This window comes from Juglans microcarpa x Juglans regia, chromosome 6D (assembly GCF_004785595.1).
Source record: "Juglans microcarpa x Juglans regia isolate MS1-56 chromosome 6D, Jm3101_v1.0, whole genome shotgun sequence".
In the NCBI taxonomy this organism is placed as follows: Eukaryota; Viridiplantae; Streptophyta; class Magnoliopsida; order Fagales; family Juglandaceae; genus Juglans; species Juglans microcarpa x Juglans regia.
In genome coordinates, this window is record NC_054604.1 from 23,629,826 (window position 1) to 23,774,004 (window position 144,179).

The following is a 144,179-nucleotide window of genomic DNA, read 5'->3' on the forward strand; positions in this document are numbered from 1 at the left end:
ATTTTTTTATATTTTTAAATATATTTTTTTAAAACAAATTTATAACATCATTAAAAACATATTTTTTTAATTATTAAATAAATAAATATATAAAATTTGTCAAAACCCAACATTCAATAATTTTAGCATTTTTTATTTTAAAATTAAATCTTATTTTAGAGCAACTGTGAAAAAAATACTAATTTTATACTAGCAATTATTTGCAGCGGTAAGCGACAAGCGAAACGCTAATGCTACTCATTAATTATGGGAGTGGGTTGAAAAAGCAAAAATAATTTATGTATTGTTAAATCAGTCAGCCTCTCATTGTCCTTACGGTGCTTGCATTGTCAGGCCGCCACCTAAATAATTAATAAAATTAAAATTAAAAAATAAAAAATAAAAAGAAAAGGACAAAATGATAAAAAAATAAAAAGGAAAAACACAAAATCATTTTAGAGGTTTTGAAATTTATCATTTTTTCTCTCATCTTCGTTAATCTTTGTTTCCATGGGGAAAAATTTAAAAAGTAAAAAACTCTTCCTCTAAAACATCCTTCTATCCACTTCGATTTCCTTTTTATGTATATATATATATATAGGAACTCTTTCATTTCCTTTTAGCTGAATATATGATATTCAAATATTATTTTTTTTTCTTTTTAAATAATGGTTGACGTGGCCACTACGTGGCAAGGTCACGACAGGGAGCAAATATAGGGGCACCGTAGTAACATTCTTTTGAAATATACCTGTGTTGTCTTCCTCAATTCTAGTATGTTTACAATACAAGGAAAAGTCTAAACGCAGGCACGATTCAGGCCTCCCCGCAGATGACATCCTACATGGAAACAAAACGTACAGTTTTGAAGTAAATAAAACAGTACGTTTTGTTTCCACTCATATGGCCTCCTGCGTGAACCAAAACGTGGTGTTTTTCATTTCTTCTTCTTCGATCCGTCTCCCTCCCAAGAACTCTCTGCTCTCCCCAAGGCGATTTCGAATCCTTCTTCATTTCTCCCCGTACTCATCGTTGCTCCTCTTCGTTTCTCGATTTTTCTTCCCTTTTCTTATTCTTCGTTTCTCTTTTCAAGAATCGCTCCCCTGCCTGATCTCTCTCCCAAACCTAAACCTAAACCTAACGCACCTGTGCGATGCCGAGGAAGATTTGCGCTCCAGCTATCCACCAAGCGGCACCATCCTAGGTTACTTTCCTAACCTTATATACGTGTATATAACCATTAAATGTCACCAAAATAAGCTAGTTATACTCATTCGTTTCTCCTTATGATTTCGTTTTGCTTTATGTCACATTTATTCATAATGCATAACTAGTGAACTATTTTTAGTTCTAATTGTTGTTTCGCTCTTAGCCCTGAATCATTGTATGTGTTTTTATAGTTTTTCGATAATAATTCTCTCTATTGGTTGTCTTGGTTTCATAATTGAGAGGTGGATCTATACTTTACCTATAGGGAGGCAATCTTCACATTAGTCTCGTAGGAAGCATATGTTTCATTATTTTTGTTACTAAATTATGTCATCGGCTAAGTCTTTTATCATATTTTAACAATTTTAACAATCTAGTGTTGTCTTTTTGTTAGTTGTAGTTGCTAGTGTCAGAAATTTATATGCTGCCAAGATTTTTGTTATTTGAGCTTCTCATCTTAGTTGAATTGATTTTCATATCTTTCTTTTGTGTCATAAGTTGTATATGTTTATGTTCTTATGCAGAGGATACTTATGTTACCTAGTTTTCAATATCATTTGATGGTTACCATATCTAAGTCCCCTTAATCGAGTAAAGGTACTTCCCACGGGACTTATGTTTTTGTAGTTATTTTCTAACTTTCCAAAAAGAAGCTATTTTCGATTTTTATTGATTAAGGCTAGTTATATGTAGAAGTCATTGACCCTTGAATGATTCAGATTTTTCATTTAGCAATGGCTAGCACTTTAGTTGACATTTCTGTGATATAACTAGCTTATTTTGGTGGGACATGTTCAATGAATTTTTAATGTTAATTATTTTAGAGAGGGGATCAAGGCCAATAATTTGGATGTTAGCTATAGAGATCTACTCACTAGTACTACATTTATTTGTGACATCTTAATTGGGAAGATTTGAAAACATGAAAATGCACAAGTTGTTAGTTGTCCAACTTGTGAAGAAAAAGTTTGCTTTCAAGCTTAGCATTCCAATTTCTAGCCTTTAATCAGTTCCTATTCTTTCCCTTTCCTATGTAAATTCAATTTAGTTATATCTATCATTTTGTGACATGCTAGAGTATTGAAAAATCGAGACATACATAATAAACATCTTGTCAAAATTAGTTTTCATCTAGCCATTTGTATATAACTGTCTGAAGTGTAAATACTAGCTAAACTTAGTTTTGGTTTTACCTGTGTTCCCTTAGATTTTTCCTATTTTTCTTCATCTGAATAGCCTTCATTCATGATTCTACTTTACTTTTAATGTAGGAAATGTGGTGGACAAGCATTAGACCACAATTCTCATGCTTTGACACCATGAAACCTCACCAAGAAGCTTAGCCTCTCTTGAAATGAACTTATTATTGAGACTTCCAATTTCCAAGTGACTCATGGGCCTTATCTTGATTCTAAACCAAGATTACATAGCTATTGTGTGAAGTGTAAAAAGTGATTGGGTTGAATGGTGAAGCCGTTGGGTTGTTATTGTAAATATATGGAGAAGGAGCATTATACTTGAAGTTGGATTGAATTGAGTACGCGGTTGATGTAGATTAATAAAATCATTATACTAACTATCTTCATTAGTTTTCTGATGTTCTTAAATCAATCCAAATGCTGCAAATAATGCAGAGTTTGTTCTTAAACTGCGCACTGAACTATATGAAGATAGTTAGTAAGTCTTTCATGCTATTCATGGTATGCTTAACATGGCACAATGTTTAGGCCACTAAATTTACCTCTCATTATTATATCTTTTAATTCTCTCAACTGTATAGAGGAAAATTAAAGAAATTTGGAAGCATTACAGGTTGGGGAATTGACTGTTGGAGCAGTCCAAGTCTCTTCCCCTACTTATTCCTTTCCAAATAAACCTAGTGATCTATTGTGCGTTTATTACCAATTTATTTTTTTATGCCACCTATATCAATAACTAATTTTTATTCCAAATTGCCTCCTTCTCATCTTTCTTAAGCTGATGAACTGCATTATTCATATTTGTGGCAGAGATCATTCCTTTTGGAGATATTGTCGCTCTTGTGTACTTGTGGAATCCTTTCACAATAGTTGCATGCGTGGGTTTGTCAACATTCCCAATTGAAAATCTTGCCATCATCTTGTCCCTTTATGGAGCATGTAAACGTAAGATACTAACAATTGTTGCATTGTGAACTACAGGTTTACAGTTCTGAGGCTAACTTAGCAACTTTTTCTTTCAAGCTGGTCACCAAAATTGGTTAGTTTTTGTTCACATCTTTAGTTCATATTGGCTAACCAAATTAGGAGAAAAGGTTGGGATGTGTAAGCCATTAGCTAGTGAAAAAAAAAATCATAACACAAACTCTTAACACATTTTGTAAAGGAAGGGTTTGCATGCTACAATATACAAAAACTCACTGACTATATTGTTGGAGGTGCTGTTCTATTTCGTTGACAGATTTAGAATGTCGTCATCAGTTGCTTCAACATCGTTGCTTAATCATACATCAAGTAACGTCCCAATGTGCAGCTGTGGGAATCAAGCTGTACTTAGAATATCAAATACTCGAAAAAATCCGGGGCGAGCATTCTTTGGGTGTCCACTCTACAACAAAGAGGTAGACGCAATTAATAGTACTCGCAAGTTTTTATGTTTTCATATTACTGTTTTATTCAAAAATTTTGACGTCAAACATACTTGATTATTTATTTATAATCAGAGGTTACCACAATGCAACTTTTTCAGGTGGTCAGATAGTAGTGAATACAAAGAGCAAGTCCTTATAAAGAGAGAAGCAGAAGTATTAAGGAAAGATGAAGAACTTAAAAAGAGAGAAGCAGAGTTCGGGAAGAGGGAGTTGGCACTCCATAACGATCACACCCAGTTTCGCAGTCAAGAAGCCGACATGCTGCATGCACACAAACTATTTCTTGTACTTTGGCTAATAGCCATAGTTATTTACTTATATTTGATACTCTCACTGCGTTGACGAGTTTGTATTTGTATTTTATAGAAACTTAGCGTTTGTAAGTCGAGACTTTAAAATTATGTATTTGAGACGTTATTCTGATTTGTATAAAATCTTCATTCCTAAGACTTTATTTTATCTGAACGTGTCACTGCTTATTAAAAAGTATATATATGCGTGAAAATAACTTACTAGCCTGATCATTTTGTCAGAATATTTGACAGGACTAAATTACAGGTTTATTGAGTTACTTTTTTCCACGTGGACATAAGAGGCAATATCAAACACAGTATAATCTCAACTCATAACCAAACAAACATTCACATTCAATCAAAACCACATAAATTGAGCACTTGGATAGAAACTCAATTTTACATATATAGCGTACTTGGATACAAAATGTGCAAAGCGTGGCCTCAAATACTAAGCCACATATACAAAACGTACACTTTCACCACTAATACATAACATACTCCAACATACCAACACCAACACGCAAATTCCTACAAAATCACCCCTAACACACACATGCCAACAAACCCACAAACAACCCAAATTCCATCAACACACAACATAAGTAAGCATAATGGATCTCTAAAATCTTGCTACAAGAGACTGCTGGGCTACGTTCCATCTGCCGTCTCCGGCTGCGTTCCATCCATTCGTAGTTGTATCTGTGAACATAATAGCAGACAAAGTAAGACCCACATAATAAAAACCACGAACTATACAATAAAATGACCTCAAGTGGTAATTGTACACTTTCTTGTGTCCCTATCACTGGATGTTGTCCACTTTCTTCATTGACCATTATGGGAGTTTGTACATTTTCTTGCATCCTCATTTCCGATAGGCCGAGTTGATTTTCACTGCTTTCTAATGGTTCGGTGTCCAATCTACGCCTTTGACAACATAAAAAATAATTAGAGTTCAGAAGTAAGTAGAAGTAATAGTATATTATCAAATCTATGCCTATGAACATTAGGTAATAATGACAATAAATATGCTCTCACCAGTCTGCTTTTTCCCTTATCTTTTTTCTTATTCGCAGTCTTAGTTTTAATTTTCTTCACTCTTTCCTCCATCGTGGACATCCTCCTCTTACACGGGGGTCTTCCCTTACCTCTGACAACATGGAGACTTAGCACCTTCTTGGAACTTCCTTCTGTGAATGCATTCACGGTACTTTCTCCAACATTGGAATCTGTGTCGAAGGGCTTCGATGTGCGCCATACCTCATTCATCGCAAACAAGTTTGAAATAATTTCCTCAGTATGCCCATCGCACGAAAGTGCATTTGTTATTACCTCATTGAAAGTTCTCAAAATACGTTTATACCTAATAGTTTCGAGTCTCTGATGAACAACGTCATAACTGGTCGAAATAATAGTATAAGCCCGTTTTATGTCTTTCCGCCACCGGTCTAATATGTACTTCTCTGGCAAATAGCAGACTTTCTTAGCTGAAAAGATTACAAAAATATGTCTACATATTATCCCTCGCATCTCAAACAACCCACAAACACACTTCGCCTCACACTCGGCCTCATTAAAGTAAAGAGTATACGTAACCTCCTTGATGAAATCTTCAGCCTTTACTTGATCATTGACCGAGTAAATTGCAATTACTCCCTCCATTTTCTCGAAACGACAATGACAATATACCATTCCCATTATCTCTTGTTGAATCTCCTTAAATTTTGCATTTGTGTATATATTTTGAAACTTCTTCTCAAGAGCCAAGTGTGATATGTAAGGAATGGTGAAGTTAAATGAATTGAAGTCAGCTTGGTTTTCGTTCTCAACTTTTTTCTTGAGAGCATTGTCGAACTGATCAACAAATTCTTTAAGGTTTGTTTTGGCATGCACGTAGCCATCGAAGAAAGCATTCATGCTCTCACTGTGTTGAGTTGTACTCATTCCAACCCAAAACGAGTTCTTTAAATATACTGGCACCCAAAACTCTCTTTCCGCATATAAGCTTTGCAACCATGCATTTTCATGCAAGTTGAAAGTATCATTGAGGCTTTTCCAAGAATTCTCAAACTCCTCAATTGTAAGAAAGTCATATACACAAGATATCAACTTACTTTTCAGGCCACATTTGTATTGACCATGGGAACTAAGTTTCTCAGGGACCTTTCGTAATATGTGCCACAATCAATATCTATGCCGCGTGTTGGGAAAGACAATGACGATGACATTTTTCATTGCGCGATCTTGATCTGTAATAATAGTATTAGGCGCTTTTCCATCCGTGCAATCAAGCCAAGTTTTAAATAACCAAACAAACGATTCTGTATCCTCACTTGAAATAAGGCCTACACCCAACCTGATTGACTGTCCATGATGGTTTACACACACAAAAGGTGCAAATGGCATTCCATATCTATTTGTCAGGTATGTGGTATCGAATGTTACCACATCTCTAAAGTAGTTGTAGGCCCCTCTACTACGGGCGTCCGCCCAAAACACACTTTTCAGTCTATCATCATCGTCCAATTCCATGAGGCTGAAAAAGCCATCATTCTTGTATTGCATCCTTCTAAAATACTCAAACAACGCTTTAGCACTACCTTTACCAAGGCGCAGGTGTCGTGCCTCGTCAATGTAGTTACGACAATCTTTTTCTCCAAATGGTACGTTCTCAAACCCACCCGCCTCAGTGACAAGAGCATGGAAACTCTTATTAATCTGTATGCCAGCCTCATCATTTGTATCGAACACTCTCCTAACAGACTCATTAACTTCTCTATTACATCTGAAAAACCTGGATTTTTTTGGACTGAGCACATGATTGTGTGTTAAATATGGATGTGACACACAGCTTCCCATCCTTTAACATGACATTCATCCTTGCCTTACAGTCTGTTTTGCTTGTTGGTCGAGGCTTGGAGACGTTTGATGCCCTATTTCGTGCCTTGCCATCCCGAGCACATCCCACAGTGACATATTTCACAGTCCCATCTTTCTCTCTTTTACTCCTTTGTGTCATTACCGAAAAACCACATTGCTTTCCGTAATGTTTATAGTAATTTATTAACTCATCCTCCGACTTAAAGCGCATCCCTGGCTTTGGCTCCTCAGTGATATCACCCCCATCAGTGCCAGCCTCCTTGGTATCAACCGTATTACCCAAAGAGGCGGTAGATTGCGCTTCAACTTCTATCGAGTCTAATGTGGCCTCACTAATTTCTTCAACAGAGTTACTTTGCTGCACTTTATTTTCCTGTAAAATAGGAAAAAAAATATTATATGTAAAAATATGTTATGGATAATGTAAAAAACAGTGCATGTGGAGAATCCAAGACATCACCTCACTGCCACATGGATATGGGTTGGTAAAAGTTGGAGGAATAAATGTTGGTAAAGCCGAACAAGAGCTAGCAGCGACACTAGAACCGACAGCTACACTAGAACCGACAGCTACTTGCGGAACTAGACATGGGAGCGAAAGCAGAGATCCATGGGTGTTGCTATAGTTTTCCAAAAAAAAAAAATGTAAACATAAATAGTTAGACCAATATTCAAGTTTAACATTAACTTCAATAAATACTCTAAAAAATGATCACCTGGTTGCTCCATAGATATGTGTAGGCAGTTGGAGGAGGTCCCATCATTGTTATGGCGGAACTATACAAGGCAGTAGTACTTGACGTGGGAGCGGAACTACTCAAGATAGCAGTACTTGACGTGGCAGCTGAGGTAGTGTTCCATGGGTGTTGCTGCAGTTTTCCATAAAAAAATTAAAGATAAATAATTAGACGAAATATTCAAGTTTAGAAAATTAAAGCACACTAACTGCAATACATATTCCAAGACATTATCACCTGGTTGCTCCATGGATATGGGTAGGCAGTTGGAGGAGGTCCCATCATTGGTATGGCGACACTTGATGTGGCAGCAACAGTAGAGCTCCATGGGTCTTGCTGCAGTTCTCCCAAAAATAATTAAAAATAAATAATTAGACCAAATATTCAAGTTCATAACATAAAGCCCATGAACTACTTTACCATCCAATGATCACCTGGTTGCTCCATGGATATGGGCTGGCACTTGGAGGAGGCACAAAAGGTGGTAACCACGCATGAGGCACTGGACCGTAGTAACTTAGCATGTAATTTGGATGCAGTGGTCTTGATATGTCCTACCATATAACAACATAATGTTAATCAACCCAAGTGGACAATGATTACACATAAAATAAACAAACGCCAACTGTTGAAAGAGGTTTACAATACCTGCGTTGATGGATTGGTAATAGGAGCTGTTATGTGGGATGCATCTTCTTTTTCTTTCTCCATTTACCTCAACAATGAAACCAAGTGGGTCTTACTTTTTACGTAAATACTGCAGCAACACTGAATGCAACTTTTTACAATAAATCTTTATACAAATCTGCAGCAACATATATACACAATCAAGTTGGGAACTCAACATTTTTTCACTCGGCATTTTTTGAGGAAAAAATATTACAATCAAGTTGGGCATTTTTTAAAAACCAGCCAAGATTAGATACTACGGATTTTTTATATGACAAATGATACCATGGATTTCCACATTAATGTTTGGTGATTGTTTGTATCATTTGCTCAGACATAAGATTTCTCCATACTGGTTTTATTTCTCGTATACAACTGAATTTACCATTTAAGAATACCCTTTAATTCAAGCACCATACCTACATCAAGAGCCCAAAATATGGACAACTTTATGTAAAAGAAAGGCAGCAATTTTATACCATAATTGACACTGAACAACAAAAATATTTATGATATTTAAATCAAACCGCACATAAAGCACACTAACTTTATCAAAAAAAATTTCCAGTTTTTGAAAAACAATGCTAAAATACAAGACAGAGTTTCCACTTGCCAGTTCATAAATTTTGGTTCTTTTCTTATGTCACGTCCAATTAGATGCTCAAAAGTCCCATATATACACAAACAAAATATACCACAAGAATGCACTCGGGTGTTATATCACTCATAAAACACCCAGTGCCCACACTTCATGACTTCAAAAAAAGAAAACTCACAGAAGAAATGTGAACTACCGACAATTTTAGTATCTTACGTTTACTAAGCAAGACGAAAAAAGATTTTTAATTTTCATTGTTAGTATCTTACGTTTACATACTAACAATAAAAAAGATTTCACCGACAACTAAGCAAGACGAAAAAAAAATCAAAAGAAGGGGTTCTTCCCTACAAACATTACTCAAAAAAAATCAAAAGAGGCTTGAACCGCGGGGCGGCCTGACGGTGAAATCTCGGCTTCTCTACTTTTTTTCTCAGTTCTCCCGCTTGTTCACTTCGTAAATCGGCTTCTCTATCTTCGTTTCAGTTCTCCCGCTTGTTCTGTCCTGCTTTTGCCTTTTTTTTTTTTTTTATAAATATATAATTGTTGACGTGGCAAAATGCCACGTCAGTGGCGTCCGCGCGCAGGCACGACCTTATGCCTGCCTGTAGCAGTACTTGATTAGGTTTGTGTTGCGACGAAGAAAAATCAAAGCTTTGGTGCTTTATTCTTCTCTTTGTCTGAAGCGGTGGAGTATTCTTTTTAGAAAAAATAACATTACTTTTGATAAATATTTATTTGTCTTAAGTTCCCAAGAATTTGGAGAATTTTTTTCTACTATTTTAATACTTAATCCTTAAAATATTTATGCATAATGCATAAATCCCATCACTAACTGGCATTATGGTTGTAAGTTAATCAGTTTGTACGATTACTCATTTGATACTCACTTGGTTAAATTTGAATCGAGCTTAACTTATGAAAAAAAGTCATGAAAGTAGAAATCTGCTTGATAAGAAATGACATATACTCGATTAAACTCCAAGCAACTTGGTTAATGCTCGACTCGACTCTTTAGCTTGACTCAATTAATAATCATACATTATTAAGTATATATATGTAATATATATGTATACATATTAAATTTAATAATATAAGTATAGTAACATTTATAATTAAATATATGACATGTAACCCAATTATTTGTGCTTAGTCATTTATGCCTATGTATTGAATCTAATCCATAGTTATACGTTAGTTAGTTAAGTACTTAAGTGATTAAATTATAGTGACTATTTTATAATATATATATTACTAATAAGTAACTTATGTAGACATATATATAACTTATGTAGACATATAATTCGTGTGTAATGACATGAATTTGAATAATTAATAGCATGTGAAAGTGATTAAATACTAAGCAAAAATCGGCTTCATTTAGGGTTTGGGAGACCATTTAAGGTTTCGGTTTCCATAAGGTATATGGGGTTTAAATTGGATTTCAAATATTTGGGGCTTCACTAGGGTGGAAACTCTCTTTGGTTTGACACAAAAATGGATGGTGAGATGGAATAGTGTTTGGCTTAGGTAGCATAATCACAAATCTTGATTTTCCCTTCATTTCCTTCAAATTTTCATCTCATGGTTCTTCTTGGTGTCAAGTGTCCTATACTATTCACTAAGTGTGACTGAGATCTTGCCAAGTGTCCAAATGAAATTTGTCTAGACTGATTTGAACATTTCCACACTGCGGTATGAAAACAACTGGATTGTAGCCACATGGCACTATCATAGAAATTGCTATTCACTCCGAGAATAGTGAAAATAGCTTTACACCATAAAAACCTAAATAATCCTATGAAACTAAGAGTGTACTTCATTTCAAGAGTTTCAACTCCTAAGTGCCTTGAACAAATCAAAACGCGTTTTCGAACAGTTGTTGTCCGAAAAACTAAAATCGTTTTATTGAGCCGTAAAATCTTAAATATTTATCTGAGACTAATGGCCCAAACCATTTCTTATTCTCACATTAAGTACCTCAAATAAATAAAATTGTATTTCTGACACCTAAGTTGGCCAGAAACTGACTATGCTGACAGATTCAATCATACGCTATTACTCGATTTGTAAGACATTTATGGGGTTTTCATGATATTCCTAAAATCTAAAGAAACTCATCCACTGATTTCTAGTGTGCTGTCATAGACATTCCACGAGAACTTACTCAAAAGCTTCCATTTGTTTCAGGGGTCGTTTAGCACCACTTTACTTCTCAGCCAAACACAAAATTTCATTAAATCCCTCGATTACTAGCCAATGTAGTTTAATTGTATCCTTTAGTACATTACATTCCAACCTTCTGTTCTCTTAGCTAAACCTCGATGACCATAAAAGCTTGTAAATTGAGAATTCATGTCATCTTTTTTTGATTTGATCAATATATGGATCTGTCTTCGAGAATAATTCTATATCCATAAATCTACTTCATGAAATAAAAAAATGGCTAGCCCACCATTACTTTCCAAGCTATTTACTCAAAATCCATTCTCATAACGTACTTTATTCTCAACTCCTTCAATATTTTGTGGTTAGTTTCATCTCTATGAGCAACAAAATTGTTGGCTTCTTCTCATTCGCCATGTGGCAAAGGGTTCAAATTCTACAGAAGTTGCCAAGTCCCTGACAATTCCAATTTAACATATTCATGGCTTTTGACGAGGCTACCTAGTAGCCTTCAATGATAGATTTTTGGTATTTTGGGAGAACCTTCCTTTTCAATTCGCCTCCCCATACTCACTTACAATCATACTCTTCACCCTGTTTGTGCTGATGAATATTAGCCACATTTTGTTACTTCCTTTTATAGGCCTCAACCATAGATTTGCATTTGTATTTGGAACGATTCATTGTCATAGACAACTTCTTTTGGCTATGAGAAACCATCAAATTTAGTAGACATCTATCAAAAAGCCATAGGCATCCATATTACACTTGTGGTGCCCCTAACCCTTGGTAGTTCTTCGGAGAGGAACCATGGTACCCAGAATGTGAACTAATCAACTGTATCCCTTTCATTTGGGTGAGGGTTGTATGCATGTATACGGAACACACGTGCGTAGCAAGAATCACAACAAAAATAGTAAAAGAGAATAATTGGAGACTAATCTAGTAGTACTAGAGAATTGTACGAGTACTCATTTATTAACAATAATAATATCCCCCTGTCACTATCACTTTGTCCCATATAAAGTTACAAACCATCATAAGTTCATCACTTACATCATAATATAATGTACCATATAAAACTCGTTGCCTAATTATAATAAATGTTTTTAATTACAAAAGTATAAAACTAAATGGAGACAATCCTTTGTGGCTAATCCTTAGGTTGGATTGGTCTTTCTACCTCAGGGTAACTCTCCTTAACTACATCTGTATCAAAGTCTATGCCTAGGAGGGACGAAACCATAGTTGGACTAAGACAATGAGATTTCAATGAAACCTTAGTAAGTTCCTATAACAATACTAATAATGAGAGAGAATAGCAATGAATATACAAGCACAAGCTCATGTAAATAAAGCTAAGAACACACGTAATTTAAGTTTGGCGAGGAATCACCCCCTGCGCAAAATACATGTTTTTCATAAACATGGTGAGAAATCACCCTCACACTTTGAGCAAAACATATATATTCATTCAACCTGGAGAATCACTCCACCCATTTAACCTGGAGAAACCCTATACTCGGTCAACATGTGGAACACCTCCAACAAAATGCTCCACCTAATCGCCATGGGAACTCTCTCTACCGGTGATACCATCTGAGCCCTACGGAAATGCCCCATCTCGATGATCATAAGAAATCCTCAACCTGATCCCATGAGTACAAAACATATTGAAAGCACATCGTCTTGAAATCATATCATTAAAGTTAATCAATAAATATAGTGAGAAAAATATGCACTTTCATGAGAGAAATAGATGAGAAGTAGAATATGCAAATCCTAAACATACCATAAACATTCCTAGGATAGTCGTAGGAGTGAACCTACTTGAATATTATTTCTAATACTAAGGTTGTGTTGTTGCCGATTCCTTAGTTGATGAAGAGCCTTAGCCTTCTACTTCCTCATAGTCTTGGAAGATAAGAAGATAGACAAGAGAACACTTTACGATCTCAAAACTGAGATATTGACTATTGTCCAATATCTTTTATACGGCAAAACTGTCAGTTACAGTCTTGACAGATCTTGACGTTTCTTCTGACTTCTATCTTGCTTGAATGAGAGAAGTTTGATCTAGACTATCCATTTGTCCTCTAGACTTGAAGAATGGTAGAGATCGAGTGACAGATGGGACAAGGCATGCACGTCTCTACAGCTTGCCTAGGGACAAAACCCCATCTCTTCTTCTTATAAGAGTCTCCCACATAGGGTTAGGCCATACTTCTAAGGTTCAACGATATGGCCTGCAGGTTCGTATTCCTTCTTCCCAGAAGTACTCTTGTTGTAATGTCTTTGATGGAGCATAAGCCTTGGGTACGACACCTGCTGCCTTTTGAGCTCCTTCGTGTTATCTTTGAGTGTGAACTATTCATTCGTTGCCCTATGTTGTCCCACATCTGCTAGACTCTCTACAACATGCTACTCTCCTTACTTCCACCCTAGCTGCCTCTATAATGCCAGCATTTTGCCTATGTGACGGGAATCCTTCCCTCTTTTTGGAACAGTACTCACAACACTTTAGATAGATCTTGTCAACGAGAAAGACATTAAACATCGGATCTCTAAAAGTAGCCCTTCCCTCCATTTTCCAAACCTTCAATATTGTCGACCTTAAAATCTCCTTTTTGAGTTCTTTATATGATACAAGGCATGCAATCATACATTTTATTCCCTTTCTTCACTATCTCTATTGTGTATATTTTTGTAATAATTATATTGCTTAGCTTGTCCTCCATTAGTGAAAGATTCCCTCTAACTTTGTGAGTTCCTCAACTATAATTCTCCTTTCTACACTTGAACAACCTTCTCCATCATGAAGATTAGGAGAAAAGATTTTCCCTAAAGGAAGACTACACTCTCACTTCTCCTACATGAAGAGAGAGAACTTAGTTATATTTATAGTAATCCAGCCCATTAGAAGACCAAACCCAAGACCCCAAATCCAGTCTGCCCAGTTATATAAAAAAATCGAAGAAATAGAAAATGACGACATTTTACGTTATGCCCTAAACCATATTTTTCCTTCTTCCTTCTACACATATCCTACGTCCAGCGCCCCTTGCCCCCAAATCAAACTCTCCCCTCTACAATAAAATCGTAATGTCCAACCCCTTTACTGCCATTTCATCATTGCCTCACCACGCCACTCCTATTCATCCAGCGTTGGTAGCGGTATTCATTTTCATTCATCTCTCACCCTCTCCCTCACTTTCTCTCTCCATTTCTCCTTCTCATCTCTCAACTGCCTACGACACGCCAGGTTGCTGCACACCACAACCGTGCTCTGTTGCAGCGGTCAGTCCTCTCTATCTATTTCTTTATTTCTCTTTCAATTTCTTACCCTCCATCTGTCTCTCACTCCTTTGTTTTCACTCTCCATCTCGTCCCCCCCCCCCACCACACACACACACACACACACACACACACTCACTCTCTCTCTCTCTCTCTCTCTCTTAAGCCTTTTCCTAAGCTCTTCCACATCGTGGATTCCCGTCACACTCAGTTGTCACAATTGCCATGTGCAACCTCTACTCAAGAACTACACCACTATGCCGCCAAACACCACATGTCATCGACAGGCCACACAGTCCAACTCCTCTTCTGTCCCCGACGCTACCTTACCTTACTGGTGAGTCTCTCTCTCTCTCTCTCTCTGATCATCGTCTCAGTTTCTCTATCCATCTCTACTTTTTTGCTCTCTCTCTTTCTCTCTCTCTCTCTCAGTTGTTCTCTCTCCCTCTGACCCTTCTTTGCTTTGTGTCTCTGTCGCCCACTCTCTGTACCAAGCCATGTCGCTAGGCACGAGTTGGACGTTGCACACACTTGCCTTTTAGAGCATCTTCATTGACTTGGCCAAAATCCAATGATAGCTAAACTTTAGCCAATGTGTACCAAAAAACCACCACATTGGATTGGGCATCTCTATAAAATTTTAGACTTCTGTTACAGTGATTCTCCAAATTTGTAGGTGAACAGTAGGTTAGCCAAATATTAAAATATTCAATTTCCACTCCTCTCACAAAATATGTAGGTATTTTTTGTAATTAAGAAATTTGGTTCGATTTATTATTATTAAATATAAAATGTGATAAAAATAAATTAATTAGTTAATATTAATTAGAATATTAATTATTAAGTTAATTATAATGATAAGTTAATTATAATATAATTATTATTAATATTAATATTTAATTTTAATTTAATATTTAATAAATTTAATAAATATTAATTTAATTTAATTAGAATATAATTATTATTAATATTAAAATGGTAGAATTATAAAATGTGATACAAATAAATTAATTAACAAAATTATTAAAATAATAATATTTTATTATTATATAGAGAGTAAATAGCTAATCTAATGTGGAGATTGAATTTAAATAAAATAGGCAAATGCAAAAAAGTGTAATATTGGTTAAATTTTGAAGATGAATTTGGCTGATAATTTGGCCAAGCCAATGAAGATACTCTAAACCAGAGATAGATCACCATTGACAATAGGTAAATGCCTAGACTTTTACTAGTGTTAAGTTGATGTTTGGGTTGATCGAATTTTAATGGTTTATCTCATGTACGGGGTGTGACATATTTAATGTTTCATTACCCTAAATTGTGTGCTCATAAATGGTTTTAAAACTAACGTTTTTAAGATTTTTCTAGGGAAACATTTTCTTCTCTTGCCTTGTTTAGGAATGACAAATAAAAAGCTTTTAGTAAAAAATGGCTAGTGAATCAATAAAACAATTATGTACATGAAGTGGAAAATTACTTATCCCCTTTCAAGGCAATTAAGCCTTCTTTGGATGTTAATATGTGATGAGATGAGAAATTTATGAATAGTAATAAAATAGTTTTTGAATAATAATAAAATATTTTATAAGGTTTTGGAAAAAACATAAAAAAAAGTTGAACAAAAATATTATAAAGTTTAAATATTATTAAAATATTATTTTTATTTTAGGATTTGAAAAAGTTGAACTTATTTTTATGTTTTGTTTGTAAGTTTGAAAAAATTATAATAATTAAGTAATGATTAGATCAACGAGTTAAATATTTGAATTGAAAAGTATGCAAATTTGTGATGTTTGGATGTTGAAATAAGATGAGATGAGACTATCTTGTAATCTAAACCGTGTCAGTCATTTCTACTTCTTGTTTTATGCTTTTCCTTCCACCTAGACGACAAAGTCTTTTTTTGGATCAAATAAAAAGAAAGGACTTATATTAAAGATTTTTTGCTATTGCGAATAAGCTTAAGAGCATTAATATTGGTTTAGCCAAATGCGAGTGAAGCTATAAATTTAGCTAAAATAATCACTATTTAGGCCACATTGGATTAGTCAAACTAAAGTTATCCACCATAAGAGCTACAGTAAATCTATCACATAAGTCATATATGGCTTGAATTGTAGCAAAGTCATATGTATTTTTTATTATTTCCCATTAGTCATATGTATAGACCGTTGGATTGTGAAAATTGAAATGAAAATGATTGTTAGAGATTATGAAAATGAAAATAAAAAGTATTTAAACAAATAAAAAAAAATTGCATTAAAAATGCAAAATGAAAAATAATAAGATTTTATTATTATAGAGAGTATAATGATTAATCTAATGTAGAGTTCGAGTTTTTAGTGATTAGCGAAAAACTAAAAAGTGAAATATTAACCAAAATTTAACTTTTGGGATAACTAATCCAATGCTAGTACTCTAAAAGTTATTATATTTGAATTTTTTTTCTCACTCTTGGAGCACTGCATACACCAATGCAAACCAACGTTTACCTAATAAATTAAATCCGCTATATTGGTTTATGCATATGCATTTTTTTCCCCATAACAGACTAACAATAATTATGCATGTTTGGAGAAAAAAATTATTCACCATTCATATATTATTTTCACCTTTTTCTCGCTCACACTCACCATCCATATATTTGTTGATGTTCAATTTTAAACCATCCATATATTTGTTGATGTTCAATTTTAAGACATAACTATTGGTATATATTTGTAGATCTTATTTAGTGGGTTTTAATTGAAAAATCTATATAAAAAAAAACTAATTTTAGAAAAAAATTAATAATAATAAAAATTTTAGTTTAAATATGTATAATTCAATGTAAAAGCTTTTCTTGAATGACAAAAATAATTTTCAAAACATGTGATTTTAATCACTACCAATGCTCTTGCATGCTTTCTCTCTCCAATGCTCCATTCCTTCACTCTGGATTTACAACGACTCTAAAATATTTTAATATTGCAAATAAAATAATTTTTTCTAATTTTATAGAGTATATTAATACTATGAATCGAAGTATTAATATATAAATTCATAAAAATAACATGGTTTTTAATGCAATCAAACACCAGAAATTTATTTCCGTATCAATTTCAAAGTGTCAACCAAATAAAATAATGAATAATCTCTTCGAAAAAATAAATAAAGTATTTTCTTTTCAAAAATTATTCTTATCATCTTTACACACCACATACTATATATAATTTTTTTATTTTTTTCTCTTATAAAAAATATAGTATATGGATGATAAGTAGAATTCAATTAATTTAGTAGGAATAAAACTAAAAAAATTTTTAAAAAATAAAAATAAAAATAAATATAATATGTAGTATGTGAAATTGATGAGTAGCAAAATTCGTCTTCATTTTATAAGTTTCTTATTTAAGTTATTTTCTTCTTTTTAGATCTATACAAAAAGGGGTATTTACGTCATTTGATTAAAAACCCAACCCCCAAAATCGTATTAAACCCACCAGCGCCGAAACTCTCGGTTTATCTGGTCAGTGAACCATGGGTTTTCTCTCTTGGTTCAGAGGCAAGCCCCAGCAACAGCAACCCAAACCCGAATCCAAAACCAAACCCCCAGAGAATTCCAGCTCGAAACCCGCTGAAGTTCCCGGCATGCACGGCGCCGTCGAGGTCCCCAGACCCACAGACATAACGGTCTTCGAGTTCGGGTCCGTTGCCGCCACAGCCGACAAGGTCACTCTCGCCGGTTACTGCCCCGTCTCCGACGAGCTCGAGCCCTGCCGCTGGGAGATCCTTCCCGCGAGCGCTTCCGACGCGCCCCAGTTTCGCGTGGTGTTCTGAGAGAGACACAGACAAAGGCTCCAAACTGAAACTGAGAGAGACCCTTTTGTGGGTTTGTTTATCATATATAAATTCAAGAGGGTTCTGAATATTCCTATTAAACATGGGCTTTTGCTACTTCTCTTTATTTACTTCTGTTCTTGAGCGTATGGTTAAGCTATGTGATTGAAGAATTTAGCGGGATTAAAATTTTCACTAGAACATGGCTTATAATGCATGTTTTTAGTTCTATTCAAATCATTTTTGCGGTCAAATTTTATTCTTGGTTTCTTTTTCTTTTCGTGCTTCCTAGAGCTACTAGATTTGCTGCTTTGTTTACTTTATTACTCAATAGATTTTAACTTGGAAGTGAGTTTTTGCTTTAAATTTTGTGCCTTTTTGGTTGAAAATTGGAACTGCAAGAAATTTGGTTAGCTCAGATGCATTTTATGCACTTTAGCTGGAAACGATTTGCTGGCTTTTGGTTACGAGTTTCTTGGATCCATGTGTTTCATTGGAAAGATGTTGTGCTGGGAATTTTCTTTTGCAGTTTTTTTGTATAACTTGGATAATTTGACATTGAGATTCTTGCTTGCTATACCTTAGATATATGGATTTGCACATGGTGTCATCAAACTGTTCAATTTTTATGGGGAGATTATTATTAAGTGTAAATAAGTTGGGGTATCACTTTCTTTAAGGTCTAAGGTTCAACACCTCATGGGTGCAAATAATCCTTAGGGCCGCATCCCTGGTGAAAAGCCAGCGGCTTAAATAATTTCGTATAGGAAAACTTCTGAGAGTGTGGTGCACGGGACCGAGGTTTACTCTGCAGGGGTGGGTCCGAAGAGCCTGCCTTAGAGAGGTTCCCCGACATAGGTGTAAAACAGTTGAAGTATGATCAGGATCTTGTGATCTGCCATTATTATTATGGTAATTGAGATTGTTGACTGGGCAGTGGTTTTAGACCCTACAAGTCGAGTGGTTAAGCTGGCAAACATAAATGATGTATGCGTCAATGTAATCATAAGTTCCAAATTAGGAGTGAAATAGCAACAGTTGAAATCTCGTACAGTTTTGGCACTCCATACCCTCGACCACGAGTTAGAAGTGTTGCAACTCCTTGGTTCTTGGCTGGTTTATAAGCTTAATGTGTCCTAATGTTCAAGTTTTATATGTATTGCTTCTGTGATTCTTCTCAGGTTCGAGAATGTGGATGTGATGGTAATGATGAAAAATTTAACTGGTTTTGGTTCTGAATTTTAATCTTCTTAATGATGGAACGATACTTGAGCTACTATTGGTAAAGCGGCCTAGGGTATTCTGCAAAGAGTTCAGGGATCATTAGGACTTGTTAGGAGAGTGAGCTATTCCATGATTACCGGAATAGGGTTGGGTTATAGAAGATTGACTACCACTATAATAGTAATAATGATTTTATGATAACACAGCTAGGATATAATGATATTAGTATTGGTAATGTTCATAACGTTGATACAGTAGTACCTTCGGTGGTGATTGCAATGGTATCACTTTCCATGATGGCAGTTTTGAACTTTTGCAACTTCCTACCATCCCAAATTCTAGAGATGTAGTTGAATCTTCAAACAGCAAGCTCAGACAGAGCATTTTAATAACAACCTTGGCTCACTGATATTATTATGAATGCATGAATTTAGCTTTCACTTTAAATTATAATCAGTAGTGAGATTGCCATTCCAGGAAGCACCCACAAAATAATTGATCAGGTTAGCCTCTAGATTCAACTGAATCCAATCTATGCTTTTACTCTTGGGAATAAAGAAAAAAACTGAAACAAACAGTCCATAGCCAAAACTAACCATTTTGAAGGCAAAAATTCTATATCCCACACTACTATCTCATTTTCATCTCATTACGTAAGATGTGATACATTTATTTATCATCCAATGGTGATAAATGTATCATATCTTAGATGAAACTGAGATGAGAATATGGTGTATAACATTATTCATAATTAAATAAGAGATGCTTTGCAACAAAATGTTTCAAAACATATCCATTGTGATAAATGCACTCATCAAATGGACAAAAAAATATCACTCACAGTGAAGGGACAAATATGTAGCTAAAAAAAATAAGAAACAAAAATCCCAAGAAATGGAACTAAACTGATATTTCTTTACACAAATAGAGCAAGGGCTCCCCGAGAGCCATATCTCAAAGCGCACTGTAATAATCTTCAGCACTCATACGAATGTAACACATGATCGATAATACAAATATGAAAAAGGATGAGAGCTCCATTGCCAGGGCTCCCCAACCAATGACACCAGCATGCTTTAGTATAACTGGTATGGCAATGCTTCCAATAGCTGAAGCTCCAGTCAAGAATTTAGTCGCATTCACCCAGCTATTTCATCATCCAATAAGAAGCAAGAATAATTTAAATAATTAATTCAATTCTTCATCTGAAATTCAAGAAAATGGCAAAATCAATTTCTGGTCAGATTTTAAGAAAGGACTTGCCCGCTCTCAGATTCAGAGAATATAGCACTACTATCAGATCCCGCCAAAAACAGCAAAGGCATGGGAAGAAGCACATACATCAATACTGCAAGATAAAAATGTGAAAATGTTACCCTTGGGACTAACATTTATATAAAAGAAATCTCAAGCTAGCTTTCATTCTTTGGTAACATCCCACTCGAGGCAACATTAATCCAACTGAAGAATTGAAATGTAAACAATGCACTCGCTTGTCTGTGGCAAGGAAGAATTACTCCCCCACCCCCCAAAAAAAAATCATATCAAAGTGTGCAGCAAGAAGAAATTACCAAACTGATCCATCAAATCAAGACATGCAAGTTATGAGCAACTACAGTTGGCACGAATCTGCTTCTGCATGCATACAAACAGTTGCGTGTATGTAATACAGTATCTAATTCAATCCTAGAAAATTTAACCTATACCACACAGGATCATGTATTTTTAGTTGAATTTGACGACCAATTATTTATTATGCTCTAGGAATTCAGGTAAAACTAAAACCGTCAAGCTACGAAGTATATAGCATAAAGTGGATTGAGCCCTTAAGTTACAACTATCTCCCTCCCCCCACTCCCCCCCCCCCCCCCCCCTTCCCCTCCCGTGAAAAAAACAAAAACCCTATCTTTGTAGTTAAAAACCTACTAAGAAGCGCCAAAGTGGTACAACTCATATGGAGAACCTATTGATGTAATTCTAACATCAAAGGGCAAAAACTTTAGTCTTTACCTGTTAGCATCGGCCACCAATTGTTGTACAAAGCACATGCCTGAAGCATCACACATTATACGTAAGAAAAACGGTAAATAGACTTGGGCACAACAACTTTTTTGCTTCAGTTTATATTAATAATCCAAATATGATCAAAAGAAAAGACTGTACTTACCAAAATTTGCAATACAATTCCTCCAGAGACCAAAATTGCCAACAAAGCAAGTTTGCCACTCTGCAAGCAGGCGCGCAGATAACCTGGTAAGTCCGCCATCATCAAAACTTGCCTACCTCACCTCATAAAGAAGAACAACTGTAACAGAACACGCTATTAAAGAAGATTTTTAAGAAGCAAATCTATGAGTAGCCAAGAAAAAGGAAAAATTATTCAGTAAACTAGTGTAAACCAGAAAAGGGAGTTTAGTTGCATGAGGTTGACATAGAGATTATTCCCCAATGGTAAATAAATTCTTCAAGATGTTTAATTGTATATATCGGTGTTCAATTGAAGATATAACAAAACAGAGAATCTTGAAAAAACAAAAAAGGCAAACAGTTCTAACATTCAAATGTCGAAAAAGATAATTAGCTACTAGATGAAGTATACGAATCCACACACTTCCTTTAGATTAACAAACTGCCAAAAATATGAGAAAATACACCAAAACATATCTAGCTTACAAAACTACATACATAATCTAGGGAAAGAACGAGTCAATTAATTTGGATCTGAACAGCAGAAATCATCAAACTAATGGTTTGGTTTTTTTTTTTTTTTTTTTGGGGGGGGGGGGGGGGGTTTCTTCACCGCAATTCCAACATAAACAACGTTATTTCAACTTAATCCGGTCGTCTGAATCGCGTAACTTTCTGTAAACGCTGAATTATGGCGGAAACTACACCTAATAATAACAATCTAACAATCTCCCCGTTATCATATAGATTATATGACCAATAAAGAGTTTAAAAAAAAACGAAAAATTTGAGGAATGCGAGCGTACCGGAATCAGAAGCGCGGAGGTCCGACGGGCTTTCGGGGCAAGGGAGTTTGGAATGGGGTCCAAAGATACTAAAACATGGCCGTGGAATATACCAGACAGTGCCTACGGCTTTTTTAGGTACAGCAACAAAAGACAATAAGAAGAGGAGGTGGACAACCTGATTTACAGGCAGTTTTGTCAACGGTACGGGTAAGGTCCATCATCCTCAAAGGACCTCTCCCATCTTAGCGCACCGGCAAAATTAGAAGGTCCCCCGTCTTTCTAACGACATGTTTGGATGTTCGGAGTGAATAGTATAATGATTAGAATTAAAATATTTAATTAAATTTTAAGAAATGGGTGATAAAAAATTGAATAAAAATATTATATAGGTATTTGTTTAAATATAATTTTTATTTTGAAGTTTGTAAAAGTTTTATTTTTTTTTAATTTTGTTATAAAGTTTGTAAAAGTTTTATTAATTTTTGTATTTGAATAATGATTAGATGAAGAAGTTGAAAATTTGAAATTGAAAACTGTTTTGTGTTTGAGTGATATTTAAAGATAAAATTATGAGAAATGACATCCAAACATGCCCTAATGTTTCTTAAAGTTTCAATATTAATATATTTAAAATTGAATAATACTAAATATAATTTTAAGATGTGTAAATCCGGCAATTTGTTGAGTTTTATTTTAACAAGTATTTTCAACAATAATTTTAATATTTTGAGATATTCTTAATATTATAGTATTTAAAAATTCTTCTAAGGTATTTGTTTTAGAACATTTTATTTTAATTCTTTTGAAAATAAGGTTTTAGGATTGTTTGATTTTTTATTTATTTATTATTATTGATGTTTTGGGGTTGGGATTAATGTCATTACATGGTGACCAAGAGATTTCGTTGAGTTTAGACGGTTGGTGATGGGAGATTACCTAGCACCAAATAATAAATAAATAAATTTTCTGGAATCGTGGAGATTGGATCCTTGATTAGGATGGAAAAAGATAAAATAACTACTTTTTTTAAATATTTATTTTGATTTTGATTTGATGTGTTTGAAATTTTTAAAAAAATATATTTTATTAATAAATTGTAATTAGATTGTAAGGCTATCATCTCCCGATTAGGATTAGGAGGATGGGCAATTTGACTCTTGAGTCCGAGTTTGGCATGGGGTCAGCCAATTCGTCAAACGATAATTTATTACCGTCATAGTAAATTATTCCACGTTGCAAATAGGGAGAGACGCATTATTCCAAAGTTGAAAATAAGCAACAATAGATAGAAGTAGTAATATGTAACACAATTTATAAATTTAATACGAACATCACATAAAATTAATAGATTTGAGTTTAATATTAATAGGTTCGGATAAAAATGGATTAATCCGTTAAAATACGATTTACAAGTCAATAACAGGTGAATCCCCTTAACACAAAATTAACATATTTTGACATGTTTATAATTTATTTCAAAATTAAGATTTTATTATTGTGAAGTTGTAATATTAATATTTTTTAATATATTTTTTATTATTATAGGAATCCTAATCCTCCCCATGTGGCTTTTCCCCCTCTCTCTCTTCACGTAATACCTAAAGATGGTTTCGTTTGGAACCTCAACTTACCTCAATTGATCTCAACTTAACATTATAATTTTTTCAAATTTTAACATAAAATATAATAAATAATTTAATTTTTTTAAATTTTAAAATAATAATAATATTAAAAAATAATATTATAATAATATTTTATCATCTCAACTCAATTCAACTCAACTGAACTTAGTTTAACATTAAAACCCAACCTAAGAAGCCACCTAGATAAACGCCATCGAACTCTCTCTAAAATATTCATGTAAAATATAGAAGAGTTGAAAGGGGGCTGCATTGGAGCTGACCTAAACAATGAAATAATAGACTTGGACGCATAGAAAGCTGGAGAAATATTGGTGCATAAAACCGCGTGCATGGTTGGCGACAAAATAAATAAATAAATAAATAAATAATTAAAGAACAATATTATTTCCTAGTTTAACCAAAGTTATAACAATATTATCCATGGTTAGCGACAAATATGTAGACGCCAGTGCACTGTATAAAAAAAAAAAAAAAAAAAAAAAAAAAAAAAAAAACAGATTTCGCATTCGAGCTCATTATATTATTATAATTTATAGTTTAAGCATTATTTGCACTTTGGACCATATTATTTGCATTTTTGTGTTTATAATTTTGGTTGTATATCGTTCAAATCCTAAGATTAGTATCATATCTGATATTTTTCTTTTTGGTACAAAACCAATCTTATACCATATCTGTAATATTCATGCATTACATCTCCTTTCAGTTTCTCTCAAGACAGTACTCGTAAACAGAGTTGGCCCTTCCTCTATCCATACCCCCGCTTCTTTAACACACAAAGCATGCTTTGTTAACATATGTGCGAGTATGTTCCCCTCCCTTACACCTTCCGATCCACTCTCCCTTTTAAGAACCTCTTTAGATCTTCAACAATATGACCATACTGTGACAGATTTTCTGTAACAGCCTACCAAAAATTTAACGGATGAATTTCTTTAAGTTTTAGAAATCTTAAAAAAACACTGTAAGTTTTAACGAATTAATCAATCGTGTAGGTTTTAGTCTGTCGACATAGTCAGGTTTGCTACTCGATATGGTGCCAGAAATGCGATTTTATTTATTTAAGATACTTAGAAGAGTTAGAATGAGAAACGGTCTGCTCCATTAGACTTAGAAGAATATTTAGGATTTTATGGTGCAAAAAAATAATTTTCGATTTTCAGAATAATGCTTGTTCGAAAACGTATTTTGAGTTTTTTGAGGTACTTTAGAATCAAGTTTTGATAAAATATTTACACTTTGATGTTGGTATTATTATTTAGGATTTTACAGTATAAAGTTTATTTTTCACTTTTTCGGAGTGAATAGTAATCTCGATGTTAGCACCTAAACCAATGTTTTTAAAATCACAGTGTAGAAAGTCCAAATTAGGTTAATGAAGTTTTATTTGGATATTTGGAAAAATCTTACCCACACTTGGTATTAGTATTGGACACTTGACATCAAATGGAACCATGAGATGGAAAATGTAAATGAAGTCAAACTTTGTGATCATGCCACTTAAGCAAAATCATATTCCATCCAACCATCCAATTTGTGCTAAACCAAAAAGGGTTTCAACCCTAGAGAAATTCTAAATACTTGGAATCCAATTGAAACTCCAAAATCTTGGTAAAAACTGAAACCACAAATGGTTTCACCAAACCTCAAAAAGTTTGCCTCCAAACCCTAATTGAACCTATTTTTTGCTTAGTGTTTAATCACTTGATTAAATCACGTTCACATGCTATTAACTACTCAGATTCATGTTATTATATCCTTATTTAATCTTTATATCTCGGTAATTTTATTAGGCCAAGAAAAAATAGATTTGGGCTTGAAAGCAATCAAAACCCCATTGAAACCCTAAATGGAAGCCCATTCGATTAAAGCGCATTTAGGCCCACGAAATTGAGCTACCAAGGCAAGGCTTGAGGAGGAAGTTTCTCCCCTACCATGGCAGTCCTATCACTGCCCAAAGCAACCCCAAACAATGTTTGATGGGAAGGCCAAGGTCCACCTCACCCCTCTCTCTCACACGACAGCTAATGGTAGAAAACCATGGGCTGGTTTTGCCCCTGGTTTTGGCTGACACCCCATCACTCAAAGCGTTTTTCACTCACCTCCTATCAGCCCCTCTAGATGTTTAAAGCCTGCCCATGTCTATTCCCCTTGCATTTGGTCACTTTGCAACTATTTTCTTGGAGAGAAAATCAGAGAAGCTCCAAGACAATTTTTCTAGCTTACATTGCTCGACTTTTTTGGAGCTGTTTTAAGTGTTTTCTCATGAAGTATTCTTGACATAAGTTGTTCCCATTTGAGTATAGTTTATGTTGATATGTTTTGTGTCCATGATCATTTGATTGGTGAAAAGTTTGTTTAAGCATGAAAAGGTCATTCTGGGCGATAAACTAGATAGTATGTAACTCTTTGATTTTTTTGATGGTATGTCTATCAAGATATTGGTCTGATCTTTTTATGGATTATATTTAACATGCTAATATAAAATTTTTATGAGGATTCATTTTATATTATAAGTTTTTTATAAAAGTTTTGCAAAGATCTAAAAAGTTGAAAATTGGGAGGTTGAAAACAGATTCTATTTTGACTAAGTTCAAATCTTTTGTTGTGAAAGTATGCTCCAATGGCTTTAATATTCATATGTGATGTTCCTATGACTTTTATTTACATGTTAGGATGTTAGTTTGAGTATTTATGATGTGGTTTTAAAGATATGAGTTGTTATGCATGAAGGCGTTCGTATAGGTCACATATTTGAGGTTTTTGGATATATCTATGTTTTGATTCAAATTTTGCCATGTGATATTAAGTTTAATACTTATATCTATTCTAAGACTTGATTTATAACAATATGATATTGTTTATTTGTGATTTATTTCATAAAAGATTTGAGATAAAAAACCAAACCAAATAGATTCGATTGTGGTGAAAGTGTAAATGCCGAATACTTTAAGTTAGATTTTTGTGATTTTGTGGTTTTAGCTTGATAATTCAAAGCATGATAGTTCTTAAGAATGTGCTATGAATATATTGGAAGTATGTTATTGAGATTTTGAAGTTCTTGAAATTGTTTTGAAAAGAGATAAAAACCTTTAACATCAAAGGTAGTGCTTAAGGTTAAAAACTTGAAGTTTGGTATTGAAGAAATTTGTGGTTTTTGTGATGTAAGTTTTGTTGGTTGTTTTAGTATGTTATTTCAGCATATGATATGATTTTTTATGTTGCAATATTTTAGTTTAAACATAAGAAATGAGGTTTGATAAAATTGTAACAAAAATTAAGGATTTTGGCCTATAAATGTTTTGGCATGTACATGTTTGACCTAGTTGTGATATATTTTAAAATATTCTAATTAAATAGTTGGATTTAGGACAAAATTTACATAAGAAATGTAGATTTTAGTGAGTTTTGGAGTTAGGAAGTGAAATCCTTAAGTTAGGGATAAAATAGTCATTTTTCTTTAAGTCAGTATTTTTATATTTCTACTATATTAATTAGGAGTTTTTGAACTTTAGAAATCTCTCCTTACAGTTTTTTGTAATTCACTCGTTTAATTCGTCATGCTACGCTCACTATAAATTAGCTTCTAACTTATTGTCGGATTATTGTGTATGTGTGTTGGTAAGAGAATAGTTATTCATTTTCTTATGTTCTTATATATGTCATGTCACTACAATGTTTATCTGTTACACGTTTTATCATGTCATAAAATGTTTATCTATTACACATTTTATCATGTCACGAAATATTTATCTATTACACATTTTATCATGTCATGAAATGTTTATCTGTTATACGTTTTATCATGTCACAAAATTTTTATCTGTTACATATTTTATCATGTCACGAAATGTTTATCTTTTGCACATTTTATTTTGTCACGAAATATTTATTCATTACACATTATGCTATGTTACGAAATGTGTCTGTTTTATGTTATGCCATGTCGTTCATCTCATGTACATGTCACATTATGTTATGTCTAGTCATCTGTCCTTGCCTTTCATGTCACATCATGTCTCGAGTATAGAATGTGTCTCGAAAATAGTATTTCCATGTCAGTCAAGTCTGTTTATAGTTATCAGTGGAACTCCTTTGTCCACACTAGAGTGTCTAAACTAGTGTGAAATTTTTTGGGTTGACAAAGTAAAGATTAACAGGCTTCAAATGAAGCCTAATTAACTGGTCATGGGAAAAAAATTAGACACTTACACCGATGGTGCCTCCCACACTTTCAATCTCATGTTATACGCACTCGTGCTGGTGTAGATACTTGTCACGAGATACGTACATTACGTTTCTCATAGTAGGTGCAGATATATGTGAACTGATACATGTGTTAACACACTCACAGTTGGTGCATATACTTGTGTTGTGATGCGGTAATCGGCAGTGACACACGGCTCAAGGGAAACCTTGTAGCACCCATATGGTTACTTTTATTAATCATGCTTAATTATTGAACAAGATTCCAAGTTTATGTATTTCATGTTCATATTCATGTTATTTAACATTCAATTCAATTAATGTTCAGTCTCATTTCAGTTCACGTTTAGTTCAAGTTCAATTTATGTTCAATTTCACGTTTAGCTTTATGTCATATTCATTTCACGTCCGTTTAGTTCTTTTCATGTCAGTTTAAGTCATGTTATTTTTCAAGTCACATTATGCTTATTTATGATTACGTTTTGCATTTATGCTTTTGTTGTCATGCATGCATCTTTAAACTGTCAGTTTAAGTTATTTGTTAACTTGTTGAGATTTCTAATCAAATTTCACCATGGTTGTCCCAACTACCATTCCTCCCTGAATGGTAGGTGTTATGACATGGATCGATGGAACGAAATTAGACCAGACTAAGGTTGGCTTGGCCATAACCGAGTAGTATTGTTTTTATTATAGGCGATCGCTTCCAACCGATAGGTTGCTGCATGAATATTACTTTACTACTAGAGAAGGATATCGTGGGAATTTTGTAGGAGATCTTAGAACTTTTGAAATATACAGAATAAAGACTAAGATATTATAATCTGTACTAAGTACTTCTCTTTTGAGGTTTGAAAGAGCCCATGTTGTAGGAACCCTACTTTTGTTCATACATGGTTTAAACTAGTCTCTAAATGGTTTCTGTGAATTCGGTATATGTGAATAGTTATAGATAAGTAGTTAAGTTTGGGATTAACATTCTGGTACTTTATATATTACTCAAAGAAAAAAATTATCTGCTGCTAATATTGCATATTGCTAGATACATGCTAGGTGCATTACATTTTAATTGTCATGAACATGGAGGTAACCTTGTGTTGCATGTCTCAACACTTAAGAATCCGTCCGATCCCCGGCGAAATCTTGGGGCTTCACATCTTCCACTTCTCTTTTGGCAGCATTGATAACAAGCTGTGCATTACCCTCAAAGATCACCTTTCTAAAAGCAAGTTCTTCACAAAGTACAAGAGCCCTCTGAAAGGCAAGACACTCTACTAGAACAGGATAAGAAACAAGTTTTTTTTTTTTGTGTGCATACAGCTGCCATAATTTATCCCTTTTCATCTCTGGTAATGATTCATATTCCCATTTTCCTCTGTTTTAAGTCCAAAGAAGCATCCCAATTCACCTTGACATAACCCTTGTCTGGTTATCTGCACCTTTGAACAATCTTTCCAACATTTACTTATGTTTGCTTGCCACTCATAATCTCCTATGCAAACTGAAACTCTTCTAAACTGTCTTTAATCCTTTGTAACACCTTTCTTGGACCATCAAACTTCTCCTCATATATGAATTCATTTTGTATCCTTACATAATGCCAGCAATCACTTCCACTTCTGTCTTCTTCAACCTTTCCAACATTTTCTCCCAAATCTCCATAAAATCTACCTCATTTACTGCTTATTTCTAAACTGGACTAGTGTCCTCTGCCCACATCTCACAAGCTGTTGGGCAGCTCCATAATGTATGTGTTACAGTTTCATTTCTTCTGTAACATATCGAGCATAGGGGGTTGTCAACAATTTTCTTTATAAACAAATTTTCCTTTGTAGGCAGGATATTATTCTCTTCTCTCCATAAAAACATCTTCACCACTCCAGGTACATTCAAATTCCATATACTCTTCGATCTTTCATCCATTGTCTCCTCCTTTGAGGTTTCTCCCTTTAGTTTTCTATTTAGCTCTACAAAGTAAGCACTTCTGATAGAAAAGTACCCATCATTAGTATATTCCCATATCAATTTATCCTCTACTCCCAATATGCTTATAGGGATGCTACAAATATGTTCAGCTTCCTCTTTCTTAAAAATCTCTTGAATACGACCCTCATCCCAGATCTGATATAATTATTGGACAGTGAAAATATATCCAATAGCAGATGTAGCCATTAGGGCAATGCATATTCGGTTGTAAATACCACTAAACCTTGTGAAAGGATAGACTTAGGGCATTTTGGATAGTATAAAGCTTGTGAGCTGCTTGGACGTTCTCCCTTAAACCCTTAGCTTTGGGCTCTGATACTAGTTGTTGCGAAAAGCACCCAGGCTCTTACAACGATGTTGCAGACAAGTACCAAGTAAAGAGAAAATAAACAATTACACGACACAAAATTAACGTGGTTCGGCAATGAGCCTACTTCCACAAAACTTTAGAGGATTTTATTAAGAGAAAGTAGGAACATTGTGATGCAATATAATGTCTCTTCCTCGCTCTCTCTCTCTCTGTCTCTCTCTCTCACACACACACACACACACACACACATAAATGTTGCCTCTCTCTTTTTCTCTTTATTCCTTCCATTCAACCCTTCTCAAGATCTATCTTAAAAACATATAACACACACACACACAAATACACACATATATAAAGCATCGAAAACCCTAAAAAACATATATTTTGGGTTATTCGCTCGAATGAAGTATCGAGTGCACCTTGAGTGAACTCTCTGTGAACATTTGCTCGAGCGGCCTGTTGAGTGAGACTCAAGCGAATTTTCTGTCTGGGCTTCACTCGAGCGTCCTGTCGCACGAGCCTCGATCAAACTCTTTGTCTGAACTTCGTTCGAGCGACCCATTTTCTCTCAATGAAGATGAAGTAGTAGAAGTAATTGAAGACAAAGAAGAAGTAGGAGAAGAGGATAAAAAGAAGAATATTAAAAAGAAAAGGAAGAATTAAAAAGGAAAAGAAAGAAAAAGAACCAAAGAAGAAGTGAAGCAATGTGTCTGAGAGACAAGAGTGAAGAAATAAAATTGTGACGACTTAGGATTAGGTTAAAAGTATCTCTTAATTTTATAATAAAGATGTATATTATAATAAGTAAAGTGGATGGGGATAATTCTAGATGGTTGCAATTTGTCCCAACTCCCACCCAACTCATACCTTCTTTAAAAACGACCGGTTTGATAGCTTGTTATAGTATTTTCATCCGCTATAAAAATAATAGTTTAGTGAAAAATATGTAAAAATGACAAAATGAGAGTCTCTAGGGACATGATGAAGTGTTACACACCCCATACCTCTATGGTTTTAAAATTAGAAGAACTGAATCCTATTAACCTTAAAACGTTACGTTTTAGCGTAAGGTATGAAATATTCCATGATATTTACGAAACCCAAGTACTTCATTAAAAATAAAATCTCTCTTAAATAAAATTTTTCAGTAGCAGTTATTAAAGGAAACAAAGTATGTCATGTGCTACAAAGTCATTCAAACTGTAACTATATAAAGATTCTTCTCAATGCCTCAAGTGTTAATACCATCCCCTTGGATAACATCATTTCTCATAGCATCCTCATACTCTTCCTCACTTGGATGGAAAAAAATAAAAATATAAAATGAGTCGAATACTCAATAAGAACCACATCATGCAATACATATAATAACAATTTAGGTTTCAGTTAACATCAACATTCTCAAGAAAGCATTAACCTCTTAGTATACATAAGCAGCAACATCAAGCATAAAAGAAAGTATTCATTTCTTAACTTCATTTCATATCCTTAATGGTCGTTACACACAATTACTCCTGTGTGTTAGGGTTAGCGACCCTTTCGGTCATGGCTCTTTTCATGGCTAGCAAGTAAGAACCTAGCCTCTTTAGGAGAGAGTCATCACTAGGTGCACTACCGATGATGTAGTTTTGCATTGCAATTCACTCCAAACTCATGGTAATGTCTTTGTTGTCATGGCCAGTACATTAACCTTATCAAACACATGTAATCATACATTTTCATTTTCTTTTATTTCCTTTAACCTTACCTTGTTGTCATTTTATTAAAATATATACTCATACCGTATAATATTCAATCACATCATCATTCATGAGGCTTTATAATCACACGCAATTACCTTTATCATAGATAATGTTCATAAAAAAAAAGGCTCCCAACGAAGCTCATACATATACATATACCTATATAAACATTTATTTTACATATATAGTTGTAAAAGACCTTACAATTTACATAAAATGATGTATAGAAAAAATATGATCATAACCACTTATCTCAACCCTTATGCAATTAAGCTAAAGGCATGAATCCTAAAGCCTTCAAATGGGACCTATAATAAAGCATATACTAGGGTAACTATTTTTTTAACAATAAGCAACGCATGAAAGATGCGCCATGCAATTAGGTTAAAAAAAAAAATGAACTGAAACATGTCTAAATCCTTCCAAACTCAACCCTAGTTTTCTTTATTCGATTTATAAAATTGCATTATATGCGCTCCAACTAGCATGAATCCTCATTATTTAACCTAAAAACACTCCACGTAATATAATAGACCCAAAATGCCCCTTCTCCAACGTTTCACACTTATGGTTCGAAACCATAAGTAGGTTTAGTCCAAAATTAAATGTCATTGTGAATCATTCATCTAGTTCATAAACCTCAACCAAAATACACTCATACATATAGTGTCTACAATCAAACCCACACAAAACAATGACTTGGCTTCACATATAGAACCCATATCCCACTTCATGCTCACATAACACTTCGTCACTTGCACTACCTCTAGCCATTTTTCTTATTACACAACTTAGGATCATCCACTTGGAACACTTCAAATCGGCACACTCGAGCGAACCAACACCTATACACATTCGACTCCAAGATAATCACGCTGTGACTCGAGTATCACCTTTCAAACACACACGATTAGCACTCTTAGACCTACTTATTCATGACTACACGTACAAGAGATTAAGGGAAATGTATCCATATCCAAAGGAAGTGGCTTTGAGTGGCGGCAATCGGGTGGCCGATGGTGAAGGATGGCTATGCAAAAGATCCTTTGTTTTCGATCCATCAAAACATACCATATTAGCTCACAAAATATGACATATATAGGAATATGTGGAGCTCGGCTGGAGGTGGGAATAGACTTAGGCTTATCTAGAGGCGAAATGATGTCCGAATGACAGTGGTTGGCGGCGAAAACCATATTGGGCTTGAGATGTGGCCTTAAGTGTCACACGAGATTGTTCGTGCACTAGGTGGCATACGACCTTCGTCCTTTGGTTTGGCTTGGTGGGTAGTGGTGCATGACGCTCCTAGGCAAAGCATAAAGCATTAGGGAGAAGTTACACCTACCTTTGTGGTAGCTTCAAGCGAAACTAAAAAATAAATGTGATTTGTGTGTGTAGTGGCGTAGTGTGAGGTTTACTTGGTGGCGTTAGGCGGCAGTGAGACGCCCCAAGGTAACTATTAAACAATGGCTAGGTTAGAATGTGGTAGTGCAATCCATCAACATGAAACCAAAATGTAATCGTGCAGTGTGTGCAATGTGAACCAAGTGCAACGTGTTGTGGGCTTACCTGGTGATGCTGGGTGGACCTGGACAGTGTTGTGGGGAGGAGCAAGGCAAGGGCTGAGCGACTGAGGCCGTTGGAACCAATCAAAAATTCCTATTTTTTGTGTAGGTATGGTGTTTTAGGGTATAACTGGAACACGATTTGGGCCTTCCAATGGGTCATAAGTCTTTGACACACAATTTCTAATGGGCTTGGGTCTTGAGTTCTAAACCACTTTCTAACGAAATTTCATCTCCAACCAAGTTCTAAGCCCAAGAATTATATCCTAAAATTGCATAAGGATCTATATTCTAACCCTTTTCTAATTAACTTCAACAAAATAATTAAAACTTAATAAAAATATCCAAAACCTAGTTAGACTTTAAAATATAATACCTAAGTAACAAAAATTGAAAATGCCTAACAAGTAAAATTACGAGCATAAAATAATGACTTTAAATCATATATAAAAAATGACATAAAATTGCACATAAAATAATAGCATCAACCATAATAAATAATCATACAATATAATAATTAAATAATTTATTTATAAATCATGCAAGGGTTACACGGTGTGTTAAACACCCTCTAATCTCAACGGGACATATCAAGGTTTCATATCTCTTAAAAAAAGTTTCTAAAACCTTAAAATATAGACCTCATATTCTAAAATCCTAAACCCCACCCTAACCCTCAACCATTTTTTACCATTTTTAGTCATTTTTGACTAATCATCTCTCGGATGACAACCGATCACCCCTCATTATAGAATATCGACATCAATAAGATCTGGTCAGATTCAGTGTGGATCCAACGAGTTAGGTCAAATTCAACATGAATCTGGCTAGATTCGACCCGATTTAGATTGATTGGTTCTTTGGGCCACTCTGAGCCAGGGCGTTATGAGGTGGTTGAAACCACCTTATGGTGGTCCGACAACCCTAAGGGGTTGGCCAATTGATCCCTTTCCATATTTGTGTTTGAGTAGTGTTACATTTACTTACAATTTTACTTACAAAACTTATTTTGTTAGTTTTCTTTTGAAATTCAAATTTTATGATTTTTAGCATATCATAACCGATACATGGAGAAGTAAGTTTTTTGTAAGTTTTTCTGAAGTATATTTAGTATTTTTCTTTGTGTTTTTTATTTTTTTTAAATTTCAACCTTTGACTGTGTTATTTCAACTTTTGTCTATTTTACTTATGAAAACGATAACGTGGTTATACCAAGGCTGTTATTCGGCCATATTTTTACATCATGAAATACGGGAAATATACACGGAAATGCATCCATCCTCGTTCGGTAGACGTGACCCATCCAGCAAAATCGTATGTTCAACAGTCTAAAAAGGAAGGAGGCTGCTAAAATGTTGTATGTAGAGACCACTCCATTCCATGTCTCATGCAAGTAGCAACCATGGAAGAAACCATGATGTCTTCTACCCCAAGGAAGCGCCCAAAACTAAAACCCAAACCCAATGTTAAACCTTCTCCTCCTCCTTCAGATTCTTCGCTGAAGTCTCTGATCGAACCCCCACACAATTTATTCCCCTCGAGGGACGAGTTCCCGAGGCTCATGGCTGTGCTCGGCATCGCAACCTTCGTCGCTTTAGCCTCCAACTTCTTGGCCACCAGTTTCATCAACCGCCAACCCAAGCCCTTCTGCGATAATCTCGACTTAGACTCCCCTGATTCAGTCTCCGGTGAGTCCCTTATTTCTTTTATTTATTTATTTATTTATTTTTTCCGGTTCTTGAAAGCTCTCTGAATGGTGTCTCACTCGATATGTTGGTTTCAGAGCCAGATTTACTTGCTCTCTGGGTGGTTGGCTGATGGAGAAGTAGTTTCTTGGTTCTATGTTTATTTTTATGGATTAAAAATTTAATCTTTGCGGTTAGGATACGTGTGTTCGTATTTCTGTGTCTGTGTGTAGGTGAGGTTCAATTTGTTCACAATGTGATTGATTCTCTATATGTTTGCGTATTATTTAGCGGGCCGAGACTCAAATTTTATTTAATAAAACGATAGAATATCTGTTTATCAGCGATCCAAGTGGAGTGGTAGGTGGTTCTAGCTGGACTTTGTCATCTCACTAGTGTGGTGGGCACGTGCAATGTAGATGCTTGATTCCCCTTAGTTGATAGAAAGAAGATTTCACCTTAAAGAATTCATTCATCCAATCACTTAGGTTTATTAACCGAATAAACGCATGGAACATAGAAAATAAACCAATAACTTTAAACAATGAATTGCGAAAATCTACAAATAGAACTACTCAGTCTTTGAGTACTATCGAGCTCATGAAAGCGGGCTTCAATCTAAGCCTTTTTCATTAAAAAAAGCTGTATCCGCATCATTACCTGTTATCATGTTCAACACTAAAGTCATTGGCGATTGATTTAGGCAATCTTGGCGTTTTCTTTTTTTGTGTTTTATAATTTTTATATGCCATCTGAAAAAAAAACAGTAACTGATTTGTTTTATTCTTTTAATAAATTTTTTTTATAGGTATTCTTTTAATAATATAAAACAACAAGATAGTGAAGTGTGCCAGAATTCTATTGCAACTTCTTTGAATTATAATATGTTGGGGATGGATCATCGTCCATTGGTATTGAGATCATACCTAAGTGTTCCATCTGCTATATGCTTATGAATGGTGGTACGAAGATCATGTCTTAAAATCCATCCACCATATGGTTTTTGTTAGTGCCAAAATAATGTGTTGATATATTGTTAAGACAAAACTTAGTCCAATTGAGTGTAATTGGTTTGGTTGCAAAATTGGATAAAAAATTGAAGATCGAACGAGTGCTAGAATCTCACTTGGCCCCTGCTTGGCCGAGACTTACATGGTTCACTCAACATGCATGCAGCACTTGCTCTAGCTAACTGTGGTGGACAGTTTGCTAGACGCTAGTGAGAGCAGTAATAGAGTGAACTGGCACAAATTTGAATCCTACCAGGTTTCTGAAATTAAAATTAAACTTGATTTATGCCCTACATGCATCTATTGAACGAGCCCGAATTTGAATCCTGCCAAGCTTTGGAATTCCAAATTAAAATTTTTGAGCCCTACCTATCTAAACGTAATAATACACAATTTTCAGATAGACATGGGCATTAGTTTGAGAATATATATTTTTTTTTGGCAAGAGATACTGAGATATTAAGCCTTAAAAGCCAAACAGTTTCTTTCTTTCCTATACACAGATTATCACCTTGTTAGTTTTTTGATCATTTGGAGAGCCGATGAGTTCATGAGTTCATTATTGGTACTGCTAGAGTTCTGGCTGAAGCTCTTTAGTGGGGGAAGTCATAAAAAATGACAAAAGGCTGAAGTTTTGGATCTGTTGTTGATCTAAAGATCGAGTGGGTTATTTGTGAGTATTACAACTCAAGTTTTGAGTCTGCATAAGTTTGTGGGTGTCTAAAAATTACTAAAATCAATTGTGATGATTACTTCTATAGTGGATTTATAGGTGGTGGTTGAACAACCAGATAGGTTTTTCTTTGAAAGAGTTCTTAAAGTTTTCCCTTCATGGCCAAAATGTTTGTGTTAATTGTTTTTACTGCTTTCTTAGATTCTAGCTTTTGTATTTGTGGTTGCGTAGATATATTGGTCTATTCAATCTTGAAATATTGTTGTATTTCATTGAAACGCCCACTCAACCCGTTATGCCTGTTTGAGATCCAGCTCATCTAATTATTTTCAGGCACACATTCCTTGAGGAACGACTAACATTTGTATTCCTGCATCATTTGAATTGCTAGTAATCTTATATCTTTTTACATGGGCTATGCCTATTTCATTCGTATCAATAAAGTTGATCTCTTACTTATAAAAAAAAAATATCTTTTTAAATCTGAGCCCTATGCAATAATTGTTGGTCTGACCGCTAAGCATGTTCTTGTAACTCTTCAGTACCATGTTTAGTATTTTTGCTACCTATATTAAATACACTAGTCCTAAGAAATATTTTGCAGTGTGATGCTGACTACTTATTGATGTTACGTTTTAATCGATTTGGGTAACTGACAGATTTCTGTGAGCCTTGTCCAAGTAATGGAGAATGTTATAAAGGCAAGTTGGAATGTGTTCGTGGTTATAGAAAGCATGGGAGGTTATGTGTAGAAGATGGAGATATTAATGAAACAGCTAAGAAACTTGTCTGTCCTAAAAAACTTGTTCATTTTGGTGTACTGATTTTCTAGGGATAGAAAGTAATTTTGAATTTGGTATGTATATTTCTGATATTTGATTTATATATATTGACATTTGCAGTCAGAGTGGATAGAAATCCGTCTTTGTGAAGCGCACGCTCAATTTTTGTGTGATGGAATTGGAACAGTTTGGGTCTGTCACCTTTTAACCCTCTTAACTTAATAAATTGGTTGTGTATTATGTAATATTTGTATTTGACTGAACACAACATGCTTGAATTTTGTCACCAATGATTGTATTTCTGATTATATACCCCATTATCAGGTAAGAGAGGATGATTTATGGAAAGAATTAAATGGACACGAACTGATGAAAAATGTTGTCCTGGACAATGCTACCTATATGTATACAAAACAAAGGGCAATGGATGCTGTTGGCAGATTGTTGGAGACAAGGACCAATCTTCATGGGTTTGCATTCCATCTTCATTTGTAGTCTTAAGATTTAGGCTGCTTTTGGATGTTGAACTGAGTTGAGTTGAGATGATAAAATATTATTAGAATATTATTTTTTAATATTATTATTATTTTGGGATTTAAAAAAGTTGAATTGTTTGTTATATTTTGTGTTGGAATTTGAAAAAGTTGTAATGATGAGTTGAGATAGGTTTAAGAACCAAACGAAGCCTTCGTGAATCTTTTGGGTCTTTAGGTTGGATGTTCCCTGACCATCCGCTTTATGTTCTTTTATTATTATTTTTTTAATTTAGGATCAAAGATTTGAAGTGCCCAGACTTGCTAGCTGAGCGTTACAAGCCATTTTCTTGTCGCATTCATCAGTGGTTCTCTAAGCACATTCTTATCATTTTTCCAGTTTGTGCACTGGTATTCCGTTTCTAAAAGACTTCCTTTAAATGCTTATGCTATAGTATAAATGAGTCGGAAGCTTGTTGACAATATCAAAGTTCACAGGTTGTTGGATGCACATTGTTGCTTCTAAAAGTTCTTCGTAGACGATATCTATCAAGCAGAGCTGAAGAGCTATACCACCAGGTATACGAGGCTGTCTATTTTTTCTCGTACAGCATACTGAATGTTATTTTCTTGTTTGGTTATATCGCCACTCCCTCTCATTCAAAAATGCATTGATCCCGCCTGTCTTAGAAATTTCAATTAATTTTGAACAATATCTATTTTTTGACAAGTAAAATAACTTAGTTACAAATACAGTGTATACAATAGAGTCACTTGTCATGAATTAGATAACGATACAAGAAAATCATAAATACTAAGCCCACTAAAGTTATAGATGCTGTCCAAAGTAAAGAGTATTAAAAAATAGAGTTTTGAGCTTCTCAAGTGTCCATTCATGATCTTCTAAATTCCTGTCTTCCTTTCCCTTCATTTACACCATACGAGGCAAGTAGGAATCATATTCTAAAGTGTGGCAATTTCTGGGTTTCCTTCTAACCCTTTCTAATGATTAAAAAGGTCTACTACTCTTCTGGGCATGACCCAAGCCAAGCCAATCCAGCCAGTTAGTAGAAATCACTCCATACAGCACTAGCCATGTTGCAATAGAGCAAAATATGAACAACAGATTTTGCATTCCTCTTGCACATGCACTATCAATCAATTACCTTAATGTGCCTTTCCCTAAGATTCTCCATGGTGAGTATCTTTCCTAGAAAGGCTGTTCATGCAAAAAACCCAGTTTTCAAAGGGGCCTTAGTCCACTAGATACTCTTCCAAGTAAAGATACTTCCCTTGACCCCATTAACAACTGTTCGCCCCTGCTCTACAGGAGAACAGGTAAAAGGTGAGATTTGTCCAGGACCCAAAAACCGAATTGAAAATACAGAGAAAAATCAACCAAACAGTGCAACTACCATTGAAATCAAAATCCACAGAGTAGGGCTGTACAAGAAACCGAAGGACCGACCGGGACTGACTCAGACCGGCTAGCTGATCTCGGAACCGGTCAAAACAGGTAGGGAACTGGTTGGCGGACGGTGAAATTTTATTAAAACCGACGTCGGCCGGTTCGGTCTCAGTTCGAACCAGTAGAAAACCGTTGAACCGGCCGACGTCTTAAACCAATTTTTTTTTTTTTTTTTTTTATATAAAATCCATTCTAAAACGACGCTGTTTCCAGGTGAAATGGCGTCGTTTTGCTTATGCAGTTTAAAACAAAAAAAAAAAAAAAAAGAAAAAGGGAACGGCGCCGTTTCTGCCTAGGGTTTAAACAACCCTGCTCTCAGTCTCCTCATTTCGTCATTTCCAACCCTCAGCACTCAGTCCTCTCACTGCTCTCAGTCTCAAGCGGTGCAGCGACTCATCCCTTCCAGCGTCCGCAACTGCGCAGCCCTCCACGTCCCTCCGTTTCAAACCCTCGCCCCCACTCCAGTCTCCACTCTCCAGCGACATCGGCAGGTGCAACTTCCTCAGCCGTCCCCCTCATTTCGTCCTCTCCACTCTCCAAATAAAAAAATTTTTGTCTAGTGTTATTTCTATTTTCTTGATTGATGATAATGTTGTTTACTATTTTCTTGGATTGTTAGATGATTTTGTTGTTTACGATTTCTTGGATTGTTAGATGATTTTATTGTTTACGATATCTATTTTCTGGATTTTTGAATTTTGTGGTTGTCTGGTTGGATTGAATGGCACATTTGGGCAATTTCTTTTTTGAAGAGACGCAACTGATTTCCAACAAACCGCCAAACCGACTGTGAACCCGCCGGCAACCGTAACAGCCTGTTTTACCCCTTACACTGCCGGTTTTCGGCCGATTTTCTTCCCCAAAATATCAGTATCGGTCGGTTTCGGTTTGTGCACAAAACCGAACCGAGGGTTCGGTTTTTCACCCCTACCACAGAGAGAGAAATAGAAAATCGAAACTCACAACAAAACCTTTTTATTTTATTTTTTTGATCAATAAAAAAAGTTTAGAGGTTTGAAACTCACAACAAAACTCAACTAAATTGATTACAAATAGAAAGAATGAGACTCCAATTGGAACCAAAATTAACTAAATCTAAACCCAGATCAAACAAATTGAAATGCTAAACAACTTCAAAATGTGTGTTTGTGTGTGTGAGAGAGAAAGAGAGAGAGAGAGAGAGAGAGAGTTCTGCATTTTGGAAGTGTGACTGAAACCTAAAATGTATAAGCACCAAATGGATTTTAAGGTTTCTCTATTGATTATGGTATTTTAATAGATACAAGTGGGTGCCTGCTGAACAACTCTACCTCTGAGGAAAGAAATTGTTGTCATAAGGGATGAGAGCATTATAGAAAGGGCGAACAATGAACTTCTCTTTCTTGGAAGGAGCCCAAAGAAGCGTCTAAGCTGTAAGCTATACATGAAACCCTATATCGGTTATATTAATGAGAAGGTGAATGAAAAAGAATTCGTTGAGGTCGATTAAGGACCTTTAATAAATTTGTTTAATCCTTTAGATTGAAATGTTAGGGAGGGTAATGCATCCCTCTGAGTAGCGCTCTCTCCTTGTTTGATCACAAAAACCATGCCGTTGCACAAAAATGATAGTGTTGGAGAATTCAAGAACAACCATATAGTATTATAGCCTTGTTTAAATTATTTGGTGGATTGTCAAAGCATTGGTCTGTCAAATGCTAGCACATGGATTTGAGTCTTGAGAACAACTACTTGATAGAAAAATACTGAATGATAAGACTGTATTCAAGCAACCTCTCTCAAGATGTTGTTTCAGTAGGAGGAACAGTAATGACCTTTTTGGGTATATCCGTAACTTAATATAACTCCAAGAATTGAAAGCTCCTTGGAAGAGCATAAATGACTTGAGATATTGTCAGATTTTGGTCGAATTCCTCTTTGAGGTGTTTTCCTTCTCATTATATAAAAAATAGTTCCAGAAATAATTATAAGATTGAGAATTCAATTTGAATCTCAACAAACTACATCTTCATCTTATCTAAACTAACCTGACTTTATCCTATCTAAATATGTACAAGTTTAATTTAAATACAAGATAAGATTAGTAAATAAATCCTAATCTATTTAAAATTCAGTTCTGCTGTATCCCAGTAAAATAGGAGATTAGTTTCCATGTAACCCTAGCCACTACCTAGTACAATAGGAGATTGGCTGCCTAGCTGCCGTATCTTAAAGAAAACCAGGGTTTTCTTTTGATACCCTCCCTCAAATTGATGCTAGTGAGTCGACTAGGAGCAATTGCTAACTAAGTATTGATGCCGTTGTCGAGTCAAAGCTTTGGTGAAGATATCAGCTACTTGGTGTTCAGTGGACACATGAGGGAGAATGATAGCTTTAGACTCATAGGCATCTCGGATATAGTGACAATCAACCTCGATGTGCTTTGTACATTCATGAAAAACTGGGTTAGCTACAATTTGAATGACACTTGTATTATCACCATAAAGAGGCGTGGGATGTGCCTGTGCAAAGCCGAGTTATGAAAGAATACCACGCAACCACATAATTTCTGAACATGCAACAGACATTGCCCAATATTTAGCCTCTATAGATGACTTAGATACACAATTTTGCTTCTTACACTTCCAAGAGATAAGAGAATCCCCAAGGAAGACACACCATCCAGTAGTAGAATGTCAAGAGTCTGGACATTCAGCCCAATCTGCATCACTGTAGGCAACTAATCGAAGAGAAGAACCCTTAGGAAAAAAACAGTCCACGATTAGGAGTCCCAAGTAGATAGCGAATAATCCGACGAACAGCTACAAAATGAAGATGTCTAGGAGAATCCATGAACTTACTAACAGTGTGGACAGCTTAGGAAATATTAGGGCGCGTGATAGTGAGATAAATCAAGCTGCCAACTAACTTACGGTATAAGGTAGGATCTGAGGGAAGTTCTCCTTCGTCTTTCCTATACTTAACATTCACCTCCTGAGGAGTATCAACTGGAGTAGTATCTTCCAATCTCCCCAACTGAATTAGATCTTGAATATACTTGTGTTGATTGAGAAATAAATCATGTGGCTGATACCTAACTTCCAACCCTAGAAAGTAGGTAAGATCCCCAAGATCCTTCACGTGAAATACATTATGAAGATGTTGCTAAAGTTTTTGAATCAAAAGTCCATCCGAACCAGAGACGATAATATCATCTACTTATACCAATAAGAATACTACTCCAGCATCGCCCTTGTGCAAAAATAAGGAAGCATCGTACTTACTTTGCTTAAAAGAAAACCCTAGCAAAGTATCGCGAAATTTCTCAAACCAAGCTTGAGGAGCTTGTTTAAGACCATACAAAGACCTCTTCAATTTACAAACAGCCGTAGGGGAGGAAATAGGCATACCAGATGGAAGTTTCATGTAGATATCTTCCTTTAGATTGCCATGCAAGAAAGCATTCTTGACATCCATTTGACGTAATTGCCAAGATTTAGAAGCAGCAAGAGCAAGTAACAAGCGAACAGTAGTCATCTTGGCAACCGGAGCAAAAGTCTCATCATAATCTATGCCATACTCTTGGCGATTCCCCAAAGCAACCAATCTAGCTTTGTATCGTTCCAGTGAGCCATCGGAACGAAGCTTTACGGAGTATACCCATTTACTACCAATTGGTTTGATAGAAGGAGGACATTGTACCACATCCCAGGTCTGATTAGCTGCAAGTGCATCAAGTTTTGTCTGCATTGTTTGCTGCTTGCACTCATGTTCCATAGCTTGTTTGTAACAAGAAGGGATAGCAATGGAAGATAATGTGGCAGTGAAAGAAGTGGGGGAAGAAAAACCATACCTATCTGGTGGGTGAGAGACACAGGTAGATTTCCGAGGAACAGAATCAGCAGGAACTATGGTGGATGTTGGATCAGGTGCCGGAGTAGGAGAATCTTGAAAAGCCATAGGAGACTCGGCTAAAGAGGTGCTATGACGTCGAGTGTAGACAAAACCAGGTTTAAACCAAGCCACTGGAGCAGAAGAGATATCAGGAATGGGCATAGGGAAGGGCTCGGACTCATCATTAAGAATTGAAAAACTAGGTGAGATAGGATCGACATGAGAGAGAAAAAATTGCTGATTTTCTAAAAATAACACATTCCTGGAAATTCAAATTCTTCGTGCATTAGGATCATAACAAAGAAATCCTTTTTGAGTGGAACTATATCCAAGAAAAGCACACTTAACAGATTGAGTAGTCAATTTATGTCTTTCATGTGGTGGAAGATGAACAAAACACACACAATCAAAGATATGCAAATCAGAATAACCAGGAGTGTGACCAAACAATATGGAATAGGGAGAAACATTATGTAAAACTGGTGTGGGCAATCTATTAATTAAATGGACAGCAGTAGCTAATGCTTCACACCAAAAACGAGATGGAACGGATGAGTCAATAAGAAGAGCCCGAACCATATCAAGTAGATGCCGATTCTTACGCTCAGCTACACCATTTTGTTGTGGTGTAGATGTGCAAGAACGTTGAGAAAGAATACCTTTTTCTTGAAGAAAATTCTGAAATTCATGAGACATATATTCACCCCCAGAATCAGATCATAAGACCTTGATTGAGGAAGCAAATTGTGTCTGAATGAGTGCAAGAATTGCCTTGAAAACAGAAAATACTTCACTTTTAGTACGAAGAAAATAGATCCAAGTGAATCTACTGCAATCGTCAATAAAAGTAACAAAATACTTGTAGTGAGCATGTGATATAACAGGAGATATACCCCAAACATCGCTATGAATTATATCAAACACCCGAGAAGCATGAGAACCAGATTGTGGAAATGGTAGCACTTTGCTTTTGGCAAGTTTGCAAGAGGTACAATCAAAAGAAATTGTTTCCATTGAAACATAATTTTTATTGTCAATAGCACCAGATTTAAACAAAGTTTGGAGTACATTAGGATTGGGATGTCCTAAACGTCGATGCCAATCCTTAGTACTTATTTTGACAGCATTACAAGAAATAAAGGAACTAGACGCAATAGAAGCTGAACTAGGATTTATTGGAAATAGCCGACCCTCCTTAGGACCCCTCGCGATCATTCTCCCGGACACTCGATCCTGTACAACACAACCAGAAGATAAAAAAGAGACATTACAATTATTTTCAACAAGCTGTCCAACAAAAAGTAAACTTGTGGAGAGAGTAGGAGAAACCAAAACATTTCGAATGACAGGGGACATATCACCCACGGCAGAAATTGGTAGTGAACTACCATTTGCCGTGTGGATTTTGAGAGGACCATCGTAGGACTGAAGATAGTGCAACAATGTGGAATTATTAGTCATATGATTTGAGGCACCAGAATCTATTAGCCAAGAATTAGGAGAGGACTTTGGTTTACCTGAGATGCCTAAAGCAGAAAAGGCAAAAATTATCATTTGTTGTACCATATCGGGAGTAAGAGTGGTAGAACTAGAACTGGCAGGTGCTGAAGCATGAGTGGTAGCAGCATGAGCTGAAGAAGAGGATGCACCCGAGACTTCAACAAAGGTGGAATAGGCACTCTCTTGCTTCCGAGGAGGTTGGATTGGGCAGTCCTTGATAATATGTCCAGATTTTCTGCAATAGTTACAAAATTTCTTTGGACAGTGGGTGGCAATGTGACCAAATCCCTTGCAACTATAGCATTGTGTAGTGCTATAGTCTCGGCCCTTGGATTTTCCTTGTGCTATAAATGCCACTTGAGCAGGAGATGCAAGCTGTTTTTTCATTGTACTCCGAGTAAGTAACCTTTGCTCCTCCCAAAGCAAATCTCCCAAACAATCATCAAGAGAAGGAACTTGATCTCTACTCATTAAATGAGAACGAACATATTCAAAATCAGAATGTAGTTTCATAAGAAACTGATCCCTCTTACTAGTTTCATGCACACTTTGCACGTGAGGGAGACCATCAGCAGGGATAGAAGAATACACAATGTCAGTGTATTCAGCCCACAGATTTGAAAAACCAGAATAGAAGTCCTCCACTGATAAGCCACCTTGAGAAAAATTAGCCATCTCAAATTCCAACTGAAATCTTCGAGCGGAATTATTCTGAGTGTAGATTCTCTTCAAATACTCCCACATAGCTTTGGAGGTTTTGTAGGGTCATAGATTGAGGATGATGTGAGGCTCAATAGAACCTAGGATCCAAGACATGATCTTGGCATCCTTACTCTCCCATGTAGACAATTCCTTTGCACTGTTAGGGGCTGGAATAGTCCCATCAACATGACCCCAGAGTTCTTTACCCTTGACAAGAAGCTGAAGGTGAAATGCCCAAGCAGAATAATTTTTTCCATTGAACTGAATGCACAAGGAATCAGATTTTTCAGATGCCATGAAAACAGACCAAGAGCAAGAAAAGAGAGCTGCTGCCGTGAAATAGAGGACCCTAGGAAAATCAAGAAACTAGAAGCAGCCTCTGGAAAAAAACAGAAAACAGCAACCCTAAAGATTTTAGGGTTGACCGAGGAAGTACAAAAAAAAAAAAGGAAATCAGAGTAGCTCTGATACCATGTCAGATTTTGGTCGAATCCCTCTTTGAGGTGCTTCCTTCTCATTATATAAAAAATAGTTCTAGAAATAATTACAAAGATAAGATTGAGAATTCAATTTGAATCTCAACAAACTACATCTTTATCTTATCTAAACTAACCTGACTTTATCCTATCTAAATATGTACAAGTTTAATTTAAATACAACATAAGATTAGTAAATAAATCCTAATCTATTTGAAATTCAGTTCTGCTGTATCCCAGTAAAATAGGAGATTAGTTGCCATGTAACCCTAGCCACAACCCAGTAAAATAGGAGATTGGCTGCCTAGCTGCCGTATCTTAAAGAAAACCCTAGTTTTCCTTTTTTTTATAGATATTAGATCAGCCGCCTTCTAGCCTTCATCCACATTTCCTTGATAAATACATATTCACAATTTCGGGTGCCAGTCAACTTATTAATTAGAACTAGGAGTGAAGAAACTAAACACATTCGAGGAAGGCTATATCTCACCCTTTATAATTTTACTGAGCATTTAGAATCCACTTAATTAAAACCAAGGTACACAATTTAGATTTGGATAACAAGATGCTGACTTGACCAATCATTCTAAGTAAATCAGTAAGCAGACCTTACTAAGCAATACAATAGAAGTAAATCAGTAAGCAGACCTTGTTTGACTCTATCCAACACCTCTTTTTTTTCTTTTTTTTTGAAAAAGAAAGTGAAAATCAAGGACATTTGCTCTGTTTACATCAAAGATAGTAGATATTTCACCAAAATGCAGAGTACTTACTTAGCAGATTATTCGGTCTACCTCATTGGGTGCACTGGCATTCTTATAGGTTTACATCAGTAGACTGGGATCCGTATTTTGCATAAAAGTTTTTGCAATGAAGTAGCCATTAAGTGTGCTGAGAATGCCCCTTTATGGTTGAAGGACTAAGACATCGTATAAAGAATATTCAGGTGACACTCACATGATTATCAATGGCAGATTTGTTCTAATACCGTGTATTCCTTCTAGTTTACCTATATAAAAAAAAATACCATCTATTCCTTCATGGATTTCTTTCTTTCTTGAATTTTTGCCACTGGTGCTCCACCCTTTTATACTTTTCTACTTGCATGGCATCCTTTGGGCTCTTTTTTCCTTATATTTAAACAAATTTATCACCAAAATATAGAACCTTGTCTTCCTTGGGGGTCTAGGAACGGCTGGAATTTGTTTCTCTTCTTTATCTTGCAAGCTGTTCTGATGTTATTTTATTAGTAGAGCTTTAGCAATGCATGGGTAGATGTGGATGTTTTTCTGTTAACATATGGATCCCCTTTTATTAACCAGTTACCGATCTATTCACATGTTAGTTATTATGTTCTTTATCCCCTGTTTATTCAATTTGATTAACATTTTTAATCAAACATTAAATTATCTGTGGCCTATATGATAGGTTTGTGAAGTACTTGAGGAAAATGCATTGATGTCAAAGAGAGTAAATGGAGAATGTGATCCTTGGGTTGTTGCTTCTAGGTTACGAGATCATCTTCTTTTGCCAAGAGAGAGGAAGGACCCTGTGCTATGGAAAAAGGTAACCTCATGTGCATGGAGCCAATTTCCGCTTAAATAACTTCTTTCTGTTGTGGTTCAGTGCAGATACATTACCGGTGTCCTAAGCAGTATGTTATCTCAATACTCTAGTGGAAGTCAAAGTTGTGCATGAGTTTTGTAGGTGTTCATTGACTGAAATGCTTTTGTGAGATTCTGAAGTTTGCATTTGTTCTTATAAAAAAAGAAAAAAGAAGTTTGCCTTTGTTCATATAATCTCATTGCACTGACCAGTTTTGGTGGTACCAGAGTATCGGGATAGAAGCACTATTTCCATGTTTAAATTCATAACACTCGGTTTCAAATATTATTCTGTCTGGATCTGGGCAAATTTTAATTTTAAGGCACCCTGAAATGTTCTTGCATTGAAGAACAGTTTGTAACCGAAAATCTACTCGTTGCACTTTTTAATAAAAGTTTGACTTATTTTTATTACCAAAGCTAGCTTTTTTTGTACCAGGGCATTGAGAACTCCTGTTTTCCTTTAGATTTCTATTGTTGTACATCTCAATTTCACTTAAAGGTTTCGGTGCTTTGTGTCAATTTAAACCACAGTAAATCATTTTAAGCTATCATTTCTGCAAAGCTTGTAACCCTTTCGGTAGCTGGTAATGAAGATACCTACTTTGTTGTCACCTAAATCCTTTAGTCTTCCAAAATCTTTGGGAGCAATTACGCGACTTTATGAAATAAATGCAAGTTTTATGGCAACTTGTTGAGGACCACTAGTATATTTATTCTGTATTGATTATTATTGTTATTGTTTTTTCTTGTACTAAAAGCTGTATCAATGATAATGTGTAGTTAATCGAGTTTATAATAATTTTTTCATTAATCATTTCCATACTATTTTCAGGTAGAAGAATTGGTTCAGGAAGATTCTCGAGTAGATCGTTATCCGAAGCTGGTGAAGGCTGAATCCAAAGTAGTCTGGGAATGGCAAGGTATAAAAGTGTACCAAACTGTTTTAGAAAATAATAAACAAGGTTTTCCAAATTGGTCCAGTCTCTTACCTAGCTGTCATTTTTTTCTTACAACTTAAAAGGTTATTACATCCAAACTAACATATTGAGAAACATGGGGCCTTTTAGGAAACAAAAGTTCTGTAAGATTTTGTCCAAAAAGTACTTAATAAAAAAATATATTTTGTCCAAAAAGTTTTTTGGCAGGGAAATGTGCCAATGAGAATAGGTGATTTAGAACATTTGGAGGAGTGAAGGGAGATCAAGGAAGGCCTAAAAAATATGCGTTAGTTTATTGAAGAGGAATATGATAAAGAGAAAAATGGTATAAAGTATGAAAGCGGGAGGGGGGATCATTGTGGAAGGATATTATTGACGCTAGCCATGGTATTGGTTTGGGTGGTTGGTGCTCTAATGAAGTGAGAGGGGGGTACGATGTGGGATTATGGAAGTATATAAGGAAGGGGTGGCTATGCTTTACAAATAAAATTCGCTTTGTAGTTGGTAAGGGCAATCGAATCAGATTTTGGCGGGACATGTGGTGTGGAGATCAGGCATTGGAAAGGGCTTTTCCGGCTTTATACCGTATTGCAGCTAATAGGGAAGCCTCAGTGGCGGACGTGCAGTTATTTTCTCATGGTACGCACCAATGAAATATTCTCTTTAATAGGGATTTCCATGATTGGTAATTGCCTAGTGTTTCAGATTTTTTCAGCTTACTATATTCCATGGAGACTCCTATGGCACAGCAGGATAGCTTGAAGTGGAGGTCTAATAATCACAAGATATGTACAATTAAGGCGTATTATAGCATCTTGACAATACTCCGTTCTCATGGAAGAATATGTGGAGATCTCGTGTGCCTTCTAAAGTAGCTTTTTTTGTTTGGAATACTACTCTTGGGAAGATATTGACCACAGACAACTTGAGAAAGAGAGGTTGTGTAGTGTTGGATTGGTGCTACATGTGTAAGATGAATGGAGAATCTGTGGACCATCTCTTACTACACTGTGAGGTAACAAGGGCGTTGTGGGATGAGATCTTTCAAAGGGTTGATGTTGCTTGGGTTATGTCCATGAGGGTGGTGGATTTGTTGGGTTGTTGCACAAAGTTGCAAGGCTGTCATCAAGTGGCAGCAGTGTGGAAGATGATTCCGTTGTGCATTATGTGGTGTATTTGGACGGAAAGGAATGCGCATTGCTTTGAAGATAAGGACAATGTTGAAGAATTTTTTTCTCCACACTCTAATGTGTTGGTTTTCCACTATTGTATTGCATAAGGACAATGTTCAGGATTTCTTGTCTTTAATTTATTGTTTTAAGAATGTATTTAGGAGCACTTAGGTATACTTCCTGTGTACAAGTGCCTATTTCATTCATATATATAATATCTATCTTTTACTGATAAAAATAAATAAAGTATGAAAGCTGGGGCCAAAACTCCACCTTTATAGCCCTTGTTCCTAAAAATGCTGAGGCATTATATGTTAAAGATTACCTTCCCATTGGCCTTGTGAATGGGGTGTACGAGATAATTCACAAAGTTCTTTCTAATAGGATGAGCAGTGTTGTTGAGAAGATCATTTTAAAGCCTTAAAATGCGTTTGTCGAAGGTAGACAAATCTTAGACTTTGTTATTGCTAATGAATATTTGGATAGTAGACTTTGTTCGGGTGAACCAAGGGTTCTACGCAAACTAGATATTGAGAACACATATGGTCAGGTTAAATAGGAGCTCCTACATCATTTGCTTGGCAGATGCAGATTTGGGAAGAAATGACGATGTTGGATTGATGACTGGTGCTCCCGTTAGCTTCTTCAGTAACTCTCAAAACTTGAGACAGGGTGATTCGCTCTCATGCTTTATGTCACTCTCTAAGGGTAGTGTTTTTTGTTTTTTTTTTTTTGTTTTTTTTTTTTTTTTTTTTTTTTTTGCTTGGGCACGTCTGTAGGGAAGATTCTCACCCTGGATAACCCAAGGAAATGTCATATCATTGTCATGGACTAGTGTTGTATGTGCAGGATTGCCGTGCCTTATGGAGCAATATCTTTGGCTGAGTTGGGTTGGCTTGGGTTATGACCAGAAGTATAATAGACCTCTACCAATTGGAGAGGGTTATATGGCATCTCACAAATTGCAGCAGTATGAAAGGATACCTATGTCTATTGTGGTGTATATGGAGGGAAAGGAATGAAAGAAATTTTGAGGATCACAGGCACTCAATGGAAGAGCTTAAACTTTTTTCTTCAAGATTTTACACTTTGGATAGCCTCTATAGATTTTAATGGGCATGGTCTTCACAATTTTCTTGTGTTGTTTCCAAAATTTTATTGTATCATTTTCTACTCCTAGTTAGGTGCTTCTCTTGTATACTTCCTGTGGTTCGCTTGAATCTTTATAAAGCTAACTGCAACTTAATCGGGATTGAGTCTTTGTCAAGTTTAGTTTTCTCAGTTGAGAACCAAATAAACCTGGTATCTATGATTTGGATTGTTCTCACCATGCTGTTCTGTTCACACGTTCTCTAAAATGACCAAAACTTCCCCCCTTTTTCTTTTAACTCTGCAGAACAGATTAGCTGATATTTAATTTAGCCTTTCTAGCTTCTTAGTATCTGGGGGCCTATATTGTCCAACTCTGATGTCCTCAATCACATTTGAGTGTTCAATTCCATGCTATCGTGACTTTTTGGAATTCTATATGTTTTTCTTATTTTGCCGTGTCATCTTCAACTTTGACATGTGCTCTCTTTTTTTTTTTTATATATATATATAGTTGAAGGCTCTTTAAGCTCTGCAAGGATGAGAAAAAAAGTAGAGGCAAGCAAACTGAAGTCCAATGAAGGAATTTACATAAATTCTGAGCAACGACAGCACACGTTGAAGGCTGGTGAGTTGCTAAACTATTTTAGGTGTTCCACATAATGCATTTATGTTGCAGATCAATCGACAGCTCAATGGAAAAATGTTCTCGATTGATATAGCTGGAATGATGTGTTGTACCATAAATTTCATGCAGAGCCAAAGGCGCTGATTTTTTGATATGGGCTTGGGGTTCTCTCCCCACCGAATGCTGAAACAAGTAGGACCCAACCAAGGTCTTTTGTAATTTCAAGTTTAGCTCTTTGTTTTGTACTTTATAGGGGGATTGAATGAGATGTCTCACCGATGGAAATGTTGGGACCTCCTATTGGAAGAATATAGAAATTGTATCATGTTTAGAGGTAATTTCAGGCGGTCCAGTTATGTCTTGTACATCTGTGCTCTGTTTGGAACCTTTGAATAATGATTGAATACAAGTTATGTACATCTTGTACATCTGTGCTCTGTCCAGTTGTCTTGTACATCTGTGCTCTGTTTGGACCCTGTGTACATCTGTACATCTGTGCTCAGCGATGATCATATTCTGAAATTTGTTCTCTCTCTCTCTCTCTCTCTCTCTCTCTCTCTCGCTCGCTCGCTCTCTCTCCTCTATGGATGTCATATATCTTTAAGCCAATCACTTGGAGCATTTTCATCTGCTTCCTTAAATTTTTTCCTAAATTTTAGCTAAAAAGAACACTCCTTATAATTTTATCCTAAATTTTACTCATCTTCAAAAAACATTCTACATCACATTCCCTATCTTTTATCTATTCTATTAAAATAATATTCTTCTATTTTTTTTTATTATTTTTTTCTCTCACTTCCATTTCCATTCTTAACCACTAACTCTTTTGTCTTATTCTCTTCTTTTCAAATATCACATTTTATAAATACTTATATGATTTTTTTTCTCGGATACAATATTATTTTTCAATTCAACATTGGTATTAAAAATAATAATTTTTTTTTAATATATGTATTTTCCAACGCGATGGTATTTTTTAATATGATTTTGTCGGTATATACTTTAGTAATATTTGATTTGCAATTGTCTAACGATGATATTTTTTTCATTTTCATATAACGGTAATATTTTTTCAGTTTCTCTAACGATAATAGCTACCTGCGTATTGATAATAAAGTTTTTTGCAAAATAGTACAACGGTAACATTTTGAATTCCTGCCTCCAATAGTAACATGCTTTGTCATTTCTCTAACGGTAATTTTTTTTGTCTTTTCTTCAACGGTAACTTTTTTTTTATCTTTTCTTTAACGGTAACATTTTATGTCTTATATGTAACGATAACTTTTCCTTCTATAAGAGCATTAGCATTGGATTCATCATTTTCATCTTCAAAATTTGATGAAAAGTACATGTTTTTCGTAAATTCAAAACCTTTCTATCCATAACCCCACATTGAATTAGCCATTGGATTCATCAAAATAATAATATAATATTATTTTGTTAATAATAATATTTTTAATTTATTTTTTTTATATTTTACAATTACACTAACTATATATTAATTAATAATTTAATTTGATATTTAAATTATTATTTCCTAACTTAAATATATTGTGGCTCAAAATTGAGAAACAATTATTTAAATAAATAAAATAATAGTTATAGAGTATGAATAGTGAGTCTTCAAATTTGAAGATGAAGATGAATGTACTATAGCTAAAAGCTTGACATTTGAGCATATGGTGAATCCAATGCCAAGATTTTAAAGCCAAAATCATCAAATTTTGAAGATTGGACTCATTTGATGAGTCCAATGCTAGTGCTCTAAATACGCCTTCTGCTTGCATTCACATTCTCAAATACCCAAATCTCATCTCCAACTCCTTTCATCAAATGACTCATTCTTTCTTTCACAAATTGCTCACATACTTGTCATTTGATGGTGAGTTGGATGTTGTTCTTAATGTTGAGGCTGATGGAGAGTCATCGAAATATCGTGGCAATCGCCAACGTCGTAAGTTTATTCGGCCTCTGTACTACCAACTGAATCTATAGGTGAATTAGGTGCAACTGTTGAGGTACGGGAATATGTCGGGGACATCGTCGACCTTCGCTTCATCTTGTCCTTTGTGCAATGTCGATTCCATTTCGATTGGTCCTTCAATAGCTGCCAACAATGCACGAATTGAAAGGAAGTTTTCTCAAGCGATTGGTACATGACCTTCGCTTTGTCAAACTTCCAATGAAAGCATAAAATCAACATAAGCGCTTCAGATTGGTTCGACTGTTAATCCCACAAAAATAGCCATCCATTCAACTCAAGATATGTAAGAAAAAACATTGAAAGAGAAATACGCTAGATTACAGAGAATCAAGCTAGCCCCTTTCTCATTTGCATCGCCCAAAACCATTCGCTGCTTCGCTGGTCTCTATGCACCGCCCTCAGTCTGATGTCAACGCCAACTAAAGCATCTCAGTCCGATGCCGACGCGTAGCGCGACGACTCATTTGCACCGCCCCTTTCTTGCACTAGCACGACTAAACGCATAACGACCACTCGTTTACCGCCCCTCTCTTGCACTTGCGAAACATTTCTGTTCTCATTTGCACCTCCCCAATCTCAGTCCGACGTCGATGGGGCTGACACTTAGTTTCTGCAATTTCAAAATTCATGGGGGTTGTCTGTATCGTTTATACCTTCCTTTAATTTACTTATTTTTCTTTAAAAAAAAAAAGAAAAAAAAAAAGAAGAAGAAGAAGAAGAAGAAGAACTTCTTAATTGAAAACACATCAATAAATCATAATGCTTATATATCAAATGGGACAAGGTGGAAGATGTGAAAAACTCTCTAATTATACCGTACTGCATATATCTTTAACTTGGCCACAAGTAAGCCAAAACGGTGAGGATGTATATTGGAACTGACAACAGGCTCGATAGCTAGTATCAGTGGCTCTACTGAGCCTTTCATCAAACATCTTGTGTGCTTTCTTATTCTTCCATCATTCCAGTAGCTATTACACTCACCATATTCCTCTTTACAAGCAATTCACACAACAGTCATTACATTTTATGGTAAATGTTCGTAAAAACTTGCTGTTGTTATTAACCCTCATGCAACTAGTTTCTGTTTGCATAACCAAAAAGTTTATTTTGAACATTTACTAGAGAGGATGAGGCTTCGAGGGAGAGGAAGAGGCTTGTAATGGAAGAGCTACGTGGCGGGTTGTAATTGGAGGGTTGTTATTGGTTATTCATCAGCCCGGCCGTTTATAAGGTTTTCTCTAAAAATCAAATAATTAACCACCTATTAAAGATAAAGGAAACATAACGCATAAATATCATAATTAAGTGTTGAAAATAATAAAAAAGTGGATGCTTATACCTTGTCTTACTCAGTCATGCCACTTTGATTCAACCTTTCAACTTGTGCGAGTTTAGCACAAAATTTGTTCGTCGCCTTTTGAATAGCAGATCACCGATATATTAAGAACCCAACACTCCACTCATTTGTACTTTGTTTATACTCATTGAAGTATTGACTAACTTTTTTCTCAAAGTTGGGCATGTTTTTGGTCCGTTTCCTGGATTGCATCAACTCTACTATTCAGCTATGCGGAGACAAATAACTTGTCTTCTTCGAGGTGAAGTTTGCACCCTTAGCTGATTTTTCTTTGAGAGGGCGGCTCTATTTAGGTTGGGGTGGAGAGTCATCCAAAGTCACGGGAGATTGTTCACTTTGACCACAAAAAATGTGTTCAACTTCATGCTCCTGAGTCAGGAGACTGGTGAATAACATATTTCCATGCTCTTGTGAATCCATCTTTAAAAAGTTGTAAGCACAAAAATATGGTACACATGTTAAACAATTATGAACAATATTCTGCAAGTGATTTTGATAACCGGCTCAGGAATCCTATGGTAACATATGACCACACTTGGCACCCTCCCTAGCATGGCTGCAATAACCAGTTTGAAAAAGTAGTGGTTCTATCTTATACAACACCTAGGAGGGGGGTGAATAGGTGCAATTTAAATTTTCTAATATAATAAAATTTAATGACAAGTAGCAATTAAAAGATGACACAAATCAAACAAATAATCAATACAGAGATTTGGTCACAAAGTGGAAACTCATTTGAAGAACGTCTCCAAATTCTAAAACCACTCCGGGTGTAAGCCACACCTAAAATCCACTATAGAAAAAGTTTGTTACAACCAATATAGAGACACTCACAAAACCTTTGTAGTTTCTAAACTTGGCTTGCAACATCACAAGTGACCCACTCGATCTCTACACGCATGTAGTGTCAGAACTCCGACCTTTCTATAGCATCCCACGAGAACCTCTGGATCTCTGCATCAACAGCAGCTCCGAAAACCTTCCGGCCAATTAAAACGTCCATTTCAATGGATTTTGAAGAAGATTTGATCTTGAGTGTGGTGTGGTGGAGATGTGTTTGTCTAAGAGAGATTCAACAATGTGAAAAAGTCTCTCTCTATGGCTCTTGAAGCAACTAGAGTTTTTGCTCTGTTTCTCCACACCAAAGAACAGAAATGAGCGCACATCGAGCGAACCTCTCTGGAAGAGTTCTGCTCGAGCGCCACGTCGAGCGCACATTGAGCGAACCTCTTTGTATGGTTCCGCTCAAGCGCTGAGTCGAGCGCACATCGAGCGAACCTCTCTGGAAAGTCCCGCTCGAGCGCCAGTTGAGCCATGTTGAGCACACTTCAATCTTTTTCATATCACACTGCTTCAACACTTGTTACAACTCAATTTTACACAGGTTTTTACAAAAATATGCCAATCAACTAATTTTTTCCTCAACAATCTCCCCTTTTGGCATTTCTGTGACAAAACCTCTAACCTATACATAGAACCTAATCCTGATACACCCCAAACAGGGTTCCCATGATTTAGACAAAATCTTGAACATGTTGAGAAATTTCTGCAAACACTTAGCAAACGGTTAAATGAACCACAAAAAGTATGCAAGAAATAATCTCATAAGCATAAACAATGTCAGTTGCACAGTTTTCATAAAAAACTTTTCATTAAGAAATTAATCAGACATTGAGTTCAATAGACAAACAATAACAGCAAGTAATTAACAATAAAAGCTGCTCCCAAAAAAAAATGTTACTAACAAACACAAAAGTTGCTCCCCCTACATCTATACCACTCCCCCTGAATATGTACTACTCCCCTTTTTTGTCACGAAAAGCCAAGGGTCTCATGTATCACCATCACTCTGATTGCCACCATCATCATCAAGGCGCTCCTCTATATCGTTGAAGCGTTGAGTCACAAGCTGCTGTAAGCTGTTAACTTTAGCATCAAGGCTATCAAACCGTACATCAAACCGGGCTTCAAGACGGGCAAGGTACTCAAAGACCTACTGAAGGCTGGGCTCAGTCAAATCAGGTGCCGATGTGGATGGTACCGAACTATGTGGCTGTGAGCTCGAAGGCCGAGAGCTCGATGGCTGAGAAGAGGGTGGTGGAGGATGCTCAACATCTAGAGGTTGAGGGGCAATGTGAGTACGACTCAGTTGCATGGTCCTACGACCAATAGGAGCTTTAAGAGGGACTCTAAGCTCATGTGGAAGAAGCGCAACTGACTGAGAGAGGGCTAACCTAGTGATGAGGCAAGCGAAAGGTAAACCAGTATGTGTTTTAGGGGAATTAAAAGCCTCAAGCATAACCCGGTACAAATGACTCTCCAAGTCCATGGAGACATCGTTGATCAGTGCATACAAAAGAGTGGCGCGGTCAGGACCCACATCACTATGATGACCAGTAGGATAGAGATTTGTAAGGACTATCCTACTGAGAATGAGAAAATCAGGTGGAAAACGTACCGTTTGAAGGGGTGACTTACCATCCCAACTAGAAAATGGACCAATTAGACACTCAACAATGACTGACGGACTATGAGGAGGAGTCCGTGTATAGGGATACACAAGATTTACCACATGCGGGGCATTTAGCAAGTCCACTAACATGCCTGGAGTCACCCGGAAGACAATGTTCCAGAGACTAACATCAAAAGAGCCATCATCAGAGATAGCATGAATGTTGGAGTAAAACTCCTTAACCAACTCCACAGAAGGAGGGGGATGACCAATGGTCAAGGCCAGCCACTGGCGAGACTAAAAAATATGTGGGATAATAGTCTCAGTAAGCTCACCGATGGTGACTTCCTGCTCGACAATAGGAGAACGGTTAGAAAAGTTTTGAGCGTAAAATTCTCTTGCACGAGCATCGTGGAAAAGAGCTTGAGCGGGAGCAGGAGGATTTTGGCGTGGACGAACACGTCGAGACATGACTTTGGCTGTGGACAATCAGTGACCGTTAGACAAGGCTAAAGGAAATGTGAAATGTCCAATGCATGTCTAAAATGCCCAATGCATGATTCAAACCAATGTATACTTTGCCAAAATTAGGTAATAAAAACCTATTTTAAAACCAAGGTATGAATGTTGTCAAAAACCATTTTAAAATGCACAATGCACATGTCCACAAACACAATTTAACAACCCATTTGGCATTTTGAGCACTTCAAGTGCAACTAAGCCAATGTTGGGTTTTAAACCCAATGTAGGTCTCAATCCTCAATGTCAAACACTATCCCAACACTAGGATAGACATGGAATGAATATGAGAACAATGTTATGCTGATGCATGATGAAAATGAGAAACCAAACATCATTGAGGCATTTCACCGAACACTTGGTGTGCATCCAAGCAAAAACTAAATGAAAAACTCTATGGGAGTTCCAAGAACTTCCTAAATACAAGAGTGAGAGATTCATTCTCTACACCCAAATAACAATCAACAAACACCCCAAAACTAATTCTCCATTTCGAAATCCAAAACAAAATTCCTAATTTCTGAAATACATGTTTATGGAAATGCATGATGGAAATGGAAAACAAAAAACCAAAATGATTGAGAAGAAGTAAGGATGAGAGACTTACCGTTATTAAAATGGGATTTCTTAAGTGAAATTGAGTGAAAAATCCGCCGAGAATAAGAGGAGAAGAATCGCACGAGGAGGGAAGACAAAACAGCACAGAGAGAAAAGAAATGGATGGGGAAAAAGAAAGGACGCGGGGGGTTTTTAAAACACTTTTGCTGAACGGAGGACCAAAATTTTCTCTGCTTCAAAATTTCAGTGTGATCCAACTATTAATGGAGTCAATTTTCAAACCATAAATACATGTCAAATGTAGAAGAGCATCATATCCTCAAAAAATACACAGGTAGTAAAAACAAAGTACCACAAGTAATAAAGACAGGCGTGTTAACAGGGTCCTTGCTCAATCAAGAAATTTCAACCGAAAGGTGTGAGCGGGGTTGGGCTGTACAAGAAACCATAAGTGTTTGAGAAGCTCTTCCAAGATGCAGAAAGTCAAACCTAATGCTGCTAGAACCTTTGTTCTTCTGTTTGATTACCTGTATCAATATCAAGGTACTTGTTTTTCCCTTTTTTTTTTTTATAATTGCAAAAACATCTATTTTTCTTTTCAATGATATACAACATCATTTCTTTTTCTTTTTCTTTGCACAAGGGAACAATAATGAGGTTGTCTAGCCCGTAGTCAATTCTGTGTGTAGGTAGAGCTTCCTAACACTTTTGATTGCCTCCCCAAAACTCACAGCGGTGAAACATCGATTGACTAAGCAGGGAGTGAAGTGTGTGATGTTAGTCACAATTTACAAAAGATACATGTTTCAAACTTTGTAAACCATAAATATATGATACAATTCTCAAAGTACACATGCACCTAAATTTTTAGAATTAACGGCACCAACACTCTTTGTCACATTCATGTGCAAAACATTATGCATGATGTTTGAGGAACACACACACAATATACTTTTAACAAAAATGAAGAAAAACTATACAAGACTTAAACATGTGTAAAATGCATGAATGCATGACCATCAGTCTATACCATGTCTGGTCTGCTCCTCTCCCTTTCTCATCCACACTTGTCTTACTTTTGGATGATTCACCTTATCAGCCTTCTGGCTAGTAGTCAATTGGTCTAACTTCACATTGATAATCTTATTTTGTTTGGTCAAGATCATGACTTGGCTCCACAAGTTTTGATGCCCTTTTCTTGAGTAGGACTTTTTCATTCTCTTAGGATGGCCCCTAAACTCAAAACAGTTTGGTCGTATGTGACCAATCTTACCACAATTGTGACAAACCTGATTTACCTTGTGAGCTTTATGTCCCATGGAGGGTGAGACGTACCTAAGAGCATTCAAGAACTTCTCACTCCTTTTAGAAGGATAACCAGTCCTACTTTAGAGAATGCGGGAGCATAAACAGATTGATTTTTTAACTTGAAGCAATCTGGTCTAATATGACCAACCTTCCCACAATGATGACATATAGGGCTCATATTGAGAGCTCCTTGTCTCTTGGGAGGTGGGACAAACTTTTGCACATGCAGGGTTTTCTTACCCTTTTTAAAAAGTTATGCTTGGTCATTCTCATTCGATGCAGGAACAAACATTATTTTTCTTTCATTTTTGCAGGAGATTTTTGAAGTTAAAGCCACATCATATCCTATACCTCTCTTGTCACCAAAGGACTTTCCCGAGTTTAGGATTTTGTCAAGTTTTTGTTTCCCAGAAGAAAAGTTTTTCAGTTTATCATTCAACAATTTCAACTCACTTTCAGCATTTTCATTTTATCCTCGAGAGACACATTCCTCTTTTGCAACTGTTCGGTTAGACAAATGGCTTCATTCAATTTACCTTGGAGATCCTCCTTTTCTCTTCTGCAAATATCTATATTTTCAATATGTGCTTTATTTAGTTTCCTCAATTTCACACATTCCTTGTACAACTTCTCATAGATTTCCTCCAACTCATCTTCATCCTCTGATTCACTTCCGGATGTACTCTCATTTTCAGACGTTGATTCACTTTTGTGACTTTGACCACCAACAGAAGAAGTGAATGCCATGTAGTTGAAATTTTTCTTTGGAGAAGGACTCTCTGAAGAATCACTTGTCTCAGAACCATTATCACTCAAGGAAGCACCATTTCCTTCCCTCTGACCTTTTTGTAATTTGCACACTCAAGACGAATGTGCCAAAGACCATGACATTCATGACACTGTATATCAGGTTGAATCTTGTCTTTGGTAGCTCTAGTATATTTCTTAGAGCTCCTTTCCTTGTTTCATGAACTGGAATTTTTATTTACTCTCTCAAACTTTTTCTTCTTATGGCCCCAGTTCTTTCTATTTCTGGACACAAACATATTCCTGAATTTTTTAGCATAAAAGGCTACTTCTTTGTCACTTATAGCCAACTCATCGGATGACTCATCAATAGTGTTGAGGGCTATGGACCTATTTTTCTTATCCACAGGAAGAGTATGTTCATAGGTTTGTAAAGAGCCCACCAGCTCTTTAATTCTCATACTGTCTAAATCTTTACTTTCTTCAATAGTAGTAACTTTAGGGCGAAACCTCTCAGGAAGAGATCTAAGAACTTTTCTCACAATTCTATTCTCAGGAATTCTGTCCCCTAAATTAAAACGAGAATTGACAACATCATTTAGTTTGACATAAAAAGCATCAAATGTTTCATCATCCTTCATTTTAAGTTCTTCAAAACTAGTGGTCAGCATTTGAAGCTTAGAATTCTTTACAGCCTTGGTACCTTCATGGGTGACCTTAAGAATGTCCCAAGCTTCTTTGCAATTCTCACACATGGAGATTCGCTTGAACTCCTCCTGGGACACAGCCATGAAAATCGCATTCAGACATTTGTTATCCAACCACACTCATTTAATTCATCCCTAGAATAGTTATCCACACTTTTGGGGATTTGAACTCCTTCAATAATAGTAACTGGTTCTCTCCATCCATTTGTTATGGAAACCCACATTCATTCATCCACAGATTTTAGGAATGCTCTCATTCGAACTTTCCAATAAGCGTAATTGTTTCCATCAAAATATGGTGGCATTGTGAGAGATTGAGATTTATCCATTTTAACCACTACAGCAGGATCACACTCAGGAATTTAATCCCAGCGGAGTGAACTTGCTCTGATACCAACTGAAAAAGTAGTGGTTCTATCCCATACAGCACCTACAGGAGGTGAATAGGTGCAGTTCAAATTTTCTAATCTAATAAAATTTAATGACAAGTAGCAATTAAAAGATGACACAAATCAAACAAATAATCACTACAGAGATTTGGTCACGAAGTGAAAACTCATTTGAAAAACGTCTTCAAATTCTAAAACCACTCCGGGTGTAAGCCACCACCTAAAATCTACTATAGAAAAAGTTTGTTACAACCAATATAGAGACACTCACAAAACCTTTGTAGTTCCTAAACTTAGCTTGCAACATCACGAGTGACCCACTCAATCTCTACACTCATGTAGTGTCGGAACTCCGACCTTTCTATAGCATCCCACGAGAACCTCTTGATATCTGCATCAACAGTAGCTCCGGAAACCTTCCGGCCAATTAAAACGTCCACTTCAATGGACTTTGAAAAAGATTTGATCTGGAGTGTGGTGTGGTGGAGATGTGTTTGTCAAAGAGAGATTCAACAATGTGGAAAAGTCTCTCTCTATGGCTCTTGAAGCAACTAGGGTTTTTGCTCTGTTTCTCCACACCAAAGAACAGAAATAAGCTGTTCTATATATAGTCCCAGCAAGACACGGCGCTCAAAATCATGAATTTTAGGTTGTCTTGAACATTGACTCAAGCGAGGTGTCGAGCGAAGGTCAAGCGCACGTTGTCTTCTGAAACCGCTTAAGCGAGACGTTGAGCGCACATCGAGCGAACCTCTCTGGATGAGTTCTGCTCGAGCGCCACGTCGAGCGCACATCGAGCAAACCTCTCAGGATGGGTTCTGCTCGAGCGCCATGTCGAGCGTACATCGAGCGAACCTTTCTGGATGAGTTCTGCTCGAGCGCTAGGTCGAGCGCACATCGAGCGAACCTCTCTGGATGGGTTCCGCTCGAGCGCACATCGAGCGAACCTCTCTGGAAGAGTTCTGCTCTAGCGCCACGTCAAGCGCACATCGAGCGAACCTCTCTAGAAGGTCCCGCTCGGGCGCTAGTTGAGCCATGTTGAGCACACTTCAATCTTTTTCATATCACACTGCTTCAACACTTGTTACAACTCAATTTTACACAGGTTTTCATAAGAATATGCCAATCAACTAACTTTTCCCTCAACACAGTTGACACTATTTATTGGTCATCCGGGTTACCATGTCATGGAAGTGTATGCCAATGTGTCACTTCACCCTTTTCAAATTTTCTTATCATCACAATCGAGCGGTTAAGACAACTCAAATCCAAACAAGTAAAAAATTTGTAAAATAGAAAATAAGAACATTCTCATCCGCTTCCCTAAACACTTGTATGTTTTAAATGTGGCTCAGAATGGTTTATAGAATTTACATTGTGTGAGACAGGAGCTCAACTAAGATAATGGCTCCAAAACAGCAAAACATCGATCGCCTTTTGCAAAAACGATCACAAAACAGTTAGTGGCCATCCGGGTTTGGATTACCCTGCCATATCGATGGAGCCCCATTAAAAACACTTGTCTCATACCCCCCTCCCATGGAGTCCTACATCCCTTCATCATAGTCTTATACTAGATATATAATCCCGGAGAATAGGCCTAAATCAGTACCAAACAGTAAATGAATGCATACAAAGAGATTGGGTAGAATTCAATATAACAACAGCTTATTTAGTCCAAACTAGGTAATTGACACTAACAACAAGTCAGTCCATAATAATAAGACAAGAGATACCACCACTAAATATGTCAATAATAATTAATAATTAGTTATGATAATTAATGATACTAGAAAAAAGTGATGCACAAACTAATAATAGTCTATGCCCAAAGAAGTAAGTCCAGCTCACAAATGTCATGATAATTAATAATTATGTACAAACTGAATAGTTGCAAAACGAACCATGAATATAAACTCAAACACATTATAATTTATTTGAACCATTTCCAATATTGATGAAAAAAAAATTAATCGACTAAGCTAATAAAAAAACCATCTTTCTAATTCTACTCAGAAGATTTAAATAAGTAGAATTAGAATCAATCAATTAGTTTAGTAGGAAGGCTATGTATAGGTTAATATGTGTTGAAAAATGTCTTAGACCACTAAATCAAATATGAGATTCCTTAAGCCAACATAGAAACAACAAAGCAGTGAAAAATAAAATGTCCAAAAATTCATTAATTTATTGAAATTGCTCACAGCAGCTCAAGAACAAATGGGAAGTCCAAACTCAGCACAGGTCCAAACACAAAGAACTAAGAGTTGGTTTTCGAAATTGCTCATTAGTAGCTCAAGAACAAACAATTTCCTCAAACATCACCTCTCAGAAAAATGTTTCAGACCACCAAATCAAATATGAGATTCTTTAAGCCAACATAGAAATAACAAAGCATGAATAATAAAATGCTCAAAAATCCATTAATATGGTTTAAAATTGCTCACAGCAACTCAAGAACAAATGGGAAGTCCAAACTCAGCACAGTTCCAAACACAAACTGAATACTAAGAGTTGGTTTTCGAAATTGCTCATTAGTAGCTCAAGAACAAACAATTTCCTCAAACATCATCTCTTAGAAATTCATCTCAGACCACCAAATCAAATATGGGATTCATTAAGCCAACATAGAAAGTACAAAGCATGAATAATAAAATGCCCAAAAATCCATTAACATGGTTTGAAATTAATCACAGCAGCTCAAGAACAAACAAGAAGTCCAAACTCAGCACAGGTCCAAAGACAAAGAATTAAGCATTGGTTGTTTGAAATTGCTCACAGCAGTTCAAGAACAAACAATTTCCTCAAACATCACATAGAAGAAAAATGTTTCAGACCACCAAATCAAATATATGATTCCTCAAGCCAACATATAAACCCTAGAGTAGTGAATTAAAAAAAGCCCAAATAACAAACAAATAAATCAATGCCAACCACACTGATGAAAATGAAAAGCAGATCGAGATGTATAACTTCAAGAAGTAAAAAAGGTAACACAGAGCATCAAATACAGTTAATTTTGAGGACATATCCAATCAAAATGCCAAACCCAGAAAAGTACTGTAGTCAGGAATCCGGGATCGCAAACATATTTCAGTAGCAAAAGTTAGATCCAAAGGTAATGAAAAATTATACTGCCTACAACATGCAATAGATTCAGCCATGGGAGAGAGATTTTGTGTAAACTCGTGCGCCAGAGAGGACAGAGTCTTGCCATAGGAAGGGGGCTTTAGATCCTAAAATCGTGTGAAAGATGAGTACAATTTACATATACTTGGGCCGATGAAGAGAAACCACCGTCAATGGTGGCAATAGGTGTGACAAAGAGCAACGTCGAAGAGGGTAACTGAGAGTAGAGAGAGAAGAATACGCGGAACCAACAACCCGAAAGGGATGAGAGAAAGAGTTGGGATGTACAGTCGTTCTCCAAATATGGGGAACCACTGTAACTCCCCTAAAATCAAAGCGTAAAATGAGAAATGGGATGAGAAGGAATTTTTCATCCCATTCCTAAATTTTCTCCCAAAATTTAGGTATAACAATGTTTTAGTCCACCGGATGGGAATGCTCTTAGCGTTTTTTTTCATTCTCCATGGTATTTGGATTATGTGTTTCATTCATGTCAAACATGCTACTCCTGAATTACGGATTTGTATTTGACTGTGCTTTCTTGCTGTTGAGGAAGAAAAAAGCAAATTATTGTAATTGCCTATGCATTATAGCGGGCACTTGTATGAATAGTCAGTCAGTCTTGATGCTAGCGTCGTAGTTACTAACAAACACAAACAAATGCTGGGTTTTTTGGGCCATTTTCTTTGTAGGGTACCACCATGGTGGTTTACATATATTAATAAGATATCTCCACATTAATTGATAGAAAGAAAAACCCATCCCTGAAAATTTAGACACCTCTCTTGCATACTGACCCCACAAACTAGAAAGATACCCATTTTGAATAAATAAAGGTCACACCCTCAGGGATAAAGCTACAAACGTGTCCACCCTATTAAGCAGGACGATTGCTTTCAAGCAAGAAGCAAATAAAACGAAGTATATGAGATGAATAGATACGACACATGCTCGTGAAGCTTCGCTAAGAAACCAAGATTAGATTCTTAAACATGGGAAAAAGTGTAAGTAAATCAGGAAATGCGTTGGCTTCTGAAAGGAGGAGGCATATGGGTCACACCTACTCGATTTATGGCACTAATGCACCTCACATGCATAGGTTGGTGGAGGGACCCCACATGTACCTCAGGTGGGAGATAGTTCTTGCTTTGATTCTTACCATTCAATAGTGCATAACAAATGCAGAAAAGGAAAATAGGGCACAGATTTCTTGGATCTCTATTAAATATGTGGAATGAAGGGCCAGAGGATGTTAGAAATAAATGGGTTAAGCATACAGTTGGGATTGGAGACAAGATATGTTAGGGCATGCTATGTCAGTATGGACTTTGGCAACTTTGTTTATTCTCTATAAGAGAAGTACTTTTGCTACAAAATGATTACATAAAAGTAAACACACAAAGTGTCATGCCTTGATATCGTCTTCCATATTGAATCCAATCAAAATCTCATCTGGATTCTGCAAAATGGGATTAAAAAAATAATAATACCAGAAATTGGCAAATTAACTGAAATGAGTGGAAAAGTTCAAAACACTTTCAAGTACGACATCTTCCCATGCCTTTTAAGTGCTGAATGGTCTTATGTGAACATTGGGTTCCAGCAAACCTAATTTTGTGCCTTGTAACTTGATATGATACACCACTTATCCAAAAGAATTATTTGTTATTATTTAGATGAGTGAGAGATTACAATTTCTTGAATATCACAAATCAAACTAAAGTTTCTACGTCTAGGATCCAATGTAGAATAGAGATAGACACATAAAATTAATCATTCAATACTTATTAAACATTTAATTTTGTAACATCCCTTTCAAAATAGTCTATATATTTTTTTTTTATGATGAATAATATCAATTTCAAGTGAAATAAAGTTGGTCATATTCATTCACTTCATGTATTTATTTCTCTCTCATGTTATTGATAATTTAAAGTTTTTATGCTAAGTAGATACTAGAATACATTAAAGTTCAAATAAAACTCTAAAAAATACTTAATCATAATCCCTATAATATTCTCACATTATTAATTTCGACTATTTACAACTTTGATGATCAGATCCAAATAGGATTCTCATTTTTATTTTGTTACTAATATTCATAATAGATTTATTTATTAATTATTATAAATTATTATGTCGGTAATGAATCTATAATGGTAAAGATCTTATGAAAGTTGTCGATTGTATAGTTACGAGTTGCTCTTCAGAATAAGCCTAAACCTTACTCAAGGATTCACATTTTGACTAATAATACGAGGAGCAAATTTATTTATCGATCCTGACGATCTAATTTAAGATTCGTTTAGATGTTTAGGTCATCTCAAATGATTTGAATTGATATGTTATTAATAGTATTTTTATAGATCTTATTGAGATATGTTTAAATATAAATAATCTAAGATATGTGTTTGAATGTATAAAATATATTGAGATGGATTTTAACATATTATGAGAAATTGAAAGGTAATGAATCCCATCAATGATTAATTTGAGATAGACTAAAGTGATTTCATCTTCTAAATATAGCCTAAAACAACACATAACTAACTAAAATACGTAAATATGATTCCCAACTCTTACTTTCATTTTTGTATTAACATACATGATGAAATGAAACTCAAAAAGTATTTTACTCACTCTAAAAAAAAAAAAAAAAAAAAAATCCTCCAAATCTGAGTTTCGTTGAAGGAGGACTCTCCTCGTTGTTCCCCCTATCGTTCCCTCATTTCTCATTCCCAACTCTTACTTTCATTTTTGTATTAACATATATAATGGAATGAAACTCAAAAAGTATTTTACTCACTAAAAAAAAAAAAAAAAAAAAAAAACTCCAAATCCGAGTTTCGTTGGAGGACTCTCCTCCTCATTCCCCCTCTCTTTCCCTCATTTTTCATTTCTCCTCCTGCCTCTCTTTCCCTTATTTCTTAATTTATTTTTCTTCTTTTAAGGCTGAAAAAGTCCAATCTACAGTTTTTCAGCAATTCTTGAGAGACACACATAGCATAAGAAGATAGTGACGGTTTTGCTAAAATCACCCCGCATGATCCTCACGCGACGCTCGCAACTGCGTGTGGTACTCACACGCCACACGTGCTGGATCACCAGAATCATCACCACTATAATTACTACCACCAGATCTGAAAGATTTGACTTTTGTGGCTGAAAAGAGACAAGCTTGTTACCTTCACTCATTGTCAAAATCTACTAAAATTGGTCAAAACTATAATCATTTCTTTTTCGTTTTTGTTTTCCTTTTTGTATGGTAAAAATAAAAAAAATAATTCATCTCTTGGACGATTTGTCCATAGAGATTGATTCCTCCCTCTCTTTGAAGGGTGAGGTTGAATCTCTATTTAAGCATAGTGCTGTCTCTTAAACGTTTGTCTGTAGAGAATATCAGCAGCAGTGAAATTTAGAACAATCTAATAGTGTACTGGTAAAGCTCCAAATTGTTGATATAAGAATATCTCTGTATGTATTCGATCATGTATGAAAGTTTCTCTTGACGAATGAGTGAATAAATGATGACATTTGCCTTAAAAAAAAAAAAAACAATTACCCCAAATATAGAAGTATATATATATATATTGAACCGTTGACTGGAGATCAAATAAAGCTTCGACACATGTCAAAATAAATAAATAAATAAAGCTTCTACTACTCTCATTAATGGAAACTAATGGATGGTTCTCTTTTTGAAACATATATCATAATGACCATGCGAATAAATCGGTGGGTTAACACGTTATTTATTGTGAAATTTATTATAATTTAAAAAAGAAAAGTTTTAATTAATAGATGGATAATAGAGAAAAGTATCCTATATTATAAGATAAATATTGAAACAGTTACAAATCTAGGATTCAATTTGTGTAACCTTATGTTTTTTTATTTTTATTACTTTAAGGCAATTTCCCAAAAGACATATAATATGGTTCGCTGTTCCAGAGCAAAGTACATCGCTATGTCTGTCGGCGGATAACTCCAAGGAGAGTAGACTGAAGAGTCCTCCAAAGTCTCTTTGTACTGTAAAGGACTTCTCTAACATTTTAACTACCAGTTATGCACTAATTCTCGCTCTTTCCTATTTTGCGTACATTTGCGGAGTTTCTCTCTGGCTCACCAGAGACGCACTGAGCCTTTTCCGGCATTTGGGAGGGGATCTTGTAGTTAGAGTGAGACAGAAAGAGCTTCAACTTTGTGGCTGGGCATGAAGTAATCTTCTCCTTGGATCTACAGAAGGTTGTTCCTCTTTTCCAGCTAAAGTATGTCAACTCGTTTTATGCTGTACTGTTTTTTGGGTGTCCTTTTTCTTTTTATTTTGTTTTGCTTGCTATATACTTCCATAAGATCTATGCGCTTGTATTTTCATCCATTTTTATTTTCTTATCCTGGGTATTGGAAAATATAAGCGATTTTAAATTTATGGAAAGGTAGAGAAAAAAAGAAAAGAAGGCATGTACTTTGTTTTTGTTTTCCTGCTTGTTGCATTTGTTGTTCTCTTTGGTTCTTTAGGCTCATTTATGTCAGATTTGGTTGTAAATACTCGTGATTTATTCAGTGTGAGTTCACATTTACATTACAATCTATTTCTTTTCAAGAAGGGGGGGGGGGGGGTGCGAGCTTGATGTTAGGCAATGACTTTAATGTATTTTTGTTGCTGACTTGAGGTAGTAAATCCTGGTACCGACTTGATGAAGCAAAAGAAGAGATCTCTGAGTTATTTTCGAGCAATTTTTGAGTTTGCCCCACTTTCTGTTGTGATAGCAAACATGGTTTCTAAAACGGTGGAACTAGAAGAAGATCCATATAGCTTTTTATAGAGAGGGAGGGCAGGGCAGAAGCCTTTGGTTTTTGTTTGAGGTCGTTATTATTTTGAGATATAAATTTATCTAAATTCATAGAATTTCGTTGTGACAGTCATTTATTTATTTTTTCATTGCTTGAAGCCTCTTGGGCACATGATTAATGAATATACGTATACTCTGTATTCATAGATAATTATTACTCCGTTCAAGCAATTATAATTGACTATTTTCTTTTAGGTCAATATTACTATTTAGCTTTGAGTTCTCAACCATAGATGAACTGCTCAAGTTATTGCTTTCTCATTTTGCTGCATATTACTGTAGGCATCAAAGATTTATCCCAATCTCATGATGGGGTCTAAGCATAACTCATCGGGCAATAGAACACGCCCCTTGTCGATATTTGTTATTATTGGTCTCTGCTGTTTCTTTTACCTTTTGGGAGCTTGGCAGAAGAGTGGCTTTGGAAAAGGGGATGGCATAGCTTTGGAAATAACCAGGCAGACCGATTGCAACATCTTTACGGATTTAAATTTCGAGGCTCACCACAATGTCGTTGAAATTATTCAACCTTACACGCCTAAAGCCAAAGTTTTCAAGCCATGTGATATTCGATACAGAGATTATACTCCTTGTCAAGAACAAGACCGAGCAATGAAATTCCCAAGGGAAAATATGATATACAGGGAAAGACATTGCCCTCCAGATGACGAAAAATTGCACTGTCTTATCCCAGCGCCGAAAGGATATGCAACTCCTTTCCCCTGGCCTAAAAGCCGTGATTATGCCCACTATGCTAATGTTCCTTATAAAAGCCTGACGGTTGAGAAGGCTGTCCAGAATTGGGTGCAGTTTCAGGGAGATGTGTTCAAATTTCCAGGTGGAGGAACAATGTTCCCTCAAGGCGCAGATGCATATATTGATGAACTTGCATCAGTTATTCCAATTGCAGATGGCTCTGTCAGAACAGCACTGGATACTGGTTGCGGAGTATGTTCTTTATTCTGTGTTCATAGTTAAGAATTCAGTTGTATTTCTTGTTGTCTCCCCTTCTCCCCTTTCTTTTCCTTGCCCTTTTAGCTTGTCTAGATCACTTTTTTTTTTTTGTTCTTCTGAGCTTGTCTGCATAAAATTGAGCAACTAAATTGTCTATTCTTTTTTGGGTATTCTCCAGTATCTGTTTAATACATGCATATACATGAGCTCATGCTCATGCTCACGCACCCATACCCACACCCAGTTATTATCTTTTGGTTTTGTTACAATGTTGAAGAAGTCAAGCACTCCAAAACCTATCACTGCTTGTTACAACATTTAACCACATAGGCATCTTCCTCAATGTTTTACATGGAAAATATAAGATGGTCATGCTAATGCGTATTGTCTGTCTTGATGTTATTCTTAACGTGCTATGCCTGCACTGAGGCCTGAAACAACTGGTTCATGTATCTTCTTTGAAAGCTTGGTATTTGAGATTCAGCCTGGGCTTTATGCTCTTAAATGCTATTCTTCTGGGCTCTATTCTGGGACACTTGACATATGCATCTTTCTTTTCTCGGTTTGAATGACCAATAAGAATGTGATTTCTTGTTGAAATCACAGCTGCCATAATCTACATATTCTTGGTTGGCTTTTCAATTGGGTAATGGTTGCTGGAATAATAAATCTGTTCATAATACAGGTTGCAAGCTGGGGTGCGTACTTGCTAAAGAAAAATGTATTGGCAATGTCCTTCGCACCAAGGGACAATCATGAAGCACAGGTACAGTTTGCATTAGAACGAGGTGTACCTGCTGTTATAGGTGTTCTTGGTTCAATACATCTTCCATACCCATCAAGAGCCTTTGATATGGCTCAGTGCTCTCGATGTTTGATACCATGGACTGCAAATGGTAAGTGCTAGGAATGACCAATATTTAGGTCAACAATCATGTATTGATGTCGTTACTTTGTCCTTTTTTATATATAAGTCGGTAATATGATTAATGAGCCAAAAGCGATACCATGTTCACAGGAAGTGTATATAGAGACATCTAGGTAGAAAGAGAAAAGATTAAAAAAAATACCAAAGAACAAAAGTTTGAAAAAAACATGTTGATATCACATCAACACCCCCCCCCCCCCCCCCCCACGGGGAAAGAGCCCTAAGCATCTTGTCGTCTCTTCCATATCTTATTCAAACTGAGTCGAATGGGAAAAAAGAGAGGCCAGGAGATTCAACTCCTAATTGTTTGTAGCTGTAATAAAATCCACTTCCCTGTGATTATATCCATTGCTCTAGAACTTTAGCTTGGAACCATTTCCCACCTCATATCTAGCAATTCTAGAGAACTCCCCAATCCCTATGAATGTCTTTCCACAATCCAACTCCAAAGTAACCATTAACCTCTTGAGAACGCCAATCACCCCAAGAGCTACCATGCTTCATGTCTATCATTGTCCTCCACAAGCTTGTCTTTACATTGGCATAGCATCATAATAATTTTCCCAAAAGGGCCTGGTTTTTTTCATAGTTTTTACGAAAGAACTCAAGAAGTAACAAAGAATCTTAGTTACCCAGAGAAGCATATTGTTTAATTAAAATATCTTTTACTTCTATTGCTTGGTATAATTCTGCTTGTAGAACATGGCCAAAGCTTCTGTTGTACTTCAATATATCTCTAAAGACTAGTGAATGATATATGAACTCGTGGTTTTTCTAATATTTCTTTATATATGATTGGTTCATTTAGGATGCTAGGCAGAAACTTATGTCCAAAAACATATTTGTTTCTCATATTTTTCAAGTCTTTCTATAGGTGAGGAAACTTTAACTTTTTACGGAGATATTATATACTAAACTGTTTCTATAAGTATGCTTAAGTATTTGAGGTTTCCATTGAGGTTGCAGTTAATTGAGTGGCCAACCCCGTCTAGCTGTGATCAATGCTCTGTTGAGTTGTGTGTTTTGTAGGCCCCTCCAACCAATGACTTTGGTTGCGAATCAATTGAAAAGTTTGTGTTTCCATAGAAAAAAAATCTGGTTATTTGTGAAAATATGTTTCATGCCTTCTGTATTTGGTCTGATGTACCAATTTCCTTACATATTTTACATTCATTTGTCTGATTATATTGGATATCAAATTGCACTACCAAAATTGAAAATCTTGTTTACTCCCTCTATGCTATGTTCGGTGGCCTTTGTTCCCTTTTGGGATGTTCCAAAATGCATATCCCATTTGAAAAGTCACATATGAAAAGTTCTTTATTTACAAAATTATCCATATATAGAGAAAAATTAAAATGTTCTTTTCATCTTTTGAGGGTTAGCTTTGGTGATTCACCGATTTTGCTAATAGGGAACAAGCATTAAAGAGCGTCTCTTAATTTGGGATGGAAGTTGTAATTTTGTGTACTCAGTGAAGTTGATGTTCTTTTCACCTCTAAACAGATGGCATGTACCTGATGGAAGTTGACCGAGTCCTCAGACCTGGTGGATACTGGATCCTGTCTGGCCCTCCAATCAATTGGAAGACCTACTACCAAACTTGGAAACGATCTAAGGAGGATGTCATGGCCGAACAAAGAAAGATTGAAGAGCTGGCGGAACTTCTTTGCTGGGAAAAGAAGTATGAGAAGGGAGATATTGCTATTTGGAGGAAAAAAGTAAACGCCAAATCATGCAGAAGAAAGTCAGCCAATATATGTGAATCAATGGATGCTGATGACGTGTGGTGAGTCCCTATGCACCTAAAACTTAACGTACATAATTTTCTTGAGGTTTTATTATTAGAGGTGTAAGTCTTTGCTTGTATAACATGTTTTGTAACTCCACCACTCTTCACTAAATGATTTATGTTTGAAGAAAGTCTTTGCTTCATCTCGTACTTAGTTTCTGTTACAAGCTGGTAGACATCCAGTCAAGTTATGTGAAATTCTCTGAGCTAGTTTAAGATGGAGTAAAACTAATCAAGATATTAGGATTTGTTAGTCATGTTAGAGGTCATTAGCATATCTTATCGTGGCCAGATGTTAGTAGTAGGTGGGAACTTTGTGCATAAAATCTCCAGTTATAAATAAAGATTCGTCTCTCAAATTTAAATCACAGAATCAAAGGAGTACTTGGGTTCCCTCAAAGCAACCCAGAGTGGTTTTGTTTTCTTAAGTTTGTAGTGTTTTGGCTTATCATAATTCCTCTCTTAACCTCTTTTAGTTTGGGACCATAACAATTAATCTGCCTAGGAGTGGAAGAACAAATGAAGTGGGTAGGGCATACTCTAAGGTCGCTGTATGAAGGACAGCGGAAAATTTTGGAATGATCGCAAAACATTACTCATGCCATTTTGTTAAAGGCGTTGGAAACGCTCATCAATTTGTTTAAAGAGTGCTTTGATTCCAAAGGCTATAGTACTACTACTAATGCTACTGCACAAGTTTTGTGACTGGAAAACAATGACAATACAAAGGAGAAAGCTTGCCAAGGAGGAAAAGCTACAAATGCTGAATTTTCACAAGCTTCTACATCTAAGTGGGAGAGCTCTAAATAAAAATATGTTGATGTTCTTGACCTCTCTCACAAGAACAAATCTACCAAACCATCCCAGCATCTGGTTGATTAGAAGCAAAATCGAGGATAAAATTGATGGCAAAGAAGAGAACAGGAACAAAAAAAAGAAGGAAAAACAATTCCTGGTTATGTTCTTGATAACAAGGCCACAATTAAGGATGAGGGAATGTTATAAGCTGGCCGACATCTAGTCAAATCATGTAGAATTCTCTGTGCTAATTTAAAAATTGAGTAAATGTTAATAAAATATTCTATTACTTATCCAAAAAAATTGAATAGATCTTATAAAGATATATGTTTTTTGATAGGTAATACTTGAAAAGTGCAGTTCATGACTCGAACTGGTGACACCCGGTTCAATATTTAGAAGTTCTTTAGGATTTAGTAAATCTTATCATAACTGGTCATGGTCAGATACTAGTAAAAGTAGTTGGAAATGTTTTATAATAAAGGACCTCCGTGTAGAAATAAATATCTATCTTTTGGTTACTCAGTGAGTAAAGAGAGAACTTGAGTTCTCTTGAAGCAACCCAGACCAGATAGACTTTCTCTTCTTCTCTACCATTTCAGCTCCTCCTAGTATTTTCTTAGATTCTCTTCTTATTTTAGTTTGGGACCATAAAAGTTCTCTGATATTTGAAAATGGCAGAGATAAGATATGGTTACTTGTATGCAATGTTCAGTATTCCATCCATCAATCATCATGTTGTAGTCATTCATATTTGAAGAAATTTTCTGTCAAGTTCTGTTATATATATTCATAGTCAGAGGTTTATATAGTCTTCAGTACTTGATTCTATGACTATTAATGTTTGTAAAAAGCTTTATGGTCATGGATACACTGGGAAGATTCTTACATTGGATATTTTAAGAAGTAGACATATCATCGTAATAAAATGATGCTATATGTGCAAAAGGTATAGGAATCCATGGATCATCTTTTACTCCACTGGTAGTTAGCACTTTATGACAAGTTTTTAGTCTCTTTGGGCTAGACTAGGTGATATGGATGCCTATATGGGTGGTAGACTTGTTAGTATGCTGGAAAGGGCAGTTTGACTGTCAACACAGCGAAACCCTATGGAAAATGATCCTGATCCATTTGATGGGGTGCATATGGAGAGAAATAAATGACCGGAGCTTTGAAGATTGGCATTATTACTGCTGTGGACTTGAAGGATTTGTTTTTCAATTCACTTTATCATTGGATGACAGCTCATCTATGTTTATGTAGCCTTGGCTTCCAGGATTTTCTTGATCTCTTTATTATTACTACTTAAGTGTCTGTCATGTACTCCCTATATACTTGGATAAAGTGTTTAAAACTTATCTTAAAAATTTGTCTATTTATTTGTGAATACTCGGGGTTAATGAAAGTGGATGGTAGAGTTGTAAAGTTATTTGAATATAAGTTTATAAGAGTAGTTTTTGTTTTGATTTTTGTGTTTGGGTAATGATTGGATGAAAAGTTGAAAAATCGAAATGTTGTACTTTTTGGAGATTTGAAGATGTTTTGTTTTATTTTGAAAAATTTTGAGATATTTTGTGAAAAATGGGGAAACCAAAATGGCTGGGGAGAGGAAAGGTTCCCTTTTTAGGGCTCTCAGGAACAGATCCAGTGGAGACGGGTTAGATGGGGAAACCAAACATGGCCTTTGTTTCCACCTATCTATTTTGGTTCAATCTCTCTTATATTACAAACCATAATATTGAAGATTTATTTGCAATTAGAAATACGCATAATTTTCTCGTATTCAATTTGAAGTACTGATCCAGTTTACTAAAACAAATCATGGTGTGTAATTTCATAATCCTTTTTTCTTGTATTCCCAAAATTGGTATTGTAGTTGCTTTTAATGTTTTCAGCCTAAGTTTAAGTTTTTTGGTGCATATCAGGTACAAGAAAATGGACACGTGTATAACTCCTTTCCCCGAGGTAACCAGTGCAGATGAAGTAGCAGGAGGGGAGTTGAAGAAGTTTCCAGCTAGGCTTTTTGCAGTCCCTCCCCGAATAGCTAAAGGATCCATTGAAGGTGTTACAACTGAATCTTACCAAGAGGATAATAAACTATGGAGAAAACGTTTAGATGTCTACAAAAGGACAAATGGATTGATTGGCACTACAAGATATCGGAATGTCATGGATATGAATGCAGGCCTTGGAGGATTTGCTGCTGCTCTTGAATCACGAAAATCTTGGGTGATGAATGTGGTGCCTACAATTGCTAAGAACACTTTAGGTGTCATTTATGAGAGAGGTCTAATTGGCATATATCATAACTGGTATGGCCCTACAAATTTCTCACTGTTTTTCCACTTAAAAGCCTTGTACATTTGCATGAATTGTTTATATTCTGAATTTTCTGCCAAAGAATAAATCTTCTAATAAGTTCCATTCATGGATAGGTTGGTGTAGGGATTCTCTCTCGATACACTTTTTCATTTTTTTCGTAAGTTGGCTGGCGATGTTGTTCATCGGCGCTTGATTGAGTGATTCTTGCACGTATGGGAAGGGAAATGGGTATGTTGAATGCTGTTATTATTGAACTCAAGGCATTTGAGGTAGTAAGAGATGGACGATGGGTGCACATTACTGAAAGGGGGTGGAAGTTAGTGAAAAATCTTCACTTGGAGTTAGCCACGGCACAGTGGTTCACTAAAGTGTTGGATGATTGCTTGAAGGTGGGGAGAAAGGAGTTTTATACAGCACACCATGAATGAGACAGGAGCTTCATAGCACAAAGGTGTTCCAACTCCCAAGGAACGTTCATAGCTTTGGTGGAATACAAATAGGGGGGTTGGCGAAATTGTATTCTCATTCTTGAAGACAGAGATGGGAAGGGGTGGAGAAAATTGGTGGAGGTTTTGAGGGAGGCTGGCAAAGAAGGCCGTTTTGCTGGGTCGGCACCATCAGTGACGATGGCATTGAAGACAACAGCTCAACCTTCGGCCCGGTCGTATATGGAGGCTCTACAGAAACCAGGGACAAACTGTGCTCAAGGACCTGTTGCTAGCTTTGGCCTGCGAGGTGTTGTCGCCGTCTCTGCAGGGGCGCAGTGTAGTGGGGGTGGTGTAGGGGAGTTGTTGGCCTTAAAAAGGAAAGCCTACTCCGGGCTCTGTCAGAGATGCAAGCTCAAATTGTTGAGTTGCAGAGTAATATATTGGTCTGATACGTTGTGTAGAGGAGGATAAAGGGGTGGGGTCAATACGATGCATTGAGGAGGATAAAGGGATGGGGTCGAAAAGGTGCGTTGAGGTAGTAAAGGGGGTGGGGACGGGCTTGGGCCAGGGGGTGGGGACGGGCTTGGAGGGTTTCATAGGGGGATGGGCTCGCTGGAGGGCCGAGATTGGTGGAGGGCCCGAAATGGGAGTTTCGGCATATCAGGAGGCTTGGGGGAGTCTAGCATGACGACGCCACCTCTTGACTCGATGGTGCCACCACTCGCACAGAAATTGTCGCTAGTCCTTGGTGAATCATCTGGTGGTGCGTCGAAGCTAGCACTGTTGCCAGAGGAGGAAGATGGAGAAATTATGGTTTGCAACCTGCTTGTGTTTGTGGTGGCTCTTCAGGCACTGGAAGTTGAAGAGGGGGAAATTATGGGGAATAATGCAGGAGGTGAAGGGCTGCAATATGTCGGTGAAGAAAGACTTGTAGTTGCACAAGGCGAGCCACAGAACATGCCAATGGAGGGAGAGGAGTCGCTTGTAGTTGAAGATATGATAGTTTTGGAGAGTCGAAATGAGATGGAGAAGGGGGGGATGGAAGGGGAAGGATTTTTTATCCTTTTTGAGCCTTCTAGATCAGAGGATGAGGAGCCTTCGGGGGGAGGACCCTTCTCCAATAAGTATTATGCCTCCTCTACCTCCTGATTGGGTAATGAAAAAGGTGGAGGAATTGGGAATTGCAGAGTTGTGTGGGGATTTTGTGTGAGGGCTATGCAGATCAATTTACAGCACTGTTAGTAGCCATTGAGGCAGGCCATTACCAACAGGGAGCAGTGTCAAAAAGAAATAGGGAGTTGAAGCGGCTAAATTGGTCTATCAACTATGATGGCAAGGAGGGGAGTGAAAGCTGTGGTAGGAACAAATGGAGGGTTGGAATAGTTGATAAATGAAGCCCAAAATTTTGATTGGAATGTTAGGGGGTTGAACCACCCCTTCCCCGCCCCTGCATGGGTGGGGGTGAGAATTTTTTCCCTGCAATCCGCCCCCGTCCATGAGGGGGTGGGGTACCCCATCCGCTGCATGGGGTGCGGGGATGGACCTCCATCCGTCCACCCCCCCTCCCCCCTCGGCCCAGTTCAGTTATCTGGGCCCAAAATGGCCCAAAAACACATTCAAAATAATTTAACTACAAAAATAAATATATTTAAAAACTGAAAATAAAAAATAAATTATATGGATAGAACTATTAACTATATACTAAGTTTTAACTAATACTATTACGTATTAACTAATAATCATCACTAAGACACTAAGCTATTACAATTATACAAATTAAGAGAACTAATATACTATTGCAATATTACAAACTCATATAAAAATAGTAAATATTGCAAATTGTACTATTAACTATTATAGCAACATTACAATTGATTGTAAATTAACAAAATCATAACATTTCAAATTTGATCAATTTGGGATGCCGGTGAGTTCATTGAGTTGTGTCGACTGCTGTGAGAATCGAGATCATAAAATCTGCAATATTAATAACTTAAAAATAAAACAAATTAGAATTATAAAGTTATAAATATGAAACAAAAATTTAAAATACAAAATATTAAAAGTACTAACCAAGATGAGATTGAGTCATTGGGATGAAGATGAACATAGATCATTGGGTCCTTAGGATTAAGATTTGACATATGTATATTGAGAATATAAAAGCTAAAAAACATACAAGCAAAATAATTAGATACTAAAATATTATATAAAATTATAAATGCAAAAAACAATTAAGGGACATTGTGCAAATCATGGCAATGGTGGGTCCTATACATACAAAGTCATACTGCAGCGGAGGTAGGCGTAGATGCCATCTCATGTATCACTACAACAATTAAATTTGAAATTAATTCCAATTAAATGAAAATTAATAAATAAAAATAAGAAAATGAAATTCAAGTCTCATGATTACCAGATCCATGCTAATCACCACTCTCCTCCTCGACGTCAGCCTCCTTATAGTCAAGAATATCCGGGACGTGAATTGGAGTCCCCGTGATCCAATTATGCGTGCAAATCAAAGCCTACACAGTGGGAGGAGCTACTGAACTCCAGAATGAATCCAATATGCGCCCTCCGGTGCTAAATGTTGACTTTGAGGCTACGGTGCTAATAGGGATGACCAAAAATACTACGGGCTATCTCTCCAAGAACTGAATACTTCACAACATTTATCTTCCAGCAACCTAATATATCAAAGTCTCGTGCAAATGGTTGAAGCTTCGCTACCAAGTATCTGTCTATCTTTGATTGAGCCTCAGTAGAACTTCGGACTAAGGGGTTCTGCTCTAACCTCTCACCCTAGTTCAATCTACGTCTTTTCCCAACCCCGGCTTATGGAACTGGTAGAGGGTAGGTCTAGGTGCTGCAATATTACCACCCTGCAAGACGGTAAACTCATTAAATAATCTACCAAGGGTTTCCCTAATCCGTGCTGCAATATGCTTCGCCCATGCTTGCCCGTACACAATTCCCAATCCATATACCATGTCATCCGCCTTAAATCAAGGGTCAACAACAACAACTATATATAACAAAATATTAGCCCTAGTGAAATCTCCTCAATACTTGTCGTACTTTATCCTCATAATCAATGTCATCTCCCGTAACCTAATGTGACTACCCGCGACCATGTCATCTAATTCTTCTTTTACCCTACCTATTTGCTGACAGAAATGATAGGATGTAGGGTACAAAGAAAAAGATAGCGTCGTGGTGACCTTGTAGAAAAGCCTCAAAAAATATACGAAAATAGATACAACTTTCCAATCATCATCCATAGGCTTCCCCAATTCCCCGTGATTATCAAAATATTTTACATATTGGATTTCTTCATTACCCAATAATGCAAATGCCAACTTATATTCTTGGGCCACCTCCAACATAAAAAATGTTGAGTTTCATCGTGTAGGTATATTAGTACAAAGACTCTTCTTGGATGTTAGGCTCGCTGACCTCACAACAACCTTAAATTTCTCCAATCTCGAAAGAGAATATCTCACAGTAGTCTTAACCTGAGCAATAGAGTTATGAAGATCTCTCAAGCCATTAGTGACAATAAGATTCAGAATATGTGCCATACATCTCACATACAAACACTCACCACCCATAATTGTATTTGCCTCTTTAAGATAGGTCTTAAGACGTCCCAATGCGACATCGTTATATGAGGCATTATCAACTATGACTGTAACAATTCGTGTCAATCCCCACTCCTTTATTGTGTCCTCCAAGGCCCTCCCAATTGTCTCATCTTTGTGATCAGTGATTTGACAAAATTTTATGATTTTCTTGTGCAATGTCCAATCACAATCAACAAAATGCAGAGTCAAATACATATAATTATAGTTTTGGACCAATGTCCAAGTGTCGGTGATGAGGCAAACAAATTTACCCGCCAATTGACCCGTCAACTTCTCTTTTTCAGACCAATAATTTTTTTTATATCCTTTGCCACCGTGTCGTTAGAAGGAAGATTAAATCTTGGTTCCTAGTAATGAGAATACGCTTGGAACCGTTTTTCATCAGTAACTTGAAAAGATAGCTCGTCCATGATGACCATACGAGTTAGGTGTCTCTTACACTCGTCAGAGTCATACTTAGTATACTCCTCAACGTTACACCCCCACTACTCCCATCCGCCATTTTTTTAAGTCCAATGTCTAGCCTAGTTTGGCTCTTCTTTTGTAATGATCTTAATATTGGACTTTTTTTGCATTTTTCAGTGCACCTTTAACTGTGAGGTACCATGTTTCCTATAATGGCGTCCATAAATTTTACAACAGTGGTTACACTTTGCTTGGGGGTTATTGAGATCACCACCCTCTAGTTTGGTGAAGTGAGACCAAACTATGGAAGCGGGTTTCTTGGTGGGCTTGGAGGCGGGGCAAGGTGTTGGGGCAAGGTAGGGGTACCCTAGGTAGGGGAACTCACACTAGAATCTGCCGGATATTCCATAAACTCAACGATGACAAGAAATTTGAAATTATAGTAAACATGCCAAACAATGAACATCCAACCAAGTTCCATGCATTACAAATGAACATTCACAAACATGCATTACAAAACGGATTTTTCAGCTTTTCTATTCTTTTGCCCCGAAGTTCCTTCCACCACCAATTCGTTTAAGAAAAACCTCGGGGGGAAAAAAAATCGTTTAAAAAAAAAAAGAAAAGTTTCCCTTTTCAATTTTGTACTTTCTAAAAAAAATAAAAAATCTTATGAAAGAGTACGTATATATTACTCTTAAAAGGTAATATCCCATCAAGGATTAACAGGTAAAGGAAATTGAGGATTTTTTTCCCAATTTAGTTCATACAGCTTCATTTGATTTTATGCACACCGAAACCCAAAAAAATAAACTTCAAATTCTCAAACAATAAACTTCAAATGGTCTCTAACTCTATGCATACTGAAACCCTAAAAAATTTCAATCAAAGTTCAAACAATTCACATGCACATTCATCCTCCATAGCACACAATTCACAATCTCATTTAATCCCATCCTCCATCGACCATATTGCATAAATTATTAAAAAAAAAAAAAAGCTAGATGAGATTAAGAGAAATCGGTCTTACCTTCGTTGTGACAGACAGCGACTTCAGCGAGATTGACAAACAGCGATGACGGTGAAGACGGCGACAACTCACGACTGTATCACAGATGGCAAGAGGACTTACGGTGGGTGAAGGGGGGAAACTTGCTGGCCGTTGGGATTCAGGAGGGTTAAGGGCTTTAGGATCGTGAAAAGAGGGAGGGGGAGGGGGGGGGGGGGGGAAGGTTGAAGGGTTACAAATACAAGGCTCAAAACGGCACCATTTTGATTATGGGGGGTTGTTAAAAAAAACTCAGGCATCAAATTAAAACGGCGTCGTTTTGATGCCTAGGTTTTTCTTTTTAATTAACATATATTATAAATATATAAAATATTATATATATATGGGCAGCGGGGTAGGGTGAGGTATTTGCGGGACGGGGATCACCCTCATCCCGCCCCCCCTTGCTGGGGGCTCCAAATGCGGGTAGGGCCACCCCTGCCCCGCATCTGGCAGATGGGGGATCCGCCCTCCCACAAGGGAGTGGGGAGGACGGGGGGCGGGGCCCCGCTGCCCACCCCTAACAAACTCTTCCGAATAAGATCTTTGTCAACACAATGAAAGATGGACATTATTAATTTGCAGGAAACTAAGTTGAAGCTTATTACAAGAAGAACTATACGGAGTATGTGAAGCTGCCAGTATGTAGGATGTCATACTTACCTTTGAAAGGGGCTTCGGGTGGAGTTTTGGTTATGTGAGATAAAAGGATGATGGAGAACATTGATAAAATTTGTGGGAGAATATTCGGTGGGGTGTTCTTTTTAAAATTTTGAAGATGGTTTTGTATGGGCCTTTGTTGGGGTTTATGACCCTAATTTGGATTGCGAGCGGCAGTTGCTTTGGGATGAGCTTGCAAGCTTATGTATTTGGTGGGAGATTTCATGGTGTATTGGTGGAGGTTTTAATGTGATAAAATTTCCTAGCGAAAGATCAGGGGAGGGACGAAAAAATCATGCTATGCTGGAATTCTCGGATCTCATATTCAAACTGGAACTCATGGACTTACTTCTTATGGGAGGTGAATATACTTGGTCTAATAACAAAGCCTGGTCAAGACTGGGCAGATTCCTCATATCTCCTTCATGGGAAATGCAATTTCCAGATTTATGTCAGAAGTATTTCTCGCGTCTTGTTTGCTACAAGTGAGAGAGAGAACCCTAAACACCTAGACCAGCCACCACCCCTACCCCACCCTAGTCGGCGTGGCATCTCACCATTGCAACAGACTTGGTCATTGGGCCCCAGCGTTGCTGCCAAGGGCCGGCCGGTGTCAGTCCTCCCTCCGGCTACCGGATTTTGCAACTTCTATCTCGGTTTCCATCGTCTGTGTAGTCCTTCTATGCCATTTGTCGTCGTCTATCCCTGTCTCTACCTCTGTCTCTCCGTCGTCTGCCTTTGTTGCCGAAACCAGATCTGTCTCTGTCTCCCTACATAAACGCCGCCACCCTCTCCCACTCTAGAACAGCAAGTGATCCCTCATCGCCGGCATAGATAAGGTCGACGGGCCCCAGCGACTTTGCTGAGGGCAGTCCGGCGTTAACTCCCTCTCCGGCGACCGGGTTTTTTTCGCAAAAACTGACCTAGATGAAGCTCTGTTGTTTTACTTTAAGAAGTTGAAGTTGGAGCAGTAGGGAGCAGTGGACATAGAAGGATTTGACAATGACGACGCGCGATGCGGACTCGTCTTAGTTGGAAGGCAAGAGGTGGTTGAAAGTGGAATAAAAAACTTTTGTTTTTACGAAAGAGGGAAGAAATAATTTTCATACTTCTGAACGTAGCAAAAGGATAGCTAAGTTCATGTGTTTAGGGGGGATGACAGTTTCGTGGGTGGCTAAAGGGATTGAGGATTGTTTATAACTCATCTGTCATGAAGGTTTCTTCAGAGAGTTAAGGATAGGTAATGGAGTTTTTATCATTCAACATCATGCTAACACAAGGGGCAGCTTTCTACAACTCTCAGAATTCTGGAATGGAAGGAGGAAATGATTGTTGGTGATTTCGGAGGGCGCTAATGGCATTGGATGGAAAGGCTTTTTGCAGTCCATTTGAAGTGTTACTGGGGAGTTTGGAAAAACAGTGGGAAGGCCGTCCTCAGTCAAAGCTGCTTTGTATGCTGCTGTGTTGAGGTCATTGACGAGTAGTCCGGTTGAGAACAACTTAGCGGCAAAAGAAAAGAGTAAGGCACTTGTAGGAGACAAATGTCATCAGGTGACATTAGGAGAGGTGGAGGGGGTCTTATGGGATGTCAAAGCTCAATTGAAGGGAGTTACGGAGTATGTGAGAGATCTGATGATTAAAGTGGATAAGGGGCTGGACTTAGTCGTGGGTTTTGGCGATGGGCCAAGCATGGATGAGGGAGGGCGGGGGGTAGATCCTTCGGGTTTGAAGGCCACAAGTGTGCCAGCAAAGGGTGTTTCAACACCGTCACAGATAGGGTCGTTGGATGCTGGCATCTTCACCATGCCAGTGTCACTATGCCTCTTGAGGGAGCTATAGGACCTCAATCACCATATGTAGATGGGGTTGGTACTTTTGTTCAGGGTTCATCCTTAGTTGAAGATGGGGGACCCTCTAGGGTCTCGAATATTTTGGAAGAAACAATCAAACATCTTTTGGAAGATGCAAACGAGGTTACAAAAGGTAGTGTTTCCCCTTCCTGTGCTATGGAGGGAACAGTAGGGCCAAACAAAGCGACATAAGGATCGTTGGGGGGTGGTGCAAAGTCAAGCAATATTGGCGGAGGGGAGGAACCTGTAATGGTGGCAGAAACAATGGACACTAGTAGTTTGTCGTTGGTGCCTCATGTGGGGGGAAGGTTTAGAATCGGGAGTGCAGTTGGGTACGGTGGCTGGAGCTAATGTCGTTCTCTTGGTTTCTATCCCTCCGTTAAACGATATAGCAAGTTCACCATTAGATTGGATTCTGATTAAAGTTAACGGACTTCAGCAAATCCTGGGGCTTTCATATGGAGAACAGGGAGAATATGAAGATCAATTTAAAGCTCTACTCACTGCGATTGAGGCAAGTCACCCGCTTGAAACCAAACCACATTTTAAGAAAAGCAGGGAATTAAAGCGTCTTCTATGTTCAATCAACTACGATGCTAAGGGAGATAGCTCAAGTCGAGGGAAGAATAAAGGGAGGGCATTATGAAGACGATCTCATTGTGGGATGTTCGGGTAGAGGATTAGTTTTATGGAATCAAGGGGTTGGGGTTGGGTAGGTGTGTCCAATTCGGGTTAGTGTATTTTGGGTAGGTTTTATGGGATTTTTAGGTCATTAGGGGCTCTCTTGTATGAGCTAGGCGTTTTCTTGTATACGTTCAGTGTACTTAGTTTCTCGTGTTGATTTATATATATATAATATTTTTACTAATAAAAAAAAAGATTTATGTCAGAAAAGACTTTCTCTGTTATGCTCTGATCACTTTCCCATAATGTTAGACTGTGGAGGAATTCCACGGGGTAGAAGGCCATTCAAATTTGAGAATATGTGGTTAAAAACGGAGGGGTTTGTAGAATTGGTTAGGCAATGGTGGAACTCATATCAATTATAGGGCACTCCGAGTAAGGTATTGGCTGGAAAATTGAAAGTTTTGAAGATGGATTTGAAGACATGGAATGAACAGGTATTTGGTAATGTAGCATTACAAAAAAAGAATCTCCTCCAAGAATTACAAAGTTTGGAGGGTGTAGAAGATGAGAACGAACACAAAGGTCAAGTAGTCTCAGAGTTAGAAATGTTGATTCTAATGGAAGAGATTTCGTGGAGGCAAAAGCAAAGGGCATTGTAGCTTAGGGAGGGGGACAAATGTACAAAGTTTTTTCATCGAGTTGCAAATTCACATAGGATGTTTAATACCATAGAGTCCATGACCATAGATGGAGGTTTATCTTCAGATCAAGCAGTAATAAAAGATCATGTTGATGGACATTTCGAACAATTGTTGTCGGAACCTTATGCATGGAGGCCTACAGTAGATGGTTTAGCTTTTGAGGTCATTGATCAAAATAGTATGGCTTGGTTGGAGAGATCATTTGAAGAGGAAGAGGTACGACTAGTAATTAGAAAAGTGAATAAAGATAAAGCTCTGGGTCCGGATGGTTTTACTATAGTATTTTTTCAAACTTGTTGGGAGGTGGTGAGAGAGGATGTTATGCAAATTTTTCAAGAATTTTTCTCTTTTGGAAAATTTTGAGAAAAATTTAAATGCTACTTTTATTGCACTTGTCCCTAACAAGGTTGGTGCAATAGAGGTGCAAGATTTCAAGCCTATTAATATTGTGGGCAGCGTGTACAAGATACTCTCCAAAGTACTTGCTTATAGGATGAGCACAATCATGGATAAGATTATTTATAAGTCTCAAAATGCCTTTGTGAGAGGTAGACAAATATTGGATTCAGTTCTTATAGCTAATGAGTGTTTAGACAGCAGGCTTAAGTCGGGAGTACCAAGTATTTTATGTAAACTGGACATGGAGAAGGCCTGATCACATCAACTGGAATTTTATGTTCTATTTGTTGCGTCAATGTGGATTTGGGAAAAGATGGAGGGGGTGGATGAGGCAATGTGTGTCAACGGCTCGCTTATTGGTTTTGGTAAATGGTGATCCTATTGGCTTCTTTAATAGTTCGCGGGGGCTAAGACAAGGCGATCCACTATCACCACTCTTATTTGTCCTTGTGATGGAGGCTCTAAGTAGAATGGTGTCGGCTACCGTAGAGGATGGTTTTTTTTTTTCAGGATTTTCAGCGGGAGCTATCCAACACCAACATGACTCTATCATTATTTCTCATCTCTTGTTTGTAGATGATACGTTATTGTTTTGTGAGGATAATGCAGGACACATTCAATCTTTGAAGGCTATCTTACTTTGTTTTGAAGCAGTATCCAGGCTAAAGATAAATCTTGCTAAAATGGAGATGGTTGCGGTGGGTGATGCAAGAAATATTAGGGGGTTGGCCAACATATTGGGATGTGTGGTCTCTTCGCTGCCGTTGAAGTACCTTGGTCTTTCGTTGGGAGCAACTTTTAAAGCTAAGACAATTTGGGATGAGGTGTTAGAGAAATTAAAGCGTAGGCTGGCCAGGGGGAAAAGGTTGTACTTATCGAAAGGGGGGCGGACCACACTTATTAAGAGCACTCTATCCAACCTTTCCACATATTTCTTGTCTTTATTTCCCCTCCTAGCGAGCATTGCATCTAGGATTGAGAAACTTCAACATGATTTCCTGTGGTGTGAACTAGGTGATGAGTTTAAATTTCATCTAGTTAGATGGGATAAAGGGTGTACTCCTATGAGAGATGGTGGTTTGTGGGTCCGTAATGTGAGGGCCTTTAATAAGGCTATATTAGATAAATGGTTATGGCATTATAATCACGAGAGGGAAGCCTTATGGAATGGGGTGATTGATGCGAAGCATGAGAGTGCAAGGGGGGCTGGTGTTCTAATGAAGGTAGGGGGGCATATGGTGTGGGGTTATGGAAGTATATACGTAAAGGGTGGGGGGCTTTTTCTAGTAATATTAGGCTATGTTTGGGGGATGGTAGTAGAATCAGCTTTTGGCATGATGTGTGGGTGGGAGATTCGGCTCTTAAGGTTGCTTATCCCAATATTTTTAGAATTGAACGAGAAAAAAAAGTTATGGTGGCTGAGGTGACTCAGGTGAGGGCAATTAGTCATGATTCACAGGAGTGGAACATCAACCTCACTAGGGGGACACATGATTGGGAAGTGAGTGGTCTGGTGGATTTTTTTAACTTGCTGTATAACACCACTTCTGTTGTTACAACTGAAGACAAGATGGAATGGAGACCTTCTAGGAAAAGGAAATTCTCGCTATGCTCTTTCTATGACACTCAACTTAGGCCCAATTTTCCTTGGAAGAACATATGGAGGAGTAAAGCAACTCCCTAGGCTGCGTTCTTTGTTTGGACAGCAGCTTTAGGGAAGATTCTAACCATTGATAATCTAAGAAGTCGTGGATTTATAATTACGGACTGGTGCTGTATGTGCAGAAATAGTGATGAAACGGTGGATCATTTACTCTTACATTGTGACTATGCATGGGACATGGAATTATTTCTTCAGCAGAATGAGATTAGCATGGGTACTGTCGAGAATGGTAGTTGAACTATTAGCTAGCTGGAGAGGGATCACAGGGACACCACAGATTGCAGTTGTTTGGAAGATGGCTCCTATTTGTATTCTTTGGTGTATTTGGAGCTAGAGAAATGATAGAAATTTTGAGGATCATGAACTTTCCTCGAAGGAGTTTAGGAGCTTTGGATTAAAGGGTCTCAGCTTCCATGATTTTCTTATAACAGTTTCTAGTTTTTAATTTGGTGTACTCACCTGTATACTTCCGGTGTACTTAGGCTATGCCTATCTTTATATCAATCAAATTTCTTCTTACTTATAAAAAAAAATATATATATATATATATTCTGAATTTGCTGAGAATTTGTAGTACTATAGTTTTATTTTCATTTTTTATGAAGATGAAAATATGTTATGCACTATCAACTTTGAAGTTTACCTACTTCTAAGGCCATTACATGTTAAAATCTATTGGTACATTCCGAGAGGAATTATTTTCCATAAGCTTCCCTTTTGTCATTATTGTTAACAGCATATTGACTTAAAATTTTCTGACTCTTCTTGTCACTTTTTTATTCTTCATGTCACATTGTGAAGAGAAATATGAGAATGTCAAATAATGCAAGAATCATGCACAGTACTAGTTCCATTCTTCCTCACAATGGCAAAGTTTTTGAATCTTGTTTACCTTTTTATTTGTCTATCTTGTTCAGGTGTGAAGGCTTTTCTACTTACCCAAGGACATACGATCTTATTCATGCTAGTGGTGTATTCAGCTTGTATCAGAACACGTAAGACACGTCCTCCTTTCATTGTGTATACCGGAACTATATCTGGCTTGGGCATCTTTAAATCATTTACATGGAAGCATTCCAATCATTTATATTTTCAAAAGATCCTCAATTTCCAGCATGAAATTTCTACCGTTTGTAAAACCCACTATTTTCCATAAGAGGTTTTGAATTAATGATAACATAATTTAAATGGCTTGAATTTTTCTGTGGGCTGAAGTGGAAATAGAACCATAACTTTAATGACAACAAAGTTCATTTGTTGTCTGATCACCCAGTCATTATTCCTTTATTCCCTCAGAAAATAGGTTGCTGCAACTAATATTAGCTTTAACTAACTCTCTACTCACCTTGATTCTTCTGATAGGCAACATCATTTATTATAAGGTTTTACTGCCTTTAAATTCTAATGGAAATGTATAAAATAAATAGGTGCCAACTAGAAGACATCCTTCTGGAGATGGATCGCATCTTGCGGCCTGAAGGGTCTGTCATCTTGAGGGATGAAGTTGATGTCCTGAACAAGGTTAAGAAAATTGCTGGAGGCATGAGATGGAATACCAAGTTGATAGATCATGAGGACGGACCCCTTGTGCCGGAGAAGATATTGGTTGCATTCAAACAGTATTGGGTCGGCGGTAGCGGAAACAGCACATCCAATGACAAATAAACCAGGAGATTGTTTGGTGGTGATTGGAAGCAAGAGTCTAGCACCAAAATTACCAACTTGCTCTGATGTGTAGGTACTCAAAAGAGTTCTGATCCTCAGATATGGCATGCATCCTTGTATTCATTTTGGAGTAGGGCTTTAAAAAAAAGGACATCCAAATAATTATTTCCACTATACCAGAGAGATAATTCTTAAGCATGACATTGATAATTATCATAATCAATTATTACTGCTTTATTGACTTTATAATAATGAGTGCTCTGCTCTGCTCTATATTGCTCGACTCTAGTTGCATTGGAAGTCATACATCTATAAAAATCTAAATTTTCTAGGATACTTGCTCTGGTTGAGACTGAATCCATTTCCCTGTCTCATCATAAATTTTAGAAGGTTAGAGGCAATTACTTAAAGATCATTTGCTTCTAATACTTTGGTTCTCATGACTCTAATACATTGGGGATCTAATTGAAATCATTTGGTATTTAGTGGGCCACTTGACTAATTCTCCATTTATCTTAATCTTCAGATTATAATTGAAGGTGTAAAGTGAAACCTATTGACAGTGGTGCAAATTAAATAAATGATAGTTTGTGGATGTAAAGTTTAATTTTACCATAGTTCGCAATATTAAAGCTTCTAAACCCAAAATGAGCTTATTAATGTATACATACATTTTCAAAAGGTTTAATTACAAAACTAGTTTATATAGTTTTGCTTAATGACTATATTGATCCCTAAGTTTTAAAATTGAACTTTTACGCCATAGATTTTTATGATTGATTAATTAACTCTTTCAATCTCTCTTCTGAAGAAACATCACGTCACTCGAAAAAATTGTTCAACGTATGTCATTTCTCAAACCACGTGCATCACACATAAAAAAATAGAAATGAAAATACTGTTAAAATAAAACTAATCGAAATTAAAAACAACAATTTTTTTTCTAATTTAGAAACTTATTGAAAACTATTTCTTGAATTTTAAATATTTTAAGAAAATGGATTACAACAATCTTTGAACAGAATACTTTGGCAACATCCCATAATGAGGTGTTAGACGCTCCTTTTAGAGACAGTTGTGAAAAAGGGAGAGGGGGATAATATTTTAAAATATGCTTCCCATTAATTAATCAAGGGAGCATGGTATATTATTTATAGAGATCAAATTACAATAGTTACAACAAATGTCATTTGAATTACGTAAAACTCTTATCTCTTCTTATGATAATCTATAGCATTTGAATTGCATGAAACTCTATCTCTTCTTATCCTTATCTATGGCATTTGAAACATCTACATGATCATCGTGAGTTTGAGTTGAAGAGGCTTTATCTTCAGAGATGTTGTCATTTGGTTTGACTTTGTCTCAATATGCCCTCGCAAACTGAATGGTAGTTCACGGATGTTGAGGTTGTTCATGAGGAAAGAGAATCATGATGTCGACAGTGGTTTCGTAAGTGTATCTGATAGTTATTAGCTTTTTGATGAGAGAAATCAAACATTGAGCGAACGAGCAGAGACCAAGTCACGGATGAAATGATAATCTATAGAGATATGTTTAGTCCATGAGTAAAAATAAGGGGTCGGAAACTTGGAAGTGAGGTAAGTGGCATCGATATCATCACACCATAGTGTTGAAGTCTAAGAAAGAGTGATATCGAGTTCCTGGAATAGAGAAAGAACTCAGATTAATTCAGTTGTAGTGTTTGCAATTGCACAATACTCTGCTTCTGCACTAGATTGAGAAACTATTTTCTACTTACATGAGCTCCAAGAGATAATGTTGGGTATAAGAAAAAGACAATACCTAATGGTAGATCTGCGATCATCTAGACAACCTGCCTAGTCCGAGTCAGAAAAGACTTGAAAGTATGAGATTTAGATTGTTGCAATAATAAATCATGATATATTGTTAATTTGAGATAGCGTAAAATCTATTCGAAAGAACTCCAATGGTTAGTGGTCAGCCGATGCATGAACTAGCAAACTTTGCTAACAAAAAAGGTGATATCTGGTTGAGTGAAGTTTTGACTATTGTAAAGAGCTCACAACACTACAGTAGAGTGTAGGATGATAGAATGGAGCACCATTGTATTGAGAGAGAGCAGTAGTTGATGACAGTGAAGAAGAGACACTCTTAGCGTGTAGCATGTTGGACTTACAGAGGAGCTTGGTCATATACTATTGTTGGGTCAAGAATAAACCAACATTAGTAAAATGGGCTTCAACACCAAGAAAGTAATGAAGATGCCCAAGATCCTTAAGGGTGAAGGTGTCTTGAAGTGTACGAATGGGTTGGAGAATAAGATCGAGTCCAGACCAATAACTAATATGTTGTCTACATAAATAAGGATGTAGACTGGGTTGGAGTCACGCTTGTAAATGAAAAGTCAAGCGTATGATTTTGAGCCCAAGAATCTCAATTTAATAAGTTTGGAGCTAAGTTGAGAAAACCAAGCCCATGGAGCTTGTTTGAACCCATAAAAAGCCTTTTTTAAGAGGCACACATGATTAGGGAATGGTGGATGTGTGAAGCCTAGTTGTTGAGTCATGAATACATCATTTTCAATAACACCAAAACACGTTTACCACATAAAGTTGATGAATAGGTCAATTTGATGAGACGATCAGTGAAAAAATGAGACGAATAGTGATAGGTTTAACCACAGAATTATATGTTTCACCATAGTCCATGCCTTCTTATTGATGATAACCTTTGGCCACAAGATGGGTTTTGCACTACTCAAGAGAACTATCATCCTGATGCTTTATTTTCTATAGCCATTTACAGCGCACAAGGTTGAATTTGGACCGAGGAAGGATTATAGCCCATGTACCATTTTGCATGGGAGTTGTAAGTTCTTCATTTATTGTCTTACGTCATTTAAGATATTTGCAAGCTACAGTGTATGATGTAGGCTCAGTTGGGTCTGGGCTAGACTTGAGAGTAGATTCAGTTGCACAAGATTTTGGTTGATAGGCCACAAATCCATCAAATAAATGTTTGGGTTTGAAAATATTATTGCGAGACCGAGTATGCATTTGACATTGCTGCACATCAGACAACACTGGTAGTTCTAAAGATGATGATTGATCAATGTTGGGTTGTGTTGTAGATGCAGCTAAATGAGTGTTTGATTGTGAGCGACGAGTGGATGGAGGTAAATAGGTACATGCAGGAGATGAGGATTGAGGAGAGACCAAGCTGGAATTAGCAAATGAAAATACAATCTCATCAAAAAATACATTTCGTGAAACATATATATGGCCATTATTGGGATCAAGGCACTTATAACCCCTATGGTGACCATTATAACAAGAAACGCAAAAAAAAATTGAACGATAATCTAATTTTTGACAGTTTTAAGGTCGAAGGTGAGGGCTACATGCACAACCAAAAGTCATTAAGAAGAATAGTTAGGATTTGTGTTATAGAAAAGTTCTAAATGTGTTTTATGATTAGTGATAAGAAAGGATAACTGATTTATTAAAGTAAGCAACTGTGATGAAGATTCATCCCAATAGGTTTTAGGAACACATTCATTAGCTAAGAGAGTGAGACTAGTTCCTACTAAGTATCTGTATTTACGCTCAACAGACTCGTTTTATTGGTGGATATGTGGACCGGTAAGTCTATGGGAGATACCAAATGAAGCAATGATAGGATGAAGTTTCTAGAATTCCTTGCCCTAGTTAGCTTGTATACTTTAATGGGATGACCAAATAAGTTTTCTACATTAGTTACAAAGTTTAAAAAGAAATTAGAGACATCAGATTTTGAAGATAATAGAAATAACAAAATATATTTAAAATAATCATCCACAAAGCAAAGATAATAAAGATTGTCATTAATAGAAATTTGGAGGGATGGACCCCATACATTTGAAAATAATAAAATCTAATAGACCCTACGAAATGGGTTTAGACAAAAGAAAATAAAGTCTACGGCTCTTGCCAAGTTGACAAAAGAAACATACTTTGTTTGATAAATTATTTGTACTAGCTAAATGATGCTTGGATACAACTTGATGAACAATTCAAAGGGAGGGAGGGATGACCTAAATGTTTATACCATTGATCAAAGGAAGCACGAGTAGAAATGGGATAGAAACCATTGTTACTCTTGCCTTGGAGTAGGACAGCTCCCGATGATTGATCCATGACATAGAAAAATAAAGAGTGAAACTAAAAATATAAGCAATTGTCTCTAGCAAACTGATATACATAAAGTAAATTCTTTTCAATATGTGGAACATGAAGTATATTATTTAGAAAGAAGGATTTTGTGGCAAAATAGTGAATTAAGGAACCAAAATGATGTATTTGCAAACCTTTCCCATTACCAACCATAACTTGGTCATGTCCAGTGTAATCTTCTATATGCAAATTTAGATAATTGAGATTTGAGGTGATATAATGGATAGCACCAACATCTAGATATCAAGCTTGATCAAATGAAGATTGTGTAGTAGTAACCCTGAGGAGTTTATGGAGTTTGGATTCTTGGAAGTCCTGATCAAACATGTATCAACATTTTGGAGCAGTATGATCAACTTTGAGACAGATTTGACATTAGGTTTTTGGAGAACTTGTGGATCTAGCATTTGAGGCAAATGAGATACTTCGAACACAGCCCCTACCACAACCACAAGATGAACCTCCACATGGAGGACCACGACCTTGTTCACCAGATCAAGAGGTACGACTTGCTAAGTTTGCTGTAGTAATATTTGATTTCAGTAGTAGCAACTAGTTGCTCAAGTCGCATCTCAAGAGTGATCAAATGACCATACAATTCATCAAGAGGCATAGGCTCCAAGCGAGTATTAACAAAAGTAATGACAGAGTCGTAATCTTTATGTAATCCACCAAGAATGTAGGAGATGATTTTAGATTCTCCAAGAGGTTGGCCATTGGCTGAAAGGATGTCAGAGAGAGTTTTTGCCTTCTGGAAGTAATCTTGAATTGAAAGACTGCTTTTCTTCAATGTGTTGAGTTGATATAGTGTGTTTATCATGCGAGCATGAGAGATGGTAGAGAACATTTTCTCCAATGTGATCTAGACAACATGAGATGTTTCTAGTTCAACAACTTGAGTGGACTAACTCAGAAAGAAAAGAAATGAGGGTACTAAGAATAAGCTGGTCTCTTTCATACCAAAAATCAAAAACAGGATTTGGTAAAGGACCAATAGAGGAAGAGGTTGGGATAAGAAATTTAGGAGTTGTAATGGTGCCGTCAACATAGCCAACTAGTTTCTAACCATGTAGTTTAAGGAAGTAGTTGAACTTTCTATGACAAATAGTTGTCATGTTTAAGTTTAAGGGTAATATGATGGGCGGGAGTAATGGTTTAGGAAGAAGAGTGTGACATGGATGAAGCTCAAGGATCGGAACTCGTAGTTGACATATTTAGGCAACTTTGGTCATATTAGGCTCTTGATACCATAAATAATTTTAAAATATGCTTCCCATTAATTAATCGTGGGAGTAGAGTATATTATTTATAGAGATCCATTTACAATAGTTACAACAAATGACATTTTAATTACATAAAACTCTATCTCTTCTTATCCTTATTTGTTTAGCATTTGAAACATATACATGATCATCTTGAGTATGATAAACAGGAGTTATCTTCGAAGATGATGTTATTTGGTTTGGCTATGTGTTGGTTTGACTCTGTCTCAATACTCAAGTTCGTTATAGTTATCATTAAAGTCTTCGATCCAATACAAATGATTCTTGTACTAACGAGAGTGATAAGAATATGAGGCACTGAGGTGATAAGTAGGAACTATAGTGTTGAAGTCGGAGTTAATGTCAAATCTATGTATATAATGACAATTGATTAGCACTAGGATACAATTAAGTAAAGAGAAGATGGCAAGGTAGCATATATTTGCAAGAAGTGAGCCATTATGTGGGGTTGTGCATAATGTTATTGTAGCAAAAATCACGTATGTTGTGTAGCCAATGTTGTTGACATCGCCCGATCTGCAAAATAAACGAGAAAACTCAGAGAAAATGAGAGAAAAAATGTAGGAGAAAGGAGAAATGGAGTAGGGTAGTGAGGGACGGAGGGGATTGGGAAAGAGAAAGGAAGTTAGAAAAACTTGAGAGGACACTATGAGAGAAAAAAAAGTTAGTAAATTAAATGAAATTCGAGAAGGAAAGTGAGCAACAAATGGCTAAAGAAAGCCATTTCAAAATTTTTGCAGAAAATGTGTTTTACGTGCAAGATTTGTGTTCAACCTGCAAACAACATCACATGCTTAGATACAATCCCAATTCCCTCTATCATTAACCCAATTACTCAAATTCTAAAGAAAATATGCTTTCATCTATCTATCTAACTTATTTTAGGGGTAAGATTTTATAAAACTACAATGAAGGATACAAAATGAGGGGATGGGGAGCTCATCAAAACAACCCACTCTATTCAATATAATGCACATTATCAAAAGCTTAAAATAATAAATAAAAATAATGGAGCCAAAACATTGGACCAAGTGCTTGTTGCTTTCCCTAAACGAAGATCTTGAGGCAGGAAATGCCAATCTCTTCAACGAAGATCTTAGGACAACAAATTGCAATGCAACCAAATTGGCAACATAGTTTGCATAGCTATGCCAATTGTAAGAAACTGTCATTTAAGATGGTGCCCTCTTTATAGGGAATGGGTGGGGATCAAATCTTTGGTCCCTAAACCTGATCTATTTTAATTTCTACATTGTGTTTATTATAAAGGGATATTTGTTGAGGAAAACCTATTCCTCCTCATGCATCTTGATTTCCTCATATTAATGAAATGTTTGCTTGAATAGAAAAAAAAAAAAAAAAAAAAAAAAAAAAAAAAAAAAAAAAAAAAAAAAAAAAAAAAAACACTTGTTGCTATATTAAATTGAGGAAATGACCACCAAAAGACAAATTTTTTATGCAAGCCCACAAAGGGTTTTTAGTACTGCAACTAAGAGTCATAACAGATAATGATGCATTGTGATTGAATGTTTCAAGCCATCTAATAGAACTTTCCAAGCCCTTATGCTCTATATCTTCTAAATGTTATGAAAGTGAGCCACCCAAATTCACCCATTAGGATCCACCCTTTGGAGGAATATCAAGAAAAATATAAAAATAATAACAACATAAGAATTTATGTAGAAAACTCCCAAAACCAAGAGAAAATCCACCAAACCTAGAGAAGAAAATTCACTATGTGAAAAATTGTTACAATCACACAAATTTTTTCTCACCCCAAGGATACCCACAAAACTTCTTCACTAGCAAAACTTTAACTCTCGCCTATTCCATTCTTTACAGAAAAAGGACAATAGAAAATTTTTACTAGAGTCACAAGTTACTACCTAAACTTATGACTGGTGTACTTAATCAATGAGGTTAACCCTCTTTTTATAGAGGATAGCCTTGGCTCTCTTTTCAAATCCCACCAAAGTGGAACTCTAAAAGGAGCAAATCCAATAATCTCCACCTTACAACTTTGGCTGGTCCCACAGCCACGCTCCACCTCGATGAAGATCTTCATAGCTTCCGTTATCATGCTCCACCATAAAAGCATACCCACTCAGAATAAACCAAATCTAAGCATTTTACTTCAACTCATGTAAAAAATAACCTTGCTGAAAATTATGGTATAACTTCGAAGTTTGACTTTTTTGGAAATTCATTAGCCACCAATATGAATTTCCACCACACACCCTACATCAATGTCAAACCAATGCCTATGTGTAAGTTTGTGGACCGATTAACATTAACACATCCTTTATCATGACAACTTTGAGATTTAGCAGCATGCCTTGAGGATGTACATGTCCCTTTTCAAGAGACATTGTCTTTCATGGAGAGAGACACAACGTTAACTTCATTTTCAGTATTTCCATTTACTGACTTGGAGCCACTTGCCAAACCTGCTCTAGCTCTTGGACAATTTTTCTTAACGTGCCCAAATTATCCACACTTCGAGCAGACTGCTTTCATTTTCATGAAGTTCTTCTTCTTCCCATTACCAACTACTTCCAATGCTAAATTTCCAAGTGAACCATTAATTCTACCACCTAGTCTTCTTACTTCAAAAAAGAGTTTACTAGTAACCTCTAAAAAAATTATTTTCTCATTCCTATATATCAAAATAGGTTTCATATGCTCATAGGAAGGTGGAAGAGACCATATGAGCCTCAAGGCTTGATCCTCATCATCAATTTTAACTCTAATAGATTCTAGCTCAGAGACAATGCCATTGAAAACACTTAAATAATTTGAAATATCATACATTCACTCATTCTCAGTGTATGAAACTGCTTCTTTAGGTACACCCGATTCAAGACGCCCTTCGTCTGATACAAATTTTTGAGTTTTTCCCAAAATCCCTTTGCCATAGATATTTCATGTACATTTGCAAGAACATTCTTGACCAAGCAAAGATATATCACACTTGTTGCTCTCAAATCCAAATCCTCTCAATTTTCATCGCTCATTACAAATCTATTCTTTGTTTCATCAACCACGCTAGTAACACTACTGACTACAGGGGTTGGTCTGTCTTTCAATGTTTTGTGTAATCTTGATTGAATCAAAACATCATTGACTTGTACTTGCCACAAGCCAAAATTAATTTTCCCATCAAATTTCACCACCTCAAATCTGATAGGATTTGAAACCCTACTTCCTAGGAGTTGGTAATGCCCCCATCCGTCTACCCCACCCCTCACCCCCTGGCCTCGCCTGGATAAGGCCTAGTGAGGGTGGGGGGCGACATGACCCCAGTAGGCCCCCTACTCAGCTCTACATATATAAAAACATATTTTTTTATATTTATATATAAATAAATATATTGTATATAGATATATACAATTTATTAAAGATTTGAAATTGTATTTAAGTTATTGGATTGCCTTGGCTTGCTATATAAATGTTGGTCTAGGAGGCGAAAACAATCCAAAATCTAACTCTAATGACTTTAAGCTCTTTTTGTATTTATAAATTTTAATTTATAATTTTAATTATATTATAATTTGGGTTAAAAAAAAAATTGGACCAAAAAATATTTTTTTAGACCCAATGTGTTAGTTTAGGCAGGTGGTGGGGCAGATGGGGTTTTTTCCCCCACTCCCCGCACCATGCGGGTAGTAGCCATACTACTTCCTGACATTGCCTTGATGAATTTTTACCGTAAAAATGAATAGTACTTACTAAGTAAGTTTTCAGGAAAGATCTTCTTTCCTAAACAGAACTTCAAGGTTCCTAAGAAAGATTGGAAGGGTCACAATGGTTCTGCTTAAATTTCAATATCCAAGACAGAACCTCCTTAGACTGTACGTATCCACACTATCACACCAAAGCTTTACCTTACCAAAAAGGACCCCAACTTTGATACCACTGTTGGGAATTTGAGCCACCCAAATTCACCCCCTAGGACTTTGGATGAATATCAAGAAAAATAGAGAAATAAAAACAACACAAGAGTTTATGTGGAAAAACCACCAGACCAAGATAAGAAAATCCACTACGTGAAAAATTATTACAATCACACAATTTTTCTCATCACCCCAATGACACCCACAAAGCTTTTCCTCTAGCAAAATTTTAACTCTCACATCTTCCATTCTTTACAAAAGAGAAATTTTACTAAAGTCACAAGTTACTAGCTAAGCTTATGACTGTTGCACTTAAGCAAAGAGGTTAACCCTCTTTTTATAGAGGATGGCCTTGGCTCTCTTCTCAAATCCCTCCGATGTGGGACTCTAGAAGGAGCAAATCCAACACTAAATGGGAGTTAAGAACCAATATCTATATTCTACAAAGAGAGAACAAATGACTATCCCTCGAATGAGGATAAAACCAAAAAATGCCACTAGATCGGATGGTGTGGGGGATACATGCACTACCACATAAGTGGTGCATGAGCCTTATAGTCTGACTATGGTGTTGATATGATGGTAGAGGCTAGTGGATTGGAAGGTTTCCAGCACAATGAAGGGGTGAGTGGCGGCAGGGATGCATCTTCCTTCAAAACAAAAGTGAGGGAAATAAAGAAAAAAAATGAGTCGAAAAACAACTAAAACAGTTGCAAAACACAACAAGGGTTGGTATAAAATCAGAAAAAAAAAATACTAAATACATTGGATGCATCATGAGTGGGTGGCGTGTGGCCTTCACGCACATTGTGGTGGCCAAAACCCAGCCCTGATCAACTACGATGAGTGGCTATTATTTTTTTTAATGTAAAAATAGTTTTTATTATTAAAATATATTTATTATTTTCTAGAAAACATTATAATTTAAAAAAATTAACTTGCCACATAGCACAATATATATAAATGTTCCACGTGGTTTTTTAAGTAATAATGGATGAAAAATAGATGGAGGGTCCTATTTCAGCATGGCACATGAGTTAGTGAAAAAAAAAAAGGCACAGGGTGCATATCAAAACAGGCCAAAGCACAAGGGTTATCAGCTCATCAAAATTTCCTTAAATTTGTTTAATATGAAAATTGAATTAAGCAAGCTGTAATTAAACTTGCTTCCCTAGCTAATTGGTTCAACTTTTGGTCGATCTATTAATGAGTACTATCAATCATACTGATCAGTACGTACTTTTCATCCTTCCTTTTAGCAACGCTAGCTTAATTATAAGTTCTGACGTTTGAAGTAGTGAAAATTAATATATGAACTTAATTTGGGTTTTAAACGTTCGCCTACTAATGATTTTTAAAGTCATATATGCAACCTGCATGCATATATATATATATATATATATATGTATATATATATATTATATACTCCAAAAGTTTTGATGGATCATGAGTTCCCTGAAGGGCATTCATTAATTGTTGATCAGCTACCATTCTGCCATCGATACCCATCATGCATGTAATCCATGCATAGTAGTTGACTACTCACCTGCATACGTACGTAACATCCTAAATGCTATGTTTTTTCCACTACCACCCACAAAGGTATATACGTTGATGCATGCATGATCAGGAAATACTATAGATCGAGGCCGCATGCCTTCAATAGCTTTTAGCAGCCATGCCTAACAAAGTTAAAACAATTATTTGTTTCGACTAATTCTAAGATCATAAAGAAATGACGATATTATTTGAAATTTATGTTGGACCAAAAGATCTATATATATAGCTAAGGAAATGAAAGCCTATTCTCAACAGAGAATTATCATCTGTAGCTAGCCATGTTTTTGTTCAACCTATGCAAAGAGTCACGTTTGCCATTCATGGGTTATTGACTGTTAGTTGCAACAGTGGACCAGGGAGCAACTTCCACGAGCAGAGTCTGCAGCATGAACATGGATGGGCCATACAGCAGATCATTAACAAGATTCACAGTGCAAATCTCGTTTGATACCCTTTTTTCCTTTTTGACGTGTAGATGCAGATGGCTTTTTGATGAGCAGATCATCATAAAGAATGAAATTACCAGCTCCAGTACTACTCATCATGTATTGAGTTAACATCTCAGTTTTCTCAAATCAATATCTATACATGGTCTGATCTCGAACTTCACACATGATAACAACGTCAGAGAAAGCACACAAAAAAAAAACCACTTGATTTTTGTTGTCGGCTAAGTTGTTTAAGCTGAGACGTAAATTAAGGGACTGATGTTTGATGTTTTCTTATCTTTTAATAGTATGTTTTTGCATGGATGCTGTCATCTATCAAATCACTACAAAAAAAAAATATTTATTTACGACCAATTAGTTATCTTTAGCAGAATGATTATTTTAATTAAAATGAATTGATTTTATCATAAATAATTATTTTCATCCTAAAAAAATATTACAAATAATTATTTTTTTTATAATAAAATAACGTACAGAATTGCGCCATCTAAATATTGCAAAGGATCATCCTTACATATATGTAATATTTTTCTCTTTAATCTTTTTCCATCTCACATTAAACTAAATACCGATCTAACGGATCCAACAACATGAGAATTAAACATGACTTCCACTGCCCAATCAAGAAAGCAGTAAAAAAAATAAAAAGAAAGAAAAGCAAACTGCAAGGATTTTTGGTGCTGCAATGAGATTTTGTGAAGCCGTTTCAATAGACAGTCTTGCAGAGAATCATGCATTCTGGGTGAAAACACAGCTAGCTATGGCGTCGTGTATAGCTAGAAAGGAATCCAAATCTGTGGGCTCTAAAAAGGATTCAGCATTATTGAGAACTACTTTCGATCCTTGTACTATGGCATGTTGGTTGAACAGTAAATATTATGTACCTATCTGGCTAGGCTAGCTGCCACGTACTTAGTTTCTGTGGGTCCACGTCGATCGACCATCTATGGTCGACATCTGGCGGAACCCACCTAAATGAATGAGACACCACATCCTAATACGTCCAACAAATTAATTGGCCATATATATAGATACATCAAAAGGGTTCCAAACCCTAATTATATATCCATATCCTGTTGGCCGGGTGACATGTCCTGTTAAGCTTTGGCCGACATGAAGGGCACGCATGCGGTCGAAATTGCATACAGTCTAATCACGTTTTTATTAGTTCTATCACATTTGAAAATTTACCTCGCCGATGTGGAGAATATTATATGCACGTACAGTACTTTTTGTTGCCAAGAGAAAAGAACACAAAGTCAATTAAAAATAAATTTATAAATCGATATGATTCATATGATACATTAAATATATATTATAATAAAATTAATTTTATAATTTAACAAGTTACTTCAATTTATAAATATATTTTTATATAACTCTTTTGTAATTAAAACATTTCGCATATTATATGTAGACCCATAAGCATGTGCGCGCGCGAGATATATATCTTGGAAGAGAAAAGCTTCTATGTCCTCTATAATTGACCGCCCTAATTGACCGTTATTCAATTTTTTTTTTTTTTAACTTAGTGATATTAAGTATATTGATATATTTTTTTAATTTTTAAAAATATTAAAAAAAAACACTTGGCCGGCATAGTAACTTTACCCATCTTGGAACGACTCCCATGATCTTTTTGCCCCTCTCCTTTTCTCCAAAATTTCAATTGTAGTCAATTTTCCTAGTTTCCATGGAGAAAACTGAAAAGGGTGATCCGATCTACCCATATTAGTAATAAGGGTGGGTTAGCTAGGGAAGTTCAAGAAACCGGTCGGCTGGCAGTCTGAGGCCGGTTCGAGTGATTTCCAATGTACATGGCTGGCCCTGTATATGCATGGTTAGTAGAAAGTCATGCTGCCACTCAATGTACTCGTTACGGTACTAACCAAACATCAATCAATTAATGGGGTTTACTTACCAGCCAGTACTACTTATTAAGATTAGTGATGTTAGATATAAATTTTAAATAGATAAATTTTATGTAAGATTTTTATAAAAAAGTAAATTTTATTAAAAAAAATTAATTTTTTTTTACACTTTCAATATCGTGTTTTTTTAATGTGGTGTTTATCTTTTTATAAAGACTTACGTAAAATTTATCTATTTGAGATTTATATAAATAATTTTTTTTAAGATTACTATCTTAATTAATTAGTAACACTAATTATATAATCACCAATTGTTTCAAGCGTTTAAGCCAATAGAGAGAGGTAAATTTAATTATTTGAATAATATTCTAACACTCACTCTCACCTATAGGCCAAACTCATTTTTAAATGAATCAAATATATGGAATATTTGATTAAATGAAGGTAAAATATAAATTGAGAGCTCGAATTCGTGATCAAGCTAAATCATGCAGGCTTCTTTCAAAATCTTAAGTTAAATATAAGATCATGAGGAAATGACAAATTTAATTATTTAAATTATATTCTTAGAATATTTCATTTTCCCTACTTTTATCTATGGAAGAAAAAAGCAAGCTCATGCTACTCATCACCATTGCCAACTCTATTTTGAATCCACTCGATCTCCCCAAAAATATACATGAAAAAAGTTAGGGGGAAAACACCTAAACCTTGTGTCTTCTAATTCCTTTTTGGCTAGTCATAAAGTGTCATATTCTTATGATAGATCAACACATCTTGTACTAAGACTTTTTGTACAGATAAAGATAAGAAAAGTAAGAGTACTTCATGTAACCTGTGATTATGATAACCATGTTATAGCCTGACCCATAATCCCACATTAATGCTCCAATCAGATGAAATAGAATGGCATTAATGTAACCTGTGATTATGACAACTAATTAACAATTAATGAGTAAGATGTGGCTCTTAAATAAAGATGAAAGAAGGTTGGAAAAGACTCTAAAATGGGCAACGATTAATTGAGTGTGTGCCCCATCAAATCAGCATGGTAGGTGTGAATATCTATCTAGCTAATATTATTATTAATCGATATTATTATGAATATTAATTCTATCTAATGGGTTCATAATAAATAATATCAAAGTCACTCTATATATACAGTCTATGTTAGCACGGTTGCAATCGTGTGACACGGGAGGTGATGTCGGCATGATAGTGTTCATCCGAGGTTAGGAAAGATCTAATGCACAGCCAACTCGTGTGAGTGTCAAGACTGCTGTGGACGTCGGTTGTGGAGCGTGGTGGTTGTTACAATCTCATATCGACTAAGTATGAGATTGATTGGTGATTTATAAGTTTTTTGATATCATTTCTTTATAAGTCAATTTTTAAAGGTAAGTTATACTTAACGGATTTATAATAATATTGTTGTAAAATTAAGGATATATATATATATATATATATGTTATATATGGAATGGAGTGGTATTTTGAATTCTGGGTGCTGGGCTGTAGAGTCCTGATCGATCATCTCGATTACAAGTGAAAATGATTGAGTCCTTTGAAATTTCCAACAATTTGAGAAGCGATATTAGATTGGAGGAGACAAAGATCTATAATGGTGATCATGGTGGGGCTTCCACTACCTCTTGTAAAGGAAGAAAAAGATCAAAGATAAGGGTTGGCAGCTCATGAACAGTACTTTTATATCATCAATCCATGACCGTTTTGGCTATCTTGAGGGGACCGCTACTGACAACATTAGGTGAGATTTGAATAGTAAAAGAAAATGTGATTATTTTAAATAAAAATTAAAAGTTAAATAAAATATTATTAAAATATTATTTTTTAATATTAATATTATTTAAAAAATTAAAAAAATTAAACTATTTATTATATTTTATGTAAAAATTTAAAAAAATATATAATAATGAATTAAAATGATTTTTGAATACAAATGGAGATATCTGTTGGCTCAATTTTTCCACAGCAGAATATATATATTTGACTAGTTCATTGTCACATATAATTTTTAGCTTCAGAGATTATTAATATATATATATATATATATATATATATTTGAGCTCCCATTTGTCCTATCAAACTCACAATAAAATAGTTATTTTATTCTCAAGTCAGTTATATGAAGTACATCGTCTATATATAATATTTAAATGATAGATTAATTATTTTGTATGATTCAAATTTTAAAATTTTTCTCTAAATCAAATTAAACCTTGTAAACACTTATAACTATGTGTTATCTACGTCGGTTTATAAATAAAATTTAAAAAAAATCTAAAAAATTTAAAGAATTATATATATATATATATTATGTAAACATTTATCAATTGCGAAGTGGCCATTTCATAAATGTTTCATTGCAGATAATCATTAAAAGAAAATAACTTCCCTAACTTATATATTAAACTCTAAAAAAGTTTCAATAATAATATTAAATTTTTTTTTTACATATGCTGGCTTATTATATAGTATTTCCAATTAATTTAAAAATATAAAATCCAACCCAATTGCCATCCTGATCCACCATGTATACGCTGATTGGAAATCCCCCTAGCTAGCTAGAAACTGTACCAAGAGAATATTGAAGCCCGTTAGATTAACGTGCGTTTGTAACTTAAAATCATTTCAATTTATTATTATAATTTTTTTAAATTTTAATATAAAATATAATAAATAATTCAATTTTTTTAAATTTTAAAATAATAATAATAATATTAAAAAATAATATTTTATCATCTCAACTTAACTCAATTTAACATCCAAACGCAACCTAATATTACAGTACTTCTTGTAGATTCAAATTGGGATGTTTACGCATCTTCCTTGAAGAGGAAAAAGAGCTAACATCGTCAATTTAATGAAGCTTTAGAACCTATAAATGGGAAGATATTGCGAATGCATCGAAAGGGGATATTGTACGATCGGGATGTTTTACAATTTTAATGTGACTCAAATACTCTCTATAATTTAGAAAAAGATAAACAGCATACAAACCCCATTACATTAAATGATGGGGTCTACATATATTGAGGTTCACATATGTATCCATTTTTTAAGAATTATAAAGTATTTGATAAAAAAAAATTATAGAAAATCTCAATCAACTAAATGCATGAAAGCTAGTCAAATTACTTACTTTTATAAAAAAAAATATTTTAATTAATCATATATAAATTAATAAAAAAATTATTTAATGATTTATAATTTAATATTAATTGATAGCATATATTATTTTATATTTTATATGGTTAATGATAATAAATTAGATAAAAGTTATATATTTGCAATAAATATTATGCATATGAGCAGTACGTGCAGTAAATTTTTATTAGATTTAACGCTGCTGGTAGACGGAATGGAGGGATTTAAAAGTTTTAAAAATTCGAGAGTCTATTTTAATATAATTATTAATTTCGAAAGATGCATTATAAATTAAGTGAAAGTTTAAGATGATAATTAACCCCCGAAAGTTTCTTTCCCCTTTCACCGCGAAGGGCGCAGTACCATGTGATCGATATAATTTTCAAATCTGTAAAGGTTTATATTTTGTGCATTTAGATAAAGTTTGGGGAATTTATATAAATTTAAAAGGCAGACGTACATATTATTTGTGGCCCTTCAAATCTTCCCCAGGCCAGTTAGGCCCAACAGTAGTACTACCAGTGTACCACCACCAAATTTTCATAATTAGGTTGGTTTTCGACATGAAAAATGATTTATATATAATATTTTGTATAATATATTGTATAATAATATATTAAATGAAGAATATTTTTATAAAATATCTTATAAAAATAATATAATTTTATAAAAATATCTCCCTTTTATAATATTATTGTATAATATATTGTATAATTTATTATGTATATATCATTATTCTTTCGACATATGATGATAACTCATTGCAAGACACATCTCATCACTACATATATAATTTATCTTTACAAATAATTATTATACAACCAGCTATATATTTACAAAGTTAGGATATTTTTCACTTTTTTTGAAAGAGATTGAGAGATCCCACCATTTAAAAAAAAAAATGATTGCCCTTTCATATTCACAAGTATTTATGACATATTATATATAATTTATAACGATAATAATTATTTATAAAGAAAATAGATTATTTTAATGAAAGGAGGAAATACCATTTTTAACTTGTAATTAGTAGGTAGACAGGCAGGCATGCATAGGTAATCTTAGTGTATTAAAACCATCCAGTTAATAATTTGTCCCTCGATTCTGATCTCCCTGGCTGGCCAACCCTGATCCCATGCATTTTAATTCCAAGTTTAATTACAAAATAGAGGCATCATACAAAAAAAAAAAAAAGCTAGGCACGGTAATATTAAACTTATAGAAGAAATTAAGAACAATAATTGTAACAAAGATTTCATATTAATTACGTCACCAGCTACGTACGTCCTGCAAACACCTAACGTCGTACATTACTGGTCCCTAGGTGTCTATATATTTGTCTAGCACGAATTTTTATATTCAATACTTTTAATTATTTTGGACCAATATATATAGCCATCTTCCCCCACCACCCCATGCACCAAATAAAGATGCCGTCATTGATTTCCCAAACCTTCATTTAAACCAGCAGACAGCTTGATCTGCAAAATTCCATTTTGGTTCTCTTCATTTACACCAAGATTGTAATTTTGCTGCTAATTTTTTTCTTGAAACTATAGAGTTTTTCTATTTTCAAGCAAGTGTGTAGAGTAGTACATCATCTACATTAATACTTAGATAGGAAGATTTGATTTATAAAATTTAAATTTTAAAATTTATCTTTCAAATTAAATTATGTCATATAAACTCTTTAGTGAATGTACTCTCACACCAAGGACGAAGGCAGGATTATAAGTTTGAAGTGGCTGGATACTTTTAGGTCTAGAATAAATAGTTGAATTGAAAATTTTTAGGAACACCTTTAACAAATTGATGAAGAAAAAAAAATTAAAAAAATAAGCTTTTCATATGTTGCAATTAAGAGAAGATGTTGAACTATGGAAATGATCTAATATAGGAATTATAAAAAATAAAAAAAAAATAAATTGCAAACTTGCATTCTTCCATGAATACCGGTAAGTTCAGATCTAAACTTTTCATGTGTTGCAATTAAGAGAAGAGGTTAAACAATGGAAATGATCTATATGAGGTAATATATGTAAAACATAAACTAATTAGTTTAATAGTTTGTTGAATAATGTATAGCAGTAACGTCATATATTTAAAAAAAAAAAAAAATTAAGTAGCGGAATTACATACTACGCAGCCAGCTATCCAATGAATGTGTGGATTTTTGTTAAATACGTTTCACCTAAAAAATTACAAACCTTAAAGGAAAAATAATCTAATGTGAATATTATATTCTAATTTAATTTATTGAAATAAAATTTTAATTAATGAGATAAAAATTCTAATTTGATGACATATAAGAAATATCTATTAAAAACTTGTTTACAATTTGTAAGGCACCCCTTAAGAGTTAAGATTAGACATTTAAGAGCATTGATAAATGCCAATTATGAATTGTGGACAATAATAAGAACAAAGTATAAAAAAAACTAAGGAAGATATACAAATTAGACAAGATTATAATATATATATATATATATATATATATATATATATTTCAGAGTCTTTGCCCCTGGCGTCGTCCCTCATGATCAACACTGACTTGTAAATAGAATTTTTCATAATTATAACTCTACAAAAATGGTTCATCATTGATTTGTGGAGTCAAACACCATCTAATTAATGTGTCACATTTATTAATCATATATAGTGTATATGTGCAATTTGTGAGCAATTAGATATTAATAGGTTTTTATTTTCTAAGCAAGATATTAACAGGACGTTGCTTATTTTGAATAAAGATATTTAATATGTTTAGAAAGTACGTAGTCGATCGGCCCTCAACTACTCGATGATTGCAATGTTTCACGATCTTTTAATTGGTGTGTGTGTGTATATATATATATATATGATCTTCATTTTGACACGATATATATCAATCTGTATACAAAGAGTTTTGCATGCTGAAGAACATATGATAGTATAAGAAGGACTTGAAATAGCAACATATAATATAATTAAAATATAATTGACAGATGCAACAAATTAATTTGATATTATCTCTAACAAGAGAAAATACGTATGAGCTAGTTTAGAATATATATATATATATATATATATATATATATATATAATATGATGAAAATGAGATGACAGAGCAATTAAGTTTTGTTACAGTAGTCAGTGAGGGATCATATTAATTGATGATATATCGATATTAGCTAGCTAGCAAGCTGACTACTGAAGGAAGAGCACATGTTACAGATCTTCTTCATGATGGAAGATGGTCCTAAGGCTGACCTTGCTTATTTAATGCTCTTTATCTTCTTTCTATTTGTGGGAGATGGAAAAGCCATTTAAAATATCAGAATCTTATATATATAGCTAGGGGAAAGAGATCAGAAAATAAATAAATTAGTAACTTCCTTTTTCAGAATCAATTGTTGCATGGAAATGGGACGTTATTTCCATATCAGTATTATAAAGGGTCCTTGCGTATAATAACCTAGATCATGTATCTACTGCGCCCATATACAAAACTCACTAACTATTTATAAACATGGACAACAATAAGTAAAAACAAACCACAGAGATAATTTTTATATTTAATGCTTTTGAATTCAATGCATGGTAGGAATTTTGGTTCATCAACATTTATGCATGGTAGTACATTAAAACAATTTGAGCTTTAATTTAGGACAATTTCTTTCGGGATGAAACAAAAAGTCACCCAAATAATTTCAATTGAGGGCAGGATTTTAAAATTTGTCCCTAAACCAGCACAAACTGGAAAAATGTCCCTAATGGCCTAGCTCACCAGGCCCCTCGCTTATGCGGGAACGTGGGATGAGGGCCTTTGTTGCTTGCCCACCCACTAGGGGCATGTAGCACCCCTACTTGTCATATTTTTAACAAGTCAAATAGCATATATCTTTTTGTAAAGAAAGAAAATTGACGGATTTCATGAAAGCATATATAGACCCAAATCACATGATAGAAGAATAATCAAGGGTAGATTCTATTATTCTGTGTGCGCAATCGGATAAAAGAAACACCTGCATGGACAACCGACAATTCCGTGGATGCTGAAAAGCTTTTCCCAACCACGTTAAATCAGTACTGCACTTCGATTCTTGATTGCTACTGATCAATTTGACCTTATTTACTACCCATGCATTTTCCTTGTTTTTTTCTTTTTTCGTTGTTTTATATATGAATCTGATACGAGCACGAGTTATCAGATCATCGATGGGTAGTTTAGGTACTCATGCATGCAGAAATACTTGGTACACTTGGGTCCACGTAAATACTTACATGACCCGTGAAACCATTGTTCATGTGAGAGTCATGAACGGCAAAATCACTGTTCATATGTGGGTCCATTTGCACAGACCTCGTGTACGTACATAGCAAGACTCCATCACCTTTCAAAACGCCTATATATATATATATATATATATATAAAGAAAGTACCATAAATAAAATACCACATTGGTGCTCTTAACCAGTACTGTCTCTTGTGGTTAATGAGCCCTACCCATTAAACGAATCGTACCTGTCTTAATGTACTTAGTTTTTTTTTTTTTTTTAAATGATGGAAAACCATCCTACGGCAGAGCCTTTAAGATTACGTTTGGGTAATGAAAATATTTGAGAAGTGTTGAGAATATTTATGAATAATAGTAAAAAAATAATAATAGAATAATAAATAATAGATAAAAAATAATAAATAGTAAAAAAGTAGGTAAAAAGTAATAATAAATTAAGAAATAGTAGTGAGAGTATTTGAGGTACTCTTGGTACCCAAACGTAACATTAAGTCTCTATCTTAATATAAATATTTTTTTTGTTATTATTTTAAGAGAAAAATTAACAATATCCACAAGAAAAATTCATTAATATATTTAAGGTTTACGAGGTAATAATCTTTTAAGTATAATTAATAAAAAGTAAACTTACAATTTAATATATAATATTATATGATATTATAGATTTACTTTATAATACAAAGAGTTTTATATTTTTTTTAAATAAAATAGAGCGTTTATCCATCATGTCAAGCACATGTCCTCCAATTAATATATTTATATATATATATATATATATATATATATATATTAAAAAAAACACTTCAGCATGCAAGGAGCCACGTCATGAAATGATAGATTGTCAAGGTACTACCTTATAATATTAGGCTTTCCTATTGGTTAGAAAACGACCACATGAACACCCACGCTAGTGCATCTCAATCTATATAAATATTCTGTCCTTTAGGTGTTTCTCTCAAGTCTTTTATTACATAACAACGAGAGAATTCAGATAAATTCACGAATAACAGTGAAAATAATAATAAATTATTTATAAATAATAATAAAGTAGAGTTAGAATATTAGAATAAAACTTTAAAACAACCCATTCCTCCTTTTTGGCGTATTGCAATTAATAAATTCTTCTCATCAGTTATTATTAATTATTACATATTTTATATTTTATAAAATATATTTTTATATTATAAAAAACATCTTCACATTTTATAAAAAAAAAATTATAAATATGAAATGTAAAAATAAATAATAACTGATGCATAAATTTTTTTTATCCAATAATCCCCTTCTATGGTGCTCTTAAAAACTGGTTCAAAGATGTCCAACGCTACTCTCTATCCTTAGAAATTGGTAGTCAACAACAGACCAATAGTACTATCTCTATTAATCCTGTCCTTCGACTTTAATCAGCCGTGTGCCTCCGAAGTGAGTTGTTATTTATGACCATTGTACATCAGCATCACCAAACGTTTAATACAAATAGTAATTTAGATATTGGGTCGGATTGAAAAAAATTAAATTATTTATAAATAGTAGTAAGTTGAGATAATAAAATGAATTTTAAGATACATTTAATATGAGTTTAAATGTGTTTAGATGTCAAGATGAATTTAGATGTATTTATAGAAAGTTAAAAAAAATTATAAATTCTGTGTGTAAAAAGATTTTAAGTTAAAAAAATTATAAGTCCTACTTGTAAAGAAATATTGAATTGAGTGATATTTAATATTTAAAAATTGTGTGTTTAAATATTAGATTAGGTTTAAATTTAAACTTAACTCAGATGAATTCAACTGCTTTCATACTCAAAACGTAGCCTAATGGTATCCAAACCAGTCTTATTATATTGTAATTTTAGAGTATGAATATCAGTCGATATTCCCATTTTATCACATAATTCCGTATAAAAAAAAGGGTGCTGATATAAATAATTTGATGGCATTATATATATATATATTGTGATTGGGTGGGAGTGACACATCGTCCATTCTTTAATAGTAGGAATAATTTTACTTCAAAAGGGGAAAAAAAAAAAAAACTAAAAATGAATACGGTGTCGTTGGAAAGACATAACAAAGTATAGGAAGCAATCGCAAATTCACAAAAAGGTAAAGGTGGTATATGTAAATTCAGTGGAAGAGAGGGACTTAGCATTTTTTTTTTTTTTTTTTTTCAGAAAAACGAAACTATTAGAACATTGGTAGTGGTTTATGCATCTTCATATATAAAATCATCCTTTCTGAAAAATAATTTTATATATAAAAAAAACCTTTCACATTAGTTTATGCATATTTGAACCAAATAATAAAAAAAAAATTTATTTTTTTATTTTTTATTTGTTTCTTAAAATTATTTTTTTATATATATTTTACAATTAACATATACTTTGTATTATCAATTTAATACAAATTTTATGTATCAAAATTATCTTAATATAAATTCTACAAAATTGATTTTAATGAGTAGGAGAGAGAATAAAATAATAAAATAATATTTAAAAAATGAATAATGTTTCTTTAAATTTAAAAAATCACTATTTTTATCTATGTAAAAATTTAAAGATGTATAAATTAATATAGATAAATTTAAAGACATTTTTTAAATTTAAAGATAAAAATGAAAGAGCCATTACCAATGCTCAGCATTACTCAGAATTAAGCTTTCTCGTGACCGCTGGAGACTGACACGATTCGCACGTGATAGTGGCCTATTGATATGACACCGCATTCCGTACACTAATTACTTTAGTAAAAGAGTGATCCCATAAAATCATGAGCGTGAAAGTTTTTAAAAGTGTAAATTTATTATTTAAAAATTAATTTTTTTTATATAAATTGTATATTTATTTATTTTAAAAAGAGTGTTAGGTACTTGTATTTTTATGATTAAAAATATTATTATTTTTTATTAAAAAATGGTAAGTTACTCGTGATTTTATTTAATAGTTAAGAAAGTCTGAATTTATATATTTTTTAAATATTTTTAAATATTTAAAAGAAAAAGAGGTATAATTGTAGTAGGAGCATGAGTAGTGGTATATATTGGAAAACAGAGTGGCATTGTCCAAAATTATTATTTAATTATTTTAGTACGGCTGAATAATTGAATTCTCTTCCCACGTGTAATTAAAACTATTTTTTTTATATAATTTTAATTTAGACGATATTCTAATCTACTAAAAAACAAGTCTCTAAATTTTGAAATTATATTAAAAGTTCATTCAAACTTGTACTTCTTGGTTGGTCTGAAGTGAGTTGAGTTGAGTTGAGTTGAAATGATAAAATATTGTTAGAATATTATTTTTTAATATTATTATTATTTTGAGATTTAAAAAAAATTAAATTATTTATTATATTTTGTGTTAGAATTTAAAAAAATTATTGAAATAAATTGAGAGGAGTTGAAGATTCAAACTAAGCCTAACAACAAAAGTAAGGACTAGGAGGGATGTAAATCCAGACGTGGATCTACTCATGCGGATTTCGGTATTTGACTATATACTTGTATCGACATCTAGGTTTCTAATGTGGATTGGGTACTCAAAAGTTATAATCTGGGCTTGTTCCGACCTTATTCGAAATTTGTCAAATAACATTTTTTTTTTTAATGTGAAATGGATATTTGTAAAATCATTACTTGTCTTAAAAGTTCAAGTTAATGGAAATATATAAATTTAATCAGTTATATTATATTCTTAACAATCATCCTAAATGAGTAGATTCAACACGTAAAATATTTAATTAAATTAGATATAGTGTAGAGTCAGTATTTGAACTTAAGATTTAAGCTATGATATTATGTAAAATCATTACTTGTTCTAAAAGTTTAAACCGATAGAAAGATGTAAATTTAAATTATACTATGAAAAAATTATACTCATCATCTTCATACATCATATTTATATTTATTTTTATTTCTTATTAAATGTGTGGTATATAGATGATAAGTAGAATAATTCAATTAGTTTAAGAAAAAAAATCAAAAAAATAAAAATAAGTGTTGTATGTAATATGTGACGAAAAATGAGCAGCAAAGTTTTCAAAAAAAGCTAACCTAGATGTACAGCTACAGAAGGATCCGAGTGTACTTGATAATTGCTCGTAGCTTACGATCCAATTAACGAACCCCAACTACCAAGTTATGCTTTAAACAAATCTTTAAGCATGGATAAGAATTGGTTAAATTACAGCTTCATCCTTTTACCATTTACCTGGAAGGAAACCTATTACTATGTTTTCTCAATGTCCAAAGTCTTATTTTTGTGGAAAATGCATTTTAGTTTTGTTTATTTTTGTGGCAAAACTTTTTTTTTTTTTTTTTTAATCAACAAAAAAAGGTTAGCTTTTATTACTGAATTTAGTTGAGACCCAAAAACATCTTGAATAGGTCCAAGAGAGGAAAAAGTTGAGTAATTCAAAAATTTTTTTTTTCCCCAACAAATTGTGTTTTCTTTTGTATATGAATTAAAATGATGGAAACGATTACATCATATATTTGTACTATCGATTACAGTCTGACCGTTAAAAAATTATATCGCATATTTTAATTTTGTCAATCATAACTAATCAGCGACGCAAGTTCTTAAAAATTGATAATCCATAATGGAATAGAAAAAAAAAATGAAGATTTAAAATTGAGAAATGTATTATTTTATCCTAATTGTAGGGTAGAGGTATGTTTTGTAGTTTGAATGAAAAAATAGATGGATTTTAATGCAATGCACCTAAAGAAAAGTCATTAGAATTTGGAAAGTGGGGACTTTGCTAGGAGATGTAGCTTTCCTAGAATTGGAATAAAGGGCAAAAGATTGAGAATTAAAATGGAGAAAAGTCATATCATCATTCGCAACTACTATTGCTGGCTACATTCATTTGTAAAGGAAACTCAATGATTATTATGTCTGTATATTGCAATCAATTACTTCATGAACAACTTTAAGTTACAAGTGTTGTTGGTCGAGTGTCTAATAATACCCTCCAAAAGTCATAGCTTTAATCAGTTTTTCCATTCTTTTTAGGGGTGTTTTTATTAATTGATATATTTATTTATAAGTTTATGGTAATGAAAAGTGATATATTATTAAATTTATAATAATCTTATTCTTTTTCTAATCAAATATGAAAATATTTTAATTTAGTAGTATAGGGTACAATTCAAATTTTTACCGTATCGAAATCATCATTTATCCTTAAAGTTAGGCCTCATTTGATATCAAAATAGAAATGATTTCTTCTTATTTTATCTCATTTTATTATTATAATTTTTTTAATTTTTATACAAAATATAGTAAATAATTTAACTTCTTCAAATTATAAAATTATAATAATATTAAAAAAATAATATTATTATCAAAGAAAGAGATAAATTATTATATTTAAAATATATATTTGTGGATAAAAACAATATAATTCCAAAAAAACGTTTGATTACTTTTTGACAGATCCGTGCAACTTATTGACAATAGCGGTAATTTTTTGTTAAAGGAGTTCAATGAGATTCTCGTGTTTCGGAAAAGCCAAGAAAATTGTCAAAGAAAAAAAGAAAAGGGAGTGCATCGGTTACATGACAATGATGGAACAATTACAGCATTGTGAATCCTGGTGGGGTAAAATTGTTTTCAGAAATGAGATGAGATGAGATAAAATGAAAGTTAAAAAATTAAATAAAATATTATTAGAATATATTTTTTAATATTATTTTTATTTTGAGATTTAAAAAAGTTGAATTGTTTATTTTATTTTATGTAAAAATTTAAAAAAATTATAATGATGAAATGAGATAAAATATTTTCTGAAAACAAACCAGCCATATATATCTTTCTCATTTTCTGGGTAGTTTTTTGGGATATTAACCCAAAGGGACGCGGGAGAAAAGCTTATTGACCTTTTGGGAAGAGCCTTTTGCATATTCTGTGGTCCGTAATACACGATGGAAACTGTACAGTAAGTCACGGCCTCCCCTCAACAAGCGCACTTAAACCTCTCTCTGTCTCGGTTCTGAACACAGCCAAAGAAGGTAGAAGTGGAAGGAAGAGTACCTGGGGAGAGAAGAAGAACACTGTTCATTCAAGGTAGATGAGTAGATCAAAGAGTGGAAAAAAGATGGGTGATTTCTGTGTATTGACTATATCCTGTGATATGTTGCCATGCTACATGCATGCCGATTTGCTTTTTCTGTTTTCGTTTTGAGAGAGATTTGGACTATTTTCTGGTGATTTTTGTTCTTGTTATATGCATGCATGTGTTGGTCTTCTAGCATTATGATTTGGGTTGTCTCTTTAGTTTCACTCCGAACAAATCCCAGGCTTTCTTTGTCAAGGTGCTTTAATTTTTTGTTTCTTCTTTCATTTTTTTTTATTTCGAAATTTTCTTGTCTGTTCGTCCGTACTTTTTTTAAAGGCTCGCATGGATTTTTTCTATTTATTTTTCTGCACAAGCGGCAGTAGCTAATAAGATCTTTACGCTTTGAATTTCTCCTTTATTGTTGGCTTAAATTTCCAGAATGATAATTCTTCAGTTGCTCATCTGTTTTTTTTTTTCTTTCTCCTCTTGTGGTACTTCTCTGGCAGGTAAGTTTTAAGTAAATGAATGGTCTAACACTTGATCCATGCATAATTAATACTTGTCCTTGCACTATTCTCTCAAGTTTTTGTGTTAAATTTTACCTTGTTATGATCAAATCTTCAGACATCAGTCAACATGTTGCTTTGTAATGGGTCATTATTGAGTAAGCATGATCAATTTGCAATATGGTACCCCCAATATGTCTGCTTCTTCTCTGTCTGTCTGTCATTCTCTCTCTCTCTCTCTCTCTCTCTCCCTTCTTTTGATTGTTTAGTTTTGCTAATTAATTTGGATTGCGAAAATAGACTATTAGAACAAGAAAGATAGTTCTGATGTGTGATTCATGGGGTTCAAACAGAATTGTGTGGATGTTGGTAAGCAGTGATCTGCAAGACCCATCGGCGGCCTAGGAAACGATGCCAAACCAGCTATGGTTTGCACTGCTAATGATTTACAGGAGTGGAAAGACTTTCCGAAGGGACTTAGGGTGCTTCTGCTTGATGGAGACAGCAGTTCTGCGGCTGAGATAAGATCAAAGCTTGAGGCAATGGATTACATTGGTTAGAGATGATTTTTCATTTATGTTCTTAGCGTTTTTTAAAACGATTATCTATCTATCCCAAACGAGAAGTTTCACTTTTCCACTTTTCCCACATTACCTAATCTTTCATAACTGCATTGTTCCCCATGCATGTTTGCATCTGATAGTGCCCCCATTTCTGTACATAATCTTGACTGAGGTTCTTTGCAAGCATGTGGTTTGGATTTTAGTCATCTAAGAATAGATGGTAGTTGTGAAGATCCTGAAGAGGAACCAATTTCATGCTATTTTCAACACAGCTCCAATTGTTGGCTTTAGATGAAGAGTGGTGCTACTCACACCGAAAAATGGGTACCGAACAGTGCAAAAAAAAATTTCCTTTTGTTTTTGCTTTTTTCTTCAAATATTTTTTAAATCACTTTAACAAAAATTTTTTTAAAAAATAAAATTTACAAGCTTATTAAAAAATACTTCCTTAACCATTAAGTTAAAAGAAAAATTAAAAATAAAATAAAATTCGTAGATAAATTCGGTGCGAGTTGTGTTTCTCTTAGATGAATATCATCTGGTCCAAATGACGAAACTAATATGTTACCATCTTTGGAAATTCTGGATAGCCTTTTGCATATCTATCTTTTCGTACTTTTAATTGCTTGTGATAATCAGTTCCTGACAATGATAATTTGATATTGTTTAAGAACAAATTAAAAACCAGTAAATTTGAGGAATGAGTGTTTGAAAATGGTAATGTTTTAGATCTCTAAAAAAAACCATCCATCTTTAGCAAAAAAGGAGAAAAAAAAAATTAACAAAAAAAAAAAAAAGCAATCATTCTTCATTGTGTTAATTGGATCTTAGTGAAATTCTTAGCTCTCTCTGTCTATCTTTATTAGTAAAATTCCGATGTTTCTCTGTCTACCTTCATACGTTTTTCTTTCCTTTTGTGTTCGTGCTAGTGTTTACATATATGTGATGTGCTCACCTTTTCTGCTACAGTTACTACATTCTGCAATGAGAATGAGGCTTTGACAGCAATTGTAAACAAGCCTGAAAGCTTTCATATTGCTATTGTTGAGGTAAATAACCTTTGTTGGCACCATAACATTACAAATTTTCCAATTTTTTTTTCTTTTTAAATATGACACGCTTAATAGGAAAAAAAACTGTTATCAGATATTTAAAACATTCAAGAAGGAAAATAATTTCCACTGTTCCCATTTAAGAATATATTTTCTTGCAAATGCATCTGCAGGTGGACATTCTTCCATCATCTCATTTTATCAATAGCATCATCCTGATGCATGCTTAATCCAACTGCATTAACATAATGGCTTCCTTACCATCAAGATAATTAAACCTTTTATGCTGTGTTGCATTAATTGTTCCCGACTATGTATGCATCTCTGACACTGACGTGCTGTAACAGGTGGGTACAAGCGACAACCATGGAAGCTTTAAGTTTCTTGAAACTGCAAAGGACGTGCCGACCATTAGTAAGTTTAGAAATTAATCCCAAGCAGTACATTCCATGTAAAGGATTTTTAATCTTTTGACAGAATGTTAATCTGTATTTCAGTTCTTGTAGTTTTTTAATTTTCCTGTCTGTTTAATCCATTAGATTTTGTTCTAGTTTTTCCTTTAATAATAATACCTGTTTGTAATCTTTTTCAATATGTTGTTTAACTGAAACTGTTTAACAAATATAAAAATAGAATTACAATTTCTTATTCAAAGCAACATGTGTTTCTGTTGCAGTGACTTCAAACGTCCATTGCCTGAGCACCATGATGAAGTGCATAGCGGTAAAGTTTTAAGTCCAGCCTTTTCATATATTATCAGTACACATACAATCATACGATCTTATCTTTTGCTTTTGGGGCTTTTTTTTTTTTTTTTTTTTTTAACATGATTTCGCCTTTTGTTTTCAAATCACAGATGTACTCTCAACTTATGGTTGTCTGCTTAATTTCTGGGAGTTTGATTCTCAGTTCATAAAAAAAAAGGACCTTGAATTGTTCGTAGGTATTAATGTGTCTATTTTAGCATTTATTTTCAGCTTGGTGCAGTTGAGTTCCTGCGGAAGCCACTCTCTGAGGACAAACTCAGGAATATTTGGCAGCATGTGGTTCATAAGGTCTGACAATTCTGAGAGCAATATGTTGGGACCTTCCATCATACACTTTATACAATTGGTCCGAGCAAAACAATGCTAATGTTGTGAATCTTTAACAGGCATTCAATGCTGGGGGTAGCATCCTCTGTGAGTCACTAAAGCCTGTCAAAGAGTCTGTAGCGTCCATGCTGCAGCTACCGCTGGAAAATGGAGAATTGAATAATAAAATATCAAGCGAAACCAAAAATGGGTCTCTTGTTTATGAAAATGACCATGAACACTCAGGAGGAAGTGATAAGTACCCAGCTCCTTCAACCCCACAATTGAAACAGGGAGCAAGGTTACTTGATGATGGGGATTGCCAAGATCAAACCAACTGCTCAACAGAAAAGGATAATGGCGAACAAGATGGTGAATCTAAATCTGTCGAAACTACTTGTGGTGATTCAATTGCTGAAGGCACTCTTCAGGATGGCAAACCTCAAACACAACATGAGTGTCTGATCAAAGAGGATGAGGAGTCTGCTGATGGTTTTAAAAGTGACGGAAAGGTGTCTCCTCACCAACATAATAAAGACAATCTTGGCAATATAGGTGGTGGTGGTGGCAGTGGTGGTGGTGCTGAAATCCCAAGTAAACCATCTGGATTTAATTCTAGCGTGACTCGAGCTAATCGGAAGAAGATGAAGGTAATATATTTCATGAAAGTTATAACAAACTTTTTTAAAGAAATCGCCCCTAAATCCCTATGTTAAGAATTTTATCCTAATTTTTCCCATATGATCCAATAAATTAGATAACGCTTGAGAAGTACATAGAGTTACAAACAATCTCTCAGTTGGTGCATATAGTTTTGCATTAATGTCATATGTAAAGAAGCGCACATGCTCAGATACACGCATGCAGGTACCAAACCAAAAAGTACTGCCTAATCAACTGAAATTTACTCTTAACAGATCCTTAGATTTTTCAAGTAGCTGTTTTAATGCCTGTTTACATACTCTTCAACCTAATATATGATTTTCACATACCAAAGTTTTCTCTGTTGTTATGAAGTGAGTAGAGAATGTTCTTCTATCGCATGTTTGAAACTTGTGGTTTTGGAATCTAGATTTTTAACCAAAATGCAATGCCGCAATCAACTCAGAGTATATAACAGCAGAACTTTCAGAAGTTTTGAGGATCACTGGCGGATGTTGGGGGAACTTAAAACTTTCTTTTTTTTTTACTCTGTTCCTCTTGGAAGCTTCTATAGATTGTAATTGATTGAACTTCCATGATCTTCTTGTCTCTTTTTCTACTTCTAATAAAGTTCCTCTTGTATACTACTTGTATACTTGAGCTATGTCTTTTACTTTTTTTTTTTTAATAAAATCTTCGATTACTTGTAAAAAGAAAAAAAAAAATAACTGTGAACTTATCAAAAATCCTGCATATGTTACTTGGTGTCATCGTTAGTTCACCTAGTGCTTGTACAATGGCTATCAAATCCTTCTCTTGTGCCTTTTTTCATTTGCCGTATCTTCATGATTAGTCCTAGATGTGCTCTTGTAGGAAAAGTTATTCCTAATTTGGATTGCTTTTAGGATCACTATTGGGCATGGTAAATGACGATAAGAGTATAATTTGGTGTTTATATGTTTTGGTTTCAGATAGACTGGACACAAGAACTGCACAAAAAGTTTGTGCGGGCAGTTGAACAACTAGGTATCGATCAAGCCATTCCCTCTCGGATACTAGAGCTCATGAAAGTGGAAGGTTTAACGAGGCATAACGTAGCAAGCCATCTCCAGGTTTTGACCACCCTTATGCCTCTTTTCCATGGCTTGTTAGGTAGTATTAGTTAAAACATATGAAAGCATGTATACTTCAGAAGGCTGAAGTATCCATGTTGACAATGTATTGGACATCAATACAGCTGAAACACAGCTGGATATTTTTATGACGCATGTCCACAGTTTTTTTTTTTTTTTTTTCCACATCCAATTTTAAATTTGGATACGTTTGGAACTCAACGAGATACTTTGATTATATAAATCATGTACTTGGTTCAGACATGTTTGGGGTAAAATAAAATTTTATTGATAAAAAATGAGGTTCTAAATGCTATTTCAAAATGCTTCTAGGTCAAATGTTAGAAAAGGGGACCAATATGCTTGACTTTGAATCTTTAAGGGACACAATAACATATTGATTGATGTTATTTTGGGGACATTGATTAATAGTATATTTAAGGATATTTATAAAATGAAACATGGATGGATGATAGTTACTTTATACTTTGAATGTGTGTTTCTTTCCTATCTATTATTACTTCCAATATTGGTTTGACATGTTTTTAATATTTTGCGCTTATGATACTTCTTTTAAATTAAATATATATATATATATAATATGTTGATTAACATTCATTCATTAATTAATTAATGATCTTCTTGTATTCTATCCTAATTTAGCAAGATGTTCTTGTTCTTGTGTCTGTCGATCCATATCATATAATGTCTGTATCGTGTATTGGTATTGAGACTTCATAGATTAAAACCACTTTCCTTTTTCCACTACCTTTTGGTAGTTGCCACTTTTTGGACTTCAAAAATAAATTTTGGGGTAGAAGACTCCACTAACTTAAAGGTAAAATTTGTGTTTATTAGCATATCCCAAAAGGTAACTTTTTGACCAATTTATTTGGGGGGAAAATCAATTTTTGTAAAACTTCCAGTATGAAACTTTCTAAAATTGCTTCTTGGGGTTGTAAAATCACTTTTCAAACAACTTGAACCAAACAGATTTGTTAACCTGATGTATATGTATTTTTTGTCAAATAGAAATACCGGATGCACAAGAGACACATCTTGCCCAAGGAAGAGGAACTGAGATGGCCGCATGCAAGGGATGTAATGCAAAGAAGTTATTATACACATAGACCAGTCATGGCCATCCCTTCATACCATTCTAATCACACGCTCTCCATGCCTCCTGTTTATCCAATGTGGGGCCCGCCTGGTGGTAACTCAGCTGGAGTCCAGATGTGGGGTACTGGTTATCCTGCATGGCAACCAACAGATAATTGGAATTGGAAGCCTTATCCAGGGGTAATAATGCATGTTTCTATGAAGACTAATATGCATATTACTGTCAACACTCAATAGACCCTGTGAAATTTAGTGTAACTAGCATGATGGGGGAATGTACGCCCATGTCATACTGATCTTGGGGTTATTTTGATGTTTCAGATGGCTGCTGATGCTTGGGGCTGCCCTGTTATGGCACCTCCACACTGTGCATATCCTTCATTCCCTCAAGTGAGTATGCCCATGAAGAGGTTCAGATCTTGTTTTCATGCATTGCTCAATGTGTCAATATCCAACCATGCATATAAAGATATGGCACTTCTAACAATCCACTGAATTCCCCATTCTCTGAAATGCAGGACACTTCAGGGATTCACCATGCAGGTGCAGTTGATATTAGCTCTGGCATGACACAAAATTCTTTCGACCTATATCCGGTAATACACCACCTTGCCTTGCCACTTTTTCTAAAACTTAGATGTCGATGCCCATTTTGTTTCAACAGATGTGGTGACCAAGCCATAGTTTCCTAGAGTAGTTTTTAGTTGAAGTAATCAAGAACTTCACCTTATCTTATTTCTAGATGTTAAAAACAAACAAATTATGAAAAAGAAGTTATATGAAACAGAAGCTATCTTATGTACAAAGATGGTCCATCACAACTTGCCAAAACCTACTTTGGTTATAGACACAAGTCATAATAAACAAGGGCCTCCCATTAACTATCAAAATCATTCACATGCAGGTGCCTGGCTAGTACGAGGTAAACATATTTTCCAAATACCAAGTGCCCGTGAGGTTTTTACATTTAAGATTTTTGTGTTTTTTGCAGGCAGATGAGGTGATTGACAAGGTTGTTAAAGAGGCAATCAGCAAGCCATGGCTACCCTTGCCCTTGGGCCTCAAGCCTCCCTCCACTGATAGTGTACTAACAGAACTCTCCAGACAAGGCATCTCCACCATCCCTCCTCACATCAACGGCTCTCATCCCTTCTGACGTGGCAGGCAACGTGTCACCGTGATCTAGATGGCCCTCGTCTGTCAGCAGATTTTCTAAAAAAAAAAAAAAAAATATAACAGGCATCAGAAACCCGACTGGTTGGGACCACCTGCCTATTTTTGGTCTTATCTCCACAGGCTGATCCTCAGGTGGCCCCACCCCCTACATAGACCAACAGATCACGTATGTAGACACAAAGAAAAAAGGACACAAAGGAGAAAACGACACTGACGACATCCATCTCTGCACTGAAGAGGATCATTTACGACGGGCTCTCTCTCTGCTGGTGGACAACGTGAGCGGTCGAGGGCAGGCCACGTTTGTGAGTCTGTGACCGCATGTGAGAACTTGTGGTGGTTTGAAATTGTAGGCTAATAAGAGTTGCTGACAGAGAACGTGAGGTGGGGTGCAGTTATGACTTTCTGATCTGAAAATTTACAATGTTTATCCGTTTTGAGGGATGGTGACGATGGATGGGAGGGGTCGTTTGAAGTTTCCGGTCTTGTTGGGCTGTTGGGGCCATCCAATGGGGTTGCTCTCTTAATAATGGAGGCAGGTGGGTGGGGGAGTACTGGATAAATATATATTCTTGTTTGAGTAGGGACTCTTGTGAATAAAGTTGACCTCAGTTTTCAGTGGATTTTGCGAATCTATGCTATCTTTGAAGGCCTGATGTCTTGGGTGGGGCATGCCCATGTTGGCTATTAACGTTGAGATGCCTCCTACCTATCATGTAATCTTCAGATTTCCTAAAATACAAGCCTACAACATTTTTATAATTTTTTTATTTTAATTGAAATGAAAAATTTTTCCGTATCGTAAAATGATTGTAGGTGTATGATTATGTAAAGGAACAAAAATACTTAGTACACAAGTGGTAGTGACGTGACACTGTCATGCCAATCAGGACAACATTTAATGTTGACTGGTCAGCGTTAACATGTCATGCCACGTTAGCATATAACCCAATGTGTTGGCGTGCTGATATGGCACTTTCACGTCAATTTGCAAACTTTGTTTAGTGCGGATCCAAGTACTTTGTCCATGCATAGGCTCGTGTAGTTTGTTCATGCACTTATGGGGTGGCCCTCCCCTGCCCAAATGGTCCGGAAAGATCAAGAAGAGTATTGTAAAACCTGGCAGGTTTGGAGTGAGATAAGATATAAAATTTTTATCTCATTTTATTATTATATATTTTTTAAATTTTTATATAAAATATAATAAATAATTCAACTTTTTCAAATCATAATTCACATTTTTTAAATTTTAAAATAATAATAATATTAAAATATAATATTTTAAATTCTAAAATAAAATATAAAATTCTCATCTCACCCCTCAAACTTGTCTAAAAATTTTAACCTTCATGCTTGATTTAAAAACAACTTTATAATCTGACAAATCATCAAGCCACATAAATTTATAAGATTAATTTTTTATAGTCCCTTTGTGACTAAAGCATTTTCCTAAAAAAAATAATCTAAGATATTATAATAATACAAATTAAAAACTTGTATACTTCTAAGTTGCAACTAATGATTCTAAGATATTACAATAATACAAATTAATCTAAAAATACTACAAGTTGTCACGTAGTTTAAATGAATAACAATAACACAAATAAATAAAAAATTGAGCAAGTTACAATTTAAATGATATCATTTTGCATTGTTTCAAATATTGGAATTTTGTGTGGTCACGGTGGTAGGAAAGTGAGTGAAGCTTAAGCTATGCTATAAGACTGTGAGATTATAAAACTTGAAGTATTAATAGGAAAATAAATTAGAATTACAAATGAGAAACAAAAATTATAAATACAAAGATTATATAGATATGTAAAAACTACAAATATTATTGGTTTGAGTTTGTAAAATAAGTGCCTTCACTGAAACTTTCATGAACCTATTTGAGTTGGTAAAAAAAACCAAATGTTAGTTGAGTCCTCTTTGAAGAAGTTGACTCTTTTGAAATCTAAGTTGGTTTGGTGACTAGACCTTCAAAACCTTTTTTTGATGAGAGTTAGATCTATGTGTTAAGTATTGTTTTGGACTATGAAACTAGGGTTTGAGTTGAGTCTTTGTCATAGATGCATGATTTTGGTGTAAGCTTTGAGGTACTTGCCTTTTGTTTGATTTAATCTTGAGTCTTGGTCATGATATGATTAAAATGGTGCTAAGACCTAGCTAGGATTTGATGATCTTAGGTGTGTTATTTCAAGAAAATTGGCATGCTACATAAGGATTTAGTCAAATTATTCTAGAACAAAGAACAAACATGTTTCGATTTTAGGGTTTTGTGTGTGATCCTAATTCTATCTCTTTGATATCATGAATTTGTTCCTTAGGATCATGTAATGCCATCTAGAAATGAATACTTAGCATGTTAGAAGTTAGGATTATTGGTTCATTGAAGTTCTTAATGTTCATTTGCAAGAGAAAAGTAAAGAACACCATGCTAGGGTTTCAGGTTGCAAGGTTAGTGTTGTGTTTGTATTTGTTTATTCATATGACAAAAATATGGTCATGAAGGATATGAATCTAGTGACTCAACATGTTACTAAGCTTGAGTTTAAAAGGTGATTAAGTGCTAAATCTGGATTAAGTCTTTAATAGTATGCAAGTAGGACCAAAAATCACAATGAGTGAGATTTAGGGCTATAGGGGTCTCGGCCTTGATGGGTTTCTCATAGTAGATGTATGATTTCTTAATTTCTAAGTTCAAAAATGAATTTAGAATAAAAAATACATGACATTTGTAAAGTTTGGTGAAATTAGGAGCCCGATTGTAATTATTGAAAGTTTAGGAACTTATTTGCAAGTCCTAAAGAGTTAATGAGAAAATTTGTAAATAGTGCTCTAGGAGTATTAGATTATAATATTTTATTAGTTAATGAGATTTCCTAACCTTAATATATCTCTAGTTTCAGCCCGCTAAATTTTTAAACACAAGAATATCTGTAAGCTAGCTTCCAACTTACCCTCGGTGTATGATTGTATGCTAGATAGTAAATTTCATACAAGTGAACCATGTTTTACCTAAATTCTTGTTATATTTGCAATAATTATGTTATGCCTGATGTCATTTGTCTAAACATGAATATATGTTATATAGCACAAACATATTTTTTATTTTTTTTATTTTTTTGACTGTAAAACTTATACTTCATTTCACCAGTTAACCATTACAAAGAGTGTCAAACAACAACTCCCTTCGAACTTCCTCAGGGAATTCCTCAATCCAGACTACTTCCTCTATAAAAGATAAGGCCAATCTAGCCAATTTGTGAGCTACCTTATTACCTTCCCTATGAACATGTATAATATCCCAACCCTCTCTATTAACAAAGAAAGTTCTAATATCATCAATCAAGTGTCCATACCAGGAACACATATCTTCACAGCTGTTAACAGCTTGTACCACAGCCAGCGCGTCTCCTTCAAAAATGACATTAGTCAGATTCAACTCCACACACAATTCCACTGCCCTCCACAAAGCCAAAATCTCAGCCACAATTGGCTTAAAAACACCCATCTTACTCATACATAAAGAAACTTGAACTTCCCCCATGGAATCTCGGATGATGATACCAGCCCCCATTCTGCTATTCTTCAAGTCCACAGCAGCGTCCCAATTTAGCTTTACACTGAGATTTGTTGGTGCCTTCCATCTGACATGTTCTCTCACCACACCTTGAGAATGAACTGCTGCACTGGTCCCCTCTTGAGCTTGCTGAAACATCTCCAAACTTCTCCTTGCCCCTTGTATAAGTTGACTTGGATTCGTAAATGTTTGCTCAAAAACAAATCTATTACTGCGCATCCATAAATCCCTCATAGTAACAGCCATCCATTCCAACTCATATGTAGAAACTCTCTTGCATAGAGAATCCCATAACACCAGGAAATCCTTCTCTAGCCCGTGCCGCTTCTGAATGGTAGCAGGGAACTCTAGCCATACATCAGCCGCAGCACAACAACCCCACAACACATGCTCTATAGTCTCCACTTCCCTCATGCAAACGGGACAAAGCTGAGAATCACTAATCTTTCTAATGAACAAGTTTTTCCTGGTTGGGAGGCATTCATTTAAAGCTTTCCATAGAAAAGTCTTCACCACACTTGGAACATTCAAACTCCAAACCTTCCTCCATACACCTTCCAGGTTATTCATATCTGAAACCTGCCCCTTCTCCCTTATTTTCCTTTCCATCTCTAAGTGGTATGCACTCCTTACTGAAAAAGCCCTATTTTTTTAGTAGAACCACATTCTTCTATCGGGGAGGCAAGTTAAGCTAACTAGAATACTGCACACCAAGTCAGCTTCTTCTTGATTGAGACTAGCCCTTACCAACTCTACATTCCACCCTTGACCCCCTTCAATCAACAAGTCACACACTCGAGAGTTTGGACTAAGAATTTTGGTCGAGGATTGAATGCAAAAAGAAGAAGGTTTTGGAACCCATCTATCCCCCCAAATTTTCACACTCTTACCATTTCCCACCCTCCACATCATCCTTCAACAAATCCAAAGCCCCCCTAATACTTCTCCAAATCAATGAAGGCCTGTACCCAAGTCTAGGCTCCAACAAGTCAGAATTTCTGAAATATTTCTCTTTAAGGACCTTAGCAATCAAAGAGGATGGGTTAGACAATATTCTCCAACACTGCTTTGCTAACATAGCTTGATTGAAGCACTCCAAATTTCTGAAACCCAACCCATCTCTATCCTTAGGCAGCCTCGTTTTCTTGTCATTTTGCATATGACCCCACCAAAACCGAGCCATCATCCCAGCCAATTCCTTACATAGCTTCACATGTAGCTTGAAGACACTCATATGACACGTAGGAATGGCCTGTACAACAGCTTTTAGGAGTACCTCTTTCCCAGGGAAAGATAAAAATTGATTTTTCCACCCATTTAGCTTCTGCCATACTTTTTCTTTAATCCCTCTAAAGGCTTTGTATTTGGATCTGCCCACCATTGCTGGTAATCCCAAGTATGTCCCACAAACATATGTTATGAAGCATAGGAGTCTATCATGAATTTTGAGTCAAGCATGAAAAGTTAATGTTCCATTTGGAAGTTGAGATGGTCTCATCTCATCCTATCTCATCTCTTATCATCTCATGACAACATCTAAACATTACTCAAATACAAATAATTTTCAATTTCTAATCTTTACTTTTTCATCTAATCATTACCTAATCATTACACATTTCTCAAATTTCAAAACAAAATACAAAAAGCAATTCAACTTTTCAAATTTCAAAATAAAAATACTATTAAAAAATTCTATTTTAACAATATTTTAAATTTATAATATTTTTATTCAACTTTTTCTCTCTCATTTCCCAAAACCCTATAAAAGATCTTAACTAAAATTATTTCACTACTATTTACAAACTATTTCACTACTATTTACAGATTTTTTTATCTCATATCATCTTCCAAATGCTAGGATGAGGGATTATCCTAGTGAAAGTCCTCTGTCCACTTTAGAGTGAACAAAATGGAGTGGAATCTCCTAAGTTGATAAAGAACCATCAACGAGCTTCGAATGAGATCAAAAGATCATTGGAATGAAGTCAAAAGACACTTAACACTGGTGGGTGCTACTGAATTATGGTATGGAAATACCATAAGATAAGACTCTGATAACGTACTCACAGTTGGTGGACAAACTGTGATGTGATGATGTAATCAGTAGGAGCACACGATTTATGGGAAACTGTGGAGTGTCCACCCTCTGTAAAAGCAAGAATATGAATGAATGAAATTTGTTTTATGAAAGCAAGCATGTTATAAGGTACGAAAACTCTGATTTCATTGAAGTTATGTTTTGTAAAAGTAAGTCCATGTCAACCATGCATACATATGCATGTTTTATAAACTGATGGTAGCTTAGTGGTATATCTTGCTAAGATTAAAAAATCTTACCGTGGTATTCTCAATTACTATTCCCACCCGAAATGGTAGAAGTTGTATTAGTTTTAGAAGAAAGTGAGTGTGATGGGCAATTGGCCTCAGATGATTGAAGAAGAGTTCACCCTTGAAGGCTAACTTGTGTTGATTGCCTTCTATATGGAGATCTTTAGGTGTTTGATATCGAACCTTTGAGAGATCTTAGAGGAAGAAGAATAATCATATTTGTAACCATGTAGCATAAAAAAATATGCTAAGCTTTTTGTGGTTTATGAAGGGTCAATGTTTAGGATCCTATTGTTATTGTATGGTTGTTTAAGACATGATATTTTGAGATTTAGTTTATTCTAGTGCAACTTATGATTAAACAAGAAAAAATCTCACTGCGATTATTGCATATTGCTAGAAACAAACTAGGTGCAATGAATTTTATATGTCATGAACATGGTTATGTAACCTTATGTTGGATGTCCCGACACTTCAGTATCCGTCAAGTCCCAAGCGAAGAGTAGGGGCGTCACAGTATTTCTCTGGCCTAGGAGTTAACTCATAGTCTGGCAACAAAAAAAAATCAGGGCTAACAATGTCATGCTTAAAGTAGATATGACTAAAGCTTTTGATAGAGTTAACTAGAACTACCTCTCTCATGTTCTTTCTTCTTTTGGTTTTAGTGAGGGCTTTGTCTCTCTTTTCCAAGTTTTTTTTTTTGGGTCCTACCTTTCTATCTCTTTGAACGGTTTTCACTCTAGTTATTTTACTTCTACTAGGGTTTAAGGCAAATGGGTCCCTTGCCTCTTTTTTCCATCCTTAATGAAGAACCTCTTAGTAGGGATCTTCACCAACTCATCATGGATGGTCGTATCAACCTCTATTCTTTCCCTTGGGGTTGTAGCTCTCTTTCTCATATTCTTTTGCAGATGACCTCGGGCTAGTTTGGGTAGTGGAGTAACTATTATTCATTATTTTATTATTACTTTTCACCTACTTTTCACTTTTATTCAATATTATATCATTACTTTTTCACTACTATTCACAAAATATCTGAAATCACCTCACTACCCAAACGCAACCTTAATCTTCACTAACGGTTCTAAGAAGAGCCTCACCAATCTTATAGGATTCATCACTCAATATGAAAGCATGTCTGGCTACAAGATTAATCACTCCAAGAGTATTTTCTTATTATACAAGAGTTCAATCAAGAACAAGAGGAGAAAACTCAGCTCACAAATAATATTCAATATTGTCTCCTTTATCTTCTTGGCCCATCTGGAAGTTGCAAAGGATCTTTAAAACTAGGTTCATCTTGGTTCCCATCATTCCCCCTCTCCTCAAAAGGATTCGACCTCGAATCTTCAATTGGATCAAAGGGAAAATGGTTAGTAACATTGAAAATAACAGAAACATGATACTTACCTGGAAGATCCATTAGATATGTATTTTCATTAATTTGTTCAAGAATTTGGAAAACAACCAAGCTACTCCTGTCATCAATAGGTAAATGTGTTAAATCTAAAAGAGTAAATGGATTAAGTCTATAAACAATTTCAAAAGAAGAATATAAAGTAGTAGTATACATGGTCCTATTATATGCCAACTCTATAAATGGCAAACAATCCTCCCAAGTTTTTAGATTCTTATGAACAACAGTGCGTAAAAGCTGAGTTAAAGTCCTATTAACTACTTTAGTCTGACCATCAATCTGTATATGACAAGTAGTGAAAAATAAGAGTTTAGTACCCAATTTCCCCCACAACACCTTCCAAAAGTAGCTAAGGAATTTAACATCCTTATCAGAAACAACACTTCTAGGTACACCATGGAGTCACACTATCTCCCTAAAAAACAAGTCAGTTATATTTGTGGCATCATCTGTTTTATGACATGGAATAAAATGTGTCATCTTACTAAATCTATCCACAACTACAAAAATAGAATCTCTACCCCTTTTTGTCCTAAGCAACCCCAAGACAAAGTCCATAGATATGTCTACCCATAGCTCACTAGGAACGGATAAGGGTGTATACAACCCAAGTGGCAAAATCTTAGATTTAGCCTTTCTACATGTAATGCACCTTCCACAAATACGATTAACATCTCTCTTCATCTTAGGCCAAAAGACATGTTCATGCAAAATGTCTAAAATTTTCTTGACACCAAAATGATCACTCCAATTAAATGCAAACTCAATGAATGGCAAGCAATACTCCCACAAACGTTCATGCAACACTTCAATGAATGGCAAATGATACTCTCATAAACGTTCATGCAATACATCAATGAATAAGAAATGATACTTCCACAAACGTTCATGCAACACGTCATTGAATGGCAAATAATGCTCCCACAAACGTTTATGCAAAACATCAATAAATGACAAATGATACTTCCACAAATGTTCATGCAACACGTCATTGAATGGCAAATGATATTCCCACAAACGTTCATGCAACACAACAAAAGTCTTCCTTACACCAAGGTTACCCAACAAACCACCATGTCTATCACACACAAGCAACTTAAGCATAAAACTAATAGGCATACAAAATCTACTCTCTCTAAACAAGTACCAATTTAGTTTATAGAACTTACCAAACGCTGCTTTCTCACATGTTTTATACACACTAGCAAAGCCATCATCATTAGTATGCAATTCCTTATCATATTCAAGTCTCAACAATTTTGCATCTAAAATAAAGACAAGGACATATCTTCTTGTTAAAGCATCAACTATAAAATTTTTCATACTTTGTGTGTATTTAAATACATGAGGAAAAGTATCAATACTGTCCTCCCACTTAGTATGCATTTTAGTCAGCAACTTACATTGTTCCTTCATGTGTGTCAATGACTCATGTTCTTGAAAGAAAGGTCGGTTAAGAATTGTCGCTCCTGGCACAAAATTAATATAGTACTCTATCTCCCCAATAGGTGGCAATCTATTAAACACACCGCTAGGAAACATGATCTCATATCCCTGCAACAAAGAGACAATAATACTAGGCAAATATATGTCAAGTTCGTCAGTATTAAAACTCGCCTTAGCATAAAAACTCACTTTTCTCTTTATTTTTCTCTTACTTTCTTCACTTTCTCTTTTCTTTCCACTCTCTTTTCGTTTTTCACTCTCTTTTTTCCTTTCACACTCTTTTTCTTTTCACTCTCTGTGTTTCTGTCACTCTATTTTTTCTCATTTTTTTTGAACTCTCAATCTCATAATTATTTTTCAACTCATTCTCTCTTTTTCTTGAGGTCTCAGTCTCACCCTCATATTTTTTCTCTTTCATTTTTCTCTCACTCTCTTTTTCGGCCTCACTATTTCTTTTTTTCTCAATCTCGCCTTTACTCTTTAGCTCAATCTCACTTTCACTCTTGCTTTTTAGTTCAATCTCTTTTTCACTTTTTCTTTTTTGATCACTCTCACTTTCATTCTTTCTTTTTTGATCACTTCCACTCTCACTCTTTCTTTTTTTATCACTCTCATTTTCACTCTTGTTTTTTAGAAACCTCACTTTTGAGTTTCAATTGGTCCCCATGGACCTCTGTTGGAGTTAAAGGAACAAGTTTGATTATTTTTCCATCCTTTTCAAAACTGTACATGTTCCTTAACCCATTATGAATCACATTCCTATCAAACTGCCACGGTTTTTCCAACAAAATATGACTAGCATGCATAGGCACTACATCACAAAAGACTATATCTTGATATTTCCCAATTAAAAAGGAAACTAGCATTTACTTATTTACCCTAACCTCTCCACAATCACTCAACCATTGCAACTTGTATGGTCTAGGGTGTTTCAAGATAGGTAAATTTAATTTCTCAACTAAAGTAGTGCTAGCCAAATTAATACAACTCTTCAGATCAATGATCATACTACAGACCTTATTGTTGATGTGGCATCTAGTATGAAAAATGTTCTCGTTCTTCTACTCTGTATCATTCATCTTGATTTGTGTATTGAGTGCACGCCTAGCAACAAGAGAATCACCATACTTTTTTTTCTTATACCCGTTTTCAACACTAGACTCACTTCGCCTCCTATCTCTCCTGCCCTGTAGATTTCTAATTACCACATCTTGATGATCTCTCCTATCCCTCACTTCACCCAACACCAAGTTCAACCGCTTAAACTGTTGTTGCATGGATTGCAACATAAAAGATGAGTTATCTACTATCCCCTTTGGTGAAGAGCCACTCCGGTGAGACATTGTAAAGTGCTGTATAAAAGAATGTTAGTGAAAAATCTCACACACTCCCTTACGTGTTTACACTCGAATAATAGCACTCTACTCGTGTTTCACTCTTAATTGGCTTTTTTTCGATAATAGTCTCACACTCTCTTGCCTTTTACTATAATAGTTTTCTCGCTCAAGTTCTTTAAGAACTAGTTGAACTAAATCAAGACAATAAAACCATGTATTATTCCAACCAGTAATATAGATCCAAGAAATAAGGAAGGAATAAAATGACACGAGACTCAAGGAATTTATACGAGGGAAAGAGTAATTATAAAACAAGATACCAACTAGAAAGATATATTTAGCCCCTTTGATGATAAATCTCAATCAATAAATGTCTTTCTTTCTCTTTGTTGTAACTATGTAGCAACCTTTGAATATGCTATCATTTTTTTTTTCTTTTTTTTTTCCTTTTCCTTTCCTTTCTTTTCTTTTCTTTTCTCTTCTTCTCCCTAATTCAATTACAAACAGCAATACTCAATTGTGAAAATGAAGCAATTGAATTCAAGCACACAAGAATTAACAATGAAATAGAAGAGAATCAATAGAATGACACTCGAAGTAATGGACAACCTTAGAGATGTAAGAAACCCTAGAATTTTGATACCATAAGAGATGCAAATTTCAGCAAAACCAGAAAAACCTAAGAATTTAGGTAAGCTACTTTTTGTTTCTGCAATTTTTTTCTTTTTTTTTTTGGCAACCCTAGAACAATGTAGCCCTAGAATTAAATTTAAGGATGCAAGAAATTAAAAGATAGAATCAGACCTGATTGGAAACCTTGCTTTGAATACCAAATGATATGAACCTGTAGGAAAATATTTTAATTTTCCTATGATGCCATTCTCTCCAAAATTTAAAAGAAAGTCACTAGGTGGAAAGGTCATCTCTTATCTACTCGAGGTAAACTTACTCTTATAAAGTCTGTCTTATCCTCCATTCTTATTCATATTCTTTATATTCTTAACCCCCTAAAAAAGGTGATTAACTCCATTCATAAAGGGAAATAGAAGGTCACTCCAAAAAAGAACATGAAAATGAATGGATTTTTTGTAATCATGCTGGCCTTTCTCAGAAAGAGATTTGGGTATCAGGAACTTGCATGATGTCATCAAAGCACTTCATTGTAAATTGGCTTGGAGATTTTTGTGTTCCAGCCCTCCTTAGGCCCAATTCTTGCACCAAAATACATGACCAACAACATCCCCTTGAGCCTTATTGGGGCTAAAGCTTTTTATTCTAACTCTTTGAAAATTATTTGCAAGTTCCACCTTATTTTCATCTTGAAACTAAATTAAATATATGTGAGGGTGATATAAACTTTTGGCATGACAATTGGGCCGATAACAACTCTTTAGTACAAAAAGGTCTCTTGGTTTTCATCCCTACATTTTATCTTAAAGACGTTTGTGCAAGAAGTTAACCAATTCTCTGTGACTCTTAAGCTGGGTTCTAATGCTTGAGTTTGGAAGCATACTCAAGATGGTGATACCACTTCAAAATTTTTCTGGAATCTTTTCAAATAATACTTATCTATTTTCCCTTTTGCGTCTTTTATTTGGTGTCATGGGATTCCTACCAAGATCTCTGTCTAGGTATGGAAATTATGGTACAATGGTGTCACTCTTGACGACAAGATCCAACAGTGTGGAATTCCCTTATCCTCCAATTGTTCTTCTTGCCTTGATCACCATGTGGAAAGTGCTAACCATGTCTTTGTTGATTGTTTCCCTTTTAAGAAGGTGTGGCTTCATTTTTTTCCTACATTTGGTCATGCGCATAGTGCCTCTAGAAGTTGGAAGAATAATACTATTCAATGGTAGTCCTCCTTTTATAGCTTTGATGAACTTCACTTGCTTGTTCCCTAGTTCTTTGGGAGGTTTGGTTAGTAAGGAACAAGGCTAGATTTGAAGATAGCCATACTAGTTTTTGTACTAAAATTTACAAGATCACCAAATGGTTTCGTGATCTCAACCTCTTGCTTAAGCCTAAGTCCTTATTGACCCATTCCAATGCATCGGTCCTTGAGTCTCTTCATATTTCCAGATCCCTCCCCCTTGGAAAGTTTTAAGCTCAACAGTGATTGTGTTACTAAAGGTAAGCCCGACCCGCTAACTGTGGGGGCATATTAAGAACCTCTTATAGCTTTATTATTGCTAGTTTTTCTTATTGTTTGGGTACCAGTGACACTAACACTTTTGCAGTGTTTTTGACTTTAAAGATTGGTTTGCTTTTATGTTATCAATTAAATGTGTTGGGCCTTATTGTGGAATTGAACTCTCAACTTGTGGTTAATTGGTTTAATTCTAATTTTCAACCTCGTGACAATTTATTGATATTTGAGATGATATCTTAAATTTTAAAAACCTCTCTCTTTTAGCGTTCATCGTGTTTACTGGGAAGATAATGCTTTAGTTGATAGTTTTGCCTCATTCTGTACGCATGGTAATACGGTAAATTTCTCTTCCATTTTACAACTTCCTAAATGTATGGTTGGTCTTGTTGCTTTGTATCTTGCAAGAATCCCTAATCTCAAGCATTAATTATTTATCTTCAACTTGCTCATGCGAGGGTGGGTTGGGCTCAGCTAGGGGTGTAAATTGGTCTGGTCTGATCAGGGGGTGAATTTTGGTCCATCATTTTCCCCGACCGGACCGTACCAGTAGTTATTGATCCAGCCCAATTATTATTTTTTTATTTTTTTCATTTTTTATAAATAAATTAATAAAAAAATTATTTAAAATATTAAATCAAAATCAAGTGAATTATTAATGTAGATTATGTAACTAACTCAATAAAAAATTATTTTATATGGTCAATGATAATAAATTAGATGAAAATTACATTACATTCTTAACTTATATAATTACTATATAATTAATTATTTGATATTATATATTAGTTATTTGATAGAATATTAATTTGTTAATAACATATTTAAAAATTTATATTTTTAATGGTGATAGGTTAGATGAAAATTATATAATTAAATATACAATTATTATATAAATAATATATATTTTTTAAATTTGATCATTCTGGTCCAGTTCAAGATGGGAAACCCCTGATTGAGACCAGACCGAAAAGTCTCAGTCCTCTATTTCAGGGACCGAGACCGACCAGTCTTGGTCCCTGGCCTGTCTAGTCAGTTTCTCCTATTTGGACCGACCAACTTTCACCCCTAGGCTGAGCCCTGCCGCCTCTGCATATACATATATATAATTCCGTTGTGGTAATGAAAATATTATATATATATATATATATATGACATCGTTTTGGGGGTTTTAGTTTAACCCTACCCCCCCTCACCCCGAGCCCCGAGTCTCTTCCCACTTCCTAGTCCCCCCTCCCTCTCTCTCTTTCCAGTTCCCCCCCGAGTGGCTCTTTGCCTCGCCGTAGTCATCTACGTCGTCTCTCCCTCAGTCCTCTCTGCGACGCCGTCTCTCCCTCTCAGGCTCTCTCCCTCTCTCTCAGTCTAAGATCTCTCTCTCTCTCTCTTCTCAATTATTTCTTGCAAGTGCTTGTGGAATCGTTGTGTTTATTTGTTGTGACTGTGGATTTGTAGATTTTGTGCATGGTGGCGGTGGCCTGTGGGTGGGTGGTGGACGGGAGGCGGACGGAGCAGGGGTCCGCCCTTGTCCCCCGACACTTGTACAAGGTGCCTCGTCCTCGCTGTGCGGGGACAGGTTCCAGCGTGAGAAGCCCCACCCTCTACCCATGCGGGGGCGGGGGCAGGAGGGGGGCTACCATACGTTGTAGGGTGTGGGTAGTATCCCTATTTTCACATAGTTCTTAGGAGTTCGATTTTGAGATTTTGAATGTAACTTCCAAGTTTCCTCTTATATAAAATATTCTTCCGCCATTAGTAAGGGTTATCTATCAATAAAATTAGAATACCATCATCTTGTTTAAAAAAATATTTGTTTTAGAATGTTTGAAAATTCAACATAAAGAAAATACTTAAGAAATCTCAAATATATAATATTTTTTCAAAAGTGGAGAAACTTTCGGACGAAGAGAAGTGGGTGAAGCCCAATATAATGGGCTAAACCCTGGGTTCACTCTTTTCTGGATTGCATGTAGTCCAACAACCGATGGTCTTTTTTTTTTTATTTTTTTGTGATTAATAGTTTTTTTTTAATTATTTCATTAACTTAATGAAAATATTATAGCCTTTAAAATTATGTAGCTGCCAGGTGGAGGTGGTATTTTAATTAAGAGTAATACTACATATAATTATAGAGTGTACAAGTGTCGTGCAATTATTTTAAAAAAGAGGAGGTTCACTATTAAAAAATTAATTTTTTTTTTCATGTAGGTCTCGTATTTATTCATTTTTTTCAAAGTAATTATACGGTACTTGCACATTCATTTCCCTTTAATTAAATCAAGTTTTGTTTTTACTGGAATTTAAATAAAGTTTTAAACTCAAAGATTTCCATAAAATCTCGTTTTAAACTCCTAACTTCAATTGGAGTTACATTTTCACCAAAAAAAAAAAAAAAATTGATATATATTTTTTTTATTGAAATCAAGTTTTGACCTCAATACTTCCATAAGATTTAGTTTAAACTCTGAACTTGAAATAGGGTACTTATACTTCGACAAAAATACGAAAAAAGAAAAAATGGGATTATTAGATATTAAAAATCTAACTATTGATCCAAAATTTCTATGACTATTAATACTAATTTAGTTAAACATTTAACCATCAGAATAATAATATTCTCCCATGGTTTCGAATCTGGCTTTTATGGCGGCCCACTTTATCGACATTAGAGGTGTAAATCCGTTCGGTCTAATCCAGTCCGGTTTGGGAGTTAATGGATCAAAATTTTCAGTCTACCATTTTCTCCAAACCAGACTGGACCGAACCGGTAGCTATCGGTCCAATTCGATCTAGCCCAATTATTTTTTATTTTTTCTTCTTTTTTCCAAATAAAGTAATAAAAAAGTTATCTAAATTACTAAATTAAAATAAGTGAATTATTAATGTGGATTACGTAACTAATTCATTAGAAAAATATTTTATATGGTCAATGATAATAATTTAAATGAAAATTACATCATTAACTTATATAATTACTATATAAAAATAAGATATTAAATTATTGAAATATTTTTAAAATATATATAGGAGTTCGGTTTGGTCCAAAATTTATAGATCCTAGGACCGGACTGAATTTTTTCGATCCACAATTTATGGGACCAAGATCAACTGGTCTGGAGTTTGGTCTGGTCCGGTTCGGACCGAATTCCTTACATCCCTAATTGACAGCGATCTAGTAGTAGCATTTTTTCTTTTGGTAATTTCACTCATTTATCAGTATTCAATGACTTAATACTATATTCATACATAATACTAAGATATTTTAATCCAACCTATAGATTATCTATTCCGTGACTTGAACTCGTGACGTGATCTCTACTTTGATACCAATTGTTAAAAATCTAACCATTAATCTAAAAATTTTAAGACTGTTGGATATTAATTTGATTAAACATTTAACTCTCAGAATGATAACATTATATAATTAACATATTTTTCAAATAAGTTGTTAACGTATTTACCGTTCTCATTGGGAAATCTTGTAGGAGAAAAAATTTTGGAGAGTTTTTGGTTATCTTAACACAATAATTTTTTAAAATTATAAATGTTTTCATAAATTCTTTAATATTTTATTGATAATGCCCCCTTAAAAAAACTTAATCTTGCTCGAACCCTTCTAAACTTTAATGATTAATCCTAGTTTCATCTATTGATTTATAATGTAAGCTATAAAATTTGGCTTACATTTAATGAATTTTTAAATAAATATGCTTTATTAAAATAAATAAATAAATAAATAAATAAGATTTATATATTAATTCATTTGGTTTTCTACAATTATTTATATAACAGAATGAATGATTAAATTAGGACGTACTCGTTGCAAGACGTAAGATTTGATTTGTAAGTTAAAATTTTTAAATTAAATTGTGTGTAAATATTTTATTAGGTGTGCTCAACGCACATTTTTTGAAAATAGAATTTTTATTGCCAAAAAAGCAACGCAAGAAATAAAAAGATGCTGACGAAAGATAAGCATTAACAATACACTTATATAGATCCAATGAACACGAAGAACAAAACAATAAAGCATTCTATGATTTGTCAACATATGTTATGGTCGGAAGTAGATAAAAATAGTAATGTGGATAGGGAGGGCTCAGGATTCTTTATTTTAAGAATTTATTATTGATGGTTACTATCTGCCGAATCTTCTTGACTAGTAATTATCATAGAACGACTGTTGTATCTACCTTTATATATATATAACAAAAATATTTAAAATACAATTTTAAAATATTTAAAAGATGAAAAGTTCTACTCATCGGCTTCATATTATATACTATGCATATTTTTTAATTTTTAATTTTTTTCCTTATCAAATTTATGGTATATGAATGATGAATAAAAGAATTCAATTAATTTAAGAAGAATAAAAAAATTTAAATAAAATAAACAAATAAAATAAAAATAAATATGATGTGTAGTATGATGAGTATCAAAACTCTTAAAATATGGCAAACCATAATAAATAATTGAGTAATTTCAATATTTTTAAAATAGATAAGTATATACTATTTATATTTGGTTATGAAACCTGTCCATATTATAGTGATATATTGAGATTTATCATTTGTTGAATCCATTATTATTATTATTATTATTATTATTTCTTTCCATTATTATTATTATTATTATTTCTACAGATGATTATTTAGTATTTTCTATTTCTTTTTTTAATTATTCTCTCTATTTTCTGATTATATAATAGAATTGACTTTCTTTCTTTTTCTTTTCGAGACTTTCTTATATATATATATATATATATATATATATATACACTACACTAGTTAAAGATGTTATGAGGCACGTATGCCCAATTGCATGTTTTCTATGTTTTTATCTCATTAATAAGTTACCAGTACTTTAATTTACAGAATTTTTACAAGTAGATAAAAAAGTTACAAATTTAACTAAAATGTATTTTTTTTTTCTTTTAGTCAATCACTCATTACTTAAAATCTACAATAAATTAGCTATTACACACTTTATAATAATAAAATATTATTATTCTTTATTATTAATATTTCTTTAATTACATTATATCAATGAACATTACTTATATTATAATTTATTATATGACAAAATTATTGCATTATCATTTACTTTGAACGATGCATGTTGGATGCTTTGATCTGTCATCGGTGAGCACAAACTAATTTGTTATATTATCTATTTTCATATAAACTAATTTGTTATATTATCTATTTTCATATCTAACTTATAAAAAGAAAAAAAGAAAAATCTATTTTCGTATCTAAAGTTCAAAAACCCAAAACTTAACCCGAACCCGTCTTCCCTAATTTCAGACGAGAAGCCCAGCTCTCTGTGCTCCCCATATAAACTCTCATCCTTTACATTAAAAAAAAGAAATTATTAAACAAAAATTATATATCTTAATAAATCATTAAACAAAAATAACATTCAAGTATGACATTTATTTATTTCGAGAATACAATAAATAATTGTACAACAAATTTCAATTCAAGTGTAATGTTTCAGAAGTGGGGACCATGATGAATTAACAATTTTATTTATTTAATCTCTACTCGTTGATAGATACAGAGCTCAAGACGGTCGTACTTTTATTTATTTACGTCGCTGCAGCTCTTCAACCGGTGGTCCCTCCTTTATGATAATACCCTCCCGCTTCCAAAATGTAAAAAAGACAACAAACACTTGGCAAAACGAAGAAACAAAATAAATGAAATGAAAATTTCGTTATAAAGATAGGGGTAAAAGAAAATATATTTTATGGGTTGATTTATAAAGTGGTCTATCACATGATAAAATCCAAAAAATAAACTCAACATTCAGCTACCTAAACGGCAGCGTATTGGATGTAGGGAATTTATATTCTTGATTACTCTTCTCTCCCATCTCCTCTCTTTTTCTCTCGCCGATCACTTCAGAGTCCAGATCCATTCTCTCTTTTCTCCCTCTCTCTCTCCCACTCTCCCTCACTACTTTAGGGCCTCTCTCCCTTCTCTTCTCTCCTCTCCCTTCTTCGCCTCGAGTAGCAGAAAACCATTCAGCCACCAAAGAATGACGGAAGACAGTGACTACAACAGCGCTCCCTCTTCCGAAGTCTAAGGTGGGAAAACAATAGACCCCATAATCAAGCTCCTCGGGAAGACGATCTCGGTGGATAGAAATCGTTTGGAGAGTTTGTTAATGATGGATATGGATATTTCGTTGGATCTGCGTTGGAGAAAATTTTTATTTTCCGATCTCATAAATCTTTGGATTTTCTTTGTTTGTGGGTTTATGGGTTTTTTGGTTTCTTCGCTCGAGTATATTTTGGCCAAATGATAAAAATCTTGGTATTTTTGCGACGTAATGAAATTTTGGAAAATTTTGGTTATTCTGTTTTTTATAAAACTGTGTATATTGCCAAAGAATTTGTTGTGGGGGCTCGTTTGGAGAGTTTGTTGATTATAGTTACGGGTATTTCTTTGGATCTGCGATGGAGAAAATTTTTATTTTCCGATCTGATGAATCTCTGGGTTTTATGTGTATGTGGGTTTCTTGATTTTTGAATTTTCTTGGATCTTCTTGGATCGGCTGTATTTTAGCCGATGGAAGAAAATTTTGGTGATTTTTGAAACATGTTGAAAAATTGGGTTCATTTGATGTGGTTTTTCTGTATTTAATGTATGCGTATGATTTGAGATCTATCATTTCTATATCTCAAATCCTCATGATGATGCCGACGTTGAGACTAATAAGGAAAAATTAATGGACGACAACACTATTCACCCGTACTTGAGAACGGGAAAACAACTCAAATACAGGGGTAAAGAAGGAAGAAAAATGAAGACGAAAAAACACATGGGCATAGATGGCTGACAAACTTAAGTCATCCCTTTTCCCAAAGCTCAAAGTACTGACACAAATAAATCCTTCTGATTCCTTTTTCCAAGACTCAAATAAATAAAAAGATTATTATATCCTTGTAGTACGTGGATGAAATACAAGATAAACACTTAAAAAAGGGGATAAAAGCGGTATAACAAAAAAAAAAAGACGAAAAAAGGATGAATAAAAAATTACTGTTCATCACTGTTTCAAATCGATAGCGGGCTGATTTAAAAAGTGGCCTATCACATGTTAAATCCCAAAAAAAAAACCCAACCTTTAGCTACCTAAACGATAGCGTATTGTGTGTAGGGAATGTATATTTTTATTTACTCTTCTCTCCCCTCGCCTCTCTCTTTCTCGCGCCGACCACTCTAGAGTCCAGACACCTTCTCTATTTTCTTCCTCTGCTTCTCCCTTCTCTCCCTCACGCCTTTCGTTCTCTCCCTCACCACTAAAGGGCCCTTTCTATTCTCTCCTCTCATCTCCTTTCTCTACCTCGTGTAGCTAAAAACCTCACAGCCTCCATAGATTGATGGAAGACAGTGCATATTGAAATGCTCCCACTTCCAAAGTCTAAGATGAGAAAACCATAGACCCTGCAATCAAGCTACTTGGGAAGACGATCCAGATGGGTAGGAGTCGTTTGGAGAATTTGTTGATAATTATTACAGGTATTTATTTGGATCTGCGTTGGAGTATTATTTTTTTTTCCAATCTGATAAATCTTTGGGTTTTTTCTATTTGTGGGTTTCTGGATTTTTTGATTTTCTTGGCATGTGTATATTTTGGCCGAATGATAAAAATCTTGGTGATTTTTGCAATGTAATGAAATTTTGAGTAATTTTAGTTTTTTCATATTTGATAAAACTATGCATATTGCCAGAGAATTTGTTGTGGGGGCTCGTTTGACGAATTTATTGATGATGGTTATAGGTATTTCTTTGGATATGAGTTGGAGAAAATTTTTATTTTCCGATCTGATGAATCTTTGGGTTTTATGTGTCTATAGGTTTCTGGGTTTTTGGATTTTCTTGGATCGGCTGTATTTTGACCGATGGAAGAAAATCTTAGTGATTTTTGCGACGTGATGAAAAATTGGGTTATTTTGATGTGATTTTTCTGTGTTTAATGTATGTGTATGATCTAATATCTACCATTTCT

General features: G+C 35.1%; 6 protein-coding genes, 3 long non-coding RNA genes and 1 other non-coding gene across 15 annotated transcripts; 5 read left to right on the forward strand and 5 right to left on the reverse strand.

Annotated features, from left to right (window-relative positions):
• The first annotated feature begins 17,944 nt into the window (after nucleotides 1-17,944).
• On the forward strand, nucleotides 17,945-18,517 carry LOC121234439. The gene has a single exon (XM_041130372.1). It carries the CDS (start codon nucleotides 17,980-17,982, stop codon nucleotides 18,277-18,279), a length of 300 nt encoding a protein of 99 aa, XP_040986306.1. The 5' UTR covers nucleotides 17,945-17,979; the 3' UTR covers nucleotides 18,280-18,517.
• Nucleotides 18,518-20,283: 1,766 nt separating this feature from the next.
• Nucleotides 20,284-22,761, reverse strand: LOC121234437 (vacuolar protein sorting-associated protein 55 homolog). Of its 2 annotated transcripts, none has more exons than XM_041130370.1 (5): nucleotides 22,497-22,761; nucleotides 21,671-21,808; nucleotides 21,514-21,553; nucleotides 20,767-20,851; nucleotides 20,284-20,650 (listed from the first exon to the last, which is right to left on the reverse strand). In XM_041130370.1, exons 2-5 carry the CDS (start codon nucleotides 21,770-21,772, stop codon nucleotides 20,458-20,460), a joined length of 420 nt encoding a protein of 139 aa, XP_040986304.1. In that variant the 5' UTR covers nucleotides 21,773-21,808; nucleotides 22,497-22,761; the 3' UTR covers nucleotides 20,284-20,457. The 2 variants fall into 2 exon arrangements, with proteins under 2 accessions (XP_040986304.1, XP_040986305.1); XM_041130371.1 differs by having other exon boundaries at nucleotides 21,671-21,823.
• Nucleotides 22,762-35,150: 12,389 nt separating this feature from the next.
• On the forward strand, nucleotides 35,151-52,427 carry LOC121235638. Its single transcript, XM_041131978.1, has 10 exons — nucleotides 35,151-35,618; nucleotides 37,958-38,085; nucleotides 38,201-38,272; nucleotides 38,405-38,550; nucleotides 38,850-38,964; nucleotides 39,052-39,132; nucleotides 48,001-48,138; nucleotides 49,012-49,099; nucleotides 51,893-52,006; nucleotides 52,136-52,427. The coding sequence occupies exons 1-10, from the start codon at nucleotides 35,318-35,320 to the stop codon at nucleotides 52,156-52,158; spliced, it is 1,206 nt and encodes a 401-aa protein (XP_040987912.1). The 5' UTR covers nucleotides 35,151-35,317; the 3' UTR covers nucleotides 52,159-52,427.
• Nucleotides 52,428-53,551: 1,124 nt separating this feature from the next.
• On the reverse strand, nucleotides 53,552-60,222 carry LOC121235026. The gene is made up of 3 exons (XR_005934490.1): nucleotides 60,211-60,222; nucleotides 54,168-54,172; nucleotides 53,552-53,770 (listed from the first exon to the last, which is right to left on the reverse strand). It is a non-coding gene; the product is annotated as an uncharacterized LOC121235026 (long non-coding RNA).
• A 325-nt stretch (nucleotides 60,223-60,547) lies between these two features.
• On the reverse strand, nucleotides 60,548-85,724 carry LOC121234358. Its single transcript, XR_005934374.1, has 4 exons — nucleotides 85,390-85,724; nucleotides 78,940-78,949; nucleotides 66,218-66,222; nucleotides 60,548-60,557 (listed from the first exon to the last, which is right to left on the reverse strand). It is a non-coding gene; the product is annotated as an uncharacterized LOC121234358 (long non-coding RNA).
• LOC121234357 (probable methyltransferase PMT14) lies at nucleotides 69,105-90,148 on the forward strand. 2 transcript variants are annotated; one of them, XM_041130272.1, is made up of 7 exons: nucleotides 69,105-69,427; nucleotides 70,295-70,960; nucleotides 71,652-71,862; nucleotides 73,401-73,683; nucleotides 76,413-76,799; nucleotides 89,155-89,232; nucleotides 89,665-90,148. In XM_041130272.1, exons 2-7 carry the CDS (start codon nucleotides 70,319-70,321, stop codon nucleotides 89,900-89,902), a joined length of 1,839 nt encoding a protein of 612 aa, XP_040986206.1. In that variant the 5' UTR covers nucleotides 69,105-69,427; nucleotides 70,295-70,318; the 3' UTR covers nucleotides 89,903-90,148. The 2 variants fall into 2 exon arrangements, with proteins under 2 accessions (XP_040986206.1, XP_040986205.1); XM_041130271.1 differs by having other exon boundaries at nucleotides 69,105-69,404.
• Nucleotides 81,634-86,394, forward strand: LOC121234359. The gene is made up of 2 exons (XR_005934375.1): nucleotides 81,634-83,455; nucleotides 85,738-86,394. It is a non-coding gene; the product is annotated as an uncharacterized LOC121234359 (long non-coding RNA).
• Nucleotides 90,149-94,668: 4,520 nt separating the features above from the next.
• Nucleotides 94,669-94,807, reverse strand: LOC121236270. Its single transcript, XR_005934709.1, has one exon. It is a non-coding gene; the product is annotated as a small nucleolar RNA Z247 (small nucleolar RNA).
• Nucleotides 94,808-116,466: 21,659 nt separating this feature from the next.
• LOC121234441 (two-component response regulator-like APRR2) lies at nucleotides 116,467-124,523 on the forward strand. 4 transcript variants are annotated; one of them, XM_041130374.1, is made up of 12 exons: nucleotides 116,470-116,665; nucleotides 117,517-117,718; nucleotides 118,696-118,775; nucleotides 119,126-119,192; nucleotides 119,455-119,501; nucleotides 119,756-119,833; nucleotides 119,932-120,501; nucleotides 121,465-121,605; nucleotides 122,638-122,904; nucleotides 123,046-123,114; nucleotides 123,243-123,320; nucleotides 123,716-124,523. In XM_041130374.1, exons 2-12 carry the CDS (start codon nucleotides 117,589-117,591, stop codon nucleotides 123,878-123,880), a joined length of 1,692 nt encoding a protein of 563 aa, XP_040986308.1. In that variant the 5' UTR covers nucleotides 116,470-116,665; nucleotides 117,517-117,588; the 3' UTR covers nucleotides 123,881-124,523. The 4 variants fall into 4 exon arrangements, with proteins under 4 accessions (XP_040986311.1, XP_040986308.1, XP_040986310.1 ...); XM_041130376.1 differs by lacking the exon at nucleotides 116,470-116,665 and adding an exon at nucleotides 116,701-116,913; XM_041130375.1 differs by lacking the exon at nucleotides 116,470-116,665 and adding an exon at nucleotides 117,003-117,163.
• Nucleotides 124,524-128,369: 3,846 nt separating this feature from the next.
• Nucleotides 128,370-128,864, reverse strand: LOC121235466 (uncharacterized mitochondrial protein AtMg00310-like). Its single transcript, XM_041131816.1, has one exon. It carries the CDS (start codon nucleotides 128,862-128,864, stop codon nucleotides 128,370-128,372), a length of 495 nt encoding a protein of 164 aa, XP_040987750.1.
• Between the last annotated feature and the right edge of the window lie 15,315 nt (nucleotides 128,865-144,179).

What these genes read in the sequence shown, in the direction of transcription:
- LOC121234357 (XM_041130272.1), top strand. Translation starts at nt 70,319, where the DNA reads ATGATGGGGTCTAAGCATAACTCATCGGGCAATAGAACACGCCCCTTG. An exon ending in ATGGATGCTGATGACGTGTG is followed by an intron (nt 73,684 to 76,412) that starts GTGAGTCCCTAT and finishes GGTGCATATCAG; the next exon opens with GTACAAGAAAATGGACACGT. An exon ending in TTCAGCTTGTATCAGAACAC is followed by an intron (nt 89,233 to 89,664) that starts GTAAGACACGTC and finishes TAAAATAAATAG; the next exon opens with GTGCCAACTAGAAGACATCC.
- LOC121235638 (XM_041131978.1), top strand. Translation starts at nt 35,318, where the DNA reads ATGCAAGTAGCAACCATGGAAGAAACCATGATGTCTTCTACCCCAAGG. An exon ending in CTGAAGAGCTATACCACCAG is followed by an intron (nt 39,133 to 48,000) that starts GTATACGAGGCT and finishes CCTATATGATAG; the next exon opens with GTTTGTGAAGTACTTGAGGA. An exon ending in ACAGCACACGTTGAAGGCTG is followed by an intron (nt 52,007 to 52,135) that starts GTGAGTTGCTAA and finishes AATTTCATGCAG; the next exon opens with AGCCAAAGGCGCTGATTTTT.
- LOC121234437 (XM_041130370.1), bottom strand. Translation starts at nt 21,772, where the DNA reads ATGATGGCGGACTTACCAGGTTATCTGCGCGCCTGCTTGCAGAGTGGC. An exon ending in GAATTGTATTGCAAATTTTG is followed by an intron (nt 21,554 to 21,670) that starts GTAAGTACAGTC and finishes GTGATGCTTCAG; the next exon opens with GCATGTGCTTTGTACAACAA. An exon ending in TTCTCTGAATCTGAGAGCGG is followed by an intron (nt 20,651 to 20,766) that starts GCAAGTCCTTTC and finishes ATGATGAAATAG; the next exon opens with CTGGGTGAATGCGACTAAAT.
- LOC121234441 (XM_041130374.1), top strand. Translation starts at nt 117,589, where the DNA reads ATGGTTTGCACTGCTAATGATTTACAGGAGTGGAAAGACTTTCCGAAG. An exon ending in ACGTAGCAAGCCATCTCCAG is followed by an intron (nt 121,606 to 122,637) that starts GTTTTGACCACC and finishes TTTGTCAAATAG; the next exon opens with AAATACCGGATGCACAAGAG. An exon ending in ATTGGAAGCCTTATCCAGGG is followed by an intron (nt 122,905 to 123,045) that starts GTAATAATGCAT and finishes TTGATGTTTCAG; the next exon opens with ATGGCTGCTGATGCTTGGGG.
- LOC121235466 (XM_041131816.1), bottom strand. Translation starts at nt 128,864, where the DNA reads ATGGTGGGCAGATCCAAATACAAAGCCTTTAGAGGGATTAAAGAAAAA.
- LOC121234439 (XM_041130372.1), top strand. Translation starts at nt 17,980, where the DNA reads ATGGGTTTTCTCTCTTGGTTCAGAGGCAAGCCCCAGCAACAGCAACCC.